Raw genomic sequence first — 111,649 nt, 5'->3', positions numbered from 1 at the left:
GAAAGGGGGTAGAGATAGAGTGAAAAGAGAGTTAATTATGTAATGATTATGATTTAGGCGGTTTGCGTATGATTGATCCTGCTGTTTATGCACAGGCTCAGAAGATGACATGGGTTGCAAAATTCTTATATCCTAATTATTCAGATATATGGAAACACATTGAACAGATAATGCTATTGAATTTTCATGAACATAGCTTAGTTTTGTGGAGAGCAAACGCCCCAGGTTGTGTTTTGAACAAGCTTAATAATTCTCAATTAGTTGAAACCTTAAAAGTATGGTACATGTACATTTATAGAAAAGGTATTTTGAAAGACCTTGGTCTTTCAAATTTTCATTTACAGGACTATATATGGTGGAATAAGAAAATTAGTTTGAAACATAGACCTTTTTTTATTACTCTGACTGGTTTGAGAAAGAAATTCATTTTATTAATGATTTGCACATAGGGGGTCGTGTCAAAACCTCAAAAAAAAAAAAAAAAAAATAGAACACCCAGAGTGTATGTTTTGTAGTCAAGAACAGGAAACTGCTTTTCATTTATTTGTACAATGTCCTAAAACACTACCTTTATGGCAAAAATTATTTTGATTTCATAGCGGAAAAGACCAAAAAGGTAAACACCTTTTCGCTCTTTAATATGATGTTTGGTATAAATTTCTTATTTCTTTGTCTTAAGTTTTATATAATATAGATGTAGATTTCAAGGTTCAACTCTGAATTTTGATGCATTTATGGCTTTAGTAAAGTATAAACAGAAAATTGAATATGCTATAGCACAAAAGAAAGGTAAATTGCAATGCCATTTGAGGAAGTGGTCCATGCTTTTGTAATGGTTGATCCTCTACTTCTATATATCTCATAGACATCCATCTTCTTTTGTTATTCCATTATGGCAGATAGTTTAAGGTGTCTTGTTTACTGAACCCTTTTTATTGCTATAGGCTGGTCATTTTGTACATTGTTTATATTGTTTGTTTTGTTTGTTGTTTGGTTGCATTTAAAACAATTAAAAAAAAAAGTCGGGTCTTTGTACCGCCATGATTGAACCCACTGACTTATATCAGTATATATAGGAAATATTTCCTATAGAGATCAGCGATTGAACCATGGAGATAAAACTCCATAATTGAACCGGTTCTCACCGACCTGAACATTATCGTACGTACGTATTGTATATTAGCTCTTTGGGTACAGATAAACGGTACAGTATAGAAACTCGAACGCGCAGGACACAATTACAGTACACCTCATCGCAATACGTGTATTTTGTAAACACGTACGAGTATTAAAACGGCACAGAGTTCATTCCGATTATTCGAATCTACGCACACCATTGCTCGCGGGCTTCTCCATATATTCGAAGCTCGGTTTCAAAGCAGAAGCTCCTGGTCATTCTGAATCTGACTGGTGAAGGAAAGCTGCACAAGTGCATTCGCTGCACATATTAACATCTGTCCAGTTCAGTTTTTGCCCTGCCGCTTGGCCGGACAGACAAATCGACATTATGTCTACTCCAAAAGAGTTCGACTACATTGTTGTTGGTTGCGGAGGGATCGGCAGCGCCGCTGTTTACTGGCTTGCTAAAAGAGCTGGAAAAAGTGAGTAAGCCGAGATGTATAACTACCTTCGTGGTCTATCCCCATATTACACTCAGTTCTTTGGTACTGTTTACCTGCCAAGATATGTGCCAAAATAAATGTTGTGTAGGAGTGGTCGTAAGCTGTCTTTGGTGGTCAGTATGATATTTCGTGGTTTGGGCGAGGATTTGATTATATAGATATAATTGTCTTCATAAGGGGACAACGACCATATTTATAGTGTTATTTTTCTGTTCTGCTATATTGACTGCATGATCTTAATACACTTTTTTTTTCGGGTGTTCTCTTTTTCAGGGGTTCTAGGCTTGGAGCAGTATAACCTTGGTCATCATAATGGGGGCTCACAGGATCACTCCAGGATTATGTAAGAATAACCCGGATATCACCTCACATGCATCTCAGTGTTTATAATGATATGGTTGTTTTGACTCGCAATCAAAAAAATACATGTATATACATGTAATACGAATATGATCAAAATCATACTATGACTCCCCAGGGCCCCATTTCACAAAAAGTTGATAGGATAGCAACTCATACTGGAATGGAAATTGTCATGGCAACGGCAAGAATCCGCTTCCTGATTGGCTCTTGCTATTGGAAGTTGCCATTCCAGCAAGAGTTATCCTAACATCTTTTATGAAATGGGGCCCTGGTGTATGATCCTCCGAGATGCGTTGCCCATAAACCGAGGGCATTGAAAAACGAGAAGAAAATCTAAATCTAAATGCTGATTCTTATTCATTGGCAGAGAAGATAAGATTTTATACCACTTTGTTTAACTCCAACACTCTTCATTTTTAAATGAATACAATTAAGATCATTGTCGCTATCTGGTCTACGGCCTAAACATAGCGCATTATACCACAATGATAAAGAATGCACCATGTAGAACGTATGATATACTCGCGTAATATAGGCCCCTATAATATCATATTACCACTTACTGTACGTATGCAGGGGCAAGAAAATGAAATGAAATTATCGTGCTACCGGTCAGAGATATTAGGCTCTGGGCTAATATGAGAATAACTGTACATGCACGCATCTTCAAAAACCGCTTCTACCTGACTGCCGGGCAGTATAGCAAAACCTAATGACTGCACTTATGACCAATCAGGGAGGTGACCCCCCCCCCCCCCCCCCCCGGACCAATCAAAATCGAGGATTCATCAATGAAGTACATAATGAACCGGATATTTACGGTGCTATACATAGCCATTAGTGAACATACGGGCCGCATTCCTAACACCTTTCTTTCCTCTGCGCAATGAATGTTTTAGCATTACATGGTGTAGATAATGAGGACATTTCAATCTATTTCTCCACTAAGAACACGTCGTTAGAGCGTCAGAGATTTATCCAATGTATGATACAGAAGCTATGTACAATTTGCAAACACTACATTTGCTGCGGTACGTCTGTACGTTAATCATAGAAATGCCCCAACTGAGGCTGGTAAATAATGTATACCTCATTTCCTTTCTCAACATATAGTTGAAATATTTGCCTTAGAACAATCATAATAATAGCTGTCAACGTGATTCTGCAATTATCATAGTCCTTGCTTCTTCTGTCTTTCTTTTTTCTTTTTTTTTTTAGCACAACTTGCGTAGCCTGAAATTTTAACTCATCCCCAAACAGATTTAAAACTAAGTAAACGACGATAGAACGGCGCGAAATGCAGATAGAAAGACAAACCTTCTTCTTCTTCTCCTCCTCCTCCTCCTCCTTCTTCTTCTTCTTCTTCTTCTTCTCTGTGTGTGTGTGTGTGTGTGTGTTCGCAAGTGTCGATATATGTTGATTGTATTAGTTCTAAAGAAACGACAAAGATACTGCCTTCTCTATTGCCTTCTCATAACCTCTTCACTTTGCATAACCTTGTTTTATCTGTCATATTGTTATACCATTTATTCATATTTTTCATTTTTTTGAAGCGCCATGAGCACCGAAAGGTGGACCAAGTAGCCACTATTATATTATTATTATTATTATTATTATTATTATCATTATTATTATTGCTGTCATGTCTTATTCTATTCATAGTATTGTTGTCATATCTCTATGAATACTTTGCTACATTCAAGAATAATGGACTGAAATGAAAATGAAATATCTTTTTTTTCTCCTTTACATTTTCTTTGTTATTTTCCGTAGCCGTCTCTCGTACAGCGGTCCGGAGTACGTAGAGCTGGCCAAAGGCACCTATAAGGCATGGGCGGAGGCGGAGAGGGAATCCGGGCTACAGGTGGTCTACAAGACTGGTGGCTTGGACATCACCAAGAGGGGCACACTGGGCGAACAGGTGGTGGAGCAGTACGCCAAAGCCATGGATGCTGCGAATGTAAAGTAGGTCACGGAAGCTAGGGAATGGTCATAAAAACGTCTTCTTTATCCAGAGTAGCCTTTCCAGTGTTGCCACTGGTCTATATATCAGAGGGCCCTGTCATGAGTGATGAAATTCTATAACGTTTCATGTGCGTGCACGGGCTGGCAGTTTGTGGATTATGTTATAGCATGTATAGTCTGTATAAGTTTTAACAACGACACGCAAATGTAAGGACAACATGATGTCGTATTTTATAAGAAGTTCTGCAAATGAGTCGCATCTATAAAATCAATGCAGAACCTAGGAAAGACTCCACGTACTCGCAAAATCCTTCTAAATCAGCGTATACATGACAGTGAACAAAGATGAGTATTGATCGACGTATTACAACTGAGTTTTCTTTAAACATTCATACAGATGAGGAAGTTTGTTTAACCTGTCTCCTAGTTCATACATCAGTATAAGTTTCCACTTTAATTTGGAGCTGGTTCTATACAGGGCTATCTCTTTGCACTCCTTCAAAAACAATCAGACAAACATCTAGACAAAGAGGAAAAAGCGCTGCGACTTTGGTCTGTTACTCAATATGCTCAATAAAGTGTACTGTATGTTGCAGTGTTCATGAAGTCTTCCTTCAAGTTACCTATACTAGTATACCAGGGGACCGAAGAAACAAAGGGGCGATGTTATCATTCCCTCATCCCCCAAAAGGATATAATTAGTTTACCTTAACTTTAAGAATTACTGTTCATCCTGAGGTGCTGTTATGAATAGGACGTGAAATCTTAAAGGGATGGTACAGTATTGGTGGAGATGAGAATTGGGCTTTTAACTTTTTGTGAGATACCAAGAAAACAGTTGAGATATAGTACAGAGCATACCATTTAAAGAGGAATTCAAAGTTTACTTAATGAAAATTGGGTTTGGAATGACTGAAACATCCAAAAACAAAGTAAAACAAAGCGATCGTAATAAAGTGTGGGTCCCACACTTTATTAGAATCACGCTTTTTTGGATATCTCAGCCATTTCAAAACCAATGTTCATCAAATAAACGTTGAAATCCTCATATAACTACATTCTCTTTCATATTTCAGAAGAGGTTTCTCATTATCTCACCAAAAATGTTAGAAATCTGAAATCAGGTCTCAACCAAAACTATACGATCCCTTTAATGGAAGGAGCATGAGGGTTTTTGTTATGTTCCGTATTTATTCGCTGGGTCACGAGATTCCGTTGTTTCTTTGTCTACAGGTCATTTTGTGGTAACTGAAAAAGTGCAAACCAGCCGCAAGGATACGACTATGCCATTGTTGTGTCCAGTCTTAATCTCGAACCCACATTGCAGAGCATAAACAACAGTGATGACCTTAGAACTATCCAGACCTACTTTGTAGCTGATGGTGTGATTTGCTGAGTCAGCAGTAAACTGTAGAAGGCTATACATGTACACCCTATTCCTTTCGCTGGTTATCGAAGTACTGTCTATAGGCCTAATGCCAACGGGGTGGGGGGGGGGGGGGGGGGGCGGCACGTAGGATTCGATAACGTTCGCAACGCGATGAGTTAATGGTGATGGTTATGACTAGTCCTATCACCTCCCCTTCTCTGTCTGCCTTTGAAGTGTTAGATTGGTTTGCTTAGGATGATTTACATCAGCACATGGCACGTTTGACTGGTGTAAGAATAAATTGTCTGCATGATTGTTATGATGCATGATGATTTAACCTTTGTCAAATGAATAACTACTTTATAATCATTTTAATTTGTGGTTTTGTTCCATACAGTCCACTTTTTGCAATGTAAAAACGGGTGCTTTAATGTGTGAAACTTGCTCGATAAAGCATGTGAATGTTTTCTTTTCCCCTTCGATGCCATATTGATACCATTTGTTGTCTTTATCTCCGTCCTTTTGAAGGCATTGTTGTCTACGTATATTCATATGTTTTATCATTCATATTATCTTTTATATCTTATATGTGCTTGCCTATCCTTCTGTCAACTAAATAGTATATGGACTGATGTTCATTGTAAATTACAAGTAGATTTAATTCAATCCCTCCTTTACAGAAATACATTGTATAAGAGCCTGCAAGGTTTGATGTGTTAGAACATGTAGGATATATATAAAGATCAATTTTAGAAAGGAAGTTTCATGTTTCGTACCAATTAATCCCCGCCTCCCCCCACCCCCCCCCCCCCGCCACGTGGTTCCATCGGTATCTATACATGGGTCGTGTCAGATAAAAGAGTAACAGGAAGGATGCGACTTTGCCATTGTTGTTTCTCTAACCTTAACCTGGAACCCAACATTGCAGATCGTAAACTGATATTGCGACGACCTTCGAACCATCAAACCTACTTTTTACCCGATGGCGTGATTTGCTGAGTCAGCAATAAATTGTAGAAGGCTGATGTATCGCGGTACTATCAATGTTGACAGGGACACGTAGGCTGCGATACCTTGCTATAGACGCTATGAGGATGCTGATGGTTCTTATACTTATCAAAAGTATTTTGCAATCTTATGTCTGCCGTTGGAATGGTTGACAAATGATGACAAACACTAACTCATGTCACGCTGAATATTTGACTGGTGTTAGTATGATTTTCTGCATGGTATGCTCCATGTTTGCGTGTATATGAATATACATGTACACACACACGCACACACACACACACACTAATATATATGACAAATATATATGTATATGTATATATATATATATGTATATATATATATATATATATATATATATATATTATGTGTATATATATATATATATATATATATATATATAATATACATATATATATATATATATATATTATGTATATATGTATATATATATATATATATATATATATATATATATATATATATATATATATATGTATATATTACAGTGTGTGTGTGTATGTGTGTGTCAGAGAGAGAGAATAATATGTTTATGTGTGCGTACGTGTATGGACTTTGTGTCTTTCTGTTGTATGTCAACTCTTAATCCACCTTGAAAGTCAAGTCATCTGTTAATTCTGTAAAAAAAAAAAAAAAAAAAAAATGATAGTAATAAAGCCCTGAACATAATTCATGAAAAATTACAAATTAATCTGGTTTGGTATTCCCGTTTGTGTTTTTGCCCCACAGATTTACCTGTTATGATAACGCAGGTAGACATTATTTCTTTTCTTCCTTTAGTTCCATTGTCCCTCATATTTCTCCATTGTCGTCTTTTTTATATAGATATTAGCGAACTTAAGAACTGCGCCGCAAACGCTAAAACGACGCCATTAGGCCAAAAGAAAAGGTGTTCTGCACATGCGCAAGATAGCTGTTTCCATTGTCCAACCGAGGAGGAAGCGCATCGTGAACGTCACAGAATTAAATCTCGCTGTTGTCGTCTAGTTGTAACAGGGAAGTGAGAGAGACCACCTCCCTTCTCATTCATATCTGTAAATGTTTTTGTCCTACGAGTCTTATACTCGGGCAGGGGTCTATGGGAAAACGTGTTGTAGCAAAATTAGTCAGTCTTCAACGGGTTAATACGCAAATGAATTGGTATCCATCGTAAAAAAGTTTTGCATTTTAATTTAATCATTCGTACAGGTATGAAAGACTGGAAGGGGAAAGTCTGCGCCACAAGTTTCCTCAGTTCAACCCTACACCAGAATGGGTGTGTCTCTACCAACAAGAATCCGGTCTGGTAGACGCCGCCATGGGTAACGCTATCCACACCCAACTGGCACGGCTGCACGGCGCCACCATCGTCGAAAATGCTGCCGTTATGAAGTTGACGAAGCAGGGTAACTTAACCAAGGTACATGCATTAGGGATTTTGTTTTTATCTTAACAGCCTGCTCTGTAACATTAATGAAACTAGAATTATCTTCACGAAGGGTACTTCAATAAGCTTGGTAAGAAATGTAGATAGGTTCTGAATATTTCATTTCTGGAGGGGCCGTGGAAACGTGTGTGTGTGTGGGGGGGGGGGGAACTACAGCCTTCCACACCTTTGGCAAAAACAGACAAACAAACGAACAAACATCGGAAAATGACACCCCCCCCCCCAAGAAACTAGAAGACCTATTGTATGAGGGAGTGTGTGTGTGTGTGTGTGTGGGGGGGGGGGGGTAGTATTGGTTCTTGATCCAGCTAACCACGACACTGTACCCTCTCCCCCAGCCATGCCTTTCACTCATGCCCACCCAAACACAAAAACACTATAAAAATATAACAACTAACTCGGATATTGTGGAAACCTCTTCTTGATTAGGTTTGCACAACCAAAGGGGACTTCCTGTGCAAGAAGGTAGTGATCACAGCAGGTGCCTGGATGAACGAAGTCTTGTCGTCTGTTGGGGTGAAGATACCACTAACCGTCACCCAGGAGCAGGTCACCTACTACGCCACGCCCCACATGAAGGAATTCACGAAGGAGAGGTAGGCATAAAAGGCCAGGGGCACATTCAGGATACCCGAAAACATCGATGTTACAAGGGTAAATCAAACCGTAACCTGAAATATTCTTTCTGAGCTATGGTAGGCCCTACGCTGGTATCATAATTTTTGCAAGATTAAGATATTTTTATCGCCTGACTGTAATACTGATTACTTACATGATTTAAAAAAAGGATAATGTTGTATCAGAGGGAAGATGAATGATTGTCAGACTCCTAAAGGCAGCGTCCATATCAGCAGAGATCCCCGAGGTATTAAAACAGGAATTGTTAGACATCTGCTGGATATACTTGTGGAATAATCATCACGTGCAGATTGACAGACATCAAAACGTTTTTCACAAATGCCATGGTATAACTGGGGACATGTGACATTTCTTCACTTCCCAAAGGTGCCCCATCTTTATTTACCACCCTGGTCTTGGGCCGTCACCATACGCCTTGCCAATTCATGGTAATACCGGCTTTAAGATCGGACTAGATGCATCTGGCCCCCCCGTCACTGCTTCCACCCGCACGTATGTTCCAGATACAGAGAGGGTATCGAGGGCAAGCGCAGTTTTAGAGGAAGTGTGTCCCAGGGTGAGTTGGGCCCAAGACCCAAAGATGGAATTCAGAGAAAACATATCAGCGCAACAACCCATACATAAACCATGTTCAGTTACATTTACAGCAAGATAAAAATCAGGCATAACGTTTGCAACTTCTTCATTTCATATTAACGCTACCATGTCAGATTATATATATATATATTTTTTTTTTTCTGCGTGATACTGGTTGCGTCATGACGTACTGAAGGGAGTTGTCGGTGACTACAATAAAATAGAAAGAAAATTGGGACATTTGGTTTTCATCGACTTTGCGTGCTCGACATGGAAGCTTCAGACGATTTGAAGCATTCATCATCTCTTCGTAATATGATGTTGAAGAGACCCAATGTTTCGAATACCTTAACAAGTAGGACGCCAATTAAAAAGGAATTCATATGAATGAATTAAGCCAAGAGAAAAAAGGGTTCTTAATCCAACAAAGAAATATGTTTGTCTTCATTTATGGGGCAAAAAAAAGAAAAGAAAAAAAGAAACATGCATCTCTGGACGAAAGAACAGCTGATTTTGTTTTCTGGCCAACCATTGCAAATTGAATCTATGGAATCTTGAACCATGGAGCTATATAGCTCCTTGCTGGAAGCATGAACCTGCAAGGTCCATGCTTGAAGTTTGAAAGGCACATCAATGTAGTGTTCAGATCAACAAACTTTTAGTATTTCAGTTTGGAACAGGGCCAGCAGCCCCACAGAAAAAGTTATCGAGCTTCCCCTATCTACAACCTTTATATCTTTTATCAGCAACCTATTATTCCCTTCATCGGACCGCAAGATTGCGGAAAACGCCATTGCGGAGTAATCTCAGTCCCACCTGCCAATGTAATCACATGTCGTTGACTGGACAATTTGCAAACACTTGCCTCTCACTGTATCAGATGTGTACACACCTCACGGTAGAATTCGATAGGTCGATTCATTATCTTTGTCTTTGCTGCGTGAAACTGTAAAATATGTTGCTGTATTTTTACCATATGCTGCTTAAAACAATAATATCATTGAATACATGCTATAATAATTGACTATTCACCAAAAACTTCAGTAGCAAAATTTATTTATTCTTTTCTTTTATTATCTTACTTCTCATTTGTTGGACCATTATAAACTGTAGTTTACGTTGTACGGGAAGGTAATAGCAACTGCGTACTGAACTTCTTTTTTTTTCTCTCTCTCTCTCTCTCTGCCTCTCTTTCTTGGTGCTGGCAGAAAGAAGCGCATCATAGATCATTCATTCTCATCAATAATTCTCTCAACTACAAACCCTTCTCATCCTAAAAAGCACATTCTGTTATGCTGTTATAGCGCCCCCTGCACACCAAAGTGACAACACGTAGTTGAGCGTTGAGCCATCATAATTAATTCTCATGTCTGTAATTCTCACACGCAATAATCCAAGACCGCCGTCGACGTGCTTTTCGGTCTGTGGTAAAAAAAAAAAAATACATCGTTCTCATGAGACCGTTTGAGTGCACAAATTGATGTTCTCGTTCGTTCAGGTAATCTCATGAAGGGTATGCCTTAATAGTGAGCATTTGCTGGCGTTCTAGCAATCCTCCAGAGTCTTGGGTCGGGAGCTTTGGTCTGGAGCTGGACTACATACTGCCTCGACATTGTTGCTCCAATAAAGTTTGTTGTTGTTGTTGTTGTTATTATTATTATTATTATTATTATTATTATTATTATTATTATTATTATTATTATTATTATTATTATCATCATCATCATTATTATTATTATTACCATAATTATTACTGTTGTCATTTGAGGCCTTCGGCGCCACCCCTCTTCATATGCGTCTCAAACACTAAGCTTGGAAGGTTGTTTGTTTGTTTGTTTGCTTGCATGCTTTGCTTTGATATCAAGCCTGGCAAGTTCTTGCAGGTCTCTTCAAGTTGAACGTTGTATTCTGTAACCCACTGTTGTTTAATAATACCTCCCGCTTCAAGCCAAGCTGAACCCTAAGGTTCAACGAGTTTATCAAAATTCATTTATATCATTAAGGAAGCATGTGACGAAGCTCCGATGAGAATTATGCTACTCATTTTGCTAAGCTCTGTAGGGTTGAAGTCTTCCTGCAAAGACTCCAACGGACTACAATATCAGAAAACTATACGCCGCAAACCAATTCGTGATACGACAATATTCATGGTAGCCCTTGAAGGCATGCAAAAAAAAAAAAAAAAAATGGCTAGATATTTCAACGGTGTGTCCATATTACCGTTTGAAATGAAGAAATCTCATGTGTGGCACATTCCATGTCTGCTTCTCACATTTTTGTAGGTGCCCCACGTTTAGCTTCTATCACCCATATCACTCTTACTATGCTGTTCCCATCCACGGGAACACTGGATTTAAGACTGGTATTGATGCTGCTGGCGAGGCGGTTAGTGTCAACACGAGAACATTCACTCCCGACCCAGTAAGAGAAATGAAAATGACGAAATTTCTCGCCGAAAATGTACCAAGGGTGAGTGATTAGTTTCATCACGTGTCATTAGAAAGTTTAACTCTATATATTACAATTAAAGCTATTATCATTTTGGGGCAAAATTTACAAACCACTACATTCTAGCCCTACGGAATTTATTGAGTTACTTCACGGTGTTCTCTCTGTTAAATACTTTGACAATAAGACATGCATCATCATTGGTAACCTCAAATAGAAATCTTCTTAACAAAGCAAAACAAAGAGGTCCTGATTAAAGGCGGATCCCACCTGTTCATCATCACCTCCTCTTCCTACTCTGAAGGCTTCGACGGCGCGGTAACAGCAAGCATTGTTGTGCTCACTTCATTGCAACTGGCTGGTAGATTATTCTTGAATTGTTAGTTTGTATATGACTATTGTTTTCTTTTCTCAAGACTTCTCCCATCTCTTCTGGGAACCCACAATTCGGTTTTGTAATTTTCCAAATCGAATTGTTACACTATACTGCCAACATACTGTTAATCCGTCTGCAGCATGTGGTTTATTTGTTCTCCTAATCTGTATTTGACTGTTTGAAAAGACTTCGTTATATCCCAGAGTAGTTTTGTCTTTTCTTTTTGTTTTCTATACTTTGGTCCTATGTTGTATCCGTGCTCCATATTTCGATCTTTTAACTCGATTCAGTACTGGAACCTGCGCTTAATGAGCCTGCTTTTAAGTAGCATTTGAACAACATGATTATCATTACGCATTATACTTTTAACATTATTTATGGTCACAACGGAATCATAACTTTTTGATCAATTCTTCGGTTGCTGTAATATTTCTGCCCATGTATACCAGCACTTGCCATTCTCTGTCATCATCATGTTTTGTTTTGTTTTATTTTGTTTTTTGCTTCTTTCTTTGTTTCCTGCGCTTCACTTCTGTAACCACGAAAAGCATATTATTTAACTCTGCTACCATTTTCACAACTGCTCCTACCCTTCAAGAGATGTTGGAGATATTCTGGATTTCTTTTGTGTTTTCATGTCGGTACCATTGTTTTGGAAATCCGCTATACACTTAGATGGAAGATCATACAGGTATTATAGCGTCCCTGATATGAAAGTACATAACATTTTATTGCACATATTTGTACATCATTCACATGAATGACACAAAATAACATGTATTCTATGAGCGAAGTAGTCAGTCTGAGTACAGTCTAATATTTGCCACTGTCATTCCATTTTGATACACCCACGCCATATAAACTATTCTTCATTTAACTGTTGTAGGCGATGCATGCGTTAAATAATGATACACAGGTGTGAGCGCGTATAGGTAGGAATTGTGTGCATACTAAAGGTAACTATGGAGTTGTTTAACCCACGACGCGCCGCTATTCCTTCTGACCCGCGGGAAGACATGCGCATCATCTATTTTACAGAGCGGAGGACATTAATATTTGCCGCAAATCCCTCTTCTTTTTCAATCATGCGTCTAGTAATTACCGACGCCTGGCAAATTTACTAGCTGCATGCTGGTCATCTGCAAGTTATGACACAAGTCGTGCTACATGTCACGCCACAAGAGAGCAATTGCACTGGTTATCGTCAGTGATTGTAATACATGTAATTATTTTATGATATCGAATGTGTCTGGAGTAAAAATCAACGCACAGCTCTGGATCAATGAAATTGCAGAATATAATATAAAAATATTTTTGTAAAGACCATTGCCGCATTAAAAACCACTGCTTTAGACTTGGAATGTCTGACATGAAACGCTAGACATGAATTGTAGTGACGAACAAACTGTCTAACAGGTATAAAAGCCCAATAACTCAACCCGTGTTCACTCCCTGGTCTGCCAGGCTCTAGGACCGATCCTATACTCAAAGACCTGCCTCTACGCCATGACGCCAGACAGACACTTTGTGATTGACAACTGCCGCAAGACTGGTTACCCTGACGTCATTTTCTGCTGTGGAGCTGGCCACGCCTACAAGTGAGTTTTACCTCTGGGTGAAGTGTTGTTCTTTATTACATTATTATTTGGTTGATTTTACTACATAATACATTACCGAACCATACACTACTTACATGTACATTGTATTCACTCATTTACGTATTCATTTCCCCTTAGTTCATGCGTGGTTCATGCAAATGGAAGAAATTTAATAACCAATAAATGTTAGCAGATCTGAAATATATTCAGAGGTTGTTTGCATCAAAATAAATTCTGTACAATTTCTAATCTTATTAACAAGACAAAGATATTGGAGGTCTTTGGGAACCGTTTCGCTTAACGGTCTGTTTCACAGAGACACGGATCTACCATCTTGTTGCCTACAGACAGCTACCTGGATTAAAACCTGTAAATCATTACTCGGCATTGTTTCCTTGTTTTCAGATTTGCTGCGGTGTTAGGCAAGATCCTGAGCCAGCTGGCCATTGATGGGCGGACGGAGTTCGACATCAGCACCTTCAAGATAGAGAGGGAGGCCATCACGGACCCCTGCTTCGAGCCCTGCTTCCAACTTGGTATAAAAAAGGAGGCGCTCACTCAGTCGAAGCTGTAATTCCGCGATCCAAGGGCATGGCAACCACGTCATTGTCGTACATAATATACGTGCTGTGTAATGTCGTCTGCAAGTGAATCTCAGTATAATTGTTCATGGGTAGCACCCCACCGCTCCTGTGCCGATCATGCGTGGTCCCCGGACGTGGTCTTGATGATTTATCTGTTCGTTCGTTACTGCAGACGTCACACTCTACCCAATATTAGGAAGCTAGCTTCAAATTTCCGCGACGGGGACGTTCAGAGGAAACAACAACAACAACAACAACAACAACAACAACAACAACAAAAACCACCTGTTCTGAGCATGCTCAAAAACGCGCGTCAAGTCGATCTTTTTATAGCTTGCGTCGTCTGAGTTTTTAAAGGGATTGTATAGTTTTGGTTGAGACCTAATTTCAGGTTTCTAACATTTTTTTTTTTTTTTGGTGAGATAATGAGAAACATCTTATGAAATATGAAAGAGCATGTAATTCTATGAGGGATTCAACGTTTATTTAATGAAAATCGGTTTTGAAATGGCTGAGATATCCAAAAAAGAGCGATTCTAATAAAGTGTGGGACCCACACTTTATCACGATCGCTTTGTTTTACTTTGTTTTTTGGATATTTCAGTCATTCCAAACCCAATTTCCATCAAGTAAACTTTGAATTCCTCTTAGCATGGTATGCTCTGTACTATATCATGAGTGTTTTCTTGGTGTCTTGCAAAAAGTTAAAAGCCCAATTCTCATCTCCACCAATACTGTACCATCCCTTTAACTACGTGTTCTGGGCTATTTTTACGTCTGCTCAAGACGTAGAGAGCTACTTCATGCACAGATCCTATGGGGGCGCCATTTATTTTTGCTAGGTTGCGTCTCTGCATAATGTAAAGCTGCTTTTCAACACGACGCACGGAAGCAAACAAAACAAACAAACAAAAAACCTGCCGTAGACCTTGCGCAGGTTAATTTTTGCGTTGAATTCGTGTGTCCATTTTACCTTCGTAAGGCTATAATCCACACAACGTCGCATATCCATATTGTGGCCTTTGTGCGGCTTTCGGGTAAACTTCTCAATAAAAATCCACATCTTCGTGCAGCTGCGTGCAGCTTCGTGCGGTTCTGGTGCCATCGTGTGACCTTCTGTTGGCATCGCACTTGTGTTGCCTATTGATTGGCTGTCGACCAAGTTCGGGACCAACTGCGCACGAACTCGAAAATTCCTTATAGTATTATGTACATAATGCGGACAGTGAAAAAAAAAAAAGACAGTATGCATTGTGTTGTCAGTATGTTTGAATATCGTCGATGCATTGTAGATTTAACATACCGCCCCTTTGTAAACGCTACAGGCAATGTGACAATATGCATGTACATAATTTTAACAATATAGCAATAATGTGTACTTATAATGTGTGTACGCGAAGAAAGCCTTCCACCGGATGAACATAATTTTTATGTAATTTGCTCTTTAAAATAGACGCATCTAAGCGTGTCAGGAAAAGAAGTGTTTTACATGTACCATAGGATTCGCGTCAAACGCCGCAGTATTATGACATTACAACTGAAATATTTTGAATTTTGACCACTTCTTCTTTGTACGTGCATCACACCTCACGCTATTCACAGCACACACATGCACACACGCACACACACACACACACGCACACAATGCCTCCACATATTTCCACTTATTTTATTTCACATATTTGCCTTTTGTTACAATTTAGAATTATTCATTATTTCATCTGTAGTATCACGTGTAAGAATCACATAAGTGATTGTAAAATGAACTGAAGCACCTAACTACTCAGTATAAGTGCGCTTTTGCAAATAAAATAGTCCTTGACTGTGCTTTTGTCTGCTTGTTTATATATAAACATTTACATGGGTGGATTTGCACAAAAATAATTTCTTTGTACATCATGGTATATAATCATATCGTGCATAATTTTACCTATAAACATATATCGGCTTAATTGAATGCATAATTTTCTCTGTATACGATGTCAAGTTATTAAATTTCTTATTATAGACCGATTCAAGTGACTGTTCATGGAAGTGCGCCCTCTTAAGGCGACGCCATTACTGGGGGCCAACCAGGCCGGGTCGGCAAGCGCCGTGCGTGCGTGGCAAGGGTGCCCATGCCAGCGGCAGCCAGTGCTTTTACCACCCGGCGCCAGCGCAGCCGGCCAGCTAGCTATCTCTGGCGCTGGCAGCGATCGACGCATCTGGATTTGTGACAACTCTAACGTCTACTTTTTTTTTTTTTTTTCGTTAGCTAATTAATAAAATTAAACAACTTATACCGGCTACGAGCGAATGGGTAGATGGCATATACGGCTGTAGCCAAAACTTGAACTTCAAGGTAAATATCGGTACGATCCGTGAGTGGAATTGTAACACGTTAGACTCTATTTCTTTTGCGATGACCTGGGTATAGGTACTCGCGTGTAAGCCCCTTAACATTAGATCTATTCACATTTGTGTAAGAGGATAAAAAACACCTGGGGAGAACTATGGCTAGGCGCAGACAGACGTCTAGATAGTAAGCCTAGACTGTTGAGCAGTTAACTGATATAAATACAAATAATGAATCAGTTTTGAGCTAGATAGTAGATATGGCGCTATCAAAGCAACTAATAAGATCAGTTAACTTAAACCTTTTTAGGCTTTTGCCTTTTCTCGGACCAGTGGGGTAAAGTCTGTCTAACGTTTTTTAGATCTTGTCTAGAATTCTAGGCAACAGTCCAGACTAGATCTAGACCCGTCTAGACCTAATGACTTCTACCTAGAACCCTCTAACGTTAGCTACTTCCTATATCATTTTCGGTTGTCACTAACTTCCGGCAAGTCTAACTAAGTAAACTAAACTTAAGGCAAATCTAGGCGTTTCTAAGCCGTACAAACTTAAGAAGTTAATTTACGTCGCCTGATGTCAACAACCAAACATTCTACTGTTTAAGCTCTAAGTAACCTTGCATTTAACATCGCGCTAACGCCTAAAATTATAATCTACAAAAGTGATTTTCAAATCAAACTTTCTTAATATGAATTATGCTTATGAAACGGATGTTTGCCACCATTCATGGCAGTTCAATATCTATAAATATCACTTTTATCAAATATTAATTCAAATTCAGAGTTCCAGGCCCAATGGTCAATTTAATGCTGAACGCTTAGTGAAGAAGTAAAAATTTACAAGATTTTTTTTTTTTTTTTTACACATCTTGAAACATACATTTGGCTGTAGTGTAGGCTTTAAAATGTTTGTCATATACAATGTAGTATACCGTAGTAGCCAGGAAGTGTATTCTAACTTTTGTAAGTATTGCACCAAGCATTTAAAATATATACAACTGTATATATATATATATATATATATATATATATATTTAATTAATTCTCAAAATCTTTGATCTGAACCTGTCTTCTAAAATGAACAACTTTATTTCACGAATATGAATATGCAGTGATTTAGCCTAATCAAGAGAATCTATTAGGCATAGGCCAAAGTTTGTTTCAAAAATCTGTGCATTTTTTATACCGCTGTGTTTCACTTAAGTGTATATTATATTCATCATGCGTCAGTAGTATCTGAATTTCACACACTGACGTGCAGCTTCCATTTCCGTTTTTTCGCCTGTTATTTTATTTTGTGCACCCAACTGCACAATATGTGTTTTTTTTTTCTGATCCTTTGAAGCTTTCATTAATTTTAGATCGATATGTCTGAATTACTCAATTTGTCCAAAAGAAAGGCATTAAATGCCGCTGAATGACTTTTCCACAGTGAGTTAAACAATCACAATTTTAGCGCGGCGGTCGCCGACCCAGCGGCCGCCGGCGGCGCATGCGGCCGCGCCCAGCTAACTATGCGCGATGGGTACGCTGGGCTGCTAGCTGCAAATGCAACTCGCTGGGTAGCTAGCTCGCTGGGAGCCCCCGTTGGCCCCCAGTTATGGCGGCCGTTATAGCGCCGCTAGCGGCGGTAGGTGAATAGGCCATCGAAATTGAAACGGTCTATACCTTGACTGTCTTTCTGAGCTTCATGCTGTCAGAGTTCGAATTTCAGACAACGTTTTTCTATTCTTTAAAGGGGATGGCTAGTAACTGATCAGTGGGAATCAGTGGGAACATGCTGGGGGATGATTGCTCCAGTTCTTGTGGAATTCATTTAAGAGTACATTATATCTATTGTTGTGTGAAAATTATCTGCTTCAGAATGGTCCCATATTCAAGTAATGTGCAGTTTAATGCCCCGTCACTGTACAGGCATGGTAACGTAGAAACATTAAACTGCACATTTCTTGAATATGAAACCATTCTGAATCAAATAATTTTCACACAACAATAGATATATAATGTACTCTTGAATAGATCCCACAAGGATTGGAACAATCATCCCCCAGCATTCCCACTGATCAGTTACTAGCCATACCCTTTAAGTACAGTATTGGAAAACCTCTGAAATTATCTGTTTGTCATGCAAGATCATACATCATCAAATCAATAACATTGATAAATACAACTCCTGAATGAGTTGTTAAATTTTGTACTTCACTGATTGCGACTGTGTTTTGAATTAGCAGAAAAGTACTTCTGATTGGATAAAAAAAGTTAGTGACAGTGTTCTGTGCAAAAAATACAAGTCTTCAGTTTAAGAAGAATACGCTGATGTGGATACGGAATATCACAAGTAAAATGCATCGGAATTGGTCAGTTGCTATAGATGAGATAGATAAAGGGGATTAAGATTACGTATTTTGAAAAGAAAAATGATTAAAAAAATGGTAAGATAATCGTGTTTCTTAATAAATCACTTCAAGGAAAGTCTTGCTCTGCTTTCAATCATTGATGAAGCTTTTATGTTTTTTTTTTCTATACATGTACCAGTCCATAAAAAGTCACATCTCTGTAATGCGAGTCCATTGTGACTCTAGAAAATAAATTATATAGTATACAAGTAAATTCAAGTATAATTCTATTATGTCATAAATTATTGTACGGATATAATTGTGTGCATGATGTGTGCAACTGTACGTATATGATTTAAGATACATACATGTTTATATATAATTATGTATGTATGTATATATATATATATATGTATATATATGTATATATATATATATATATATATGTATATATATATGTATATATATATATATATATATATATATATATATACGCATATGTCGATACACAGGGCTCGACCATAGTGGCGACCCGGGATCACTAAAGATTGATACCGGTCCACCAAATTTCCAAGAAGGCTACCTTTTGGTTGTCCAATAGGGCATTCATGATTCAAAATGGATTTTTATGTTTCCTTTAAAATACGGGCCAAAAAATTTCAGATTTAAAGATTGAAGCGGCCCAAACGGGCCACCAGAGAAACAAATTAGTGTCGAGTCTTGATATATCAGCACTTATATTATACTGTATATATATATATATATATATATAAATACATATGTGTGTATGTGTGTGTGTAATGGGGCCCTGGTCCAAAACCCAGCACATGAGGAGATTAGGGAGTGGCTAGAATGGCGTTATAATTGTAGCACTTTCAGTTACCCGTTATAAAAATGGTACAGAAACCTAAACAGCGATGATGGATTACGACTTAAAAGACATCTGAGTAAAGTTGCCCATGTGCTTTTTTAAAATTCCTCAGGTGCCGTGTCAATACCAAGAGGTATAAAAAGGTGACTCGGCAATACTCCCCAAGGCACCCAGGAGACTTCAAACCAAGTCGCCTCCTCTTTTTCACGCTCGTTATGTTTCCGTAAAATTAGTTGCTCGGACACCAAGAGGTGATCTCAGATCTACAGTAAAGCGGTCGCTCGCATCTGATCGTGGAGACACTTTGCTTTAAATAGAAAAGCTAACACAATTTGCGAAAATTTACTCACCTTTGGCCCTCTGACTAATCCAAGCCAAAGATGCTTTGAACAATTTTGCTTGAACGTGTTGAAAGTTAAGGCTTCTGGTTTACTACAAAATTTTAACTTTAGAGTGACGAGGAAAAAATACTAAAATACTTTCATCTTCTACACATACATTTTGCATAAAGTTCAGATGTGCTGGTAAAAATAATGATAAATGGGAATAAAACCTATCCAAAGTAGGCGATATAGATATATAATTCTGATGTTTTTCAACACTTCTAACTCGAATTAAGCAAACAAAACAGGTAGACTTAAGCGGAAAGTTATATATATATATGACACACTTTGCACACTTACTGAACTGTACACATCTTTGCTCTGAACTTCAAATTGCTTCTTTATTATAGGGCAATTGTTCTTTAACAACTGCGAAGAGTGTAATAATACGTTGAAGGGGGGGGGGGGAGGGTTCAAAGTTCGATATTATAAAAGGCAGTCTTATTACATGTCGTGCTACGGCTATACGTATCCGACTTTGTGATGTAATTGTTCCTTATTGATCAACATGATCAAATCGGAACTTAGGTGTCACATGTCAGCACACATTCACTGGATCATTGCGCTGCAGCTCGTTGCAGATACTCACTTCCCACTGTGCACAACCTACAGCACTGTAGCACTGTGGATGCCCGCTGAAGGTATATAGTTCACACGCCCAGCCTGCCGTTGAATACCCGTTGAAGGTTTACTGATAACTCGCTACCCACCTTCATTGATCTACCAAAGACTGCATGCAAGACGAACTACCAGTTGGTGGGATGTCTGCTCCAAAGTATTACGACTACATTGTTGTGGGGTGCGGAGGGATTGGTAGCGCCACACTGTACTGGCTTGCCCGACGTGCTGGGAAAAGTGAGTCCCGAGCGTAACCCTTTAATCTCAGACGTCTTGTCTAACCATTTCCCTAATATCTTACATTTCTGTAAGACGGTTCAGATTTATAATAGGCTCCTACATACTATTTATTATGATCAATATTTTGTTTTGGGCAAGAAGAAGGCCCATACTGTATAAATCAGATAGTGTATCACAAGTTTCCGCACTTCTTCTTTTCTCTTTTTATCTACCCTCATAATTGCTCTCTCTCTCTCTCTCTCTCTCACTCTCTCTATGTCTTTAAACGGCGCCGACAGCATGATTAAAATATTGATAATTTTGCTTTTCAGAGGTGGAGAAGTTTAACCTCGGCCACGAAAATGGAGGCTCACAGGATCATTCCAGGATTATGTAAGAGATCAGATAGCACCTATACGGAGGTCATTACTGCTGACATCGGTTTTGGGGGTTTTATGTTTTTGTTTTCAGCAAATATTCCAAAATAATTTCGATTCTAGTAGCTCATCATGCAGGCTTGGAATTGTTCATGATAATATAATGAAAACAATACTAACAAAAACAATAAATACCATCCTTATTTCTTTCTTTAGGCGTAAATCATGAAATTAAACGTAACAGAGTCTATATTGTATGAATCAGGAAAGGATGTCAGGTATAAGGCATATTATTCACCCCATGGCATATCATTAACTACGAGAAGATTTCATTCACTTCCATGTCATGATTACTAGAACAAGTTATTGACCGAGTTTAGATGTGACATCCTAAATCTGGCATATTGCCGCAATGATATTGTAATTTCTGTTGTGTTCCTTACGTATTACAGTGTTTTCCTTTGATGTTGTTTGATATATTTCAAGAAAGTGATGATATACTTCTACATTATATTTTTTTTTTAAGTGCACCAAAACAACACTTGGATAACTGCAGACCGCATTTTTGGAATGTTATCTTAGCTTATTACAAAAGATATTAATTTATTTTTTTAACATTTAAAAATCAATTAACATATCAAACTATCAAAGGTGTCACTCTTCCGACCTTTGACTTATCATAAATCACAATTTTTAAGTGGTATTTTGATAATATAGTACAAATGGTATTTCAACATTTTCAAATGTTTGATGTAACAGGGTTTTTTCAGTACTGAGATTAAGATTTGATTGTAACATATTCCAAAATGTTAGATTAACATCTTAAAAGTTGTCAAAAAGGAAATTTACACCGGAATGGCATTTTGAATCACAATTTTAAGTGGTATTTTATAACATAATGCAAATGGTATTTCAACATTTTCCAAAATGTTAAGTTTAACACTTTCTAAAGTGTTGAATTAAAGATTTGATGTGTAACATTCTCTAAAATGCTGTATTAACATGTAAAAAGTTGTTTCTCCGCCAACCTATTTCTAATTGGAGATTACACTTGAAAATGCATCTTAACATATTACAAATTATACTTTAACATTTGAAGTCTGACATTTTTTTAAAAGATGTTAAATCACCATTCATGATTATGGATGTCACTCATCGCACTTTTGCCGAATGTTAGATCTAACTTTCAAAATGTTGGATTTACCACTACGTTCTTATTTTAGAGTGCTCAGTGTCTGCCTGTTGCTCACCTGACAAATGTAACAGCTGACATAGCAAAATAAATTTCAGCTGTAGATCTGTTTCTGATAGATTCGGATAAAATTGGGAATCCGCCGCAAATTCTAATATATTCATGATCTGGTCGATCAATAATTTACACATGTACATTACATTACTACCAATTTGTGTATAGGCATTCAATAGAAACGAAAGGAAAGTGTGGTTAGGAAAGTAGCGATGTGACAGGACGCAGAAATAAATTACAGGTAGAATAATTATGAAGTAAAATTAGAATGATGGAATCAATGTTAATTTGGTAAAATTCCCCGGAGAGAAATCACACAGACGAACGAAGTAGAAACTAGATCGATTCATAAGTGCTGAACAAACGTACAGAAGTAAGCGTTAATGACAGATTATGATACCGATCCCAAATCCTGATTTAGAACCATGAATACAAAGTTTAACGAAGAGAAAGATTCCTTTCATGTTTAACGTATACTTTTTTGTATGTACTTCAGCCGTCTCTCGTACAGCGGTCCGGAGTACGTAGAGCTGGCCAAAGGCACCTATAAGGCATGGGCGGAGGCGGAGAGGGAATCCGGGCTACAGGTGGTCTACAAGACTGGTGGCTTGGACATCACCAAGAGGGGTACACTGGGAGAAAAGATGGTGGAACATTATGCCGAAGCTATGGATGCTGCAAATGTAAGGTAGGTTTTAATGAGACAAATGATGGTGGGCAATGTAAGAAATTGGTTGATGATCGTTATTCGGAAAGTTCTTAAGACGAAATAAAGTTCTTCTTTTTTTCCTAACGTTCGTTCTTCCGAAACACACACAAAAAAAATTCCAAGACACCTAGATGTTCGTTACTCAGAAAATGAAAAAGGGTTCGTTAATCAAAAAACATATTGTGGCATTATACATTTGGAAGGTTCGTTCTTCCGACAAACTAATGTCCGAATGTTCGTTGAACCATGGTTGAACCGAAAATAACATAAGATTTGTTCTTCCTAGGGTTCGTTACCCCGAAGGTTTGTTAATGCGATAATGAAATAAGGTTTGTTATTCGGTCCGAGGTGAAAACAGGTACAATGTAAGTGCACTAACGGACCTTCATAATAACGAACCTTATTCATTTTAGAATAATTATTCTGTCATCAATACCATGATTAATGATCCAATTGTTCTTATGATAGTTATCCTTACTGTGATAATGATGTTAAATATCGTTAGTGTTGTTTTTATATCATTAATGTCCTGTATGATTATAATTGTTAAAATTATAAATATTGTGACTATCATTATGATTATTACTATTTTAACATTGTTATTTTCGAGAACCAGATGCATATTATCAGTGATTCGTAGAGTAGAAAACTGTACATTATGATTCTGTTTGTCGGTAGATTAACCTTAACTGCAGGCACTAAAACCATATCTGTATAGTCCATGTATATAAACTTTACAGCACTGAGTCATCAGCTGTGATATCGCATAAATTGAGTGCAAATGTTATTTGTCTTGTCATAATAGATTCTGTTCCAACATTATTTAGAGGCGTGACCTGCATAAATTTTATATCAGATGGATCATCGAAACGTGGTCGACACGAAATTGAAAGAATCCCCGGGGTATAAAGTGACAGCCTCGTGACCTGTAGCACATTTACACTGTGAGAAAAGTAGCCCTAAAGCACATCATTAGCTCAGATTTTATGTTCTATTTGCCACGCCACATGACTATTATCATATGGGTTTATGATTTTCCAGTCTGATTTTCATTCTCCTATATCTTCCCCTTTCTTTACTCTTGTTATCCACATCTTTATACTAAAGAGCTAGAACATTGTGCATTACGACCATGATGTTTACTCTGAAATCACCTTTGGCGTCTCCCATAATGATGTATGATTCGTCAACTCTAATTTGCAGTGATTTCGAGTTTAGAGCGATGAAAGTGCGCAAATTCCTATTTACCTATCTGTTTCCAACAACTAAAATCCTTGATTCAGATTTGGGTACATGAATATATTATTGCTTAATGTTGGGTCCTATCGCCTATAAAATGATATTGCTTGGGTACATAAAAATATTGCTTACATACATGAACTTTATTGTTATGATCTCTATTCATCTTGGATCAATTCTTTATCTGTGTGTCTTAATTGGTTGCTAGAAAAACTAATCTGGAATATTGCTGAAAATGTAAGGAACAGAGAATGTAGGAGTCTATGCCATATTTTTACTTCCCTTCTCTTTTTCCTATATAAAGCGCGTTTTGGGGTCTAGTATGGACCTCTTTTTCTTGAGCGAACTTCTGGAATGACGAACCTTATTTCATTTTAGGAATAACGAACCTTTGGAATAATGTCACATTATGCGAATTAATGAACCCTATTTGATTTCCGGATTTTGTGTGTTTCGGAATAACGAACCTTTAGAATAACAGACCTTATTCATTTTCAGATGAACGAACCCTATTTTTCATTTCGTCGGAATAACGAAACTTCGGAATAAAAAACATCATCCATTTTCAACTCAAACTGGTGTCCAGGTATGAGAGACTGGAAGGGGAAAGTCTGCGCCACAAGTTTCCTCAGTTCAACCCTACACCGGAATGGGTGTGTCTCTACCAGCAAGAATCAGGCCTGGTAGATGCTGCCATGGGTAACGCTATCCACACCCAGCTGGCACGGCTGCACGGCGCCACCATCGTCGAAAACGCTGCCGTTATGAAGTTGACGAAGCAGGGTAACTTGACAAAGGTATATAGGAAGAATCGAACCTACACCTGTAAACTCATTGTAATCCGATGGGTACTATTTTCACTCGTCTGCTCGAAAAAAAAAGTATATTTATATGCATAAAGCGTAGCTATATCTACAACTTGTGCACAAAACACCGTGCAAAATCTTGAAATTTCCATATTTTTATTTGACCTAAGTCTCAAATCCTAATTGTATCTGACTGATGAGAATTTCAAAGCTTTTTAAGCCATAAAAAACATTATATTTCACACCTTTTTGGCATAAACATTTAATTCTCGCAAGGCTTTTTTTAATGGAATATTGTGGGAAGATTACATCATCAGCTCATTAATTATCTTTTTTTTTTTTTTTTTTTAGTATTTAGTAACTTCCTTATTGATATCCCGATTCTGATAAAATTTTCATTGTTGTGCTTGTAAATTCCCCTCCCCCCTAAATGAAATAATTTCTGGTCCAGAAATTGTCCTTTAATATCTCTAAATACAGATGTTACATAGAGACTTCATCTTTGAATGAGAAGGCTTTCAATGTATATAGATATTTTGGAATACATGTAACTGCTAAACAGGTCTCCACAACCAAAGGTGACTTCCTGTGCAGGAAGGTGATAATCACAGCAGGTGCCTGGATGAACGAAGTCTTGTCGTCTGTTGGCGTGAAGATACCACTCACTGTCACCCAGGAGCAGGTCACCTACTACGCCACGCCCCACATGAAGGAATTCACCAAGGAGAGGTCGGTATTAAAGTGATCGGGATCTATCTGGCAAAGTGTTCTGTACAGAATTTGCTTGGAGAGTCAAGAGAGTTATCAATTCCTCTTCCAACTCTATGAGGATAACTTTTTTTTTATGAAGTCTATTGTAATCCAATGTTTTATCATGTATATGTACACAGGGCTCCCCTGGAAAGCAGTTGAGAAACTGAGGGGACTACCCTGTTTAAATATGACGGAATAAATAAATAAATAAATAAATACACGAGGATAATTTACTTCTGTTAACTTCACGTTTAGAGTATTGGCTTGTAAGCCTACATTTGAAATTTATTACATTTATTCAAGGAAGAATATTCCAATCTTTTACATTAAACTTGACATACGCGCGGTTCGAAAGGGGTCTATCTCGACATTTCAAGAAAGTGCCGTGTCGCCAGACTCTCTACGCGTAGAATATTACACACTAATTTTTATTCTTGACTCTGATATCGTGTGTATTTCACACATGGTGGTATGCTTTATAACATGTAACTCACCTTTGTCGAAAAAAAAAAAGTAACCCAATTCAGGTCCTTGGAACCCCAGGGAACGAAGTGCGGATGTGTATGCAAAATTGCTTTGGTTCTTATTAGAGGAACACATCAATGTTAAGTATTGAATTACCTGTTCGTTCTGGAACCTTAATCATTTTCTATTCAACTATTCGTTACAGTTTTCCTGTGTTTTGTTTTCGCCCTGGTCTTGAGCCCTCTGTCTACGCCCTGCCAATCCACGGTAATACCGGCTTTAAGGTTGGTCTCGATGCAGCAGGTCCGACCGTCACTGCATCCACTCGCACGTTCGTCCCGGACCGAGAGAGGGAGTTGAGGGCGGAGAGTGTCATAGCGGAATTGTGTCCGAGGGTGAGTATTAGAATTGCCACTGGAAACAAATACCACAAAACTACACACAGAAAACAAACAAACAAACAAACAAACAAACAAGTATCAACAATGAAAACAGCCTCTGGCGTTCTTTAAAGTCTGTAGGCCCTACACATGTATAGCTTTGTCTATGTAAGGCACTTGTTCTTCCAGTGCTGACTGAGGTTTCCAAGCTTGATAGGCTACTTGATTTGAGGTCTACTAACAGAGTGGCTTCGGCCGACAAACTTTTATACGTCAATTTAAAAGTCTAACCAGTCGACTCCCCTTGTTCCACCAACAGTACATCCAAAATTTAAACATAAACTGTGGTAGGCCGGTAGTATCGACGCTGAGGTCCTCAACAACAACAACAGCAGCGACAGCAACAACAACAACAGTAATGAAGACAACCGTTTTCTAGATTTCGTATCTCGAAGAGCAGAGGGCGCCTGCTAAGTTTGAAGGGGTCACCCAGGACAGTCAATTAATGCTATTAATGTATAGGCCTACGTGCCAGTCACACATGGTAAAAAATATCAACATCGCAGAGACAACTTTGTGATGAATGATTGAAGTATAACAAGTAGCCCAAGTGACAAAGTGACAGGTCCTCATAGGTGTAAAGATCATGGCAGAAACCTTAACCTATTTTCGCTCCCTGTACATCCAGGCTCTAGGACCAATACTGTGCACAAAGACCTGTCTCTACGCCATGACGCCAGACAGACACTTTGTGATTGACAACTGTCGTGAGACTGGTTACCCTGACGTCATTTTCTGCTGTGGAGCTGGCCACGCCTACAAGTGAGTGCTACCTATTAGAGAAGTTTTCATTCATCGAAAGTTGTTTACTTTAGTTTGATCCATTCTTTCTTACATTCTTGTCTGCAAAGGTGATGTCGAGAACATTGCAGCAATTCAACGGAAAAGTGATGGTTGGAACTATTTTATATCTGTTCGTCTTTGTTTCTAATCATAATCATAATCTTTTGAAGGGTACCAGTGAGATATACGTTGAGGAAACGGAGATTTGCCAAAATGCAGCCACACTGATAAAATTCAGTCCTCTGTTCTTCCTTCAAAAGAGTGCAAGCGTTGGTTCTGTTTTGATATTGGAATGTTAGAAATAGTGGAGAATTGACATGACGAAATGAAATACGTAAATTATGCAAAATATCATCGAATAACGGGCTATTAAAAGGAGGATGTGTCTTCAAATGTGTGGTCAAGGTACATGTATATAAATTATCAGAATCTAACAATATAAATGACTTTGCATATACTATAATAGGTCACCATACGATCGATACCATTGTTGAATGCGAAACATTTTGATCCATTGCACTATTGAAGATCATTCACACCTTGTTTCATTCAGTACTTTGACGTTGTTTAAATCGTGGCTCCAACACAATGAAAGGCTTTTTTTTTTCAGACTGGGAGTTTGCTGAAAAGCCTGTAAAAGCAATAATCACGGTTTATGTTGTTATCGCGTGCAATCCAAATCTGCTCCACGGCACCGGCACGCGCGATATCGAAAGTGTGCAAAGTTTCTTTTCAGGCGATGTCATGTGATAACCGCTCGAGCAATCGAGTAGCAAGTATCTTTTAAGCGGTCTATGAGGCTGACAGGTTAATACATTGTACTTACGATTGTTTGGTTTTTGATGGTCACCAATGCAGATTTGCTGGAGTGTTGGGCAAAATTCTGAGCCAGCTTGCCGTTGATGGGCGGAGCGACTTTGACATCAGCTTCTTTAACATGGAAAGAGACGCCATTACAGATCCCTCCTACAAACCCTGCTTCCGGCTCGGTATACGTGAGCAGGACCTCACATCGTCGAAACTGTGAAACATGCTCACATAGAGCATTATTCAGTTCTCCCACCCTGACCAATGGCTCATCACAAGCGATACATCGTACAAAAGTTGACTTGATTGAATAAAGAAATATCAATCAAATAGCTGTAGACTTTTCATTCAAAATACTATAATTTGATAATGCTGATCTTTTTATCTTTCAGTTTTTTTTTTCATATTCATACGTATAATAAACATAAAAGGTCAGTAATTATGATTATCCTCTGAAGAGTTCACATTCATGAAAAGCCGAGCACAGACAACATCTGAAAATGGCAGAAGTGCAATAGCGCCATCTCTAACAGCTAACTGCTCATCGCATATGACGTATGAGAATGCGCTACTGTTTGTATCTGTTGCTAGAATCGATTAGAGCTTTGAAAAGAAATCGTAAAAGCAGGGCATTTTCTTTATTGTTACTGTATGTTTGTTTTATTGTTTGTTTGTTGGTTGGTTGGTTGGTTTCACTCTCTGTAAACCATTGTGTATCTACTGGTCTCATCTTATTCCAACAATTTGCAGTGGGAGAGGGAGTGGCTGTCTCTGTTCTTACTCCGCTCTGAAGTCCTATAGGAGAAAAGCGAATTGTGAAGTGTTGTAGTTTATCATATCCACTGAAAGATTACCTGTATTGTGAATTTACTATAATAGTTTCGTAAAAGTTAAAGAAAACACGTCAAGTTTACAGGCTTGATGGATTTTGTTTAGATTTTTTCCTAGCGTATACATGTTGTATTCATTAACCATGGCAGTGATAGCTATAGTTAACTTGTTCTTGTCACGCTGGCATTCCTTGTTGTATTCTTACCTCCGTCCATTCCCTGATTTGTGACCTCTGAAATCTATGGATATTGCTGTATACAGTGTTTTACTTTGAATGACAGATTGCAATGACTGTCTCATTGTTTTATTTTCAAATGTATATCGCATGTTGACCTCTGAAATGTATGGATATTGCTGTATACAGCGTTGTACCATATACGATTGAACAGCCCTTTGAATGACAGATTGCAATGACTGTTTCATTGTTTTGTTTTCAATGTATATCGCATGTTTTATCATGTCAAAAAAGTGTTAATATATTTGTCCTCGCTGCGATGTTGATAACATGAGACACAGTATGTACACTTACTAATTGAAAGATGACGGATGAACATATTGGTTGGAAAAGTGGTTTTGTTACAAGCCCTAAAAAGGACCATTCCATTCACAAGTGGGAAATCTAACGCAGAATGTGGAAAGGTAATACTGGTAGTCTCTTACTCGGGCCGTTTGCTAATATTCCTTTTTGGGAATGTGGTCTTCTTCCACTATAGAAATCATCAGGGAAGATCTCCAAAAGTTTTAAATGGGACCGACGAGCATGTCTCCATCTCCAATAATCTACGACGCTGTCGTCATCGCTTCCATGACGTCACTCTCACTGCCACTCTTCATCACAACCTTTAAAGGGATGATCTAGTTTTGGTTGAGTCGGGGATTCAGATTTTAACCTCGTTTGCGAGATAATTAAAAACCACTTGTGATATGAAAGAACATGCAATTCTAAGAAGGAATTAATGTTTATTTGATGAAAAATCGTTTTTGAAATGGCTGAGATATCCAAAGAAAAAGTGAAGCAAAGTGGTCCTAATAAAAGTTGGGCCCCACCTTTTATTAGGACCTCTTTGCTTTTGGATATCCCAGCCATTTCAATACCAACTTTTATCAAATAAACTTTGAATTCCTCTTAGAATTGCATGTTCTTTTATATTCTACAAAGGATTTCTCATAATCTCACAAAAAAAGTTGGAATCTGAAGCCCAATCTCAACCAAATGCATATCATCCCTTAAACATCACATCATTCACTGGATAAAAAAACAAAAACAAACAAGAAGTGCACTTGAAAAAGATGGGATAATTATTCTCACTTCCCCACGTGATTGGTGCATATTTATTTTGATTTCTGTCTCATAATACCAGTGATATAGTGACAGCTATGAGGCGTAATAGAATACAATATCTAGCAGATTCTGCGCTACCTCTGCACAATTCAGTCTGTCGTTTCTAACGTGAATTCACATGTCGCTGCTGTGACCAGCAAATAAGTACGCCCGCACTGGGCTGTATATAATTTTATGTGTGAGAAAAAAAAAGTTAACACAATGCATTATTGTGTACAAATTGTAAGTACTACATTTGTTAATTTTACTGGACAGTTAAATAGACTTTATTTGTCTGTCCATTTTTAGCACCGAGAAGGTTGGTGTAAATCGAGTTGTTATCTTTTAGACCTGTTATGCATCCTTCTACTTAATTACTTGGTAAGAAGACTATCAGTTTTCATGTTTAAACACATATTTCATTCCCATAATTACAGATCGTTTCACCAACTTGAAAGTATTTGTCATTCAGAAAAAAAAAGCGTGGAGTTAATCATGATTATTCGTTGTTTTAGCTTTTCTAAAAGAAGAAATCATAAAAAAAATAAAATTCAGGACATATGTCAACTGTAATTAAAAACATTTGAAATCTTGCAATGTATGGATAAAATACAACTTTCTCATTCGTCAATTACTTGGAAAAGCTCATCACAGGCTGATAAAAGAAATTAAATAATGTAAGTAATACATCCATGTGTTCAGCTGTAAGACTAAAATATACAATTCATGTGCTTGTTCTTTCGAAGACTTGTAGAGTTATATTTCACATCAGATGGATAATGCCAACAACAATACGTCGGAAATTCATGTCATGCCCTGAAATTAGCATCTCGTGCGAGAAGTTATTTTGATGAGTTGTCGTTCGACACTTCAAAGAGCATTAGTTTATTACTCGGATATGCGAGTCTAGGATTCCTCCTACAAGTAAGAGTTCAATCACAGCATTTTATGTGAAGTTTAACATTTTCCGTTAGTAGCATAATATCACCACTACCCTTTCGGGACTCGACTATACCGTTACCATGGTTACAGCGCGTCTCTGTATAGTCGAGAGTCAGGTCAATTGACACAAACGTGCCATCGTTTCGTGATTCAAGTAGAATACGGCAAGAAATGCGGCTAAAGTCAACTGTAATGATTTTCCCCCTGTTTCTGGCATGCCAGTCTACAACCAATGATAAATAGAACCAGTACATAAACAATACCCACCATGTGTAGCAGAATAAAACCTGCAGTTCGATATAATAAATTACATCACATCCAGATCTTCATGCTAATGATCGCGGAGTATAAATGTGTTCTTATACGATTATGTGTTCAAGCGCTGTCAACAAATCTTGACGGACACTATGAAGCAAATATTACTGAAGACAAGACCAACAAACATAAACCTGCCGACATACCGGAAGAGTTTTGCCAAGGTATTGTGACACGGCATGTCCGTAATTAAAAAACTAAAACAAAAACAATCTAGATACTGTGTCAAAACAACGGTACTATTGATATAACAAAAACAGGAAGGAAACACACATTTTGTTTATAAAGGAAGTTGATGATGCAGATTAAATAATAAACATTAACATAAACTACTGACAGAGATGCATTACAGATTTCAATAAAGTCGGGCATATCGCTAAAATATCTACTCAAATGCAAGCAACGCAGCTGCAACAAGTGTATCCATAGCATCACAGTAAATCAGAATATTATGCACAGAATTTGGCGATTTGTTATACCAGTAGAATGTAAATAATATATCATTTTGTACAATTTCTATTAATGAGACGCAAACACTCATAAGTTTTTCTTTCAAAAAAATAACTGTTTGTTCAATATATAGTGATAATAATACGACTGACATACAGGTTTTGAAGCCCTTAAAATATAAACTCCGTTTTGAAAAATGTTATGTACATATATACACGTAAACCCCGTGGCACGCCGAAAATTGCCACATTATGTACACATTTACAATAATTTCCTTTACAGAGACCTCGGAAACGAGAATTAAAAACATCACACATAACCACATATGACTATGATGAATGGCACATTAAACTATCTTATATAACACTACACACAATATGATAAAGTTACTGAATTTGGTAAAATTAAGTATGGAAAATACACACGATGCAAGACAAAGGGTAAGGAGGTGTAAAGCTTTAGACGTTCTTCTCTATCGCATTTTCTGTATTTGCTACATCTTTCTCTTCGACTGCGCATTTTTTAGTTCATGAAAGCCAGTTTCTTATCAGAGAAACCGCAAATGACATGGTTCGACTTCTTTTTTTTTTTTTTTTTTTTTTTGATGTTGCAACTGAACTGCTTTAATCGACAACTTTTCGTCAACACTGTTCATTACTAAATAGCTTGATGGTTTGCTCATTTGTAAATCAGCCAGAAGCGTGCAAATCGCGTGCCTGCACGATTCTGTTGCTAATCCATTCGGAACATGGAGGGCGCCATCTTTGGCGGAGGTATGGAAAGGAGGAAAATGCGACAGCCTACGAAACATAGCCACACAACCTAGTCGGATCTGTCAGGTTATCTGCGTCTTGCGTCCGCTGTTAGTCTAAATCTTTTCCAAACTAATTCGCTTCGCGTGCATAAGCCAGAAACTTTTCTCACTCAGTAGCGGCAGATTTATTTCAATATTTTTGCACCAGTATCCTCAATTCTCTTCAACTTTAGTGATAGAACGGAAATGACGTCAGGGTGACGCAAACGAGGAACGATCAGGGTTATCGTGTGTCGCTGCAGGCACTTGGGTAGGAATATCTTTACAAGTTCATGAATATCGCGTACAATCAGAATACAGCAAGAAAACGATCTATACAATAAGATACAAACAATGCATGAATTCAGATCTCACAGCTCTCTATTAAAGTACTTCATTTTATATGTTGATCAACCGCCCAGACGACAGTATTTCCCACAATGTGAATTCAGCAATGCTGCTGTCGTCTCTTTCTTTTTCCAGATATGTCATTTTGAAATTATGTTGATACACTTCTCGTTCCGAGCAAAATGAGACACATTTGCGGATTGTAGTTACATCTTACTGCGCATGAAGACTTTAAAGACACCCTACAGCAAATCTAAATGTATATTATGAATGACGTCATCTTTCCGAGCAGGACGAATGTACGCCCCCTACGTCATCTGCAAGCAGCAACTCTGAACATACTTCTCAAACAGTTCAGTAACCAGTACAAGGACACCCACTGAGGGTATAGATAGCAAGTGTAGACCACTGCGACCGCAAGGAACTTGCTGGCGTCAACTCGACAAGCCAAGTTAGCACCTGCACAGGGGCTAGTTTGAAATCTGCTGTGCATTCTTGATTTTCAGCCAAGGGCGATTGGAATCCAACTGAAAGTTAAAGGCACTCCCAGACTGTGACGAATGTATGTGTTTGCGTGTGACTGTGTGTGTTTGTGTGTGACTGTGTGAAACGAGAAAATTCACATTATGTTTTAACGGCAATGCTATGAAGATTTACGGAAATGGATGTTCAAGTGTATTCATTGTAGTAAGCGTCCAATGTACCCTGCAAACGTGAGGTATGACTCTACTTCATTACGGGGCAAATATTAAGCAGAAATACAAAAACCAGGCAGAACCAACATAGGGACTGTTTCAAAAGTGTTTTGAAATACAGAAGACGTTAAGATGACTGTATACAGAAAGCTGGTTCGGGCATGAAATCTGATCTCGTCCTGAAAGTGTTGTTGCTAGATTTCCAACTGGCGCTCGATGTCAAAGTTGTATGTAATTACTGTTGAAGCAGGCATTTTGTGCTGTATGATTTGACTCTCCACGTGCGGGAAACTTTAAGCACGACATGATTCGTCACTTCGGCGGAAAGATCCAAAGTACATATCTGTCCGTCACAGATTCGATCGGAGCGGGCAACACAAGAACGCGCACGCATTGAATGTACAGTCAACAACAACACACAACACAAGTGTCCGTTCCTGCGCTCATCTTTCCCGGTCTGGCGAAGACTATAGAAGGAACGCGTTCATTGGCTGGATAATGTCACGTGCGTTCTACAAACTTGAACTGCGCAGGTCTGTCCGGCACATTGGTCAGTCTGAAGAGAAGTTCCATGTCTTCTTCGTGATGCCACTCGATCTTGAAATTCTTGATGAGCTGCAAACAGAAAGTGAGAAGTCATACAAACAATCAATCAACCATGTAACTTTCTTGCAGTTAATAACCCATACGCATTGCAGCTTTTAGTCATAATCTATCACAATTATATACTGTCGATGACGGAATACTGTTGATGTACGCAACGAGTCACTCCTCCCTATAAGATGATTCCTTATGCAGAGCTCCACACTAACTTTTATTTTTGGTGGCCCAAAGGCAAACATCCGACCTTTTTTGGTGGCCCGATCAGGCCACCAAATTCTTCATTTCTGAAATTTTGGTGGCCCGACATGCGTTTTTGGTGGCCCCGGGCCACCGGGCCACCGTTAGTGTCGAGCCCTGCCTTATGATGTATCGCACTCATGCATTTAGAATTATCTAATCCATGACGTCATTCTGATATTCTGACTACAATACTACACATTGTAGTACAATGTGTAGTATGTTACCCCATCTCCCTTACATCTGCAAGAAACTTTGTGGCACAACAAAGCATACATATATAATGAAGAGTTTGAATACAAAAACAGAAGAAAAAAAAACACGTCATTTTCAAAGTTTTAACAAGGAAGGCCATCATCAAATGGAAAAACCAAATCTTTCTAATGATACTGCGCACTCGCTACATAACAAGAATTTTTTTTTTCGAAAATATCATTAAAACTTAGTTCATACACTTTAATTAATTCATTTGTTTTCGGAAGCATTAAGAAATGTCTCAAGTTGATAAAAATGGAAATATGGGTTTTTGCATCTAAACTCTTCATTTACAAGTAGTTAAAGAGGCAGACGTTTTCGCCCTCCGGGACATACCTTGATGAGCATGATGTAGAGATCCTGCTCGGCCATCCGCCTTCCCGTACACATGCGGGAGCCGTGGCCGAAGGGGAGGATGAGGTACGGGTCGACGTTCTCGCACTCCTTGTCGCCGCGAAGCCATCTCTCTGGCTTGAACTTCTCTGGCGTTGGGAAGTATTCCTCCATCAGGCCGGCTATGCAGTGAATTCTAACGATGGTCTGCAGTGTGAGGAATTATATGGCCGAGATGTAATAGTGTTTCCATACCACGGGGCAGAGAGCTGATAAATCTAACAGCTTCATTCCTTGACCGACTGTTCATTTACCAGTGTCTTTATAATTGCTGTCATCATCATCATCATCACCATCATCACCATCATCACCATCACCATCACCATCACCATCATCATCATCATCACTGTCGTCATCATCATCATTATCATCATCATCATAATTTTTTTTTAAAACCTTGACATTGTATCTACCACAGTTTATTCAGTTCGGAGTGGAATGAAAAGGACATGATAGCATAATACACAGAATATTTTGTGTCGTGGTGGAGAAACTGAGGCCGCGTGTGTGCGGTAATATTTTATGGAGGGTTCAAACATTATGAGAGCGACCAGAAAGTGATTTCGGAACAATCGTGAGTGAAGCACAAAAATAATACACTACATAACGATGTCATCTTGCGGTTGGAAAATGCAACAAATCATATCAACCCGCATGTCAGTCCGTTTCGCCGACAGCCAGGTCTTCGCTGACTTAAGTATTAATGTTTCTTGTTTCTTTCATCTGCATGTGTAGAGTGTAAACGAACGATTTATCGAATTGACGTATGAAGCTTTAAAGAGGAAATCGTACACAGGTCGCAAGACTGTTCGTGATGTAATGCAATAAATCTTCCATTAAAAACAATTATTGTCATTCGTGATTAACACGACATAACGGTAAAGGCCATGTTATAACAATCAGGTAGTGTGCGTTGCATTTGCCGCGACCTGCGTTGAAACCGGATTTGATCTGTATCTAAATAGCTTACAAACCTTACTACTTAAGTGTACTCATAGGTGATCTAGGCTACTTACGTCTGGCGGGATTCTGTAACCAGCCAGTGCGATCTCCCTCGAAGGAATTCGGTTCGTTCCATCAACAGTTGGAAAAAGCCTGTTGAAAATAAAATCAAAAGTAAACAAGGGTTCTTTCAGTTCTGTTCTTGACACAAGAACACAGGCGCATCTGTGAAACATTGCTCTATATTGACAGTTGGAAAACAACTATCGGAAGTTACTATAAATCACACAATCTATTAACACTCTCACCCATCACGCATCTGGTATTTACACGTTCCCCTCGTTTACGATATAGAGATTGTATACCGGTGTACTGTAAACGTTAACTTTTCACAATAGTAACTTTATCATGTCAGACTCTACTTTATGAAAGTGAACAATGAAATGAATTATCAAGTGAAACATCACATTATTTAAAAAGATTAGTCATTGGCACAATAATGTATGTCATATTTTGGAAGACTTTTCAAAAGTGTTTAACACAAAAATTACTATGAATGCAGTACAGGAACACTTACTCTCATGCTACGTTATATACTTAAATTTTTAACCCATCTAACACCGGGAAGCGGGCGCGTCATGTACAAGCTCAAGGCAGAGTCAAAACATCCCGAAGGCTCATCTCATCACCTCTCTTCTCCCATCTCTTCTATAACGTACATGCGCTTCGGCCACAATATTGAAAGGAAGCAAATATTTTATCCCTCTAAGGAGCAGATGTTGCATGATTGAATGAACTGATTCTAAAGTGTGTTGAGGGCAATTAAAAACATTGTACTGATAATCAATGGGACCCCTGTTTATAACACACATTACCTCGCGGTAGAACAGCGGGATGAGTTGCAGCCGCCAAATAGGAGATATTGAATCATTTCCTCTCATCTTTTTAGATGTTATTCTGTTTTATCGTATTTCCAGATATTTGTATATGTGCATTCACTTCATTTTATGTTTGACTGTATTATGTGTCCCGTTGCTAATCTGCCACAATTATCTATTTTTAACCAAATTGTTTTTTTTTTTATTGTTGGTGTTGTTAACGTTGTTGATGTTGTTGTTCATGTTTCATGGATTTTTACGAAAACAGAGCACTGAGGAAGACCGGCAGCTAGTCTATTTTAAATCTGTATGATTGTATGATATTATTTTATTTAGATATCTCATGTGTGTGATTACCTTATATGGTTTTGAAATGTGATATTTTATACTGTTTATACATTTCATGCTGATCAGGCTACTCTGGATAAAAAATTGCAATAAATAAAAATAATAAATAAGGCAACGGATCATTCTGACTATAGTGAGGGTGAATATGCGATTCTCACAACACCTTCAAGTTTTGCAGGTCTGCTTACCTCACAGTCTCCTTGATGCAGGCTTTCAGATAAGGGAGATTTTGTAATTTGTTTGGTGTGATGGGCATCCCATCCGGTATGGCCCTCTGGATCTCCTCGTACACTCTCTCCTGGACTTCAGGGTTCTTCGCCAAGCAGTACAGGTTAAACGCCAGTGTGCTCGCGGTCTGAAAACAAGCAAAAAAGAAAGTCAGTTCAGTAATTTAGACAAAAACAAGAGTATTTCAGATTGTTAGATAGATTTGACAAACTACAAAATAAACTTCTGTAAGCGAATACATGTCAGTGCATTGAATTCAGTTTTAATATATTATCTACGTTGTGAAGTAGAGGTCTGAGCAAGCGCTTGCTCGTCAGAAGCCATATTTGTTTTAAACGTATGTATTTGAATGTGTGATTTGAATGTGTCAATAAAACAATTTATTGCAGGTGCCAAAGATCGAACTCATGGCAGCCTGGAACATCTTTTGAAGATATTTGTGGAGCAGCATGAAATTAAGTCAAGATGTTACTTACAATGATGATAATAATAACAATGATACATGCAGCTTTCAATCGAATAATTAGTTAAGTGATAAAACAAATATATAAATTTAAAGTCCGTCATAAGCGGCCACCCTAAAATACGATGCGTAGGCGCCCTCTGTCGTTAGAAATGTTAAACCAACTTTCATGCAGCACAGCGCCGACTCAACGTGATGTAATGGCGACGAGGGGTTCTACAAGCGCCGAGCGGAGTCGACCCAATGACGCGGGCAAACTGGTTGCACCATTTTAATTTAACCGTGATGTACAAAGATAGCTGCCTACATTATGCAAGGTCGTCGATTAGAAAGTGTTGTGAGCTAGTTTTAACCTGACGTGTCACATCATAACATAAAACTACTGATGATGTCACACTTACAGACGCGACTCAAAATATCTTGACATCACAAGGGCTAAACACTGAAACAGCGGAAGAACTAAAAAAAGTAGATAATCCGCACTATCAAGTAATATTCTTTTTTCGGATTTGCATCTGTTCGATCCAATTACGTCTGCAGACTAAGTTTAATGAGAATTTTAAAGTTCGGATTATGATCCGCAGACTTCAAAGATGGAAGCAGTCCTTACTGTTTCGATGGCAGCGATCATGAGGTCGTTCATGAGGTCGCAGAGGTTGTCGATGTCGAAGTCTTGCCGGGCCAGGAGGCACTCGAGAAACGTCCCTTCCATCGCGCTGTCCTTGCCCGTGCCAACTGTGGTTTTCATCCGGTCCAGCGCTATTGAGGCATACTTTTTGGAGGTTCTGAATAGTATACGGAGAGATACATAGACAGAGATTGATTGATAGATGGATGGATAGATAGATAGGTAGACAGGGGGATAGGAGGAGAGACAAAGAGAGAGCACTGACTGTTACTTCATGAAGTACCGAGCAGTCATTTTACGTCTGTTTTTTTTTATTACATTTTGTTCGCAAAGATAATCCAGCACCAAGGTTGTACCGGATACATGGAATCCTCTGGTCAGTGGAATCCGGAAATGAAGAAATATACTATGTATCATAATTACACTAAAGTATAGTATTTACAGCATTCTATACAGGCCTGTTACGGCGAAACGCCACGCTGAAACTGGTTCATTAGGCTCGGTGAAATTCGACACTAAGCCATCGCTGTTCTACTTATCTTGCTCAAGAAAGACGTCAACGAATACTGACATCTATTTTGTCAACAAGGATTTGTGATGTTAAGTACTTCCCCCCGAAAGGAATGTAGGCCCTGTCGCCTCCTGCTAGACTCTTCTGAAATCTATGTAACTGTTGATAATTTCTCTTCTGACCTAATTTAAAGGGAGGCGAAAATCCGAACCTCCCCCAAGCCTCCATCGTCTCTTAGGCCTGTTTCCTCCCAACATGTACCGTGGGGATATCTCATTACACACCAAATGCCGCTCTCTCAACGCGCGCCGGTTTTCCCGCCACCCGAAGACACCCCAAATTGTTGCCTCTCCTCGATTCTTGCTAATTACCTGAAGAAGTAATCCTGCGCTTTCGTGAACTTTTGCCAGGCTTTGGTGGCGATGCCAAACTTCCAGAGGGGAAAGCTGAAGGTGAGGTCCTTGAGACTGTCAAAAAAATTCTCGACTGACACAATCAGCTCGAGCGCTTCCGGGTTGTTGTCCAGGCCCGTGTTGAGACATCCCATCCTGGAGTCGAACACAATAGCGCAGACCGCTGCAGGGGTGGACAATAAGAGGCGATGGGGGCGTGTGAGTAAGAGGTGTCGACAAAAGAAAACATTACAGCTTGAATGTGATTGCAAAAGAAAGCCTTAACCCGGGCACAATGGCGGGTAAAAGGTCTCGCCGCGTAACTCGCAAATTGGCGACATGTGTAGACAGACGTAGGTCTCAGTCTGTTAGTGTCTAGGGGTATTTGGCAAGTCGACTTCTCGAAATGTCTGCGTTTACTCACGACACACGAGGGAATAGGAGATAAAAATCACTCGAGTTCTTTGAACCTTACGTCATTAACTGCATCCGCCGTGATAATTGCATTGCGCGTGGGACCTTGTTTTGCAGCACGATGTACCCACCGTTTAAAATCACTGACGTTAAACTGGCGAATAAATCTAAACAAAAATAGGGATTTGGCGCAAATACTCATAAAAGAACTCAATACACAGTGTTCGCCGAAATAGAATATCACTGAGTGCCAACTGGAACATATTTCCCTACCATGGTTTCGTGCATCCATGCATCATTATGACGTCATTATCTGAAAACAGACAAACACCCCCCCCCCCAAAAAAAAAAACAACAACAACAACAACAACAAACAAAGAATCATGGATTTCACATCTATCGAGCATGCACAGCAACGAATCAAAAGAAAACCAACGCAAGCTCATCAGTTCCCGCATCGTGACAATCATATTTATACTGAAATTTTGAACACAACGCATAAAAACTTTATTCCACATTACAAAAGTAAAATAACAAAAACCAAAAAACGTCCATAGATTTATCATTAACACGTGTGATATTAGTGCGCACTTGTCATAATGTGTTATCATTGCAACATCCTGAACGCTTCACTTTGGACACAGCGATATCGGACTGCGAACCTCACACCGAAACATTTCCGGTACAACTTCAGTCCGTTCTATTAGGTACTCACACTCTAACGTCCATCGCTCGATCTTGTGGTTGAAGTCGGGCACCTCTTCCGTGGCAGAGTCTTTTGTCTCCTTGATGAGAGTGACGAAGTCGTCTGCGCACTCCTCCATGATTGGGATGTAGGCGTTGACGCTCTGTGGTTTCATGAGAAGATGCTGGACGGGCTTGCGAAGTTTTTGCCACTCTTCGCCCTCTCTGGATGGGAAAATAATCAAAAGGAAAAACAACTTTCACTCCAAAAGCCCTTCCCCTAATCGGACACTACCTTTAGCCTTATTTCGTCCCCATTACTCACAACATAATCTCAGTCTCCTTGCCCTTTATCAACCGTCCTCTGACTTCTTCAGGCACGTCCCTGTTAGCAGTTATCGCAACAGTTTGCAGCAGCACTTTGTAACTCGTGGGGTATCGGTTAAGTCATATCAACACTTAACAGAAGAAGTTGGGAAAACATTTTGACGTTATTATTATAAGAATTTCGATGCACAGGTCGGCTTGCGCACAGCGTATACAGTATTCCCCCTTTAGCTCATGTGGACGTTTACAGTTGATGTCGTCGTACATGGTATCGAAGGTTATGACGACATGATAACAAAAGCATGGTGAAATATGTGATTTTCCCTTTCCTGTCAAAGCCCTATTCCCCATCAGTAAAATATCTGCAATGTTGGACTTCGGTCAGTCAGGGATGCCGATCACGACTGTGTATGGACGTGACGGACTTACGTGTTGGCCATGCCAATGTGTCTTTGCCTCGTTCGTCTGTACTTGACCATGGCGTCGATCGGGGTCCGCTTCGGCCTCCTGCCTTCGTTGCGGAAGAGCTCCCGGACGTCGGTGGGGTCGATGATGTGAACGTGCGTGACACCAGCCAGAGTCTCTTTAAAGATTGGTCCAAAGGTCCGGAATCTGTCCACTGTCGCCTCGTGGAGCTTATCAATTCTGTAGGGACCTACGAAGGAAATGAACAATGATAAACACTCTACCATTACCTTACTTTCTCCAGCATGTAAATGCACATTGATATTCGAACCGAATAAGCCTTACATGACTGACACAGTGTGAACAATGTGACACATCCATCCGGTAAACAATTCTGGCACGAAAAGATGTCATCTATTCGGTCAAAATTGACATGCTAACTATCAATGTAAACCAAATCCACCCGATGTATTTCCCTACAATCAATCAATGCGAGACAAAGTTGACTTCAGAACGTAATATCAGTATGATCAATAGCAAATTTACACGCTCTGCACATTTTGACATCTAATCAACACCGCACCACTCGCTACATTTAGACGTTGTGAATGTCCAACTCGATAAAGTGATGGGAGAACAACTGCCGATGTCCAGTCACTGAAATACCTACCGAAGCCGGTGTAGTCCAAGAGCGAACCCAGAAGAGGTATCCCCTTCGGCCCAGGGATCTCTGAGAAAGGTTTGGCTTCTTTCAGCTGTTCAGCAGTCACCATGGTCCCGACGTGTCTCTGCACGATCTGCTGGGCGACGGACGCCACACGACAAGCCGACGTTCGGCCGACGCTTGCAGGCAACATCTTGTCGAGTTGTTATCTGAAAAGACAATTAACAAGAAAATACAAAACATTAATGAAAGTCCTGCTTGAGTCTCTATGAGTCTGCAGGTTGGTGGCTGATGCAAAATGAAAGATTTCTCTATGTAATGGCAGGAGAATACTTTAGGCTTTCCTGATTCGGGATCAATGAGCTAATGAGCTGTATGAAATCCGCAACTATCTCACTGGAAGTCTCTTGGACCCGATTAATTTTGTTTGAATGTTGGCCGTCCTGCACTCACTGTGGCAGGATTTCTTGACAAATGGTCCCTGACGGAGACGGTTTCCGTAAAATTATGGAAACAATGTACATGGCAACAAACAGACAGTACAACAGACGATTGAGAAGTGAGTTTGTGACAAATATCAGTGACACAAGTGAGTTTCCCCTCAAAGTTTGGCTACAATTGACGTGCAAAATATCTTCTTCGTCAGCTTCAAGAAAAAAAGACCATCTACACTGAGATAGTAGAGCGCCACAGGGTCGTCTATGTACAACGTATTTCGTCGGCATGCGCGCTGATTATTTCTGTGGTCACTAGAAAACCTCGAATCACGAACGAGAAGATAACTAAAACAAGACGATGGTTAATATGGATTGCACTAACGACTTTAGAGAATGTTGTGCAAAGTCCGTCTCGAGACCAACCGGTTATTAATAATTGAAATGTTCAGACTTGTTTTGGGAAAGGGCCACAAAACATTGTGGCGTATCAGGACGATTATTTCAAGGCACATCAACATAATATATGTACATTTCCTGTCTCCTGTTTCGTATTTTGTCTACAGCGACAAGCCAGTTCAAACGACATGATACCCTCATGGTCTGGCCAAATGCTGCAAATCATAATCATTAATGTCAGTATGTTGACAAATCTTTTATAAGATTCATCACCGCCACTTGTAATTACATCCGTCGTTTATATTTACGTTATTCTTTTATATGTTTCTACGTCGCTTTCAACAACTTAAATTCATGTAAAAACAACAAAAGCGACTTCCTCTTTCCGTCTCCCATCACAACGATTGCCAGAGGAAAAAAAAACTGAAAAATGACCTTCCTATTTGAATTTTAGATGTCGGACAAATTTTGACTGTGCCATTTTACTTCAACAAACTCTAAACCTTGTCTGAACTGCATTGAAATGTCCTACTTTTGTAGTAAAATTCGCTTATTGTGCAGTCGACTAGATCTTGAATCCTGCAAACGTCTCGCAGTTAGTACATAATGCACCAAGGAAAGGTGTGAATTTGGTAATCAAGACTGGAACGAGACTAGTAGCGAAGGGGAAAAAATTATAAAGAGCTCGGATGAAGAGGTGACTGACTCGTCACAGCGACGAAAGTGAACGCAGCAATTTGTAAACACTTACGGAAGGCAGATACCGACACAGCGCTCGCTGACAGCTCGACAGACGACCTCCAGGCTTACTAGAGATATTTTGAACGCGCTCGGAAGTCGCGACCTGAAGTTCACGCTCGAGCAGCGAAAATTGTCCGCTATGGAAAGGATACTCAGAGAGGGTAGGAAAAGGTGAATGGAATCCGCTTGTGAACAGAGCAACAGGCGCGGCGCGGGTTGACATTCTCTTGAATAAACATCGTCTATGCCTTATTTGAGGCTAAGTCATATTGCATACTGATTGAAGACTGTACATCTTTAACATGATTACACTTTAAATAGAGAAGATATGAAATTTGCTTTGATATTTTTGTCACGATTCAATAAACCCTAAGTGACGTTATGTATTCGCATAGATAGTGATAGTACTTGATTGATATTTCAGGACGGGTGGGTGAGAGCGAGTTGTGTGTAGGAGCTTGCAGATTTTTCGACAAGGAAGTTCACCGGCGAAAGAGCTACCCCGCAGCCTGCCTGGCGTGATTCCACAGTGTTCCGAGTGTGACGACAGCGCTGCCCCAGTGCCAGCAGATGCCATTTTTCTCCCAGCGTCACCCACCGGGTGACAAAGGGTGTCGCTTTGAACATGCCTTTGAACGACTCTCTCACATCACTTCTCACCAGCAATCAGCCGTGAAAAGCCAAGCTCCGCCGAAATACTCCTGAATTATCCATCAAGAAGAAAAAAAAAAATCGTCGCAGAATGGCAGGCAAAATACCTCGACCGAGAGGTTCTCTGTCTCTCTTTCTCCCCCTCTTTCTCTGACTTGATTGACTGCAACTCCCTGCTATTGATTTATTGACCCGCTGAATAGGAGGTTCAGCGACTCCGTCAGCGAAGGTAGCGGCAAAGACCAAACAAAAAGACAAAAACGGAGCCGAGGGGGAGAGAAGTTCGAGTTTGGAACGTGAGGGCATTCTACATACAAGTAAAAGCCAAGAAGGTCATCGAACTGCAAGTCTCTCGAGTTTGCTCACACTCCTTGTACCTCGGACTGCACAAACACATTTGTGTAGCACTTGCGAGTTCAAGAGTTTAACTGGAGGATTAGACGACAAACACGTTCATTTCTCTTTGATAAATGAGTCTGTTGCTATGCAGAATTCCGCACATTGTGGCTGCAAATTAAGCCGATAAATGGCAGAACGTGGCCCATTTTCTCTCCCGAAATTTAGGCAAATTTGAATAAACCCCACATTCCTAGAAAAAAAAGTTTATTGTTACCTTTTCGCCTTCCATTTCAGCGACAAAGAAAGGATCTGCCAAGAACATTAGAATCGTCAACCTGTTAAGCGCTTTTCCACAAACCTTTTGGGCCACTCTTCCAATACCAAGTTGTTGTTTTCTTTTTATCATTATTCCCGTATCCTTCGAATCAAAACGAGTAGGTATTGATCGTTTGAATGATAACTCGATTGCCGTATATCAGCCCATCTGTTCTAAGGGGTGAGAATGGGGCGGCGCAACCGATTAGAGCTAACACAAACGGGCCTAGGACTCCAATGAATAATGGTACCCGTCCAGGATCACAGAGAGAGCCGCTATCATTGCTAAGATTTTTTTAAGGACTGGTGCGATAAGAGCGGCAAATATTGAAAGAAATCTATCGGAATGCGCCATACAAATTATGGACGTGAATATATCATGGGCAGATTTTGAGTGTATGCGAAATTATACAAACAAACTAACACTAAAGACATAGCTATACAAGGTCTCCGTGAATCAGGGTATACGACTTACAAGCCTCAACTTATGATCTCTCATGATAAAACGGTTTGTAAGTCAATCCCCACTCTGTGTCCTATGTTTGCTATCTTCTGTAGATAGCGACTTGAACTCAATCAGGGACGAACCCAGGTCATAAATACCTCATCTTCAACCGTATCCAAGGGAGAACTATGCCGAACTATGCCGTGATTGTGATGAACACAACCACTGTTAGTTAAGCATGATACATGCGTTCATCATTATGTAAAGCATGTTGCAACATTCACTCTCTTTGCAAAAATATGAAACTTTCGAACTTCAGCACCCTTTTAGTAGGGCTTCATTTCATGATCTGTGTCAGTACTAGATATCATTGAACCGCTATGCTTGCTCGGGGAAAAAAGTGGTAATGTATGGCGCCAAGACAAAGTCCGTTGATGTAGAGGCATCAGGCTAGAGGAATTGGTAAGGGGAGCATCCGATATCAGAGCTGAATACTGATGCGCTAACAAGATATAGGTCACACTTGTCATCGCCAGACAGAGCTTGGGCATGTGCAAGACAAATACTCGAGGGGCAAGACACTCGGCCGAGCACACGTGACAGCAACCCCAAAAGCTTGTATCAATAAAACTATGCTAAGCTCAGGTGCGAAGTGAATTCTCGCGACCCTGGAATACTGTATACTGCTGGCTATATAGGCTACATCGCCTGCTTACCCGCGTGCTCTTTGACCGGTATAATCACGAAGCGGCAGGCCAAAGTCATGAATAAGTCATGTTGTCGAGAGTTGGTCATTTCCGGAGAATATTGGTGCGTGGCCTCCTCAAGAGCATGGTGCTACATACCAAGTAGCTGCGAGGGCAGGGTTTTGGCGCTCCAGGCAAGGAGGAACAATCTCGGCAATCTGCTTCAAAAGGAAGACGCCGGTAAATAAAGATAGACCTACAATCAGATAACATATTCACGAAGACATCAATTTGTTGTTATTGATAGTGAGACAAAAAAAAAACTTCATTTTTATCTAAAAATCAAAGAAAAGACATGACCGATCATAGTGCGGATGTACATGTGGAGAGCATTTTTTAGTTAGTTTCAGCGACATAAAATGTCTATGTCACTTTGTGCGACAGTTATGCAATTTGGTGTCTGCTTTTCTCACTTTTGTAAGTCTACCCATGGACCCTGTAGGGTCCATGGTCTACCCAATCGTTTGACATCTTTTGTCTTCGAGAGAAATCTCAGAGGAGGTAAAGATTTGTCGGTGAAAGAGACTTTGCAGGTGTCACACAGTGCGGTGCTTCCGCATGAAAGTTCAGAAAAAAAAATATTACACCTGTATGACGTTCATGTCGAAGTACATTTACCCTGCGTCACTGCTTAACGATACGTCATTAGGCCGGAGAATCTATCAAAACAGATTTTCTTATCCTAACGTACTTGCAAAAGGCAGAAATGGTTACACTGACATGCGAAATATGCATTAGATGGTTTCAAGCAAAACCACACTTATGCCGACCGCCAACTCGTTGCTCACAGTTCCAGCTAGCCCCGGTGTCTCGCTCTGTTTGAAAATCCCCCCTGACGTCTCACATACTTCGTGTTGACGGAGCACGCTCTATATATGGGGCAAATATGCTACTGTCTCCACAGCATACGGTGCCGCACAACTCTCCTGTAAGCCCCTAATTAGCAGGGACCTCAGTTCGAGGGGGTTCCTCACATGAAGTTGTCATTGACACTTGGAATGTGACACGTTTCGAACATTCCCCCCTCTCCGCGTCCTGCCGCAACCGGATGGAGTATGATGGATCGACCCGGACGAAATGCTACGATCTTTCCTTTGAGGACACGAACTGCCACGCGTTCCACTCGCCGAAAAACCGACATGGATTAATCACCTTTTAATGCGACCGGGTGCGGAATGCCAGAAATTCGAATCCTATCGCCAACTGGCCCAGTTCGAGGGAACATGAGGTACCGATTCGTACATGTAAAAGGGTACGCGGTTGCCAAACTCAATGCTCCTCAAGACTGCCTGCCTTGCCTGCTCGCAATATCGAATCCCGTGAGTTACTTGGGACGCCAACCCGTGACGAGCTACAACTCGACTGGCCACCCACCCGGCTGCGTCATACACCAATCGTCAGGCGTAGTGGGAAAAAAGCCTACCCGCTACAGGCGTCCGGTCTACAACTTCACCCCAAAACAATGTAACAAGCTCTGTTCCAAGTACATGTACATGAGTAAAGTACTGACTTTTGCCCACTTACCGACACATTAATCCCCTGTAGCGAGAAAAGCCTCAAACGAGCCCGGCATAGACAATGACCCCTTTGCTCCGTTACTTTCGGTTCATTGCACTTTCCTCTCTTTCGATGAGCAATATTTGAGTATGTATAGATGAATTCTGTAACAAGGACTTCACGCGGGAGCCGAAGAGGTTGCTCACCCCTATGTTTTACCAAAAAATACAAACATTAATAATCAACACCAGTTGGATGAAGTGATATTCTTCCTACCCGTTTAATCACGTGATATCGGCACGACATCCTAGTTATGGTTTCCAATTACAGAACAATCAATATCTATGGAAAGAGACTAACCTTATCTTTAAAAAAAAAAAAAATCGATAAAATGTGATACAATGTATCAACAATTTGCATTAGACACGAAGAGTGAGTTCTACTATCGTGTTTTTTTTTTTCTCTCTCTCTCTCGACACTAACCAGAGACTATACTGGAATAATAAATAAGAAAGCAACTAAATTGCGCAAGACGTAATAATCATGCCTGTTCTAAGAAAGTGCGATCACTGTCTCGAAAATGACAGAGGTTGACTGACGAACAGGAGGAGAAGGAACAGGAGAGAGAATCCATGACTATCTTACACGAAATAAGATGGAAAAAATGCATTTTTTTTTCCTCTCAGTATCATCTGTCGAATATAGAAATACAGCTTGTGATATTAAATGGTGTTAGCAATTGTCTAAGCGTAAGACACCTGAAGCCACTCTGCTTGAGTTTCCTGTTCCAATATGTCAAAACGTCATAGAGGGGGAGGGGGAGAACGGGGAATAAAATAAATCTTTATTCGCCATTTGAAGAAAAAATATCCTACGATTCATTCGATCACTCTCTCGCGCATCTTCTGCACTCTCCACTGGCTTTAAGGCTGCAATAATGACCGAGCAACATGTTCGTAATGCAACATGGCTCGTAATAGTCGATCGTTTCATGCTTAGCTGGCGACTGAAACAAGTCAACGACCTGAAGAGGGAAGTAGATCAACGGAGGCACGGGCAAGGCACGTCGATTTGAATTAATCGCGTGCCCCTCTTGAATTCCGCTCCTTGGCTCTTCTTGTCCGCGGTTCAACTGGCAATTACATACATCTCTTAGCTGTCTCGCTACTGAGGATTCGACAAATGAAAGAGAGAGGGGAAAAAGAGAAAGTGAAGAAAAGAAAACCTGTAGATTTCTTCTCCCATCAGGTCAGAGTTGTCACGGGAAGTTCAACCTCGATTGACGGCAAATTGCCTTTGACGGGTAGAAGTAAAAACGGTCTGTGTTCTCGGGAGAACGAATCTTGAATAATAGAAATAGATAGCCCAATATCAACGAAGTGACACACACGGACGAAATAAGATGCATACTACTATGCAGATGTAGGTACACTGTTTGTCTCTGTGCAAGCTCTTTCCACAGTATTAATGGCTGGTTGATGAACTCTGCGACTTCCACTGCTATTGTCGTAAAAGCTACTTATCTTTGACATTACGAAGCAATTGGGGCGAAGCTTGTAGAGTTCATTGTCAGAACATCTGGCAAGATTGCCTATCATAGAAACCAAAGTCAAGTTTGAAGGATTCAAATGAGTTCTCGACTGATTGTGTGGTCGGGTGGCTTGTTACAAGGTACTGCAACTCGTTGAACGACACTAAAGCGGGCGACAGCGTCGATGTGATAATTCATTCCGGACCTTAGTGTTAATATAGCACTGACATTCTTCACTAATTCTGTAAAGTGATGAGAAAAGTATGTGAGGCCTAAAACGTGGCGGCTGTTCAATCATGACTGGAGGCCTGTGCCAGGTAATCGCCCGGCTGGAGAAGGGTGTGACAAAGCGAAGAGGTTTCCAAGTGTCCCGCTATTAATCATGATAGCTTTCAGGACTCACGCAAACGTTTGCTGTCCTGACAACCAAACTACATCGCCGCCACAATACCTGAACAGCTGGACGGGCCTGGAAGCAGCGAAAGAGAAGGCATTGACCTTTCGGGGAAATCATTCGCCACGAGTCAATGACACTCGCCATTAAATGGAGCTCCCATCAGCGTAGAGAAATGTGAACACGTGTTTATAGATTGCTCCACAGTATCGTGGGCTGTTCAAATTAACCCATTTGGTCTCATAATAACAGTTTGCACGCATACTTGGCAAAGCAGAGATGAGTATTCTGAGATGCAGTGGGTTCCTGGCGTGAGTGCCGACGAGAGTTTTAGAACGTGCACGTGATGAAATAAAGATAATCATGGATTATTAAATGACAAATTGATGATCTTGAAGTGATGGGTCGTGAGGCTATTGATACAGGTGTGTTCCGTGCTGCTAGGGCTGGGTCACCGTGGTTACAAAAAATAGAGGAAAACAAAGCAAATAAAACACACCCGCACTCGCCGTTCGAACTCCGTCAGCAGAACGCAAAATGGATTGATTAGCCTCATCAAGAAGTGCACGTACTGGTAGACTTGAATTTAGTTGTAATTCTGCCAAGACTGGATTTTGCACGATCAATCTTGTAGTCTGACTTGAGTAACACTGTTAAGGATATTAACCCCGACATGACATAAGAACGTGCTCTATTACAGGAGGTGTAATGGCCCGTCGAAGGACTGTTATAGGATTGTGATACCGACAGGTGAGGCTCTGTGTGGGACTGTGAAGAGGAAAGAGGTCTGAATTTGCTCACACTACTCGCCTATTGACCGTCCCTATGGACAAGGTGAATCGTCATTATTGATGGCTGCACGAAGATGTTCATTGACCTTTTCCACTGGAAGTGCTGTAACCTGCCGTTTCCAGGGGGAGCCTCTCAAACGCCAGCCCCAGAGCTCCGGCCTGCCCCCTCTTCACGAGCAATGTTTAGAATGCCTCGCATAGCTCGTCCCTTTTCTTCTTTAGGCACCAGTGGCTTGCCAGCTCCCTGGATATGTATTCCTGGCACAAGGAGTCCGAAATTAGAAAAACGTTTTCCTTTGAAAATCATCATTAAAGGTTCTGGTGAATATGTAGGCCCTACATATATCATGTTTTCTGCATTCCTTTTCAAAACATTGCCACTGCTTTATTTGCTTCTGGCATCGAATCAGACTTTGTACAGGATGATTCAGGTTCTCCAAGTCAGAGTTTGGTGGGCTGAATTACGTTACAACATCACACTGACTTGCCACAGGTTACAGTAAACGCAGAACATACATAATCGCACAAAAGTGATCACACAAACGCGCTGTCAATCAGTGCCGTGCACTCACCTTTTGCACACGCGTATGTTGGTTGTACTTTTACAAAGTGCCCTTTGTAGGAGTTTGAAAGGGCGCCAAACGGACGATATCGTGGCATCCTTTCACCTCAACGGGCCCACGTGTTTATCATCGCGTCACCATCATGACGTCTCTTGCCGAGAAATCCACCGCGCTGGAATCTACCAGCTTTTATCCTGGTAATCTGGATTTTTTATCCTGTTAATCTGGATTTTATTAAAGGCAATCTATTAGGAATACACTGAAGGGAAGAAATTCGCGCTTGATGGCACAGCCTCGTCACTCCCTTATTAGGGATAATCCGTCGAGGGGGCGCTGTGTAACTGTGAAGCATAGTTTGTAGTCGACTCCACATCAAATACAATTCAACAAATGTATGTGAGGACAACCCTAGTTTCGAAGTAGGATACAGCCCAGATTAGTACTCTATTGTAAATAATCCCCTGGCATGGTATTTCACACTTCTTTTGGACACAAGCGATGAACTTCGCTTGACAACATTTTAAACTGTATATATAACACATCGTTCAGCAGAATGTCATTCCTTTCTGTACCTTCATGCAGAAATATAAAGATGCTGGCTTTAGGGATGGTTCTGCTATTCTCTGCACGTGCAATATGGACTGCAAAATTCTGGGTTCAATTCCGTGCCGCCCCCAGCAGGCGATAAGCCAGGAAAACTCGAGTAGATCGATCAGAAAGATATGCGGCGTGCCTCCTAAGCCACCAGCTGCATAACTGAAGGCAAAATTCAGGATGCATTTAGCATGTATGACTGGTTTATTTAGGAAGACTGAGCTACGGCAGACTTCCGCACACAGTCCCATAATCCAAAGACTGCTGCTTGGTGATGTAGGAGGAGAGTGAGAGGGAATTAGAGTAAAGAAGATGGCGAAGCAGAAGTAGAGAGAAATAAGGATAGAGAGAGAGAGAGAGAGAGAGAGAAAGAAAGAGGTGGGGTAGCGTTGGGGGCTGGATGAGAGACCCAAGGGAGAGAAAAAGTGTCCGAAGACATCTATATATTAGGAAAAGGTCATATGAGGTGAACTGGTGACCTCAAATCGAGGGATTGCTTAAAGGGAAGACAAACCCAAAGAGCAATGTGGATTGAGTAAAAGCAGCAAAATTAGTAGAACACATCAGTGAAAGTTTGAGGAAAATCGGACAATCGATGCAAAAGTTATGAATTTTTAAAGTTTTGGTGTTGGAACCGCTGGATGAGGAGACTACTAGAGGTTATGACGTATGAGAGGACCACAATATAAAGGAAATATAAAAGGAATTCCACAAAAATTCCCTTTTCTAGCAAAATGAAAGAGTTCTTGACTAACCGCTTTCAGAAAGCAGGGGAAATAAGTGCTACCCCTAACATATGTCAGTATCAAGTTGATGGAATATGTAATTTTCATGAAAAATGAATTTTCATTGAATTCCCTTTTTATTTTCTTTATATTGTAGTCCACTCATACGTCATAACCTCTAGTAGTCTCCTTACCCAGCAGTTGCAACACCAAAACTTTAAAAATTCGTAACTTTTGCATCGATTGCCCGATTTTCCTCAAATTTTCACTGATGTGCTCTATTAATATTACTGCTTTCACTCAATCCACATTGCTTTTTGGGTTTACTTTCCCTTTAACACGGTCAGCGCACTAATTGGAACGCAGCCTCGGGCCACCCAACGCAGTGTGAAATACTGTCCCCTCTGCCAAATTCTGACAGCGGGTGGAAGCAGAAATCTAAACGTCTTGTGATTAGACAAGACCGCCTGTCAGGTCCGAGCCGAAAATGCGGTGAACGAGCATGTTAGTATATTTAGCTGCATTTCCGATAACCTGGCGAAACACGGTTTAGACATGTCTGTTGCTAATTTGGTAGAAGGGAGGTTAGTCATGGGAAGGTTGTGAAATGAAGACGGTATTTTCTTTTCGCGTCACACGTTTTCCTCTAGCTTCGGCGATATGCTGATAATGCTGCGTGGTATGGGTAAACTCCCCGGGGGTAAAGGAGACGTTGGAACCCACCATCATAGCCGTGGCCATCCACAATTCGGGATAGAAGCTCCCGTTTATTTGTCAGCTACTGAACATAATATCATTATGCTGCCCTTTTCTGCTAACACTCCAAGATCCTAGTATCCAAGTTTTGTATTCTATTTTCTCAATCCATTTCTAATACAGTAGGTAATCAATGCCTGCGTTTGATCAGAGAGGTGGATTATGTCTTCCACCTCTCTGGTTTGATAGCAAGAAATTAATTCATCGTTTTTCCAAATCTTTGTTACCCTTCCCCAAAAGAAAACGAGCAGTTATAAAAAACAAACAAACAAAAAAACAAGGGCTCGTCAGAAGTCATGTTAAATGGATGAAATATTGTAATATGCACATAACTATGCTCAATATTATAATAACACCACCCATGGTTTACGGCGCAGAAGTTTACTTTGCGCCTAATGAGGGGAATTGTTGCGCCTAATGAGGGGAAGTCAGAATGTTTTATTATCGAATCCACTGAATGCGGCCGATCATTAATGGATAATTCAGATTTCATTGGGTTATGAATGTAAAGTATGTCTACTGCTTATCAAACGGAAAGAGTTACAACGTTTTGTACGTCGGCTGTGTAAAACATAAATGGTGAACATTAGTACGTAAACGGACATCAAATCTTACCATGCCGGGTCAAGAAAGATATGCAAGATATTGCATGGTGTTAGAATAAGTCAGTTTTAGAGGATGTGGTCTGTAACAATCGGAAAACATCAGACCGCTAACAGAAGAATAGCATAGGGCGCCATTGTAATAATACAGGCAGGGTTGGGCTGAGGCCGTTTGTGAACTGTCCATGCTTGTCCATTTCCTGAAGCAACGGCCATTTTAGTGTGAATTACGCGAAAGACGCTGGCATTGCTTGCAAACCGAAGCCCCTATTATTCAACACACATATCGGCCTCCCCATCATCATGGGTCGCGGAACAGGGAGGCTGGGAAGGGGGGAGGAAGGAGATGCAGCCCCCCCCCCCCCCAACACACACACACTTATGGGTCTTTAAAAATCGAAAATGATAACTAAAAACACAAAATACAACCCATGACAAGTCGACAGTTCCATCCAGAGATTAGTTCTTCCAAAGTGTGTGTGTGGGGGGGGGGGGGGGGGGGGAGGGGGGACCACCCCCCCCCCCCGAAAAGAAGAGTTCCGCGGCCCCTGCCCATGTCATTGGAATCTATCATCATTATATTTCCGTGACAGAAATCCTGCAGACCCGCGCAGCCTGCGTTTAATCAGAAAGGCAACCGGGGGCGTCCTCGGTCTGTTTAGGGTGTTTTTGTAGTTGATTTCTTTTTCTCGTAACTTTTCCAGAAAGATTTAAAAAGAATTGAGGCCTATTTAGAATTTAGATCCAGCTGCCTACTATTCATTCATTTATTCGTCACTAAGTCAACTGGTTTCCGTCGTTCCACAAGTTGAATACAGCTTTTGAGAGAGCGAATCCGCTTTCCATGCACTTTACGCGGATTATAAAGTCGTGCCAAAAGCGGAGGTTAAACATTGTTCAGAAGGAAAGAGATCTGGATTAAATGCCTTCTTTATCGATCCGCGACTGAGAGTACCAATCCTTCCAGTGGCCGTGGTTGACCTCGCCTTGCGGTCCATCAAGCCGATAAATTGCGTAATGTATTAGGTGTTCAGGCTCTCGAAATACATCTACATGGATATACCACTTCGTGCGTTTCCATGGGGAAGATGGGGAAGACACATTGATTACCATACTAATTCAGAATCGTTATACAAATACGATGACGTAATGTTACACTGCTGGGCATTACAACAACAACAACAACAACAACAACAACAACAACAACAACAAACTCTTTCACCCACTGGTCCGAATAGGCATTTTGCCTAAGACCCGTGCTCTTCGCACACTAACAGGTAGGTACCTGGTCTTTAATTCATTTGCCCTATGGTGGGTTTATAGTTGCCTTGGGCATGTGCGCATGCAGGTCCTAAGTTTTTAACACTTTGCCTTGGTTTCAAGTCCGTCGTCATATTAAAAGAAGGTCTAACGTGCCCCACGCGCCCTGCCCAGTCATTGTCGACTGTTTTGGCACCGCGCTCTAAAAACTGGGCTGCTACAAAATTTATGAGCTCTTGGCAACCTGTTATGAGATTTGATTTGTACTTTCCACATTGGTATATACAAACCCTTCACTCCAAAACAACATGATGGCAACACAACGATGAACCCGCGCTTTGATAAATCAGACTTTCTGGCAGCAACGCAACTGGAAAAAAGAAGAAGAATGTAATCATGATGCCGTCTAGTTCTTGTGAGATGGTGGTTATTACCCTCTGCTCTTTTTCCCCCTCCTCTACTCCATTTCAAGGGAGCCTATTTTCGTGCATGGATAACCTTGACTAACGAGTTCAGCACGTTTAAAAAGCTGACAAAAATCAATGTGCGGTGTGTGTTGGGCCGAGCTGCTTGGAGCGAGGTCATCGACAGGTCACATCCAACCTGCCACGGTACAACTGAACGTGGTCTTCATCAAATCATAGAGGCAAATTATGAGAGGACTGGTCTGTGCTCCTCATGATTTCGAACCCCGCTCAACCAATTCTTAATAACATTATAAAACTACATAAAAAAAAAAACACACACACACGCATCTCTCACGAAAACGCTACAACGTGTTACCCTAGTTTCAGTTCTCCACGCACAACGATGGGTCCCCGCATATTTTTAACCCACCAGGGATGGATGGTAGCTTCCAGTCATCAGAAAAAATCATAAGCAGTCTGCGATCACAGACTACGGCATCTCGCGCTGGCAATGAAAACACGGTGATTAATAGTCAAACATGTCATGTACGATTATTCCTAACGTTGTATGATTACCAAGACGGAAGGGACGTCCTCGGAGTGAACGAACTCGGTGGTATCATGTTTGTGAGTGCGTGTATACAGTCATGTGGTTAAGTTAAGTAGTAGTAGTTGCCTTCCCTCTTAAAAAGTAATAATAAAAAAAAAATGAAAATAGGCGGAGGCCTGTCTCTGCGACATTGGGCCTATAATTGTGAAGATATCCCTGAAAAATGGTCATCATGCGAGTACCAATGTGTGTGCAGACCTCATGTTTGGACTGTGATCAAAAGCTTAGGGAGTCAACATCGCTCTTTCGTGAAGAGGTGCCTGTGAAAACGTAATTTTAAAAAAAAAAAAAATCTCATTATGTCCTATTTAAACAAACCTTTTAACCTTTTGTTTGTTGTTGGTTTTTCGTGTTTATATACCCCGAGTTTCAATTCAACTAGAAATTAGTTAAGACCCTAAGTTTTTACAGTTTTACTTATGTAGGCCTAATCTATTAGTTTATACAATCGATATAATCTAAAGTAAGCGACATTGAAATTAATGTAAGACATGTAAGAAGGCGAGATTAACGCCTTGCCAGGAAACGTGTAGGCCTATACCAAGTCATCATACCTGCCTTCAGTATCATGTGATTGATACGCCATTTTCACCTTTACAACAGGTCAATGTACTCGAGGATTTACTGGCATACATGCACACTTCATCATGCTAAGATGCTTATCTCGTTCTTGAGTTTACTCAAAATTGTGTCCAATGACTATACTGATTTTTAAGGCATGCAGTGCCAGTTGTTATGGAGCCCGTTTAATAATATTTTTTATTTCAATGTGATATGTAACTTTAGTAAAAAGCAGTCATAGTAGTAGTTATGTCAGATTTCATTTCCTCTCAAAGGATCGTGTCACCGTAATTATTATTCTCTTTTTTTCTTCAAGTGTATGCTCGGGGCTCGAAGGAGACGTTATTGTACTCCATGATGAGACGAAATTTTTTCACTCTTTGTCAGAAATACGCCGAATGACAACATGCTCTTCGTGTGTCTCAGGCAGGCAAGTGTTAATGTTCTCCGCGCCAGTCCTTTAATCCGCGAAGAAATTATGGGGATTATGGGATTTGTCGAGCTTTCCGCCGCGGAAACCCCACTCTCCCTTGCGGTAACTAGGTCAGAATGTACAAAGTGGGGAGGGGGGGGGGGGAACCTTCTCTGCCCGGGCTTACTGCAGGTGGTATTCCTCACCACTGATGCAACGGGACGGGAGACTCGTGTATCTTTAATGAACGCTGTCGCTCCGAGCAACGTGACATTTTGGAGATCGACTCGAGTCATCCCCCAACGACAACCATCAGAGTCGATTTGGCTGGGGACTGGTGCGGTAACAAGAAGAAGCACTTCAACGTTTTCGAGGGGGGCCCCCCATCTCCATGCACGCCACTTTGTCACGCTGGACGGTATACTTCATTTTCGATTGATTTCCCTAGTGCGTTACATTCATCGCCGATTTTAAACCATTTCACGGAGGGGGAATTGTAGCAATGGGGTCATGCGGGCGTCGTAACCACTTTGTCAATCAAACCCGGTTGAACCCAGGAGGCAGGACCAAATATAACCGGTTTCACTACGTTGCGCACACACTAAGTTCCAATTACTGCTGCTTGTAGTATAAAGAAAAAGAAAAACAACTGAAAGAGAAAATGCAGAAACCATTATTTCATCTATGATATATGAGACACAGATGAAATAAAACATGTATTATTTTATCTAAATGTCAAGATGTATTCATGGGTTCTCGGAATCCCTTCACTTGACCCCTCTGCCCATAGGAATTGCACACAAACATTAATTTTAGTACTCTTGCGTATAGAGTGCGCTACCACACGACTGCGCATAGAGACTAGCTTCTCTCAGAGGTAATTGACCCATGAGACATAAACCGCGCCCTCACAGAGCCTACCATTGCATGATTGATCCAGTTTGTCTTCGTTAGAAAACACCGAGAGAAAAGAATCCGTGCCGAGGATCGGTGCAATGTTCGGCATGCGCTCGTATGTGCATGATGGTGCTAGGAAAAAAGGCAGAATACAATCATGTCAACGCACTCTCATAATGAACCGCCTTCATTATCCAATGTGTCGCCCTGCGGCAATTTGAGCTCGCTCATTGGCCGCTGCTGGGTTCTGCGCGCAAACACAGACACACGAGAATGTTTGGAGAAAATGGGGTTTCCGAACAAAGCCGCTTGAAGCTGGCCCATTTTTTCCTCTCAATTTTTGTATAGGGACTGTTTAGGGGCAGAATAACAATACATGTAAGGTGGTGGTTAGGGCTACGCGGTGAAATGCAACTTGTTCTCGCGTATTACACGTGATGGAGATACACGTGTGTGAGCCAAAAAAAGGTGTTCCATACAACATTTATTGCCGATACAGGGCACTGTGTTTATACAACTATCCATTTTAACTTCAACCACCATGGCAACACTTTGTTGGCCGCTATCAATCAGCATTGGAGCATTTGAAGGTGTTGCTGTTGTAGATATCACTATTGTAATCACTATTGTAATGAATTGTAATAAATTACGGGTTCCGTTTACTGCATGTCTCTCAAAAATATCGTTATCTGATAATCACCAGGGCTTGCCACTAAGTGTCAGGAATGGTTTCGGGAAATTACGTGCGTAGAATCATTCAGTGCATCGCGCGCAACGCTGTTTCGAGGGCGTGATTTTTTTTTTTTTTCTTCTTCTTCTTCTTGAGGATGCGCGCACGAGCAACAGTACGCAGTTATATTACGATGTCTGTGGACGCCACATGCTTCGGGAATGTGACAGTTTAGTAACAGTTAAAGAACTTCATTCTCATACACCTACATCACACGTCATAATGAAAGAGTTCTACACCATGCAATACAACACACAACTTAACTTACCTATTTCAGATTTTCCAACGTGAATCTTTTTATCCTTGATGCACGATGATTACCAGATTGGTAGATTCATTTACATTTAGAAAACTAATAGTAAGACGCAGAATGCAACATTTCATTGATCTTCCAAATACACTAGCACTCTGTTCTCCTGGCAACATCCTGCTGCGCGTCTTCGTATCTTCTCCAAGGTGCGGTAGATCATCGTGCTTGTTTCAAAGGGAAGACAACTGCCTACGGGAGATGGCACGTGCGGCTGAGATGGGCTTCTGCCATCGGCTTGTCCGCCTACCACTCGATGAGAATTTCGCAGGTATTCCTTAGCAGACGCAACCAGTACACTGCCATGCAACGATCACCCCTTGTCAATGTTTTCGTCCCGATAGTGAAGCTACAACTGTACGCACAGGACTTAGCTGCACTTTGCGTGAAAACGAAGCAGAGGCCGCAATTGCAGCGATGAATGGACGAGCCTTCCCTGCGCCTCCTGCTCCGACCAACGCTGAGGGGCACTCTGATAGACGCGACACGGTCCTTGGAACACACTACTCACTCACACAGTCATGATCGGGGGGGCGCTCGCGGAGTTACAGGCCATTTTACGATCAATTTCCCATTGACGAATCACCCTGCGAGAGGCGGTCATTGAACCAGAGTCCTTTTCGCTGGATGTACCCCGAACCAAAGCTAGCGATAATACCTTCCCATTGTGACCATGAATGCCAATGAGGGACCCAAAGCGGCCAAGACGAGAGGCTATTCCGATTTGCGTGGTATTCCCTTTTCTTCTGCCTGTTCTTTCAAATCTCCCCCACATTGTACAACCATGGATAATTCGAGGGTGAAGCTTCGCCATTGTGCACTGAGGCAGATAGAGGTACACAGGGGAGAAAGAGTGAGCGATAGAAAAGATGGAAGTGGAGGGTTTTAACGAGACAAAACCGCGCGTATTCTCGGAAAATTAAACTTATTGCCAATGAAGAACCAGTGCACTCATACCGGCGGCCAAATTACAAGTAGCCTACTAACTTTTCTCTTCAACAAATTCTATGTCGATGGCTGAAATCCGACCAAGACAGGGGCTATAATTTGCTGAAATGATACTACGCTCACAAAGGAGTGCTTGCAAGTTCTGTCTTCGCATTTCAGAGCGATGAGCTGCAAATACAGGCAGAAAACGTGATTGCCTCTTTAATCTGCTTTCCAAGCACAATTTCCTCAAACGATTATCACCCAAGAAAAGGCAACTGGAAATCGAAGATTATACTTTCAGTCTCACATGACCATAGCGTAAGAGACGAAATACTTTTAAATTAAAAGGTGTAGAGTGCCTAAATCATCATTCTGTTCTGCTGACAACGATAATACTAATATTCAACCTGCTGGGGGAAATAAAATGTGAGATAAATCATGAATATATCAATATATCAATACATGAATATATGACTATATATATATATATATATATATATATATATATATATATATATAATGTTCATCTTGGAATTTTCCACGTGTTGGACTTCGAATGTTGTAATTATTAGAAGAAAGAGTCTCAAGTACGCCATGGATCCAACGATTACACAAAAATTTTATTACAAAATTTTCGGTCTGCCTCAGACCTTCGTCAGTGCACTGACGAAGGTCTGAGGCAGACCGAAAATTTTGTAATAAAATTTTTGTGTAATCGTTGGATCCATGGCGTACTTGAGACTCTTTCTTCTAATAATTATATATATATATATATATATATATATATATATATATATATACTATATAGATATATATATATATATAGCCCCAAAAGGCAAACATATATATAATTATGATCTATTCAGTAGAGTAAACCTAAAGGATAGGTTTCAGCGCAATCTCAGGATATTATAAGAACAGATAGTCTCATACGATTAAAACGGGAATAGAAATAGACCGGAAGGAAAGGAAGAGATAGAGAAAAAAAGAAAGAGAAATGAACCGCAGCGGTCAATGACATATACAGAATGAAGAGTAAAGTAGTAATTAATGATGGTTGAACTCGCACTGTTCATGCTTGAGTTGTTATAATCGTCATTGCGTGTTGTGAGAACTGAAATACAAGGTGAACATACATTGTATGCTATATTGTATTAGCAGGAACATCTGTGTAGGTATGTGTACATTTGTTGTGCACAGGAAATTATGTACCACGCATGATTACTCAGCATGCCTATATTGATATGTGGTTCGTGGTATAGCAGTAAATTAAATTATGACGACTATTTTTATCTTCACAGCAAACAAAAAGCCCACGCCAGCATTATGCATTACAATCCTTTCGTGACCTTGAGTTAGTGTCAACTTCGCGCCTTTGTGTATCCGCAACTTTGGAGAACGATCCAAAAAATGAAGCAAACAGATAGATACCGACGCTTTTCTGTACCATGTAATCGAAGATCAAAGCAAGACATTATACATCACAAACAAGATTGCTGCGAAACATGAAACGCAATGTAGCCCGTTCTCTCGACTCTCTATAGACACGATTTGCTATCATGTGGAAGCGACCGTAAATGTAACCATGGAATGTTGCTCCATGATGTCACGTTTAATTATTGCTACTCCACAAGTAATAAGTAAGAAGTGTACGACCAGAAATTTGATTGCTTATTGGTTGCTCTAGTTGCAGCGCGCGCCGAGAGTGAGACGAAGCCTTTAACCGTGAGTAGGGGTGAATGCCTCGTCACAGCTGACAAAAGACCTTGGCATTGGAAACGAGCATTCCGTGCCAACGCGGTGCAATGACTCCATTCATTAGTTCATGGCACCTTGGCACGAAATTAGGACCGTTGTTCAGCGGAGCGCATCAGGTGCTGTCGTTGTTTTCGTTATCACGGTTATGACATGCGTGCAACGTGTATACATGAAGCCCACATGAATCGAAATGACGTGAGTGGGCGATGATTAATGACAAGAAAAAAAAAGGAAAAAAGAAATCAACTCCGGAAGACGCTTCTTCGATAAAGTGGAACAAGATAAGGTCATCATCTCAATTGAAGGACAACAGAGTTCTATAAAGTGTTTAACAATCCCGTCACATTCAATTTTTATAGTGACCTGCAAGAATGTTCATGAAAAGTCAACGAAATATTGAACTCACAGTCAAAATGAAAGTGACGGATTGTATCATTGTACGTACTGTTTACTCCAAAACATTGTAATCGCTCTATACTGGAATCACTGGATAGGACACATTTGTGGTACACATCTGTGGTACAGATTGATTATGTCACATGCCGACAATCTGTAAACCCCACCCTCCCCCCTCCCCCCCCCCCCCCCAAAAAAAAAAAAAAGAAATCTTATTAATATTCCTTTGATGGTGCGGATGTTGATTGAGATAGTAACAGCTACATCGTTATCCGTGTCTTGGAACTGCAATGATTAACATTAAAAACAAAATACGCTTATAAAATTAATGCTCCGTATTCAACTTTGTTACTGACAATAATTACATGAATGCGACTGCATTCTCAATTTGACTTTGTAGCTCTTTTGGAATGTCAATGAGGTGACTTGATGGTTGAGAGTTCATCGTACACCATGCCTTGCCGGTAAGTCTGACAAGAACAGCCTGTCTGTCTCTGTCTCTGGGCAAAATACCCTCGAGAATGTATACCGACGGGAATTTACCTCTCACTGGCGGCACATTTTGCTGGCAGATACCATTCGAATCGTGGCTAAACTGCACGGCTGTCAGACATACTTTCACATTACGCATGAAATCAAGCTTGCACAGGTATTACGTCCTCAGTTTGTGTTCCATGATAATAGGAATCCCTCGCCATCTGCCCTCAGCAAGGGCAGAACTCGTAAAATTTGATGGATTTTATTTTTTTCATATGACCCAGAAAAGAGAAGATGATCATGTATAATCATATTGACATTGGCTTTTTTTTTGTTCGACCTGGCTAGCAATGGCGGAATACAGGACGAAGTTCAAACTACTCCAGTACTCACCGTCTGGAAATAAGATTATCGTCAAGAGATGAGGGTTATGAACAAATCAGGATACGCAAACATATTCAAAGCTGGTCCATGCTCCACGTAAAATACTTGATTAGCTTTTGGAAATAGCATTCACAACAAACTCACGGATTCAATGAAAACCGAAGAGAGGTCGACGCGTTTTCAAGGCAAAAAGTAACTATGGGCACTATCCCATTGCCCCTAGAGAGAGCAGGACTATAGTGCGACGTAAGAAATAAGGGCATAAACGGCTATCTGGGTCAGTTCTGAAGAGAAATTGATCGCCCTTTCGAACTGACAGTGATGCCACCGAGTTTCTACGTCACAGCAAGCGCCATTAACCTTGGCAATGCATGGAACGATGCCTTACTTTCACTGGGCGTGTTGGCGTCATCATAATGGACGAGTCGCCAGGGCAGGTTACGGTAGGTCGTTCACTCACTACTTTTCTCTGAAGGACGGGGAAATGAATGAACATAACGCTACAAGCGAGGGGAAAAAACTGAACAAGCTACTGACATCCCCCGTACTTTCGTCGAGTGACAATTTGCTGTAAATGTACACACTCATCTTTTTTTTTTTGTTCTGTTTTTCTTTTTACTTTTCCTAATGTTAATCCCTATATGAGTTGCTTTCAACTGTGAGGACTAGGCTATATTTATCACAACACAAAACATAAAAACACCCTTTTATACCCATGTTTATTGATGTTAATAACAAAGATGAACGTCAAAATATTTTATCATTATTACCATAACGTGTGTGTGTGTGTGTGTGTGTGTGTGTGTATGTGTGTGCAGTGTATGTGTGTGTGTCAGTGTGGGTCAAACCGAAGTAAAACGAAAGCGACTTTAATCCTTTAAAAACTCTGCAATAGATTGAATCCTTTCCCAACAGTCACTGCGGCTGAGAAGAAATGAGCTGATGAATTGAAAAAAAAAAATGATAATAAAAATAGGAAAAACCCACGCTTCTGTGCAAACACACACATCAATGAGCACCGGTCGGGTGCACAATGTTTAGTCTTGCCTCTTTGGCTACCAAGGCCGCTGTCCTACCAGCGACAGGTCACGTGGGCGCAGTTCTTCGCCGTGACGACACCATGAATTGCTATGACTTGTTGAGCCAAAAGATAATCAGTGTTGGCAAAGTTCTACTATTAGACCATAAAACCTATCACACGACTGTTAATGTGTTGGACCATATAACAAACAAACAAACAAACAAAACAAAAACAAATCACACTTCGACTGGTATAACTTTGTTGCATTTTCACCTTTTTGCTGGGTAGACGTTGAAAATTTGTTGCTTTCTTAGCATATGAGAACTACTTCCTTGTTTGTCTTGACTTATCCCTTATGTCATTGTCAAGCAGGTTTCGAGTAGAGGAAGATGATATCTGAGCTCTGCTGAGAGCTATATGTTCTGCCTTTAATCGATTTTGGCTTTTATCATAACCTTACTTTTGTACTCAGTTTGTAACCATGTATTATCATCATTTCACTGTATTTTTGGTACGCAACCTTGTATGTGTTGTGTTGTTTTTGTGCAGGACCCATTTGCAAATTAGTTCTGTAGCTGAAAGGACTTTCTTGTGAAAACTAAACGGAAGAGATAAATAAAAATAAATAGATGAATGTGTCATATTATAATATCATGATGGCCCTTTTTGTCGATGTCCCTTTAAACCCTGCTTACCGTACTGCCCTCGTTCAAACACGCATCATGTAGGCCTATAGTCAGAATTGAAATTTTGCCGTTTGCCTCATGTGTTCTGATTTTGTGCTAAGCTCAGAATATCGAATATCAAACTATCAACCGATGAATGATTGTCTTCGTGTCGCCAAGACGAAAGCGTGCATGGGTAGGTTGGATGTCTGAGCGGCTTGGCCAATGAGCGAGAGATCGAGCTCTGTCAACCTCGCTTATATAAAGTTCGCCTTTAACCGCCTGACTCATGCGTGCACTCTTGTGATAAAATGCTTAGCTGGAAAGCGTAACGATTTGCCCCGGCAAACTAGAACGCCATATATCAACCTGTTACGGAAACCTGTTTAGGAAATGCAAGGTGAAATCCATCGTGCTTGTTGGGAATGGTCGAACGATCGACCTAGAACGAAGGAGACGCGCAGTGTAGTGAGAAGCACTCAGTAACAACACCAGCAATAATCATAGTATTGATAGCACCACTGCGCACCTGTACATGACATCAAAGTAAACTACTTGGTGGCACCATGGTGTACCTGTCCATGGCATCACAGCAAGCATGGTAGCACCATGGTGTACCCTTCATGATAATTTGCATGTGCACCACGTGCTTCTAATATTGCCGGTCCTTTACTACACAAAAACCGAGGGGGGGGGGGGGGCAGGTCAGTTCAACGATAATTGCTCAATATATACACACTGAAAAAGAAACGAAGGACTAACTTTGTGAGATACATGCAAACAGACATCTGTGATAAAGAAATGATAAGAAGATTTTGCGTACCACTCGGTTCAAGACTCAAAGCAGAGACAATTTTCGATGAATTGATAAAAATAGACTGAACGATGACACCACGTTAAAAACGAATATGACTCCCCAAATTTTCTGAAAAGGTCAAGTCCATAAAAATCATTTAGGGATTTTTTTTTTCCAGTATCATGATCGAAACATGGAAACAAAGGGATATGAAATGTACGAAGGGTTTTACCCCCCCCCCCCCTTCAAGAGAGGGAGAGGCAGAGGGAGAAGGAAAAGATAGAAAATCAAATTTCTCCTATCAACATTATAAAGTGTAAACCCAAGTCGTGAAAGAGCGTAATTCCTTATCAACTTTATAGTATTTGTTTTTTTTGACGTCACACAAAAATATGGTTGACTGTTTAATTTTTCTTATTTCGACGCTCACAGTAGTGGTAGTAGTACTTTGTGATGATCTGACTGATCAGGCATTATGACAGCACAGAAGTCCTAGACTCTCTCCGGGTTGTCCAGTTCCCTGAAAGACAATAGCACAGCACTCTCTGTTTTAATCAAAATTTGTTTTACCTCACTCCAAGTGAAGAGGAAGGATATACAGCATGCTACCTATTATATTGCTACCATATCGTAAACAATCCCTGCATTCGGTGTTGTAATCTAGTTATACGGTGTTGCCTGCTCGTTATTTGACGTGTCAATTAGATTACTTTCCTTAGACGCTTTGCCAAAATATTCAAGAACTGACCTGGACAGAAAGCCTAGACAGTTGTAAGCGATTGGCAAAAAGTGCAATTGCCCCGGCCCCCTAACGTCGTGGGGTTGATCTCATTTTGATTATGTCCTCAGTTCACGGGCCAACACGATTAACTTCAGATTCGATTTACGGAACAGGGCGACAAAGATGTGCAGAACCTTAAGAATATATTAAGACGGATATTAAATTGCTACATTAATACTAGAGGATATGCACCTCAAAACAGGAAAAAAATAGAAGTAAATGCGACGTGGTGCTGTTTAATTGATTAAATGGACAAGTTGTTAGCTGCCCATGCAATGTCGCACCTTCATTTCTGATTCATAGACTTCACGACCCGGCGTTTGCATTAAATTCTCTCTTCCGTTTGAAGAATCACACTCCTTTTTTCCTCAATGAACACGAAACGCAGCTCGACAGAAGACGTACTCTTTCGTTGAGACAGAAATGACCCGAATAGTGCATTAAATCGCATTACGTTAAATCGGTGCAACCAAGGACGGGTGAATGATTAACGCGTTTGCCGAAACTCGTGTTACAATCTCAACACCACCGCCGACACCCATCACGGAATATCATTTTGAATAATTAATGTATCACCGAAGCACGGAGGAGTAAATGCGAGATAGTGGAGACATTAAACTGCCACTGGAACTTGAAGTGTCTGATGAATGGATTGTCTCTGGCTGGTACAAATCGAGGGTGAGCAACAGTGATTAAAAAAGTAAAAAAAAAAAAAAATATATATATATATATATATATATATATATATATATATAGATATGCTTTCTTTACCTCAGAAGTCAAAACGGCATTATGACACCATACAATAAGAAAGTACACCAACTCTCACGGAATAGAACTTTCGAGTGCACCAAGTCGAGGGTAAAATGCATATTTCTTCATCCAATGCTGTGACAAAGTTTGTCACTGCGCCACAGAAATCGGAAAGTGCAGTTACTGTTTCATCTGAGATGATGCATTCCGATAACAAAACACCAATCTGCTTACTTCTCCGATAACGGAATGCATTGGCGAGAAACCAAACCCTTAAAGGAATACTCCGCTCGATGCATTTTTACCCTCGACTTCCACATCTACATAAAGGTAAGAAAATGCAATAAACAGATCGGTTAAAGTTTCAGTAAATTTGCAGTCAAAGATGGGAGAAATGGAATTTTGATATAGCTTAATAATTATATTTTTGAGAACACATTGGGTGTGAATCACTCTTCGCCAGTTATCGGTGTAATATAACTGTGATATGAGCATGTAAATTCTTGTTGAAGTCACGATAAAGAAGAGAATAAGTAAAAAAAAAAATGCGGTTAAGTAAATGGGCAGGTATGATGACGCAAGGATTTCATCACATCAAAATGTCCGTTTGTAATCATTATGACTGTTAAAGGGAAACCTCATAATGAAATGTTGATACTTCATCTCTTGCCCGTTGTTTGAAGGGTGTCAATAAGATTTTCTCTCTTCGTTTCGATTGATTTTCTTCTGTTCATATCAGTCAACTTAAACATGGAATGGATTTTCCTTTTAACCTTATTAAGAGATTCCATAAACAGACATACATTTCTTGAGGATGGCTGACAGTAGTTCGGCTACCCGCTATCTGGTGTTACGAAACAGTGATACAGTATACATCACACGCCCTCTTCAGTCAAATCGAAGAAGAAGGATTTCCTTGATTTTTGTTTGGTTTCATTGCGTAATATCAATTTTAACAAGGCAAACTCATCAATTCTTACACTTTAGCCTGGAGTGAATATTGTGCAATGATATTCTCCCCGGCACGTACGTCACCAGTAAAGGACACATCAGCTGCATCACATTTTGGCGAACTCGTAATAATAGGAAAGCGTAATTTTATCATCATAAGAAAAGATAACGGCAATGAATAACTTATTTGCAGTCACCAGAAGCAAAACAAGACAATACTATATAATTTATCACTGGTTGATAATGGTGTTTGTGCGAGCCAACGCTGAAGCGTTTGAGGCAAGTGCGACTACAGAATATGGTGATATGAATCTCCAATGGTCAAAACGTTTTGATAACCGGTCATCGTCGGTACAAATCTATTTCAGGATGGGGCAAGCATTTGTAAAGGATGTTTATCTTCAATTACTCACGCTCCAAAATCGGTTGAAAGATAGATCTGAGCATTCAATTGCTGCGGTATTTAGAAGTACGATCGCACATAACGTACGTTTTCTCGACTTAAATACCTCAATTCAGCTTACTGTAATTTTGGTCCAAAATATGAAGTGTTTATCTCGTTCAAAGATCAAGTGTTTTGTTTATTTTGACGATAGTGACTACTGAGAGTATGGAAATATATCAATCTTAGGTCGTTATCGAGCACATATGTTTTGTATTCAACTTTTGGAGAAAAAAAAAATCTGGTCAGTGTGGATGCGGTAGTCTTGATCAAGTCTTGCCGGCTTTAAACTGAGTTGTGCAACACACATGATATTTGCAGTCGTTTCATTAGATTCTTTACATTCGTAAACTCCATAACATATGATTTTTTTTTTAGCTGATTACGTTTCTGACAGCGTATTTGGAGCTGGTGAGAAGACTATGATCTCAGGGAACCTTCGATGCTTTGTCGTGCCGCCTTCGTGAAATTCCGGGCTTGAGGTAAAATTTGACGGAGAAGGAGAGGGAGAGAGAAGATTGTGTCTCTTTTGTCTCATACCTTGTTTAGTGGAGTGGGGGAAGGGTGTGAATATTTCTACCTGCGTGAAGAAATCAAATAACCCGACAGACAGGTGAGCGAGGGCAATGAACTTTAGACCCACCTAGGCCCAGGAGGGTTCCGGGCAGAAACATTCATCCGACCTGTGGGGTGTCGAGGCGCCTGCAGGGAGAAATGTTGCAAGTCCCGCTCCAATTTTCACCTCGGCGGTGGCAGACTATTTGCTGTTTTCAGGCTCTGTTTCGTTTTTGGTTTCTCCAGTGCGAAGGCGCAAATATAGCTATTTTCTGATCATTTTCTGATCATTCTGTCACTCTGGAATTCGGAAATTCAGATAGTAGGATGAGTGTCTCTGCATGAAATTTGGCCTGGAAGAAGAGCTTATTATGTGAATTATGAAAACATTAATAACTCAAATTCGGATGGTACGTCACTTGCTTCCTTTTGCCAAAGTAGGGTCGTATAGGCCCACTCGATAGTTCTTTATGCTTCACATATCAGTATCTCTACACTTACCAGATCACGTTTGTGGCACAATCAATAATACAATAACATTTATCTTAGATCGAGCACTTGCCAATTTTCAGTAAGGAGACACCATCGACTTCTTTTCTGACCCATCAGACTTCTCTGAGCTAACGTGATTCTAATAAACTGGATGGATCGCGCGAGGAATTTGTAAATGATGAGAATTCAGCGATGAGATAGTGATGATGAGAAAGCGGATGAGTAGTTGTGTTATTTCAGAGCCACGCCCGAGCGCCAATAGAGAGCGAGTGAGAGTTTACGTTTGAGCCTCTCTTTGGTCCAGCGATGTCATTATCCACCACTGTGCATAGTTTGTCGATAAAATGAAGGGGACTGTTCTCCTAGCACTACTCGAAGGCATCAGGAACGAATCTTGTGTCATCACCTACAGTGAATACGATTGAGGAACTATTAGCGTTATGATACATTTTTTAAAGAGTCAGATTTCATCAATAAGGGTTTTTAGACTCAGGGGGTCGTTGTCTATCATGTACCTTTCATGAACAGCGTGAGCAATAACGGTACGAGGTAAACTCCCTCTTGCGAATGCTGTGCAATTTGGCAACTTCACAAACTTTGTCCACAGGTCTGCAAAGAATAGGCTAGGGGACAGGTGTTATAGGGTCACTGGACATTTCGCACCCACGCTGGCTTAACTCACTCAGCACCGCTCCAAACAAGTCGGTTCGGAGATGAGGGGGGGGGGGGGGTTAATCGCCCCACGTGACACGCGAGATTTTTTTTCCACTGAAGATCGCGTATTGGAACCTCTAAAAACCTGCTTCTTCCTCTCTTTTCAAGGGATTTCACACATTCCAGTTCTTCATCGTTTCCAGAAAAGGTAACCTGGAGCTCCACAAAAGAATCAACCATGGGCACAGCAAGCACTCATCTGGCTGGCCGAACATGCCGACCATGGATGTGTCTTTGACTTCTCTTGATTTTTCCTCAATAATCTAGACGAGCCGCACCTCTTTAGGTCATCGCAAATATTAGGGTCAAGCAAACCCAGAGTGGAGGTGATCCGTCATAGGTTTCGACATGGGGTATACGATTTGGTCAGACGATTTTCATACTCTGGCGCACTTTAACGAAATTATCGAGGAATGCGTCCTCACGGAATGCATCATCTCTTATCTTTGCGCACGTTTTTCGTTTTTCCTTGAGTTTACCTTTGCGGGAAAAATAACGCAACGTCACAAACCTTTAAAAAATTTCAAGTACGGGGTTTTGGTGAAATGCAGATCAATAGTCTCTTCAGCACATCGCATACTTTAAACTTATCATGCACAGCAGTAGATATTTGATCCTACTTGGTGGTTTATTGCTAAAATGTAGAATTTCAAGTTCCATTATGATCGTGTAAAAAAAAAAGTTATACTAGCTATCACAACACCAATTAAAGCAACATAAATGACGTTATGATGTTTGCATCAAAAGTGTCCTCTTGCACGCCTTTTGGAAATGATGACAATTAGAATGATTTCAGTCCTTGTCATCGTCCTTTTTGGAAGTTTTTTCTTTAAAAAAAAATGGGAGAGACCTCAACAACTCGTGTAATTGCCATATTCACGCAGTTGAGACAAATACTACTGTTGTCGTGGAATCATACGAAACTTTTTGTATTCCACAATATTCCTACTTTCATGTCCGACTTCATGGAAGTTCTGACATTTCTTTCTTACAATTGATCTCACATTTGACCTATGCAAAGGTACTTCATCATGGGGTTGTATTTTACATTAAATGGATTATATACCCCTCTAAAGGTGCTCGACCATGTGCACGACCTTTTTTTTTTTTTTTCTTCATGTCGAACGAAATTCGTTCGGGAAGCCCTGGAAGAACAATGAACCATGACAATGGCTACCCAACTGGGGACAACCCGCATCCCTTGTTTTCCCCATATCTCAGCAGTAAAATCTGTGATTGGCTGAACGTAATAATGCCGACCTGGTGTTCTTCCAGTCTCTCTGCATGCATGCGGGCAAAACACACCCAAAAGGATCGCAGTGTGGCAGAAAGGGCGTGGAAAGAAAAAAAAAGAACCCGAACACCAACATATTTCTTTCGCACAAAAGATTAATCAGGTCACCTGTGACGACAAAAGCCCAGTCGAAGGGCCTCCAGCACCCCTGCAAAGCCAAGGTAATGTGTAAATCCCCATACCCGAGGGGTCAGGATGGGTGAAAATCTCCGCGGCGCTCAAATCCTCGTCGGTTCTCCTCCAACACAGACAGCTACAGAGGAACAAACTCACTTGATACGCGCGGACAAAGCAGGGGGTGCAACAAAACTGTGATGACTTTTTTCTTCACTTTTTTATTTAATAACATCAGATCGGCAGCAACAGCATGCTTTTCAACTCTTGATGACCACTAAGAATATGACATAAGAAAACACTTCCTATAGTACATTACTCCAGGCCCAAAACTTATCTAAGTATCAAATTTCCAAAATCAGTATATACGGCCTACATGGAAAATGCCAACATTGTACTAGTTTCCACTCGGCAAATTGGGTAAAGCTCACGGCGTATACAAAACGTGGAAAGTCCTTTGCGTTTAGTATGCAATTATATCGTGTGTTAAGAGTTACATTATTGATTGGTGGCATGAATTAGATTAATTGGTCCTCGGTTGGGACTCCTGAGAAAAACATATCCGTCTCTGGCAGAAATGTACGATTCATATTTCACAAGTACAGTGGAATCGAGTACGTTGGTCTCAGATAGGAGGGAGAATAAAGAACGTAAGATGCAATTCCCGCCTTTAAGCATTCGCAACGCAGCAGTCTCGGAACGCCTGTGAGCACCGAGTGGATACTGTTGCAGTGTTTCCACCCTCTCCGAGTTGAAGACCCCGTATCACATGGTCGGTTCTTCCCTCTACGGATGTGCTTAATCTTCCATTATTTCCTCCTCATGTCTTCTTGTGAACCGTGTGTGTACGGGTCATGTGAACGCCTGCATGTCTCCCGCTAGGAAAATGTGTCAGGCACAGAAAGGCATCGCGACATGTATCGGCGAGGCCTTGGAGCATCCAAAAACATCCGATCAATCTTCGCTCCTCATGGCGAATACCGTGGTGGTCAGGACGCAAAATGCAACAAGGGAGGTGATGCAATGGTGTCCTTAATGATTCGAATACAATTCGAGTCATTCCCGACTTCATCAACTTGCCAGACTCAAGAAGTTTGTTACAGAATGACAAGTAAAGTTTGCGAGGAAGGAGGCAAACCAAAAGATGGAAGATTTGCGATAAATTTCTAGTCTGTTCAAAGTCTCAAACAGGGTCGAAACCGAAGACCTCTGATGAGTTTTGATTAAAACAAAAAAAAAAAATTGATAAGATTAAAACAGGGTCAAAATATTTATAATAAACGTCAAGTTTCATCGCGGATTTCAACTTGTTGTACTCCAACATCTCGTACTCGCTGATTTGCACGAGCTATTTCAATTCTGTAATCTTGGCAAGTGGACACAATAGTTCCACACGCATGACTGTCACATGGTACTGAAGTTCAGCGCGTTCGCATTGCTGCCTGTATCAGCTACCGAGGCAGTAGACTGACGAGAGCTGCTCCCCCCCTCCACAGAGACTCGCCAGAGTGCCCTGCTCCGCCACTTTTCATCGCCGGTCGCATCGTGTCGATCACCTGCCGGGGGAAGATGCCTCGGTAGGAACTCGTGTTGCGAGGATCGAGTGACAATCATCACATCCTCACTGTCTGACACGTTGTTTAACCCATCAGTGCTTGGGATAATTCTCCTGCAGCAATTTATCGTCCTGTTCCTCGGCATAGATTGGCAACCCTGAACTTCACGCCGTAATCTCTTTCTGAGGGAAATTACATGGATCTCGCTAAATTTATTAAGTGGCTGCATAAAATCACAAAGAAATGGCAATTCGAGAAAGAAAGAGGAACTAATAGTCCTCTGAAATGTTCCCCTCGAATGTTCCACAGATAAATGGTGCTATCTAAGCGCTTTTCAACCACATCATCATCATACTTAAATGCTTTTCATCGTTATCATTATCACCAAAATCTGTTGCCAATTTTAGAATCAAATATCGATTCAGCAATAACAAGGCTTTTGAAAATTCCGCAACCGAAATCTTATATCTAGACGGTATGAACTACGTAATCAAGACCTACACTGCCTCATGAAACAATAACAATATATGACAAAGATTTCAATTCCAACAGAAAGAGCACTAAACCATAGAAACGGGCTTTTGGGACCTTGAGGGTTAAACGCAGAGCCTCATCATGCCTGGTGGCGTGATGCACGTCGACAGGTAATCAAGGGCAAGTGCGCGCGGCCAGTTTCGGATGCGAAATTCAAGACTCTGGGAAGCCGTAGCCAAACTTGCACTGTACTTGAATTACGGCGCTCACGGTTTCGTTATAGGAGCTTCATAACGGCTGCCACTCTCTGGGAGTGCATGTCTGTTAGTTCCTGTCATCCCGGTTATCTGACCGCATGGAAGAAATCAGAAAGTCTTGTTTGTTACCCAAACACAAGAGGTAAAGAAAAATACACATTCAACATATCAGGTGGATTGGATGCTAACTTTCTTTATCCATACGCATTACCTGTGAGGGCTTTAATTACTGTTGTTGTTTGGAAATGAGCACTGACCGCATAAAGGATATTTTGTCCTTGTTTCATTATGTAAAATGGCAATGACAGTTGAACTTAACCAGGGTGGTTGGAGGAGGAAACCTATTAAAACATTCATAGACATTAACCCTAGTATCACAAATTTATGCTAATCCATGGTTGTCGGAAACTGCAAGCCATGTAGAAACTTTGGGAAGTATTACAGTAAAGACCAGCTATATGATACAAATCGTGCGGCTAAGAAGTCGGTTAAAACGCCCCGTTTGACCTTAGTGACCTTCCCAACGGGGAAATCGCGCCGCAATTGTAGTTCCAATCAGCTTGATGAATTCCCGCCGAGTTGACTGGGCGAGGAGCCTACGGCCACTGACGTGATCCGATCGAGCGATCAAAAATACACCCAACATCCGGGAACGCAGCTGCGCACGCGGTGAGACATATCATTCCTCGTGAGATGGGTGCAACTTGGTCCCAGAGGGCCCGGATGAAGGGACGTTCTAGTTTAGATAGGAAAGCTGCGTGAAGAGTCAAATGATACACATAAACACCCGTGAGCTGTACTTTTTGCCTCCAATGAAATCATACTATAATCTGACACATAATTCCCCAAAGAAAGTCGAGCCCAGTTTCTAGATGCTATCAAGTATTCACTCAATATGGGGTCGCATCCGGAAAAAGCTTGATTGCACTTAACAAACACGCACATCTCTAGGACTTTGAATAAAAGAGGAAAACACACATTGCTTATTTGGACACAACAACGTTCGATAGCACTTTGGAGCCACAATATGCGAGAGAATATTCGGGGAAATAGTCGGGTTTGGATTGCCAACTCTACAAGCAACACAGGAAGAGATAATCCCCGGTTTCTTCAAAATGAATACCGGTATTGACGAAGGCAATAATGTTAATAAAGAGATGGAAATTAGTCAATCAGCAATTCAAGAAAGAGACGAAAGTTGGTTGTAAACGTCCTGTGCAAAAAGCAACAGATGCATAGTAAAACGTCGTATACAGTTACAAAATGTTCATGTCAACGCACGATGTCATTGCAATACACAATCCAAAAGTTATGCGAATTGCTCAACGTCCAAATTTCAGTGGTTTACAATTCAAGACAGGATGAATGAGAGAGTGTACGTGGCATAGGTCCTAAGGGATCACGGTGCAGCTTCGGGACCAAAACTAGTTCTAGTAAGGCAAAGTTTGTACCCCCTACTGTCGATATGGGACGTATAACGATCCCTTCAAAAGGCGGTATAACGTTATTGCCTTCATTTCAACAGAACACTGAACCATTTGGATAAAAATGAGCAATAACTTGTTCTTGCCAGCTCTTTTACTCCTTATTTCATCACGTTATTCTTGTCAGGCTGGGAAAATTTAATCGTACTCTTTCAAACACCTGTTCGAATTCCTTTCTTCCGTGATTTCACGAAGGTGCACACCTAGAGGGGTTAATGGCTGATAGCCTTTGGTTTATAAGGTAATGCCACATTCCTTTCTGGTCTAAAGTTACATTTTCTTTTCCTCAAGTTCGCACTTTGAAACCTTTTTATCACGGAGCCATTGCTCTGGTTTTGATAATTCCGTTCCCAGCATGTCATTGGTTGTTAATGCACATGGACCTGATTTCGCCATGGGTTTCAAAAGTGAATTAAAGTACAGTCTCCTCGTGGCTCATGTTCGTGCCAAAATGTTGGAGAGAACTTCACAGTAGTGCACGAGCATACAAAGTTTATGTAAACTGCTTCGGTGAAGAATTTTTCTTCGATTCTATAAAAAGGAATCCTACATCTGTATAATCATTTTTGGCGACTGTTGTTTTCCTGAGCGAATAAACAATTATCTAAATATTTTTGCAATTTTCTCCCATTGCTTTGCCAAACGTGTCTAGCCTTCTGCAAATTTTCAGTTTCCGTGTGGTTAACGGCATAAAACGTTGTTATTATACCCACATATATCCTGCGAAGGACACTGATGCCCACTGCTATTCATTGCTAAGTAAATTATCATTTTTTCCCCTGAATAGCAGATACTCCGCCATTTATGGACATGCGGTTTTCCGCCACGCAGTAGATTATGGAGTCCGGTTTAGAGATAACCGTCCTGTTAACAGACAGTACAGTACTAGTAGTCCTGTCAAGCAAGTCTTCCATATTGCACTGATGTTCTTTTTGTTCAGATGGTTTTGAATTACCGACGGGTCTAGCAGTTGAAGGGATAGTATATTATTGGTTGAGGTGAGGACTCAGCTTTTATGTTTTTGCGAGATGCTCAGAAACCATTCTATGTATGTTCAAGAGCATACAACTCTGAGGAATTCAAAGTTTATCTGATAAAAATCGGTTTGAAATGGCTGAGATTGAGAACTGCGATTTGGTTGTTGCAATGAGCCGTCATTCCTAATACAATGAGCTAATCATCGTTCACGACCACAAAGAGATAATCTGGAAATCAGGGCTATCGATCTTATCGGTCAAAGCAAAGCGTGAGCTCACCAGCATTCGACGAATTGTCGTATGGACCGGGTTTCACGTGAAATACATTATGCGGTGTATTACTTTTGAACGTCATTTGATTCTATTTGTTTGTTGTTTGTTTTGTTTTGTTTTAGGGGAAGGGGAATTCGGAGTTAAGAAGAAAGTAGCATTTGCTGTTAGTAATTTCCCCCTTCTCACTACTATCACTACTATCACAAGAGAATAAGGGCGATCAAACATGGATAGAATGATCATGGAGGTGGGAAGTTCCACCTCCGTGAAATGACGGTCACAGGTTGAACCCAGTCAATTCATAGCAGAGTGGAATGGACTTGTTTGCTGGAGAAAGGGGAGCGATCGAGCTATGGAGGGAGGGGGAGGGGGTGAGTCAATCAGATAGGATCCCTGTCTACATTACCATGGGATGTGATCAAGGAAAGGGAGAAAACACAGGCTGCCATCGACTGAGTGTAGCTCCGAGTGACAGGGACCTATAGCTCGCCTCCTTCTTGAGGGAAACCATGTCCCGCGTTATTGCGGTGACTAATTGTGGGAGAAGGAGGCGGCTTCCGTCCTAGCTACGGGTCAATCACCTTACTCCATTACCAACGCGACGACGTAAGAATGTGAGAGGGGTTCCTTGTCAAGAAAAATCTCGTCTCGGAAGCGGTACAGTATAAGAGTCACCATCCTCCTGTGAGTCGTAAGAACACTGAAAGACGACCAGGCCCGCAGATGACTTCTCTCCACGAAGAGCGATCCTGAAACCGTGACCTAAAATAAATTGAATCGTACTGGGAAAAAAAAAAGAGAGCTAATTTACCAATTGTTGCTAGCTATCAGAATCGATTATTCTGTGACATGTGTGCCACTGACGGACGTCGTTTACATTCGTTTTTTTTTTTTGTGTGTGTGTGTGTTTTGTGTGTGTGTGTGTGTTTTTTTTTTTTGTTTTTTTTTACTGCACTCACAGAGAGGTAGAGTAAAGTATTAAACGACCCTACGTCTGATGATTTTGTTTACGTAAGTCCTGCATTTCAGTTCGTGGTTTATTATGAAGTTAAAAATTGTAAATGGCGACATAATCACAGATTCACGTGAATTCTTTGTTTTAATTTTTCACACTTCCAAACGAATCTAATGCAGCAAGTCTTACAATGGAAATGTACCCTTGATGGAAAGGATATTCAATGGATGGTACGATGCAATGGTCTAACACGGCTGTTGTGATCCTATATCGCGTGTGAAAAACTCAATCTTTATGATTTTTTGACAGCAAATAGTATTCGGGGCCCTCTTTAAGTCATCATTCTTTGAAACATCATTCGTCATTGTGAACACGTGACTGGGGCAGCGCGGTAGTGTTTTAAAAATGACAGAATATGCCGATCTGCAGCCCTGCCCAAGATCTAGTCGAACGTTTCGCGAACATACAACGCCAAAGTCGACATGTTATTAATCACCCAATTTCTTCCCCTTCGGGGCAATAGCTGGTAAACCGCGGAAGTATGCGGCTTCAAGTAGATAATCCCCTGATTAAAAAGAAAAAAAAAGCAAAACAACGTTGGAGCCGACAGCGAAGAGGAAAGGAAATTGGAAACGATCCACATCATTCCTTAGACGCTGCAAATACCTACGGCGTGTCACTAGCTCCAGCAGTCAAGAAGCTGATTGGGTACTTTATCGATACGAACAGGTCGACGGCACACGCGCCAGGATGGGCAGGAATCAAGTTCGCGCATTGATTCTGGACGACATATTTCACTTTTTACTGTACGCCCCGACCGGGTGTAATTGAATCAAACTTTAACGTCATAATTCATTAATTCAAAGCGACTGTTTTTCACTGTTCATGGCGACCGTAAGCGGTGTAGTCGCCTCTCAATTAATCCCGATCATCTGACGGTGTCATTCGCTGATCGTCTGCCAGACACGGCAGCAGCTATTTAGCGTGGGGACACTTGTCAGGGTAATAATGAAGCTAATTCGTGGGATGATTAAATCTAAGAATTCGTGTATCCAAGCACGTAAGACGTTAAGGAATGCGGATCCTTTCAACTAGGGGATCTGCATTCCCCGACAATTTCCGACACTTATTACCTATTTCAAAATCTCCATGTTCAAGTTTACTTTGATAAAGTGTAAAAGCGAACAAGCACAGCGGTGACGGTTTTCATCACCATTACAATCGGACCAAAATATTGGGAAATTCTGGAAGATTCACGTAATTGAATTCAAGCAACAATATCGGTCGCAGTCTCATTTGCATATTACATGAGGTGACGATGCCATATCGCCTTACGTAACGACTGTCCGATCGATTGTACATAGGCCTATCGGGGTGATGATACAGCTATTAGACAGAATCCCCCCTCTATAAAGAGTCATCCTTCCCAAGTTATTATCTGAAGAGAGGGATATGATGTGCGTTGTTTATATAAATCCCTTTCAAACAGGGAAATTCAGTTAAAATCTGGATGATGGTCAATGTGAGACAATGTCATTGTGACATCACCTAATTTGAATATATGATCATCTAATTAGGTGATCCGAGTATCCTCTCGGATCACCTTCTGTATCTGTACTGATTCTTTATTAGGTGATCCGAGCATCCTCTCGGATCACCTTCTGTTTCTGTACGGATTCTTTCTTCTTCTTTTTATTTCTCCCCAAAAGTTGTGCATCGATTAGCTCCGAAAGTCTTCTTCCTATCAATTTCAAACTTATACCATACATGTATCGTCTCCCAAAGACGGCAATCGAACTAAAATCAAAGTGATCAGTCGACCGTGACGTCACTATGACGTCATTATATGAAAACACATTCTCAATCATATCTCATTAATGGAATGGAATTTTTCAATGAAATTTACGTCACATATATTTCAAGTCAAGCGCATTCTACTCATATTCTCAAAATTCATCTATACCTTAAGACGTGCGCGTACGCGCGCGTTGAAATATTTGTATACTCAAATCGAGCTCAAATTTTTTTTGCACACGTTTCAGACCATTTGGAGCATTTTTTGAAAAATTGAAAAAATTGGACGGACGCGTACGCGCGCGCACATATTCGCACGCACAGCTCATATGCAATGGAAATTTCCCGTTTTTTTACATTTATCGGATGCCTAAAATGTCAAGGAATATTTCTACCAAGTTTCAAGTCAATCCGACTCAATATGACGTCATACGGGCCCGTTAAAGTTAAAATTCCGCGCGCGCGTCAATGGCGATATACAGTGCAACGATGCCAAAAAAACGCCAATTTTAAATCCGATTTTAATCGTCAGGATGGACGGTAACCCCCCATTTTCTTTACGTATTCTAAAAGCTGATGAGTTGGACATGTTATTTCAGAGGTTGGCGATGCTGGCAAAATGATTAAAAGATATCAAATATCTTAATAAAGTAAAAAAAGTAAATTTTCAAAATGACGTCATCAAATTTCAAGTTCACTCAAGCGTATCTCACTTATCCTTAGCCAATTTACACCCAGATTTCAGTATGTTGTAGTTTATTATATGATCTTTCATTAATATAATTACAACATTTTGATTGGATGACGGCATCACCTCGTAAAAATGGATTGAAAGTAATATTGTCAAATTTGACCAGTTTACGTGTTATCTCTATGGGAGAGCAGTTTTTCTGGCAGTGAAAATTGACATGACTCTCTTTTTCGAGCACTAGCTCACTTATGCTTCGGTGAATTTTTCCCAGATTTTAGTATGTTGTAGCTGAGACGTTGGCCTATCGTAAGTGTGCCCTCCATTTTTTCATACGATGTCGGCATCACGTCGAAAAACTTGGTTGAAAATGGCACGAGGCTTCGATGCAGCGTCATTTTGCTTAATACACAGGGCCTATGGAGAATGAAATAGGTCATTGCGTAGCGCATCCGACTCGTAATCCTAAGGTCCCTGGTTCGAGGCTCACCCCTGCCAATATTTTTTTAAATTTTTTTAAACACTTTTTTCTTCTTTTTCCTTAGTTAATCTTAATCTCCCTTTCCTTACTTTATCTTTTTCTGATTTTTTTATGCTTCTCCTTCAAATTTCTATAAAATAACATAATTTTTTCTTTATTTTTCTTTCTTTCTACTTTCTGTGCAATAGATGAACAACAACAATGGCTATCAATCCCATATTTTGCACATGTTTGGTACATGTCACGTACATTATTTCGTAAAATAACAACTACTTGATTGGACACCATCTTGGGTATGTAAATTAGGGTCAAAGGTCATAAATGTTTCATCCTGTATCTTGGTGAATACATGTCCTATCTTTCCCATATTTTGCACACGCAAAGACCATGTTACAACAATCATTTCAGAAAATAATCACTTTTTGCTTAGACACCATCTTGGGTGTGCAAAGTGAGGTCAAAGGTCAAATATACTTCATTCTGTATTTCCGTTAGTGTATACGGAATTCGGTACCAAAGATGGCAGGTCTCACACCCTTTTCTAAATGAGAATCCAAACATCACACGGCCAATGTCCCGTCAACACAGATGAAACCTGTATGGTCATGAATATTTGGATCAGGACTCAAATCATTGATTTTCGAAGAGATCGGATCACCTAATTTGTCAGTGTTGACAAATTCCGGTTCTAGTTCTTCTTTCTTTGTTTCTTTCTTTATTTCTCCTCAAAAGTTGTGCAGAGGTTAGCTCAGAAAGTGCATTGCCTCTCAATGTCAAACTTATACCATATATGTGTCATGTCGCAAAGACGACAGCGCAAGTAAAATCATAGTGATCAGTCGACCGTGACGTCACTATGACGTCATTATATGAAAACACATTTTCATGCATATCTCATCAATGGAATGGAATATTTCAATGAAATTTACGTCACATATATTTCAAGTCAAGCGGATTCTACTCATATTCTCAAAATTCATTTTTATTTCAAAACGCGCGCGTACGCGCGCGTTGAAAAATTTGTATGCTCAAATCGAGCTCAATTTTTTTTTGCACACGTTTCAGACCATTTGGAGCATTTTTTGAAAAATTGAAAAAATCGGACGGACGCGTACGCGCGCGCACATATTCGCACGCACAGCTAATATGAAATAGAAATTTTCCATTTTTTCACAAGGATCGGATGTCCGAAATGCCAAGGATTATTTCTACCAAGTTTCAAGTCGATCCGACTCAATATGACGTCATACGGGCCCGTCAAATTCAAAATTCCGCGCGTGCGTCAATGGGGATACACAGTGCAACTATGCAAAAAAAAACCGCCAATTTTAAATCCGATTTTACTTGTCAGGATGGACGGTGACCCCCCATTTTCTTGACACATTCTGAAAGATGATGAGTTGTACATGTCATTTCATGGGTTGGCTATGCTGACAAAATGATTAAAAGATATCAAATTTCTTAATAAAGTAAAAAAAGTAAATTTTCAAAATGACGTCATCAAATTTCAAGTGCACTCGAGCGTATCTCACTTATCCTTTGCCAATTTTCACCCAAATTTCAATATGTTGTAGCTTATGAAATGCTCTTTCATGAATGTAATTACACAATTTTGATTACATGACGACATCACCTCGAAAAAATGGATTGAAGGTTACCTTGTCAAATTTGACCAGTTTACGTGTAATCTCTATGGGAGTGCAATTTTTATGTAAATGAAAATTGACATGACTATCTTTATCGAGCACTAGCTCTCTTATGCTTCGGCGAATTTCTCTAAGATTTTAATATGTTGTAGCTGAGACGTAGGGCTATCGTTAGTGTGCCCCTCGTTTTTTCATACGGAGTCGGCATCACGTCCAAAAACTTGGTTGAAATTAAAGCTTATCTGCGATGTATTGAAATATTTCTTTCTTTCTGCTACTTTCTTTACAATAACTCAAGAAAAACATACCCTATCGCCACCATATTTTGCACATGTTTAGTTCATGTCACGTACATTATTTCATAAAATAACAACTACTTGATCAGACGCCATCTTGGGTATGTAAATTAGGGTCAAAGGTCATAGATGTTTCATCCTGTATCTTGGTGAATACATATCCTATCTTCCCTATATTTTGCACACGTAAAGACCATGTTACAGGGATCATTTCATAAAATAACCACTTTTTGCTCAGATGCCATCTTGTCTGTGCAAAGTGGGGTCAAAGGTCATATGTACTTCTTTTTCTGTCTTCGCTATGACGTATTATCTCTATGGGAGGGAATTTTTTAGATGTGAAAATTGACATGACTCTCTTTATCGAGCACTATCTTACTTATGCTTCGGTGAATTTCTCTCAGATTTTAATATGTTGTAGCTGAGACTTTGCACTATCAGGACTCGAATCATTGATTAAAAAAAAAAAAATCGGATCACCTTAATTTGTCAGTGATGACAAATTACAATCTCTAGTTTGAATATTGAGTGTGATAAGTATGATATCATCTCGTGAGAGTTTATCGTGATTCAGAAGAAAAACTGGAACAGTGCCAATTTAGATCTGCTGTTTAGGAAACATCTACGGTTCTGTGTTAAACTCTACTACATTCAATCGAAGTCAGAACATGGAGTCAATTTTCACCTTATTTAAATTCACTCCTTCCTTATCTAGAATATTGTAGGTCGTAGTGTAAATCAGCATTCCTACTGATACTGGCCGTTAGCTTAGTTCATCTCGCTAAGGCGTCTCACAGTGTGCAAGCAGTAAGAGTACGAAGGCCGGGCAACCTTTCAGCAAGGTTGTAAATATATATTTTAAATATATTTTATTCCCCTGACATAAAGAAAAACACGTTTGGGTTGCAAGTTGATGTTAACACGATGTATATGTATATCAGTAGGGCAGTCACATAGCAGTTCGGCGGGATACTTTCGGGGGTAATTTGTGGATTTATCAAACAAAAAAGTAGAAGAAATTCCATTGTTGGTCAAGGGTAGCACTGCCGGTCAACAACTAAACGCTCCATCATGGAATTCTTCCACCTGTTTCCACCTCGTCTCGCCTCGTGTTTGCCCATCATGCTCCCCCTCGCTCTACGCATGGACCTACATGTACGTCCGTGCTCTACGCGAGATGAAGACTTTATTCGAGTACGTTCAACATTAGAATACAACATCGTGTAGGATTTTTTTTTTTTTTTTTGCAAAGAGGTTCACTGGACAAGTTAATCAATGGAGAACTTCAAATCTCAAAACGTTACATCAGAATCGTATATCGTTTAGGCGAAACGAGATTGTTATGAGAGAGAAGGGGGGACAAAGAGAAGTACTACACGACTCTTGAACTCTTAGATTCTAGAAATGATTCTTTTACCGTTGTTACATCCCGATATTTTCATGATCTACATAGACATACGCCGTTAACGATTATAATTATGGCTAAGGCTAAATGCAGACGTAAGGACGCGCTACAAGGCTGGGAATCAGTACTAAGAGAGGCTATTTAAAGTCAGCGTAGACCTCCTTAAATGGCGAAGGAACTACTGACTTCGTCGATGATTAACTGTATAATAAGGAAAAATAACAGATTCATAATTATGCAATATCCAAACTTTCAGCTGCAGGGGTGGATCACAAGATGTGATCGATCGCTCACTTTCCTAATCTCTCATGTAAGGATTATACGTCTCCAATGTTGTTTGTATGTACACATCAACGCACACACACTATACACACAAACCGTTATGAAGTCTCTGTCGTCGAGCTGTTAAGGCGTACGTTGGCGTTCCATATCGAAAGACTCACGTTCGAGTTCCGGCGGAGACCATTTTGTTCATTTCATTTTCATTTTACATATTGTATTTCATTTCGTCTTATTTCAACTCGTGCACAAGAAGGAACAATTATAAGAGGAATAGCAATTTCAAAGCTACGTACCATTTTCTCCTTCCCCAAATCTAACATCATATACTATCATAATTATATACATACATAGGCAGTGGAACACCGAGACGAGGGCAGTCTCGATCTTGGGTAAATACCTACTACGGAAACACGCGACCACGGCGTTACAAACTGAAATACATAATTCGGTCTTTGATTGGACTGAACGATATGGCGTTAAAAATAAACCTGTGCCGAGATCTTGGCGAACGCTTTTATAGCCGTACTCCTCTCGTCATCCCTCCAAATTAGACAGATTGGTAATAAACTACATGGGAGGAAAACCTGCATAGACTTCGAAATGGAACCTACCTTTCACTACCCCTTCCAATTCCAAAATCAGAAGTCCTTCCCTACACCAGTGACACTTCCTGTTTTAAATTCGGAAGATCCTGTGCGCGTTTCTCTATCAGCGTCTGCACGTAATATAGGACCAAACGGCCCTGCACTTTTTTATTGAGTTGACAATAATTAGGTGATCCGAGTATCCTCTCGGATCACCTTCTGTATCTGTACTGAATCTTTCTTCTTTCTTTGTTTCTTTCTTTATTTCTCCTCAAAAGTTGTGCAGAGGTTAGCTCAGAAAGTGCATTGCCTCTCAATGTCAAACTTATACCATATATGTATCATGTCGCAAAGACGACAGCGCAAGTAAAATCATAGTGATCAGTCGACCGTGACGTCACTATGACGTCATTATATGAAAACACATTTTCAGGCATATCTCATTAATGGAATAGAATATTTCAGTGAAATTTACGTCACATATATTTCAAGTCATGCGAATTCTACTCATATTCTCAAAATTCATTTTAATCTCAAAACGCGCGCGTACGCGCGCGTTAAAATATTTGTATGCTCAAATCGAGCTCAAAACTTTTTTGCACACGTTTCAGACCATTTGGAGCATTTTTTGAAAAATTGAAAAAATTGGACGGACGCGTACGCGCGCGCACATATTCGCACGCACAGCTCATATGAAATAGAAATTTTCAATTTTTTCACACGGATCGGATGTCCGAAACGTCAAGGAATATTTATGCCAAGTTTCAAGTCGATCCGATTCAATATGACGTCATACAGACCCGTCAAATTCAAAATTCCGCGCGTGCGTCAATGGGGATACACAGTGCAACTATGCCAAAAAACCGCCAATTTTAAATCGGATTTTACTCGTCAGGATGGACGGTGACCCCCCATTTTCTTGACATATTCTGAAAGCTGATGAGTTGTACATGTCATTTCATGGGCTGGCTATGCTGAAAAAATGATTGAAAGATATCAAATTTCTGAATAAAGTAAAAAAAGTAAATTTTCAAAATGACGTCATCAAATTTCAAGTTTGCTCGAGCGTATCTCACTTATCCTTTGCCAATTTTCACCTAAATTTCAATATGTTGTAGCTTATGAAATGCTCTTTCATAAATGTAATTACACAAATTTGATTAGATGACGACATCACTTCGAAAAAATGGATTGAAGGTAACCTTGTCAAATTTGACCAGTTTACGTGTAATCTCTATGGGAGTGCAATTTTTATGGAAATGAAAATTGACATGACTATCTTTATCGAGCACTAGCTCACTTATGCTTCGGTGAATTTCTCTAAGATTTTAATATGTTGTAGCTGAGACGTAGGGCTATCGTAAGTGTGCCATTTGTTTTTTCATACGTTGTCGGGATCACGTGAAAAAACTTGGTTGAAATTAAAGCTTATCTTCGATGTATTGTAATATTTCTTTCTTTTTACAACTTTATGTGCAATAACTCAAGAAAAACATACCCTATCACCACCATATTTTGCACATGTTTAGTTCATGTCACGAACATTATTTCATAAAACAACAACTACTTGATCAGACGCCATCTTGGGTATGTAAATTAGGGTCAAAGGTCATAAATGTTTTATCCTGTATATTGGTGAATACATGTCCTGTCTTTCCCATATTTTGCACACGCAAAGATCATGTTACAAGAATCATTTCACAAAAAAAAAACACTCTTTGCTCAGATGCCATCTTGTCTGTGCAAAGTGGTGTCAAAAGGTCATATGTACTTCTTTTTGTTTCTTCGTTATGACGTGTTATCTCTATGGGAGGGAATTTTTCTAGATGTGAAAATTGACATGATTGTCTTTATCGAGCACTAGCTCACTTACCCTTCGGTGAATGTTTCTCAGATTTTAATATGTTGTAACTGAGATTTTGCGCTATCGTTCCGTGCCCTTTGTTTTTTCATATGATGTCGGGATCATGTTACAATACTTGGTTGAAATTAAAGCTTATCTTCGATGTATTGAGCTATTTCTATGTTTCTGCAACTTTCTTTGCAATAACTCAAGAAAAACAGCCCCTATCACCCCCATATTTTGCACATGTTTAGTTCATGTCACGCACATTATTTCATAAAATAACAAATACTTGATCGGACAACGTCTTGGGTATGTAAATTAGGGTCAAAGGTCACAAATGTTTCATCCTGTATCTTGGTGAATACATGTCTTATCTTTCCCATATTTTGCACACGCAAAGATCATGTTACAAGAATCATTTCACAAAATAACCACTTTTTGCTCAGATGCCATCTAGGTTGTGCAAAGTGGGGTCAAAGGTCATATGTACTTGTTGCTGTATCTTCGTTATAGTGTATACAGATTTGGTACCAAAGATGGCAGATATGACTCCCTTTTCTAAATGAGAATCCAAACATCACACGGCCAATGTCTCGAACACAGATGAAACCTGCATGGCCATGCCTATTGCGATCAGGACTTGAATCATTGATTTAAAAAAAACTAGAGATTGTAATTTGTCATCACTGACAAATTAAGGTGATCCGATTTTTTTTCATCAATGATTCGAGTCCTGATCGCAATAGGCATGACCATACAGGTTTCAGCTGTGTTTAGAGACATTGGCCGTGTGACGTTTGGATTCTCATTTAGAAAAGGGAATCATGTCTGCCATCTTTGGTACTATTCTGTATACACTAGATAACGAAGATACAGCAACAAATACATATGACCTTTGACCCACCTTTACACTCCCAAGATGGCATCTGAGGAAAAAGTGATTATTTTGTGAAATAATTCTCGCGACATCGTCTATACGTGTGCAAAATATGGGAAAGATAGGGCAGGCATTCATCAAGATACAAGACGGAACATTTATGACATTTGACCCTAATTTTCATACCCAAGATGGTGTCCGATCAGTAGTTGTAATTTTATGAAATAATGTACGTGACATGAACTAAATACGTGCAAAATATGGAGGTGATAGGGGCTGTTTTTCTTGAGTTATTGCAAAGAAAGTTACAGAAAGAAAGAAATATCTGAATACATCGAAGATAAGCTTTAATTTCAACCAAGATTTTTTACGTGATTCCGACATCGTATGAAAAAACAAAGGGTATGTAACGATAGCGCAAAGTCTCAGCTACAACATATTAAAATCTGGGAGAAATTCACTGAAGGGTAAGTGAGCTAGTTGTCGATAAAGACAATCATGTCAATTTTCACATCTAGAAAAATTCCCTCCCATAGAGATAACACGTCATAACGAAGATACAGGAAGAAGTACATATGATCTTTGACCCCATTTTGCACAGACAAGATGGCCTCTGAGCCAAAAATGATAAATTTGTGAAATAATCCTTGTAACATGGTCTTTACGTGTGCAAAATATGGGAAAGATAGGACATGTATTCACCAAGATACAGGATGAAACATTTATGACCTTTGACCCTAATTTACATACCCAAGATGGTGTCTGATCAAGTAGTTGTTATTTTGTGAAATAATGTACGTGACATGAACTAAACATGTGCAAAATATGGTGGTGATAGGATATGTTTTTCTTGAGTTATTGCAAAGAAAGTTACAGAAAGAAAGAAATATTTCAATACATCGAAGATAAGCTTGAATTTCAACCAAGTTTTTGGAAGTGATGCCGACTCCGTATGAAAAAACAAAGGGCACACTTACGATAGCCCAAAGTCTCAGCTACAACATACTAAAATATGGGAGAAATTCACCGAAGCATAAGTGAGCTAGTGCTCGATAAAGATAGTCATGTCAGTTTTCATTTCCAGAAAAACTGCACTCCCATAGAGATAACACGTAAACTGGTCAAATTTGACAAAATTACTTTCAATCCATTTTTACAAGGTGATACCATCATCCAATTAAAATATTGTTATTGCAACTTTGAAAGTACATTTAATAAGCTACAACATACTGAAATCTGGGGGTGAATCGGCAAAGGATAAGTGAGATACGCTCTAGTGAACTTGAAATTTGATGACGTCATTTTCAAATTTTAGTTTTTTTATTTCATTGTGAAATTTGATACCTTTTAATCATTTTGCCAGCATCGGCAACCCATGAAATGACATGTACGACTCATGAGCTTTCAGAATATGTAAAGAGAATGGGGGGTCATCGTCCATCCCGACGAGTAAAATCAGATTTAAAATTGGCGGTTTTTTGGCATAGTTGAACTGTATATCGGCATTGACGCGCGCGCGGAATTTCAACTTTGACGGGCCCGTATGACGTCATATTGAATCGGATTGACTTGAAACTTGGCAGAAATATTCCTTGACATTTCAGGCATCCGATAAGTGTGAAAAAACGGGAAATTTCTATGAAATTTGAGCTGTGCGTGCGCATATGCGCGCGCGCGTACGCGTCCGTCCAATTTTTTCAATTTTTCAAAAAATGCTCCAAATGGTCTGAAACGTGTGCAAAAAATTTTTGAGCTCGATTTGAACATGCAAATATTTCAACGCGCGCGTACGCGCACGTTTTTAGAAAAAATATGAATTTTGAGAATATGAGTAGAATGCGCATGACTTGAAATATATGTGACGCAAATTTCATTGAAAAATTCCATTCCATTAATTAGATATGATTGAGAATGTGTTTTCATATAATGACGTCATAGTGACGTCACGGTCGACTGATCACAATGATACATTAGATTTGTTGTCTTTAGGACATGATGCATACATGGTATAATTTTGAAATTGATAGGCAGAGTACTTTCTGAGCTGACCTCTGCACAACTTTTGGGGAGAAATAAAGAAATAAAGAAGAAGAATAAAGAATCAGTACAGATACAGAAGGTGATCCGAGAGGATACTCGGATCACCTAAAAAAAAAATCGGATCACCTTAATTTGTCAGTGATGACAAATTACAATCTCTAGTTAGGTGATCCGAGTATCCTCTCGGATCACCTTATGTATCTGTACTGATTCTTTCTTTATATCTCCTCAAATGTTGTGCAGAGGTTAACTCAAAAAGTCCTTCGCCTATCACATTCAAACTTATACCATGTATGTATCATGTCATAAGGACGACAGATCTAGTGCAGCATTGTGATCAGTCAACTGTGACGTCATTATGACGTCATTATCTGAAATCACGTTTACATTCATATCTCATTAATGGAATGGAATTTCTCGATGAAATTTACATATCATATACTTCAAGTCAAGTTCTATTCATAAATTTCATTGGATGTGATCACGTTCATAGTAAACGAGCGCGTACGCGCGCGTTGAAATTTTAACATGCTCTAATCAAGCTCAAAATTGTTTTGCACACGTTTCAGGTCATTTAAAGTATTTCAAAAAAAATCGACGAACGCGTACGCGCGCGCACATATACGCACGCACAGCTCATATGCAATAGACATTTCCCGTTTTTTCACACGGATCGGATGTCTAAAATGTCAAGGAATATTTCTACCAGGTTTCAAGTCAATCCGACTCAATATGACGTCGTACGGGCCCGTCAAAGTTGAAATTCCGCGCGCGCGTCAATGGCGATATACAGTGCAACTATGCCAAAAAACCGCCAATTTTAAATCCGATTTTACTCGTCAGGATGGACGGTGACCCCCCATTTTCTTTACATATTTTGAAAGCTGATGAGTTGTACATGTCATTTCATGGGGTGGCAATGCTGGCAAAATGATTAAAAGATATCAAATTTTGTTAATAAAGTAAAAAAGGTAAATTTTCAATATGACGTCATCAAATTTCAAGTTCATTCGAGCGTATCTCACTAATCCTTGTTTGATGTTCGTCCAGATTTCAGTATGTTGTAGCTCATTTAATGTTCTTTCAAACATAAGATAGCAACATTTTGATTGGATGAAGGTATCACCTCGTAAAAATGGATTGAAAGTAATCTTGTCAAATATGACCAGTTTACGTGTTATCTCTATGGGAGTGCAGTTTTTCTGGAAATGAAAATTGACATGACTATCTTTCTCGAGCACTAGCTCACTCATTCTTTGGTGAATTTCTCCCAGATTTTAATATGTTGTAGCTGAGACTTTACGCTACCGGTAATGTGCCCTTCGTTTTTTCATATGATGTCAGGATCACGTCAAAAATTTTGGTTGAAATTCAAACTTATCTTCGATGTATTGACATATTTCTTTCTTTCTGCAACTTTCTTTGCAATAACTCAAGAAAAACAGCCTCTATCACTTCCATATTTTGCGCATGTTTAGTTCATGTCACGTACATTATTTCATAAAATAACAACTACTTGATCGGACACCATCTTCGGTATGTAAATTAGGGTCAAAGGTCATAAATGTTTCATCCTCTATCTTGGTGAATATATGTCCTATCTTTCCCATTTTTTGCACACACAAAGACCATATTACAAGGATCATTTCACAAAATAACCACTTTTAGCTCAGATGCCATCTTGTCTGTGCAAATTTGGGTCAAAGGTCATATGTACTTCTTTCTGTATTTTCGTTATGACGTGTTATCTCTATGGGAGGGATTTTTTTTTAATGTGAAAATTGACATGATTGTCTTTATCGAGCACTAGCTCACTTACCCTTAGGTGGATTTCTCCCAGATTTTGATATGTTGTAGCTGAGACTTTGGGCTATCGAGAATGTGCCCTTTGTTTTTTCATACGATGTCGGGATCACGTCAAAAAACTTGGTTGAAATTAAAGTTTATCTTCGATGTATTGAAATATTTCTTTCTTTTTGCAACGTTATGTGAATAACGCAAGAAAAGCATACCCTATCACCACCATATTTTGCACATGTTTAGTTCATGTCACGAACATTATTTCATAAGATAACAACTACTTGATCAGACGCCATCTTGGGTATGCAAATTAGGGTCAAAGGTCATAGATGTTTCATCCTGTATCTTGGTGAATACATGTCCTATCTTTCCCATATTTTGCACACGTAAAGACCATGTTACAGGGATCATTTCATAAAATAACCACTTTTTGCTCAGATGCCATCTTGTCTGTGCAAAGTGGGGTCAAAGGTCATAGGTACTTCTTTTTCTATTTTCGCTATGACGTGTTATCTCTATGGGAGGGAATTTTTAGATGTGAAAATTGACATGACTCTCTTTATCGAGCACTATCTTACTTATGCTTCAGTGAATTTCTCTCAAATTTTAATATGTTGTAGCTGAGACTTTGCACTATCAGGACTCGAATCATTGATTAAAAAAAGTCGGATCACCTTAATTTGTCAGTGATGACAAATTACAATCTCTAGTATTACACGTTGCGTTTGAACAGGTTGAACGATATCAACGGCTATAGAGTAATAGTTGTTGGATATCCTTGCCGTCAATGGTAGATTTTTTTTTCGATTTTCTTTATTATTCTTACTACAGAAATCCTGGGGTTTTTTTCCGTCTGTGCTAAACTGAAACGCTAAAGTCATGTGCTTAATGCTTTAATCATCCTGTCCGCCATCCGTGAGGTAAAAAATAATTGGGGTAATTTCATCGTAAGCCAGAAATGGTGACACTTAATATGATATCAATTAGCTCGATTGGAATATCTGATTAAAAAAAAAAAACAGTTTTGCTGTGTACTGACAAATTATATGTCAATCATGATTCATATCTCATTGAGCAACAGTCACAACCGGAAGGCAACGTGATAGTGATATGTTTTATTTATCTAGCGATTTGATGAAAAAAGAAGTGAGGAATATTCATTCGTGTCCCATCGTCGTTTTATCTGTATGGGGAGGACGTTCAGGTTTCCTTTGCGGAAAAGAAAATCATCTCATTTTGTACTCATTTTTAATTCCTTCAATTTTGACAGAATTTTCATTGTACATGAAAAACGATACAAGAAAGACCCTTAATCTATTATGAATATCAGTGTCTTTAATTAGGCTTATATATCAATACACTTTACGCGTTATGGAAATCAGTGAAAGAAATTAGATAAATGGCGTGATAAAGTGTCAATAAGTAAATTATGTGTATCTATTATATTCATATTTCTATCTTTATTTATAAAGTCGAGGTAAGTCAAAAGTAGGCCTATACAATTGCTGGCAGAAGAATAAATCAGTATAAACATTGATGATTTCTTATTATGGCATGGTATAACATTATACCTTCAAATTAATTCATACTTATAGGCCATCAGTTATAAATAATTATGTACACTACAGTTGAACTCTTGTCCGGTCACCGTACAAAGATTATATAACCGCGTTGCGTATCCGTTTCAGACGGACACAAGATACCTCGCATACCCCCTGGATAACTGGGCGCCATTGCGTGCCGTTCCCGTGAATCCTATCTATCACCCTCCCTGTCCTTTCAACAACCAAACTGGCTCCAGTAGCTAAAATACTCTTGGGGAACAGTAGAGGCGGAGGAAGCCATAGAGGGGGCATGGGGGAGGAAGGGTAGGGTCGTGAACACTTCACTGCCATTATCTAGTTTAATTTGTTTTATAAGCATGACACTTCTCGCGCGCCCGCGCGCTTGCGAGCACTGCATCATTTTTTGTTGTCAAACTTTCTGCTGGAAAAAAATGTATGTTCTCACTCAAGTATGCCCGTACCTCAGAGTATACTACAGTACACGTCTACGGCCTACACGTACTTTCGTAAGAAGTTGCGTTATCAAGCCATATTCTGCTACAAAGGACCTTTGAGACAGGTATAACATTAACAAGGTGTGATGGTATCCTACTACGATTTCATTGAATATCTATTTTGTTTTTTGAACTTTCAATGATAACTTGTTAGCTCTGACCCAATTGGTCACTTTTTTTTCAATTCTGTATTAACTTGTTGAACAAAACATCGATATCATTATGGGCAAGAAAAACACTGGTGTCATCAGCAAAGTGTATAACGTCGGTATACACGTCGGTAGTCGTGTAAAGTACAAAGTCGGTAGAGTACAAAGTCGATAGCACGTCTGCCTTACAATTGACAGGACCCGGGTTCGATTCCCGAGTCTTACTGAGCAATGTTGTATGTAATCAGTCCGTCCCTTCTAGTAAAGGCGGTTTAGCCTCGGTTACACCGGAACCGAATCACCTTTTTATTAGTAATATTTACTAATAGTCATAGCACTCCACTCGACGACAAACTTTATTTTCCTTTTGTGTGTGTATGACAGTGTGAAAAAGCAATATCGATGGTCATGATAATGACATTCTGAATCTGAATCATGATACACCTCACTGTCGCCTCTTCCGGTCACATATCGGCAGCATATTAGGTTTACAAGCTGTCATGGGGCTCGTTAGGGAAATAGCCTGGCAACCTTACCTCGCCAGATGACTATATAAAGGGAGCTCTCCCAGTTGATATTATTCTCGTATAGCAATCATAAAAACAAGTTTGTCACTTTCACCTTGACATAGTCGTTATCAACTGTTTCACAGCCTGTAATCAAAGTTTTAAGTTGGGAAAACATCGACTACATTTTCTACTTTCTGAATGAAATGTACGTGAGCGTTCGGGGAGAAACGATGCGATGATTTGTAACTTGAGAGCGTGCAGGTGTCTCTTTGCAAAGCAAAAATGGATAGGAACAGGTGGAAGGTCAAGTGGAAGGGTGCATGATCCACTTTTCGGGCAAAACCATCGCCCGCCCGCCATGTCCTCAGCGTAGGCCTACTGCATGCTTGTGGTTGCGCCCAACGCTCCTCATGCCCCACAGATTCGTTTCCGTTCACATCGAAGAGTTAGCACGGGAACGGTGTGGGGAGAAACGATAGCTAAAGAAAACTTCCCGTTCACATTTATCGTTGCGGATGCGCGCATCAACACATCAACGCATCAAAGCGTCGCTTACAATAATCACACTGAGCAACCACCACTCATGAATATACCCATACATCACGGCTTAATCATAATCGTGCACCATGCTGCCCATGCAATGCCGGCTAACGGTTTCAACGTTGCCCACCTACACCGACGTTTTTCGAATCAAATCTACCTGATACCGCACTTCATCACTTTTTGACGTAGTTCTGGAACATTAAGTTTTCGCTTCATATTCGAAATGAAATATTGCAATCCATAAAATCCGGCTATAGCGCTCCACGTTTCTCCTAACAAGTATTGGCTATCATATCGCATGTCCAATCCTTCACTCCCCTGAAGTTTCCCGATTAGTTTAACAGTAGCAAGTGGATAGAACGGTAAAATTAGATTCGTAAAATATCAAAATATGTTTATGCAATAGCTTGTAAGAATCAATCATTTCTATAATTCATAATTAATTCATAATTAATTCGTGCCAGCCAAGGGTAATCGTACTAAGCAATCAATGTACAAAACAGCAGATCAAAACGACGCCATCACGACTGTCACAAAATTTGGACTCCGGTCACTTTGTACGTAGTAACCACTTACTCTCATATAAGGAAGAAACTGACAGAACAAGCTACATACGCCATCCGTCCTATATAAGTATTCCCTTTTCCTTTGGCCCGAGCAGACGAAATATGACGTGACTACTCTCTATGACTGCGATGCCCTTTGAGCTTATTATTATTTTCTTCTCTTCTAATTAAACGAGGGAGAAAGGACATGCAGAGTGATAACAACTCTAGAAAACAATCGCAGGTACAACGTTTGTCTTATGCGGCAATTTTTCGCACGTGAGATCTTTTTGCTCATATTTCTTATCGCCAATGAATACGCCGGGGCGCAAATCCAGTATTTTCCGCTGAGTAAGCAAAGTAGAAAATGGCTCCCGCGACAAACCTTTAATAGTAACTTTGTACTCCGAGGGCACTATATGGGACCTTTTGAACAGCTTGACCGTGTTTTTGCAGTTTATGGAAGGTGAGAATTACAGGTTAATTCCGGGACACCAGTTGCTGATTGAACAAAAATTGCGAGGTGTCACAAAAGTTATGTTTTGTTGTTGTTGTTGTTTTTAATATTCGGACAGGCCCAGCTATATACCCAGCGATATTAATCACAACCATTTCTCTTTCAAACATAGGATAAATGGATATTGTCGATGATTTGCAGGAAGTGGGCTCGGAGCTTTTCGTTCTGGCAGTAATTAGCCTTCAGGTGACGAATTCGTATAAAGACGGGTAAATCCGTTTGTTGTAATTCAAAGAAGCCAACATCATCGAAACTGAATGCTGAAATGAAATGAAATCAGTTAATTGTGACTGTGATTAATCTGCTCAGTCTATAACTTAAAACGATAGTATTGATATACCCATCTGACCGTAAAGGGGTGAGCGAAGGGTTATAGATTCACATTCTCGATACGGAGATTTCGCTGGTCCATCTCCTACGTTGTGATACAAACACTTGGCCGATCTCGGTGAAAGAAGGAAAATGGCCCAGCCAACGGGCGGTGCAACAACACATAGTAATTCAGTCTCCGTGGCCTTGAATGTCAACCTCTGTCCAGCTCTAAGCCGTCCCCTTGATTGGAAAGCGATGACAACAGCTTGGTGAATACAGTGCGCCCTCACCTTCCATTTCTGCCAAACATAATTCTTGAGCAGGTGCTGAAGGTTTTCAACGGGGGTACCAACTCACCTGATGGGAGGCAAGGGAGGAGACGAAGGTAATGTTCATGAACGCAGACGTTTCGACCGTCCTCCTGCGTGTCATGTGTTGGGCTATGTTTGTTTGTTTTCGCTCTTTGTTCACGTGATCATTCCAGTTAAAAATTCTACTTTAGTCACCTCAAATTGCTGTATCTGACTCTTCACAAGCGCAATCAGAACAGTTTAAAACTGTGAGTGTATTTGTGTATGTATTTCAAACAGTTCCCAGTATCCAGTGATGGGAGCGTGTTCATATAGTGTGTCGTCAGTCAAGCAGGCACTTGTATGGAGTGAAGGGTCATATTCTCATCACAAACGATGACAGTATGAAACTTGCAATGCAGGGCCTCGCACTTGAATATGTGACCGCAATTCGTGAAACATATCTATCATATCATACCTTGGTTACACTAAATACGACATGTGACTAATATTCTCATTGCTTTTTAGTCCATATTAACATTTTTCACTTTGTACACCATTGGCTGTGTGTGGCGTGTCTTGTGTGTGTGCGTGGGTGGTGAATGTGTGTGCGTGTGCAAAAGGAATATATGAAACGAACTTTGGACTTTCTTTTACTTCACATTTGTAGGGCAACCGCTTTATCAGTCAATTATCGGTAGATCAATCAATACTTTTTGGCAATCGCGGATTTTCACTCGAGTTCTTTTTAGTCCATTCAGCTTGGGTTAGCTCACCTATCAAAATTATCTTTTTATTGGAGCGACCATGCACAATTGTCGTTGGCAGTCTATTCAGAGCAGTAATTTATCACCGGTGCTGTTTCTCGTTGGACTCCTCCATAAATTCAGCGATTGTGCCTAGGGGGGAAGGGAGAGGGCGGATATTGTTCCGAGGAGGGCCCAAGAATTGTTCGAGGTATAAAAGATGTTTAATGAACGGTATGGAGCCGGGGTTTTATCCGGAGGTTCTGCTGGAAATATCCTGCAATCGTAAACACATTCCTGCACAGTTTTCATAAGACCATTATTGTGCTTTTTAATGAATAAGTTCCGAGATAGTCGATGAAAGGGACAGAGATCCAGCACCGATTCACAGCAGTTCTCCTTTGAAAAGGCCAGATCATTTTACATTGAGATGATAACTGCGAAGATGACGCGCAATGTTTATTGATGACTATCGCGTAGAAAGCGCCCTCCCGTGAAGAAAAGGAATGTACAAGTTTGCATCTTACCTCTAGTTTGCTCTCTAAACTCTTGTGTAAAACGTGGACAACGTGGCGTGTCAAAAACCGAACTGGGGTACACTGTACATGGTTGCTTACACTACGTCAACATCTTACAATGATCGGCAAAGGCTATAATAAATCTATTTGTTTGACAGAGTATACTCTTACTTGAAATACGTGTTCGGCTCTGGTTAATGAAGATCATTCAATACCTGGCAGTCATTTGTTCATGAAAGCGATGCGAGAAAGGCGATCAAAATACCCAAAGGAAATATTATGCTCGCTGTTGACTGATTATCGCCTGTTACCATGGTTACTGATCTGCCATCATTGCTAGTTGCTATATATTGCTGTTAGGGTGCGTTTGAAACGGGGCCATACATCAGTTATTGCATTAGGACAGTTATTGCTGGTTTAATTCTTACGGGAATTCGGCATACCAATATGAGTGATGGGAAGACATATTTTTATGAAGTCCCAAATGTGGTTCTTTTTTCACAAACTTCACTAATTTCTTGACCGATTTAGCAGGAAGAAAATGATGGAAGACTCTAGCAAGGATGTGTCACAACCGTATGTTATCAAATGAGGCACGCAGCAGCTTTGAAAATCGTCACTAATGTTACACTATTGACGTTGGGGCACAAATATGATTTCAATGCTTGTCTGTAGAAACGGCGCCAGTTCTATACCAGGAAAAAGAGACAGTTGGAAAAGAAAACTCAAAGCAAAAGGCAACAAAACAAAATGTCTCCACGATATTATGAGTCTTGTGGCTGGCTGACATACCTCCGGGCGGCCAATACTTTCTCTATTCAACATCCCGACGTTGGCCCTCGAGCAGTCTATTTCATTCATCAAACACACCTCTCCTTCGCATAACAGAGCAGCGCTACTTCAGTATGCTCATTGTTGAATACCTTTCATCTCAGGCCAGAGAGAACACTGGCGAAGGGTCGCTTGCTCCAGTGTCGGGAAACGGGGCGTTGCTTGAAACCAGAGTGTACAAATATGATGCATCACCCTCAAACCCCCTCCTCGCTTCTTCCCCCCCCCCCCCCCCCCGCCACCAAATTCTCTGGAAGGGGGTCTTTGAAACGTACATTGTGCCGGTGCGTTTTGTGCGGTGCTGCCCTATTGTACCCCCATTGTGCAGCCAGTTCGGTCAACACGTTCGTCGGGATCACAGGTGTACAACACGGCTTACGCTTCACAGTCAACGCACGACGAAATGCTATTGAACATGGAGGTTCCTTCCCTATTCTGCCTTGAGGGATTATTTTTGTATTATCCCAATAGTCCACCAGAAATGGCACATGATAAATAGTTCACCTTTCGCAACCCACACTAAAATTCCCGCTTTCATTTACCTGGGGGCCTGTTTTATTTTTTCTCCTGAGCGCGCCGAGTATTGTAATCGAGATTATGAAGTACGTCTTGGCAAGGGTGTAGGGATAGCAGGAAGTCAGCGTTCATGGACCACATTCCATCTCTTCCATCGTGACATTAATATGAAACATTTTATGTTACATACATTTGCATTCTTCCAGACGCTGCAATGTCCCTGACTTCAAACAGTACTCGAAACGACACAGAGAATCAAACATCGGCTATAACACAAAACAGAGAGCAATTTTAGCACATTATATACAGTACATAAAACTTGGCGAAGCAGTCGGCCTCTACCTTTGCCTCGCGCGCCCGAGCGCAACTTCAATCGAGAAAATAGCCAAGAATTACCATGATATTATTGATCGCAAAATAAAATGCGCGCGTCACTCTTCGCTCCATGTGGCAAACGCCACATGGATTTGGCATTCGTTTGCAGAACATGACATGGGGGGGGGGGGTTTCTCTACAGATAATCAATCTCATTTGAACACAAATTGGCGAATTCGTGTGGTAGAAGCATCATAATCTCTTTTCCATGGTTGTGTCGTTGTATGCTAATGAGAAACGAAACCCAGAGGCTAAGGGACGACCCTGAAACGCTCGAAGAAAATCGAATAAGAACCGAAAACTTTCAGAACTGTCCATCTTACTCAGAAGAAATCAGCGCCCAAATTTGACACGTGCGTTTCTCTCTTACAATCTCAATTGCTATTTTCGCATGAACGTGGGTGGGATTTCGGAGGTGTGTGTGTGTGTAACAGAGAAAGAGAAGTCATGACCAAGGGAGCCTGAGAAAGTGAAGGGTAAAGAAAGTGAAAAATCACAGCCTATCCATGACATGAGAGCCCACATCAGAGTTACTAGATACAGGGCATGGTCTGGTCATTCGCAGAAAAGGCAGAGGTTGCGAAGCAACTTTGGTAGATTATGTCTTGATGGTCGCATCTTGCAGCATATTTATCATACATTAATCAATATTATTGCCTCTTGTAAAACAAAATAGAAAAGAAACAAATCATATTGCATTCTTACAGGATAACTGTTTGGTTCAGAGGGGAGCAAAGTATCTGCATTCAACATTGTCCGATCTCCACTATACCTGATACTACAACATGTACGACATTCTTTCGAGCTGAGAGATCATTACTAAAATTGCGCTTTCGGAGAGAGTAGAAACGCAGGTTCATCATCTTATGATAGGAGAGATTTTAATATTACGAGTCATTGTTGTCTCTTTGTTGTTGTTGTTGTTGTTGTTGTTGTTGTTGTTGCTGGAACTTGGTTCCTGAACCTTGATGACAATCGATAGGAGAGATTTTAATATTACGAGTCATTGTTGTCTCTTTTTTGTTGTTGTTGTTGTTGTTGTTGTTGTTGTTGTTGTTGTTGTTGCTGGAACTTGGTTCCTGAACCTTGATGACAATCGAAAGCATGAATAGTTTGGGTTATTTATTCTTTCTTTTAATTAGGCCTATATATTGTTATGCGCAGTATTCTTATAGAAATTGTGCAACATAAATTCACGATAATAATAATAATAATAATAATTATCATTATTATTATTGTTATTATCATTATTATTATTATCATCATCATCATCATTACCATTGTTAATTATTATCATTATTAATATTATCATCATCATCATCACTACCATTGTTAATTATTATCATTATTATCATCATCATTATTGCGCAATTCAGACTGGAGTCAAGCTTCTTTTCTCGTCATCCACTCCCGGGGTCTGATTCTCTCAGGAGGAGCAAAGTTCTTGTACCTATCATTGCTGTTTGTTACGAAAGAGTCACCATCAAAATATGAATAATTGATAACATTTTGTCTTTTATACGGGCCTCTTTCCGCATAAAGGTCGTCTTCTGTCCCTGCTCGTTCTGACTGTCCTCGGTGTATATAAGTTATGGCTATTTCGCTCTTCAGCTCTCTTTATTGCCATCACAGTTTTCCTCTCACTTGGTCCCTATCACTTCGTCCTTTCTTAGTGTATAACTAAATTATATTAGCCAAAGGACAGTCCGTCTTCAATCTCGCGGTGAGGACAGTCGGGTAGTGATTAGAGGGCATCTGCGTGCAGCATCGTAAGTTTTATTAAAGCCAAATATTATCAGGATTAAGTTATGAGATCGCATTGCTCTCAGAAGTCTTCCCCCCCCCCCCTGATACCTCGTCACCTGAATTCTCTTCCATTTTTCATCATTATTTATTTTTAATTCTTCTTCTAACCGTTCTCTTAAAGATAAATTTGCCGTCAAATAAAGGATGTGGATTGTGTGAATGCAGCGATATTGGTAAACTGCATCAATTAAATTTGTGGATAATCGAGCAATCCGTTCAAAAGTTGTGAATTTTTGTAGTTTCTGTGACGCAATCGCAGGATGTGAAAACCATGGTGTCACACACGACAACCTTGCAAAGAATTTATGTGAAGAGAATGTCGCAAACTCTGTCCTTTGAAAAAAAAAATTGATAAATAAAACGTTATGATACGCATTCGTTCGACTTCTTATCATAACTGAAGGTTCAATAAGGCGACGTGCTCTTTCATTATATTACAGAAAAATAAAAGTATTCAATTCTTTTTAATTTCTCTTCATATTTTGACATTAATAAAGGCACTCCGAAACGTTCTTATACCTGCATGCCAACGCACAGGAGTTGACATGCAGTTTCCCATGGCCATCAGCTAGGTTGGTTTTATTGATGAATATGCACTCAAACAAAACTGAATCGGAGGGAGTCTAAAAAATGGACCTGTATACGATGAGAAAGTTATGGATATATACATGTATGATAATAATAATAGGCCCTTAAATTTCCCATATTTTCACAAAATAGCGATATAAGTAACCACAATACACGTGCAAATAAAATCAGTTCATGATGTTATTGTTCATTCATAAGTCTGCAGACCCGTTCTATTCGTCAGACTCTCGAAGTCAACTTGATACAGTGTCATGGTGTGAAAATAGCGAAAAACAAGCAAACAAACAAACGAACAAAAACACACAAAACTTACCCGGACCCTAAACTATTAATAGAAACATCAGCACACAACTCTTTCCCTCTCGATGAGTAGAGGATTTCTGATATCGGGTTTAAAACTTTTTCGATCAAACAGTACCACCTGCTTGCCTCTATTTGACTACTATTGGAAAAAGTAAGTATCGAGAAATCATAGTTATACGCAACACACACGCGATAAAGCAGAATCGCTTAGTTAGAGCAAGGAGGTACTAGTACCTCCTTGGTTAGAGCAGGGAGGTGAGAGTTCGGGCCATGCAGATAAACATTCACAATCGGGATAAGGACAATGGTCAACATGTGCATGGAACGCGATATTTTTACCAACTCAAAATTAGCAATGACTTGAAGATGAAGAGGGTTCAAAGTCTATAGCAAAGTCAAATGTAAACAAAAGACGTGGTAGAGCGGCATTAAAAAAGAAAAAGAAAAAGAAGCAGGTGCCTGAACCTTACCTTTAAAAACTGCAGGGAAATATCCAGTGGAAATAAACGCGATGGAGAAGGTGTGAGATGCAGTCACTCCTTGACGCCTTGAAGACAGGATGATGGTGTCGGTCGCTTGACTGAGCTTACGACGAATTTTTTGCCTTTTGTGTTTTTAAGATGGCAAAAAAACAAAAGATAGTTATGATCCCGGTTTAGCGACAGCCAAAGACGTGGAGAGATTTCATAGTTCCTGGTGCACCTGGAGAAAATACTATGCACTGCCGTGACACTTGGATGACTTTATTCATCTAGCCGGGTATGGATTTACTGAATAGGAGCGGAGTACCACAGCTCGCTGGAGCTTCGTGTCGAGCTACTCAGGGGCACAAACTGGCGAAGCGAAGAGTTCGTATGCGAGTTTTATACCGTACTCAACGACGCGCGAATGAGGGGGAAAAAATAATCTCACATCGGCAACCGCAAGAAGCGATTGACCTCAATGTACATCCCCTGTGTACATGGTGTGTATACAGCGAGGTTGTAGCCCGGCAGGTCCTCTCAGCGCTGCTGTGTGTATACGCCCACAAGGCGCTGTTGGTCATGGCCCGCGCCGCGGAGAGATCTTGTGTGCCTGGCAGCTCTTCGAATGGGTCAGTGACCGCAGGGGTTGGGTAGAGGAGTGCGCGAGAGAAGGCTCGCCTGCATTGCTGTACATAGGGCTCCGTCCGCGCGCGGAGCCAAGTTGACGCCGGGCGTACGCAGTGATGTAGATGTACGTACCACCGGTGGGCTTTGCGTACACGGTAATATTCCTATGAGGTTCACTGACTTTGCACTTCTGTGAATAAAAGCACATGATGAACTAGATCGTATTTAATTAGGCGTGCCGTTGAACGCACAGCAGCTATTGACATATCAACGTGCAAACATGGACTATGAGAGGTCAATCGCCTCATTTTTTGAATGAGTGCATACTCCGAGTTTATGACCGACAATGTACCTGAGACATCATGAGAAAAAAAAAAGTCTCTGACACGATATGTATGATAACATATAGAGCCTACAACACAAAAACAACACTCAGTAATTATGTGGGATATATAAATAGATATAGGCCTACATAAATATATACAGATAGATATATTATATAGCTATGGTTATACATAAATAGATATGCCTACCGAAGGAAAGAGCGGGAGAGAGAAAGAGAAGAGAAAAAAAAAATCCTATGTTGAATTTGACAATCGGGAAATAACATAATGATATAGAGGGAAATGAGCTTCCACGCACTAACTTACCAACCAACCGGATACATTATATGCCTATGCCTATATATTTATGTATATAAACCTTTATCAATAGCAATGATAATCATGTATGTATACAATGAGTGTAGAAAGACAATCAGTTGTGAGCGTTTGTCAAAATTGGCTTTGATCTAGATTGAGATGACAATAAAACATCGAGCTTTCGGTGAAAGAACAGAGAGACGCCATCTAATTCTATTAACATGAGCATTGTCATTGGACACAATCAACACTATGGCGTGTCTGTCATCTCCTCGTCTTTTATTCTCCGATGTTTGTCAGCTCTGACAATATCTGACAATATCAGTAATAATTGTTAATGTGAACAATAAAACATGATCGGTTAATACAAGCATAGTAATTACAAACAAAGTTGAGACATTCTTAATTCCTCGTTGCATTTTCTCTGCAAGGGTGGCGCGCGCTCTCCCCCCCCCCCCCCTCCAAAAAAAAAAACAACAACAACAACAACAAACAAAAACTGAAAACACGCACACACGCACATACACACTTGGCTATAAAAAAAAGAAAAATGAATAATGAAAAAGAAAACCAATGACTTTCGGGTGTTCGTGGGAGCATTGACCCTGTACCCAACCAACGACAATGAACACTAACCACCTCCCCCCCCCCCACCCCATTATCCCCCCACCCCATTATCCCCGAACCAATCTAAACAACGTTATGCCGCCCCTGCTCAGGGGTAGGGGGGGGGAACTATGGAGACGTAGTTTTATAAGCATAGCAGTAATTATGAGAAACAAAGTTACGTTCTGACATATTATATTGTGTGAAGGATCACTTATTATCTAGGCTAATGTGCAGTCATTTCACAAATCTTTGATCTCATATTATTGGGAGGAAGTTTTGTGTGTGGGCATGTGTTACACTTTATTGTTAAATCATTGTTTTCAAATTCTACCATTTGGTATATACGGAGCTTTTATGCTTAATAATTCCTATAACTCAATTTTATAGACAACAGGTTCTGAAAATCTAACAAACCATACGGGTAACTTCGAGTGTTATTCCGCATAAGCCCTCTATGCTTTCTTGTGCTGTATTTATAGTAGCATGTACTAGGTATTTCAAAAAACATTTCCCACTTTTGATTCTTAATAATTCATAAACTATATATCAGATAACACTGTTATTGATATGAGTAATAGCTGAATAGTGTACAATTTGGTTGGAAGTGGTTTGAATATGAAAACATAAATCAGTTTCATGAAATCCATGATTAATTTCACAGTTAGGTTCCAGATTTTGCTCTATTTTCAACTCTCTGTACAAAATTTCACTTTGCACAGGAGTCAATGGGTGTGTATGGGAGTGTGTGGTTAACACCCTGACAATGGTCCTAAACAATGGTTAGGGTTTGAATGCTTAATTATTTTTTCATGAGAAATTCCACCATCACAACTAGTCTTTATTCAGCCTCTGGCAGTATCTGGGTATAGTCAAACGCCTGCCGATACTGTCGTTGGGTCTCGACAGTGCTCTCCCTACTTCTGAAAAACGAAATTACAATGAATACCTTCTGTTCTATCGTAAACATGGTGACAGGAAGCAAAGAAAATCAATTAGAGTATACACTTGTGTAAATGGAGCCTTAAATAAATATATTGTGAAACATATCGCCCCAATGATAAATGCTGCTGAACTCTTTACCAAAAATGATTTCTTTTTATCAAAAAGTGAAAAATTTGTCAGACTATTTAATTAGTAGACAGTTGTATTAAAATGAGGAACTTTAGATTATTTATGCTTATTTATATCCCAAATTTCATCGTGATATGTGAAGCAAAAATTGAAAATGATTGCCAGCTGGAACGGAATGTGATGTTTGCAAGCACATGGAAACGTGTGCTTCCTTTTTCCATGTGCATGCAGTTTACCCTTTACCGTGCATGAATCCAGACTAGCAGTGCCCAGGGCAATCCACATGAATTATTGATTAAGTATTCATGTGCCTGGGAGCACGAGACTGACGCCTAGTCAACAGGTGGTTCAGGCATGTCTATTGTTCAGGGCCATTGTCAGCACACACTCACATACACATCATTGGTTCCTGTGCAAAGTTCATTTTTGTACAGAGGGTTAAAATTTGACCAAAATCTGAAACCTTACTTCAAAATCAATCTTAGATTTAATGAAACTGATTTATGCTTTCACATTGAAATTATCTCCAACCAAATTGTACACTATTCAGCTATTATTTATATCAATGACAGTTTTATCGGATGAATACTTTTTGAGCTATTAATGATCAAAAGTGGGAAATGTTTTTTGAAACACCTAGTATGTCCGTAGCACTTTCTTCAGATTAGCTGAATACATGTATCATTATCCCCACGTCCATGGCCGCGACAGGCTGAAGGGCCGGAGGCTGCATCAAACGAACCGGAACCTCAGAGGGAGCGAGCATTTTAGGCGCGCAGACACTGAAGTCTATATGTAGGGACACAAGAATCAACTTCCCATCTCCTGATCTCGGTTTTATATTCTGAAGTCTTGAACACTGAAGAAAAATAGGTTCAAATTTGCACCTTTGCCAGTATCAAACTGGGAGCACCTTTTCGGGTGCAATTTTGCACCTTACGATCTTGGTTCTATGTTTTGGAGTCGTGTACACTCTGAGGGAAAAAAAAAAAAATAGGTTCAACTTTGAACCTACACCGGTGTGATACTGGTATAGGTACACCCAAATGGTGCAAAGTTGAACCTATTTTTTTTTTTTAACACACTAATGATAAAACATTAGCAACCAAGTTCGAATATTTCTTTTCAGATCGTAATGCCGTCCGCGTAGCTTTTTGGCCTTTTTACATTTTTGTCGTTACCCAACTGAAATCGTGTTATTACAGCGTTATTTCGCACATTTCTTGTGCATAAGTTATTATGTGTCCAGTTTAGAGCAAAAAAAAAAAAAAAAAATCAACAGTTTCTACAGGCGTGTGGGCAACTATGTTTTACCTTGAATAGTCATCTGTCAGCGTAAAACATGTGACTCACGCATCACGTGCTGTACACACATAATAACTTCATATTTCCATTCATCCATGGCGCCTACTAATTCATCAAAATATCCCAACCCTTTGATGAACATAATACAAAATGCTTTCTATCGGATTAGTTGTCAACAACACGCTTGTGTTCACTAATCTTTCACTGGGCCTGTTGCGTAGAATTCGAGAAGTTAACAGTGACATTCAGGATGAAGAAAAAAAAATAATACTGCTTGATCCACGAGGAAAAGCTCTCAAAGCATGTCGCGTTTCAAGTTTACAAAAATGAATATTGTGATTAATGCTGCTCAAATGTTGTTCACATATTACTGATTAAACGTATGTGATTTAACTCGCAATGCTCACTTTTTCAAGTAAACAAGTTACTCCTACTTCGAGTAACGCCATCATGTATTACCGTCACTACTATTATTTCTATCCTATCAAAATTTATTCACTATCAGCAAGAATACCATTATTTTCGAGATTAATATTGCAGTCAACGAAGAATATACTTGGTTCAGTGTTTCTGGTTCGAGTATGCCGCATTGAGCTGCCATCGGAGTGGACTTGAACCTTCGGTCTTGTAGTTGCTTGATTACAAGCATTCAGCATGTTCAGTGCTTCTTAGCGGTCACGTAGATTCCAATTCCAGTTCAATTCAATTCAATAATATATGAAGGCATTTCAGGTTTTTGGGGGCAGGCTTCTAAATGCAAAATATCACGTGACTGCACTAGATCATTCAACACGACAGCCCTACTTGACAATGATCTCTGTCGTAACAATCTTAGTCGCTTTGTTTGTTTGGTTTTTTGATATCATAAGCGTTTAGACCGTCTTTCACTCGTCTTGAAATAGACACTTCTAATAGAATATTCTATGTTCACGCACTACAAAATAAAACCAAGTACATATAGATTGGGCTGTAATCAAGTCTGATATCAAAAGTCTGACCAGTGCAGTCCTGATTGGACACACTGCATGGTTAAAGGGACTGTACAGTTACTGGTTGAGGTAGGGATTCAGGTTTATAAAATTTCTAAGTAAGATGAGAAACCTCTTATGAAAATATGAAAGAGCATGAATTTTAAGAAGGATTCAACGTTTATTTGATGAAAATTGGTTTTCAAATGGCTGAGATATCAAGAAAAATTGCTAATAATATTATAATAATATATAATAATATTAGGCTCTCTTTGTTTCACCTTGTTTTTGGATATCTCAGCCATTTCAAAACCGATTTTCATCAAATAAACTTTGATACCCCTTAGAATTGCATGCTCTTTGACATCTCACATAGTGCTTTCTGAATATCTCATAAAACGTTAAAAGCTAAATCCTCACCTCAACCAGAACTGTGCACACCCTTTAAACGGACATTGCCCCCTTCTCCCCTCCCCGTCCTCCCCCCCCCCCACCAAAAAAATCAACAACAACAACAACACCAACAACAACACCAGCAACACAAACAATAACAAAACAGAAAGAAAAAAAATAGAAACAGCAGCAAATAGGCACGAACGTATAACATCGGGTTTATGATTATACACAAGGTACTAGTAAACAGAAAGAGGAAAACTGATCCCCTTCTTTTCGCAGAGTTTGCTCTCTTTCTGGTTTGAAACTTTCATATGTTACAGGAAATGTCAACACTTGTTTTTGTTTCCCTTCTTCTCCATTCTACAAAATCCTAGCAGTCGGGCCTCCCTATATCAGGCTAGAAAAAAAAAAAAGTCTGATGGGCTTTCCCCTGTGTTTCCCTCATGTCAGAGAGACCTAACCTGCTATTATACGTCGTTATTCCTCGAACTTGCGTGTGCCTCTGTACTGAATGGCACGAAGCCACTTCAAAACAAAACAGCGGCATCAGTGCTTTGGAAATGAAGTGTTTGCAGAGCATATAAAAAGCAGTACCTTTTGACACGAAATAGGTGAACGCCCGCTGAAGAAGATCCCCTACTATACCGGAGAGGGAAAAAAATGGACATAAAGACATCGATTAGCACCCTGTTCCTGACTATATACGGAAAAAAAGTCGATAAGAACACGGGCTGCCACTGGACTTAATCCTGTTATAATTTCTTTGACATCTCAGAAGTAAATCAGGTGGTCTGCCTTACCGGAGTCGTCACACCGAGAATGGAGTAAATAATAACCATCCGATCAAACACAGCATGGCGGGGGCTTACAGAATCTTTGCCCGTCGGTCATTGCACCCGAGCGATGTCGAACCAGGGAGATGGTCGAACCGAGGGAAGAGACGAGCTCGCGTGAGAACAGATTCTGGCAGATAGGATGGGAGGGCATTGACCGCCTCTAGTAGGTATGGAACGTGGTGTTGTTTGACGTCATAAAGCGAAGGGTGGTGCTTCTCATGAACTTTGTCACTGGATTGACAGGGTCATCGAGTTGCGTGCAATGCCTATTAATTCTATAGCCCTTTGTGGAGGACAATTCCCATTATTAAGATTCGATTTCGTTCGGCGTCTTTTTCATCAACTCCCCCACTGGTTTGTATAATCCCCCCCCCCCCAAAAAAAAAAGAAAAGAAGAAGAAGAAATGATCCTGTCAATGATTCTATGACTCCTATATGATGTCCCTAGTAAAACATTACGATTCCGTATCACGAGAAAGGTGCTATAACATAATCTTGATTTCTCCGCTTGTGACTAATTGAGAAGAAAATAAAGATGAGTGTGCTATGAAATAGTCCTAGAGGACTTGTGAGACAATGCCATCAGTACTATGACTAACATGCATTTTTTGTCCTTGTATGTATCACAACTGTATTTTAATCTAATTTCTTTGTTTCGCATTGATGCGCTAAGAAACGCCCGTATTAACTGCTATTTATAAGTGTTATTTATCTTATTATCATTATTATTATTATTACTACTTCTGTTACTATTATTATTATCATCATCATCATTGTTATCATCATTCTTATGATCATGACTAATACTAATATTTCGTAAGTGTTTAATTTCTAGAACTTTCACAGTTTTTCCCAAGAATTCACTTGTTCGTATGTCCGTGTTACCAATTTACTATTCAAGTCAACTTGATCATAAAGGTGGATTGGTCTTTCAGAAAAATTGAAATGGACCTCATTGTTTGAAAAGCAAACTGTAAGAGTTGAACATTATGAGGAAATGTATGTAGACTTTTTAAACTTGAGGGTATGTTTTCGTTCCACGCATTCAATAAGAAAGTTAGAACTCGCGAAACCAGTGTCGTATTGTATAATTGTCATCAATGACCCTCGTAAACAACTGTACCAGATATACTGTACCATCTTTATCGTATGGAGTAACAAAATTCATAAATCATCGTTCGATCATGTATGGGTCCTCTTCTTTTGATCACCTATACGACTTCATATTCAGTGGGCCCCTAAAATTTCTCAATTTCCTTTATTCGGTGTAAGTTTGTGGTACTTCCATATCTACCACAGAGTGCAAATATTCCAAACATAAATGCATCTAATAATTTTACCATCGCTGACTAAATGTCAAATGTGCTGATGAACTTGGGTTTTTTTCTCGGTGAATTCTTTGAAAAATAATCACTGGAATTAGCTGAATTGCTCTATGTCATGCAGAGCTAATCTGTGAAGATTTTCCCATCGATATGAGGATAATGTATGAATATATTATGTTAGAATACGTAAGAGTACAGTAACCGTGAGTGTCTTGCCAATTTATTGATATCAAGTACAATCTGCACCTGATTAGCAAGATTTTTGTTTGTTGCTTTTCAGATGAAGACTGCCATTAACTGAGATTGAGCGAATCTTTAATCTCTTCCGAAGTCGCTTTGGTGGTTTCGCCATTATTTCGTGGACTACACACAGCCAAGACAACAGCGTCTTTCGGAGCCACTGCCTATTCTGTTTCTTTCAGTTCTCTCTAGCCGGGGAAATGCGACGTGATAGTCTCGTTGGACAGATTAATCTCCGAGCCTCCTTCTTGGCGATAAAATGTCCCTTCCTTTTCAGATGTTATTTGTCAACGTGCCGAAATTAACGCGTTCATCCCTAGGTTTGATAAATAATACTGATGGAGCTTAACGAGCAGTCGTCATATGTGTTGAGTTACCGTTCCGGAGGACTGTCGGTGACTGGCCGTCGTACCGTAAATGAATACCATCCCTTCATGTCGGCCGTGAAGGCAGAGGACAGAAGTGGCGAGGAGGAAGAGGAAGAAGAAAAAGAAGAAGCTGCAGCCACCCCTGGCCATTGTCCACTGCCTAGCCGAGGTCATTGAATTGAATCGCGCGATCGCTCACTCAGCACGCGATGATTCTCGCGTTGCCATCCCCTACTGGCGGAGAACACTGACATATCTCACGCTCGATTGGGTTCCTGGCAGCGCGCTGACGGCTACCTTCGCTCATCGCTGCCTGAGATTGCAGAGCAAATGAAGCGCGCCGGCGATCGCGCATACTTCATTCCTAACAGCTCCATATCCTGAACATCACAAAGCCATACCAAGTGAGAAGAAAGCACAGGAGGGAAGGGATGGGTGGCAGTGGCTCATGGCATGGAAGGGGGAGGAGGAGGGGTAGAGGGAAAGGAAGGAGGGTAGCTGGAAGGGTCAAAAGGCGTGCATGTTGCTATTGAATTTTTTGGCCAGTTATTTTCCATTACTACAACATCTAATCCTCATGAGAGCTAAGAGATTCACGGTGGACAACATCAGTGAACAACAACTCTGACCATCCTCTCTCCATCCCTTTCCAAGCTCATCTATGACACTGAAGTATTCCCAGGTCACATATTTGTGTGCACCTATACCTACACCGAATCACCAGATTGTACTTTATAACAGTAATCTACGCGCGGGTAAAAATGACCCTGCTCGACATACCAAAGCCCGCGTTAGCTAG

The 111,649-nt window shown here is 40.1% G+C and overlaps 3 protein-coding genes across 5 annotated transcripts; 2 read left to right on the top strand and 1 right to left on the bottom strand.

Annotated features, from left to right (window-relative positions):
• The first annotated feature begins 1,500 nt into the window (after positions 1-1,500).
• Positions 1,501-13,989, top strand: LOC140233166 (monomeric sarcosine oxidase-like). The gene is made up of 8 exons (XM_072313282.1): positions 1,501-1,601; positions 1,896-1,965; positions 3,759-3,950; positions 7,537-7,747; positions 8,204-8,370; positions 8,780-8,969; positions 13,278-13,411; positions 13,817-13,989. Exons 1-8 carry the CDS (start codon positions 1,508-1,510, stop codon positions 13,983-13,985), a joined length of 1,227 nt encoding a protein of 408 aa, XP_072169383.1. The 5' UTR covers positions 1,501-1,507; the 3' UTR covers positions 13,986-13,989.
• A 2,266-nt stretch (positions 13,990-16,255) lies between these two features.
• On the top strand, positions 16,256-30,083 carry LOC140233066 (monomeric sarcosine oxidase-like). Its single transcript, XM_072313184.1, has 9 exons — positions 16,256-16,336; positions 20,532-20,774; positions 21,089-21,149; positions 22,876-23,067; positions 24,914-25,124; positions 25,696-25,862; positions 26,557-26,746; positions 27,420-27,553; positions 28,433-30,083. The coding sequence occupies exons 2-9, from the start codon at positions 20,654-20,656 to the stop codon at positions 28,599-28,601; spliced, it is 1,245 nt and encodes a 414-aa protein (XP_072169285.1). The 5' UTR covers positions 16,256-16,336; positions 20,532-20,653; the 3' UTR covers positions 28,602-30,083.
• A 4,303-nt stretch (positions 30,084-34,386) lies between these two features.
• LOC140232478 (cytochrome P450 10-like) lies at positions 34,387-102,818 on the bottom strand. Of its 3 annotated transcripts, none has more exons than XM_072312571.1 (10): positions 102,471-102,818; positions 42,455-42,657; positions 41,809-42,034; positions 41,084-41,277; positions 39,934-40,138; positions 39,034-39,208; positions 37,921-38,087; positions 36,581-36,659; positions 35,508-35,711; positions 34,387-34,691 (listed from the first exon to the last, which is right to left on the bottom strand). In XM_072312571.1, the coding sequence occupies exons 2-10, from the start codon at positions 42,639-42,641 to the stop codon at positions 34,578-34,580; spliced, it is 1,551 nt and encodes a 516-aa protein (XP_072168672.1). In that variant the 5' UTR covers positions 42,642-42,657; positions 102,471-102,818; the 3' UTR covers positions 34,387-34,577. The 3 variants fall into 3 exon arrangements, with proteins under 3 accessions (XP_072168672.1, XP_072168674.1, XP_072168673.1); XM_072312573.1 differs by lacking the exon at positions 102,471-102,818 and adding an exon at positions 43,268-43,282; XM_072312572.1 differs by lacking the exon at positions 102,471-102,818 and adding an exon at positions 42,846-43,117.
• Positions 102,819-111,649: the final 8,831 nt, after the last annotated feature.

This window comes from Diadema setosum, chromosome 9 (assembly GCF_964275005.1).
Source record: "Diadema setosum chromosome 9, eeDiaSeto1, whole genome shotgun sequence".
Taxonomy (NCBI): domain Eukaryota; kingdom Metazoa; phylum Echinodermata; class Echinoidea; order Diadematoida; family Diadematidae; genus Diadema; species Diadema setosum.
Note: the sequence above shows the minus strand (reverse complement) of the source record. Positions and strands in the feature narration are given on the sequence as shown.

Bases quoted from the DNA above. Each gene is read 5' to 3' on its own strand.
- LOC140233166 (XM_072313282.1), top strand. From the start codon at position 1,508: ATGTCTACTCCAAAAGAGTTCGACTACATTGTTGTTGGTTGCGGAGGG. The intron at 7,748-8,203 runs GTACATGCATTA...CTTCTTGATTAG, and splicing joins AGCAGGGTAACTTAACCAAG to GTTTGCACAACCAAAGGGGA. The intron at 8,970-13,277 runs GTGAGTTGGGCC...CTGGTCTGCCAG, and splicing joins TAGAGGAAGTGTGTCCCAGG to GCTCTAGGACCGATCCTATA.
- LOC140233066 (XM_072313184.1), top strand. From the start codon at position 20,654: ATGCAAGACGAACTACCAGTTGGTGGGATGTCTGCTCCAAAGTATTAC. The intron at 26,747-27,419 runs GTGAGTATTAGA...CTGTACATCCAG, and splicing joins TAGCGGAATTGTGTCCGAGG to GCTCTAGGACCAATACTGTG. The intron at 27,554-28,432 runs GTGAGTGCTACC...TCACCAATGCAG, and splicing joins GGAGCTGGCCACGCCTACAA to ATTTGCTGGAGTGTTGGGCA.
- LOC140232478 (XM_072312571.1), bottom strand. From the start codon at position 42,641: ATGTTGCCTGCAAGCGTCGGCCGAACGTCGGCTTGTCGTGTGGCGTCC. The intron at 42,035-42,454 runs GTAGGTATTTCA...TTTCCTTCGTAG, and splicing joins CTTGGACTACACCGGCTTCG to GTCCCTACAGAATTGATAAG. The intron at 38,088-39,033 runs GTAAGGACTGCT...GCTTGTTTTCAG, and splicing joins TGATCGCTGCCATCGAAACA to ACCGCGAGCACACTGGCGTT.